Raw genomic sequence first — 144,179 nt, forward strand, 5'->3', positions numbered from 1 at the left:
ATAAACTGACATAACTCAATTTATGAAATTTATGAAATTTATGTACGCAAATAGGAGGTGCTTAGAACCGGTAACTCTTTTATGAATATATACTTTTTTGCACCTGCATGAACCTGAATTTTTTTTTTTGTGTTTTCTTCTGCAATCAAATTTAAAGGTTATACTAATACAAAATTTATTGGCTTAGCATTAAAATTCATGATTATTAATATGCATCATTTTCATTTATAAATATATGTATAATCATTAATGGCGATAATTTTAAATTACTTGACACTACATTGCTTTGGAGGAGTATTATTATTAATAAAATTTTGTCATTTTCAGGGCTGTGCTGATAAAGAGAAAAAGTTATAAGATGAATAAGATGAATATGAGTAATCAAAAATATGGCTATTATTATTATTTAGAAGAAGAAGAAATCTATAATAACGATTATAAACCCCACATTTATGTTATTACGGAAAAGATTATAAAAATTATAAAAAGGTTTATTTATTTGTTGTTTATCAAATTAACGTGAATGCCAAATAATATTATTATGGCCTTTGGAAAAAAAATATATTTTTATTGTGCATCATGTAAGGATGCCAAAGAGTCCAAATAATTATTAGTGCTTTCCTAATGGAATGATTTTGTGTGAGCACAAAACATTAATTATCATTTAGATGCGAAGTAGCCAATAACTGTAATTATTTATAATTAATTTTCAATATATTATTATTCGGTGAGTTCAATCTGTTCAACAAGTATGACTACAACATAGAAATGAAGTATATTTCGAGCAATTAAGAGTGAATTTATTGCCCATTTATTACCCCATACCATAACGTGACAAAATTAATCGTTTATTTGTCGAATATTGTATATTAATATTAAATTAAAAAAAAAACTTTATCCAAATAAAGTTTAGGATATTAAGTACTGTTAGCTTTATTCGTTAGACAAGTCGTACACAACTAGTTTTGTTTGTTAAATATTAGAATCCTTTTAATTACATTAAATTCATCCGCTCGTTTTAATTCTTGTAAATGATCGATTGAGAACCATTTTTCAGCTGTGGGAGGTGAACATGTTTAATCAATTTAATTATGTAATTTCATGGGGTGGAATACCATGCTTTTTTCCCCTTCTGGAAAAAAACCCTAAACCCCATGAAATTACTTATTTAACTTCAAATGACTAGGCCTGTGTTACCTTTTTCGATGAGTTAATTTATGACTAAAAATTGCGTAACTAACTATTAAGAGCCTTTTTTTTTAACATCATGTATAACTCATTATACTTTACTTTCTTTTAAGTCTCTTGCTCATTATGTTATCAATCTTAGTCTTATGTTTTGCCTCTTTTTTAATGGGAGCCTTATTTGGCTTACTTGTGCAAATTATAATTTATTTTTACAAGCGAAAAACTGCGGAGGAAGGGTATTATTGCTATATTCCTATTATGTAATAAACATTTAAAATAAAGATGCTCATTATTTCTCTCAGCCAATTTCCAGATGTTAATGAGGAAACAAAAATGCTCATTAAAGAGTGGGGCAAGGTCATTACAAACAAGTACAAGGATATAGAGAAAGACTATAATTTAAATGAAGAAATGTTTTGTAATGAACCTTTACTTGTAATTGATTATGATCAATTTGGTCTTGAAAGACGAAAGATTACGGATTCTCATGTAGCTAAAAGTATGTTTGTAAATTATCACATTAACTTTGTTCGGGTTTTTCTAATTTTTTTGTGGTTTTTTTTTTTTTGAATCAAGCAATCATAACTACTCCAGGATATACAGATAATGATCTAATTTCCGTTAATTTACGACTTCAATCAAATTCGGTTTTTATTTTCAATAATTCCAAATTACTTGATGATGCAGTTTCTCGATTATTTCAAAACTATCATAACTTGATTGTAAGATTTCATTACCCTTCTATTGGACGAGTGTATGATATAAGGTTTCGAATGAATGGCACATTTGTAACTTGTGAACGTTTTAATATCTTTGATTAATATCATTTGGTATGCAACAGTTTTTTATTATCTATTTTATATTTCTGCATTAATCGTAATATTACTTATTTATTTATTAGAATTTTTGCTAAAGCTATTCTTGAATCAGATTTTCCTTTATTTATACTTAATTGTAACTATGCAAGTCAAAATAATATAATAAAGTGTATTCAACGATTTATGACAATAATGTATTAAAACTTATTAGAAATACTTATTATTATTATTTGTCGTTCCCATCAATCGCTATGTACCACGTCTGGATATCCGTTTATAATCCGTTGGATGATCCGGGGATCCGAACTAACAGTAATTAATAGAATAAATATATTAATTTTAATAAATGATTAATAATACAAAAATTCGAAGTGAAGAATATAGTATAATGGAACGTGATATTATACTTTTTTAAAAATAGTCACCTTATTCTAATATCACGCGTAAGTCCGATTCTTTTAGATTCGTGATTTTCGATTAATTCGATCCAGATACATTCGGTCCACTTGTTGATGGAATAGTTGATCCACGAAGACATTAATATACGTCTTTCAACATTTTCCATTTCATCGTTTAAAAAATTTATTCACAATTAGCGTAGTCATTAAAACGTAATGTCTCTTGAATCAAAATTTTGACAATCAGAATTTTTTTTTTGATCATGGAGACGATGTAAATTTTTAATACGAAACAAAAGGATGATCGTGAAATCATATTTTTTTTTGCCTTTTTCGTTAATAAAAAGAGATCAAACAAAAAAAAATTACATAATTTAATTTATTGGAAGTTTAAGCAAAAACTTAATAAATATATAAAGGTGATACTTTTGTTATTTCCACTTTCTGCCTCACGGAAATGAATCACCTGACTTGAAATCTATCCATTCAGATCAATCCGATCTTAAAGAAACTGATCAACCAAAATTGGTTAATAAGGAAGCAAATGATTATTAGATTATAATTAGACTATAATTAAATTGATTAGACTTCAAATTTAAATAAATTTAAATAAATAGAAACCCTTTACAATTTTCTTCCTTACAGATTTTCTTTTTGATAAATAAATAAACCTATAGAAATGGATATCTCTCATAATAACGAATGATTTTCGCCAATCTATGACGAATTTGACGGTATAAATGATTAAAATGATTAACCGATTAACTACCCATAGTCCAATCATAATTTTTTAATTTAATGAATTTATTTTACGTTAATCTTGTTTATCAATATGGAGCCACGGAAAGAATAGAATGACACATACTTTCAACATTGAAGAAATTAATTATTTTTTTTTTGTATATTTACACGTCAGTGGAAAGAGACCCATAAAAGTTTATTGTCGTCATATCGCATTTGACATATGGATAAAGTAATAACAAATTATTATCAGTTTTACTTTTCGAATATACTATTGAATGTAGAACAGATCCTAAAGTAAGATTAATTTTATCTCATTATTTTAGTGTTTAAATAATATTTTTTCTTTAAAAAAAAAAATATTTACCAGGTTTGTGTTCGCTAACGAAATTTCAAACTTGATGATCAGTCTCATAGTTAACAACTGATCGTTCTTATGCACAAAAAGCTTATGAATGGAGATACTCAGTTATAAATTGTGATAAAGGAGATTATGCTTATCGGAAAATATATTAGCAAATTATCTTTGAAATGGAAATGTCAACATTTCAACCATCCTCTCTCTTTTGTCCCGTTTCCTTTCTTCCCACCTCATTTTTATCATTTCCAAGTAACCTATCCTCTCTTTTTTTTATTTCTTCTCTCTTTCCTTTTACAATGAATATAATTGTATATATATATATATATTTTTTATGTAATATAAATTTACGTTCGTCTCAAATTGATAAAAATTAATTTATATATATTTTTTAAAAAATTTTATAGATTATTCATTAACTTCATCTGAGATTCCTTACGATAATTATTGCTATTATTCGATAACTTCAGATTTGTCAACAATTTCAGATGTATCAATTTCATCAATTTCAAATGCATTAAGCGATAATAACAATTCATCTGAGATTCCTTATGATAATCATCGCTAAACGTTTCGACCTCCTTGTTGAGTATTAGTCGAGTTGAATCCGCAAAAATATTCTCAATTTGATCACAGTGGTGCTTGATAAATTAAAGAAGAATTCCGGCAATTAAGAGTATTAATTGTATTAATTACAAATCTGATCTGCACGAAAATACGAAATGGTTCTTCAGTTTGGATCAATTTACGAGTTGTCTGAAAAGAATTTAATTAAATAGAAAATTTATCAATTGAAAATTTTCAAATTTTCATATCTGGGAACGTGGTTGATCAGTTGGATATTTTCTAATTTCAGTAAGAAAAAGTAATTCAGTTGACAGATTTTGGTTTAAACTCACTTTGAGTCTTTTATTGATACCCAATTTTAAATATTGGATTATGTTCGTGAATTTAATAAAGTATTACCATTTAGAATCAATTATCTGGGCATTATTTCAAAAGTCTCTACCAGAGATTTTTCCTTTATTACTACTAAGAAACGTTTGGACGATCGATTTCAGTAGTGCATCCTGGGCTGAGATAAATAATGGTTTTGAATGGGTACAAAATTCGGTAAGAAAATTTGTAAATATTGTCGCTACAGTTTTATACTTTTATTGATTAAAAATCAATATTCCGGAGAAAATCATTGGTGGTTATAATCCGGAAGAATAGTAACTTTGAATTAGAGAATTCTCCTAGATATTTACGCACCAAAAGATCGTCGCTCTATTAAATTTTCACAAAACGGATTTAAGTGATGTCAACAATAGCAACAACACATTTTATAGTAATACGACGAACAAATAAACTCAAGCTTTCTCATTTCTCATTTTAGTTCAAAATGATAATAGTAAAATGGAAAATTTTAGTTCACCTTGTTCATAACTGCCGTGGCGAGTGCGGTCCGTTCTTGACCTATGGATTATCCCTAAAATTTGTTCATTTGAAAATCCATGACAGTCTAAATAATTTAGTTATCATCAGTAAATTCATGCGAGATTAGTCCCAGAGATGAAACGGGCGAATTTAAATTTGTGGATTATGAGATAAAAATTTTAGGTGGTTCATGTTTAAATAATAAGACTGAGAGAGCAATTAACATTAGTGGGATTTTTGGTTTCATGTTGGTTAAATTTTGTAATTTTGTAAACTTCAAATTTTGCAATTTCCTTCTTTATTCTGTAATTAATTTCTGCATTAAGGGAATTAATTCTAAAATAAAATTTCAGTGGTGAGTTAATAATAGCCAACGTAGATTATTATTAGTGAGACTATACATTCCTTGTTATAAAATTTACAATAAAAGTGTGTTTACCGATAAAATAAATTTTCAATAATAAAATTTTAAATCTGTTTTGCTTTTAAAGCTAATATTATTAACCTATAGAATTTTATAAAAAAAAATAAAAAATTAATGTAGTTTTGTTATCAAAATACACTCGACGCCTTGATTTTTTCACTTTTCATAAAAATTAAAACGAGCGAGCGTATCGTTTATTTAACGAAGAGAAAGGTTAAAAAAGTAAAAAGTAATCAGGTAATAGCCGACTTTCAAAAGGGTTTAAATTAAGGCCGCAGACTTAAACTTCACACGATCACGCCATGAGCGTGCGATTTTTTCATATTTGTTATTTGTTTTGTACGTTTGATTTACAATGGACCAAATGGACCAATCAATCATTATGTGAATAATTTTTTGTCTATATTAATAATAAATATGTCTCATGACTCAATTGGATCATGACAGACAAGCAAAATAGATGGACTTACGGAGAGACACGGAGATAGAATAATGATAACAGTGTGATGATTATTATATCATTTATTGGCTATATTGACGTACTGTTAATTATTAAATCAATAAACCTGACTAATTCGAGGTAAATGCACATCAGGTACGCAGTTAGACGCAGTATGACGCAGTGGCTTTTATTATGTTTACATTTTGATGATGCATCTACGTTACAATCATTTTTATTATGAACTGTATTTAGGCAATAATCAAAATTACACAACCTCACCTTACCATGATAGTCATTTTGATTGTATGAATTATGACAAATTATTACACAGCCCCTTAAAGTGTGTCAAATTGTGTTGACCCCTTAATATTGTTCATACGGGTTGTACAGGTTTATTTGACTCTTAAATAGACCACTTTTCCCTTGACCTGAACTCTACTTTTTCTCAAGAAAAAAAAAAACAATACTTCATATATAAATACCCTTTTCATTAAAGAAAATACTATTCTTTTTTATATATACTTTATATATATATATATATTTCTTATAACATGGAACTATTTATCGTATTTATCGGTACTTTGACCCTCTCTACTCGTGAAGCTCATATAAACAAAGCTAAAAAGAACGGTTATGAAGTCACAGAAACTATATCAAAGTCTACAACTTTTCTTATTTGTGGAAAAGACGGTGATCAAACGATTATTAACAAAGCTAAAAGTTATGGTGTAAGAATTATTAGTGAACAAAAATGGGTTGAAACTCTTCATAAAGTGGAAACATGCGGAACTGGAAAAAAAAGAACTAGAAGCGATAACAACAAATCACAGAATCAAAAGAAATTGGTTTATCTAGAGTCTCGACAATACAGGAGATTTTGGCAAATGAGACGCGTCTATAAAACAACTTATATCCGTACCGGTTCAATCGGTTCAAAAGGAATGGAAACAAGCAAAGAATATGAGACCAAAAGACTTGCAAAGGAGAGTATGACTTCAATGATCGCAAGTAAAAAAGTATCTGGATATAAAGAAGCTAGAAGACCACAATCTCTTGATTATGAAGACTCATCGGATTCTTCTGATGATAATTTTGGTGATGAGAATGATGAAAACGATTACAAATACAAACAAAAAAAGCAAAAACTTGAGAATGAGGAATCTGAATCGGATGCAACATTACATGGTGACGAAACGAGTGACGTTGACAATGGTGCCGCAGCTTTAAAAGAGGACGAGGATGAAGATTTATCAACTATAAAGAGTTTGCCATCCCTTCCTTCATTTATAACTAATCCAAAAAGTTCGATGTCAATTATGAAAGGAAATAATAGTGTTGATGTACTTTTGGCTCATCCTTGGAAACCTGACGAAACTGATCCAACTGGTTGGTGGATCTCAGAAAAACTTGATGGTGTAAGAGCATTTTGGAATTCTAAAAGGGGAAAATTTTATTCAAGGAATGGAAATGAATTCGTGCCTCCTTCTTGGTAATTGACAGGTTTTATTGTTTATATGCCTTTTTTAAGGTAATTTCTCATATTTTTGCTTATTTACAGGTTCTCTAAAGGACTTCCACGTGACAAAGACCTTGATGGTGAACTTTTTGGAGGTAGAGGAAAATTTCAATCTACAATTAGTATTGTGAAAGCGGGTGTAGAAGAATGGAAGAATATCACATATGAAGTAAGCACATTGTTTTTATTTGAAGCCATAAACCAATATTAAATATGTAATTATTTGCCGATGCGGTCTTAGCTCCGGCCAGGATTAAAAATCTTGAGCTCTCGGCTCGCACTATGTGACGCAGCAGGTCACCTGAACTCTCATCTAAACTATTTTAAACTTTCTTTTCGTTAACTTTTATTTGAAATTTATTGCGTAGATTTTTGATGTTCCTACTTTGGGTTTACTCCCTTTTGAGGACCGTATGAAATATTTGAAAAAAATGATAGCAGAAAACAAGTAACAATTTATATACTCAATTTTTTATGTGTACAAGCTAGCAAATGTTTAAGAACGCTATCTGATTTATGATTGTAACGATTGTATAAACAGGCCACAATATGCGAAATTAGTTAAGCAAAAATCCGCAAATTCTGAAAGAGACGTTTACGATGAACTTGAACGGGTTGAAAAATTGGGTGGAGAAGGACTTATGATTCGTAAACCAGGAAGTTTATACGAAATGGGTCGGTCAAAGACTTTATTGAAGGTAATGTAAAGTAACTGAAAATTTTTTAATCAGTAGTCATGGCGCAGTTCATTCATTGATTTGATTTTTCTTAGATTAAGACATTCTATGATGGTGAAGCCGTTGTTATAGGACATGAACCTGGTAAAGGTAAATATTTAAGACAGTGTGGTTCTCTCCTATGTAGAATGGCTAGTGGCAAAGAATTCAAAGTTGGCTCAGGAATGAACGACAATGATCGTATCAACCCTCCATCAATTGGAAGTATAATTATTTACAAATGCCAAGAACTTTCAAATAGTGGATCTCCAAGATTTCCTATATACTTAGGTGTCGCACTCGATAAAGATAAACCGACTGACCCAGATTTCAAACAAAAAGTGAAAATTAAATAATTTATGAGACTATTTAATAAGGTAAAATAGGAAATAGGAGTGATATTGATTAAAAAAAAATTTTGAATCATATCAAGAATTTGACTAAAACATTTCGTTGTAAGTATCTTACATCATTGTATATCATAATTCATAATTATAAATGATATTAAATTTGATACTTAAAAGAGATTAAGGAGACGATTTCCACGAGTTTGGATTATCGTAAGAATGTGACTTGAAATCTTCCAAGTGCTCGTTAAAATATTAGTCATTCAATTATTTTTCTGTTGATCAAACTTATCTCGATTTTGTTATAAATTTCTCCACTAGTATAACTAAAGACCAACCAACCGGTCATACCCGTAAAAAATCACTTTCGTCAAATTTTCGATCATTATTTCCATTCATGCAATGTAAGAAAGATTGTCCGCATAAATTGCAAATCCAAAATTTCATGCATAAAAAAATTTCACAATAATTAAAATTAGACCAATCATTTAACAATTTAATAAAAAAATCGATTGTTATTGTTATAGATCTAATACTGTAGTGATATGTTAATTTACAAAATTTAATTCTTAAATTAATAAAAAAGTCTTTCATCATATTCTGTCGGTAATTAAATTACCAGTATAAAATAAGAATTTTTTTGATTGTCGATCATTTTTAATCTCACTCTGACTAATAAATAAACGTTTATGAAGTGTTTATGATCTTTGATTCTTTTTTTTTTCTTAGAAAAATAAAATGGTTGAAAATCAACTTCCATCACCTCAATTAACTCCACCTATAACTCCAAATGAAAATGAAATTCAAAATAGGAGAAGAAGACTTATTCGTAATAATAATACAATAGTAACAAGAAATAATCTTTCACAAGACGAGTATTTTATGGATTTCGAACTTCATGATCACATGACTACAACAAAAGATGATAGTAATGATGAAAGGACAATATGTTCTGATGAAGAAGAGGAAGTTGGTGGCAATAAATTGGATGAGGAAACAATATGTTCTGATAATGAAGAACTTAATTATGATGATGATATGGAAAGTTTTGATCTAAATGTTAGCGAAAGTGAAATAGAAAATGGAAGTGAACATGAATATGAAGGAGATGAAGAAGACGAATATGAGGAATCCGAAGAGTATGATGAAACCGTTGATAAAATGTCAAGAGAAGTTATCGACTCGTTTTTCAGTAATATGGATAAAGGTGAAGCTAGTTATGTAAGTACAATATATCAAAATTTTATATAACTTAGTAAATTATTTACGCAAATGTTTATTTACCAGGCTTTTGAGATTTTGCAAGAATTAATAGATGAGTGTATCTTGGATGTTGCTTTTGAAATGCACCGACAAGCTAAGACAGATAAGCTCTGTACACGAACCTTTCAGATCCAAGATTCAAAGTATATTGTTATATTGTCGATATTCCATTCTATATTTACTTTTTTATCTAAATAATTTATTCTACACCGAAACAGTTTATTATATTTGATCGATAAACAAGGTTATGATATATTTGGTCAAAATATTAACACATTAAGATTGCAGGCAGGAAAACAACGTTGTCTAAATTGTAATGTAATGTTTCCGGTTTCAACATATGTAAAACATTTTTCAAAGTGTCTGGGGTTAGTTCAGGGACGCACAGCGACAAAAAATATTCGTTATACTGAGTAAGTAATTTATGTTCTGATATTACTTATTACTTTGTGTTTTAAATTAAACTTTGATTGCAGCGATGAACAGACAGACAAATTTTCCGTTTTTGACTTTCCCGAATCTTCAAGTTCTTCATTTATATCAAACGGGGAAATGGATATTGATACGCAAGGTATTTTTTTCCATTAAAAATTATTTATTAAAATTTTTGACAAATCAAAAAATTATTGAACAATAATTTTTTTTAACTTTTGTAGTAACTCGTGTAACGGATTGCAACGACACTTATGTATTTTCTAATAGGCGTCCTGTGGTGAAAACTTACGCTAAGAGAAGAACGACTAGGCAAATTTAAGTAGGTTCTATTTATTTAATTAATTATTTATCTAATAAAAAAAAAAGATAATTATTAAACATTTAAATTCCTGACGTGACGTGTAGGATCTGGCAACTTCGAAGGATAAAGCTGAATAATCTTTGTAAATTATAATAAGCATAGTTACAAAAGTTACTGTAGTTCAAATTCAATTAATTAATAATAATAATTTAATAATTGAAATATATTATTATTAATTAAAAAAATTCTTATCAAGATCCCGATTTGTAACCCTTCAAGATGCAAACCTATATTTTAAATAAAGCACAAAAACCTCAAGATTAATAATGCTAATTACTAAGTCTAGACTCTAGACTCTGGAATAATGAAAAAACAACGACACGCGAATTTGAAACCGGTTTTTTAGATGACATAATTATTGATTTAAACATTTTCGTAGTGATTAATATTCACACATTTTATTTTACGCCAAATCGCCAAGTTACATATAATATGTACTACATATCTGCGCCATGAACCGAATTTTATTTACCTAAATTAGTAAGTATTGATGACGAATACAACAAATTCATTACGTTTACTCAGATCAAATACAAATTAGGAGAAATTATAAAAAATTATCATGATGTAATAAAGTATATAAAAGCGTTATCAATTCATCATAAAGTTCATCAATTTCATCAATTCCTTGACGAACGCAAATTTTTACTAACTTTTAAATATCCTATTATGAGTGCAAAAATTAAAGCGGTTGTCCTTCATGAAAAAGGTGGTCAACAAGTTGTTGAAGAAGTAGATAAGCCTACTCCAAAACCTCAACCTAATGCATCCATTCCTGGTGAACTCGGTGACTTATTAGTTAAAGTAAAAACTGTGGCTTTGAATCCCGTCGATTGGTAATATTATTTTTATAGTATTTATAATAAATGACAAATGAATAAATGATTTTTATTTGATTATATATCATTAATAGGAAACAGGCTGAAATAGGGTTCTTTATCGATGGATATCCTGTTACTCTTGGTTCCGATGCAGCCGGAATTGTTGAAGCTGTAGGAAATGGAGTTACCGGTTTTTCTGTAGGAGATGAAGTTATGGCTCATACAAAACTAGGTGTTCCCGGAGGATATGGCGCATTTTCAGAATATGCTTTATTCGAAGCTGCTACTACATTTAAGGTTTATAAACTTATTTCATAATAGCATTGTGGATAGGAACGATCGGCTCATTTTCTCAATAATAATCTAGAAACCACCGCATTTGACTTGGGAAGAAGCCGCATCAATTCCTGTGGGATCTTTGACGGCAGCACTCGGTTTGTATCATAACTTGAATTTGCCGCTTCCTACAGAAAATCCAAGTTTCTTTCGTGAAGAATTTATTTTGGTAATTATAATACATATCAAAATGAAGTCGTTTTATTCTTTTTATTTAAATTTTTTTTCTTTTTTTTTATGATAGATTTGGGGAGGTTCTTCCTCAATTGGTTCTTATGCAATACAACTTGCTGCTAATACGGGACTTACTGTTATCACAACAGCTTCTCCAAAAAATAATGATTATCTTAGATCAATTGGAGCAGCCCATGTTATTGACTATAATGCACCTGATGTTGTTGATCAAATTAATTCTATTACAAAAAATAATTTAAAATATGCTCTTGATGTTATTGGTTCAGAAAGTTCTAATATCGCGTTAAAGGTTTTATCACAAAATGGAAAAATTGCTTGGGCGGCAGGTCCTCCTACTGATAAAAAAGAAGGTGTTCAAGAAACGGGTATTGTACTTGGTGAATGTCATAGAGATACTAAGGGTGCTCTCAAGAATGTCAATCGACTTTTGAAGGTTGTTGAACAGTTACTTTTTGAAGGAAGGATTCGACCTAATAATGTTGAAGTTATTGAAGGTGGGCTTAATGCTATTCCTGATGGTTTGCAAAAATTAAAGAAAGGTGTTAGTGCAAAAAAATTGATTGTTAAAATTGATTAAGATATCTGTTTAATATCATGTACATTTCAAAGAAAACATAAATATTTATATATGAAATAAATTTTTATTTAAAATATTTAAAAAGGAAACTTTTTTTTACTATGATGTAAGAAATTTTACTGTGTTCAATTTACACGTGAAGCATTAACTTGAAACTGTTTAATTATCGCACGTGGAATATAAATAAAAAAACGGTATGCATGTGATTTCTCCTGATATTTACGACATATATTTAAGGCATCCGCACTTTTTTTCCGAGTGTCTTTAATCTTTTTTTTCCCAATCATATTTCAGTTGATCACAAACTTTTTTTTTTTTTTTCCATAAAAAAGCTTTAATTATAAATATTACGATAAAAACCAACATTATGCTTACACTACGAAAAATGACTTCCTCGTATCGGACTTCATCGGAAAATACAGTATCAGCAGAAACTTCTTCTATAGCAACAAAAGTAAATGAAGTTATTCCATCATCTAGAAGTTTAACAGTTTCACTAACTTGTAATTTTGGTGATTTACCAACTTGGCTTCAAGATAATCATGATATTTTAAAAGGTTATAGAAGACCCACATTTTCTTACGTAAAATGTGCCAAATCGTTATTTTATATTCATAACGAAAGTGGTAAGTTAATGACCAATTTTTGTGATTCGAAACCATACTACTAGCTGTTAACTTATTTTATTTGTATTTCTTTAGTTAATATTTGGTCTCATTTAATCGGAACAGTTGCCTTTTTTTTCTTGGGATTTACAACATATTATTATGTGCTTGCGCATCAACCTAATGCGAAAACTTGGGATTTCTTTGTATTTTATATATTTTTACTCGGTGCTATGATTTGTTTAGCATTCTCTTCAACTTTTCATACATTATGTTGTCATTCAGAAAAGGTTTGCGCAAATTGGAATAGATGCGATTATATCGGTATTGTGACCTTGATTGTAGGATCATTCTTCCCGATGATATATTATGGTGAGAAAAATCAAATTTCAGTAAAATTCTTATTAGTTGTGAACTTAATTGTGATGTCTATTTTTTTTTTTTCCTAGGATTTTATTGTCATAAAGTTTTACAAATAGTTTACCTTTCAATGATTTCTATTTTTGGAGCTGCAACGGTAATTATTATATTTCAATCTATTTAAACTTATATTATGCTAATAAATTAATTAATAAATTATATTTTTACTATAGATTTCAGTTGCAGTTTTAAATAGGTTTAGATCACCACAATTTAGATGGTTTCGTGCAAGCTTATTTATAGCTATGGGATTAAGTGCATTCGTACCATTAATTCATGCTATTTTTATATATGGAGTAAGTTGTAAGGAACTTCTTGTTAACTTTTTGTTCCTTTCATAGGATCTTTAACATTTTACCTTCTAATTTATAGATTCAACTTTGTTTTGATGTAATATCTCTAAAATGGTTATTATTAATGGGCGCCCTTTACATTACTGGAGCTGTCATTTATGGTGCTAGGTATGTTATTATAGTTCATTTATCTTAAAAGCAATTTTTATTTTAGTATTTAAAATTTTTTCTTCATTTAGAGTGCCAGAAAAATGGTATCCGGGAACGTTTGATATCTATGTAAGTATTGCGCACACGTTTCTTTAGCATTAATTAATTAAATTGGTCATTAACTTTAATAAAATATTTCTTTATAGGGGTCATCACATCAAATATTTCATTTCTTTGTAATAGCCGCTGCACTTGTACATTATATTGGAATAATTCAAGCAATGACGTATTGGCATGAACAAAATCATTTATGTCTATATGATGTCAAAAAAATGGCTCCTAAAGCGTATTTATAAGATACATTCCTATTGAAATAACAAATATTATGCATTTCCACACACATTAGAAAAAATAATTAAAGAAGTTTCAATTTTTTGTTGTATAAGATCAATTATCTGTTAATTCGAATATAACAATAGTAGATGAATTAAATGAAATTCTTAGTGTAATGATTATCTTACAATTATATTATTCATAAAAAAGTATATTATTTTAATTAAAAAAAAAAAGGTCTAATAAATTTTCACATTAAGTTCAAATATATAGCGTGCGAAAATTTTGTATCAATTATTTACGGGCGTCATCAACCCGAAACTATTTTAAAGTTTCCAATTCTTGAAGCTAGCATTAATTTCTGGTTATAATCATCATCAGATCTTTCTCTCTGCTTTGGCATTACATAAAGTTTTGATTATTGGAATTCGCCAGAAAATGTATGAAAGAGGGGTTAACGAAATTTATTTAGTACGTACTTTGGGAAAAAGCATTTTTAGTTTCCCAAAACTCATTGATAGCAAAAGCAAAAGATTCATCTATCAGGTAAGTAGCAATAAAAAGTTACGCCAGGCCAGCATCAGCGGGCACTCGTTTGATCATTTATAATGATCCATTATTCCATGATAAACATTTGATAATGAAACCTTTTGAAAGATTAGACTCTCTTCTTGATAAGTACGATAAAATATTTGCTTATTTCTTAATTTCTTGACTTAAAATATTATGAAATTATGAAATTAATGCAGCGAATTGAATGGGATCATACGCAAGGTGGGATCAAATCTATCAACATTTTTTCTTGATCAACTAAACTTCTTCACTTTCCGAAAATGCAATAGATCTGTTGTTGCTGAATAACAAGACTTCAATATAAATAAATGTTTATAATTTACATACATAATATGAAGGATAAAGAGCGACTTATTAAAAGCCTTTCAGTATCATCCTGTCTTATTAAACCACAAAAAATACCGATTGTTTAAAAATAGATGAATGAAGAGTTGAACATTTACTTTACAAGGTATTTATTATATTTCGATTCAAATTCGAGAACATTTACAGGATTAAATCAACATATAGTTGCATAGAAGTAAAACAAATAAATAATTCAGTCTTTGTTGATGACGAACACGTATTTGCGTAGAAGACTTTTCTATCGAGACTCGTAACGGAAAAAATTGTGCTTACAACGGTTCAATCTTTAAAAATTTTATGTTGGGTCTATAATTAATGTGATGTACTCCAAGCACTTTTATTGTAGAATCCCATGATACAAAACAGAGGATAAGAGTCATAAGACACCTTAATCGATTGATGCCAATCAACCAATTTCACTACTAATCGATCAGTTTAACTGTTATGGACTTCGCTGTTACTTCATTAATAAGTGAAGGCTTACATCAATAGCATAAAATCTATTCTTATAATTATTATTTACCGTTTAATAAATGAGCGTTATTCCCCACTTAAATATAATCACGTCTTCTGTATCATTTCATTATAAAAAAATTTTTTTTCGCAAAACGTCTTTGTGAGAATAATAGAATGACTATCTTTGATGAGGATCCATTCGAATCAAACTCATGAATAAAATTGTATTTTAAAGTTACTTTTTTGTCATAATAATTTTAGATCATACAGTATATCGTACATCCGTCATATCTAACATGGCTGGTCATAAGATGGTAGACTTTGCTATATACCATTAAGCTATCAAATGTGATTTGCAAACTTATATTCCCATGATCTTGAAGAAGGTTTGAAGGGCTAGCAGTTTACTTAAAGCCACGCTAGTTCAAGATGGCAACAGTAAACTATAAACTTGAAAAGCGGTCCTGTTATAATTGGATTGAGTACTATCAAATAAGTACATGCTTTAACAGATTATGAAAAATTATTGATCAATATAGTAAATGGTATATTTTTCTGCCTTTTTTCTTACTAGTTCGTCCGGATGCTTTAATTTTGACTAATTAGTTTATTAAAGTATACTCCTACTGTGCTGTTGCAAACTTAGATTCTACCCGCTACATGTACTGTAGGAAACGTTTGAATACCAGAAAACACTTTACAAAGCAATGCGAAGACATCAGATGTTAGATACTACTGAAGAATTACCAATTATCTACTTTTCATCATTGATTTGATCCCAAGTTTGAAGATGATCGAACAACTTATAGTAAGTATAAATTAAGCTATAATAACTTAATAAAGATAATATGTTAGAATTTTGAAATGACAAAAAAAAAGATAAATAAAAAAAAAAACTTTACTTATGTTCAGGGACTCATATATCTACCAACTTCTTCTTTTTCGCCTATATATCCTATATATTTGTATTAACTATAAAGATTTAAAATAACACGAAAAATTATGATAGGAATATATATTTAATTTGTAATAATAAAATTTTATTTATTAATTTTGCTTAATTAGGTATACATCATGTTAATGCAATAAGTAAATAATTGAACAAAATTTTCTTACTGTGGATTCTGTTAAATAATTTTAGAATAGATCTTTGGACGTTTCTTTCATAACATCATCACTTGTAAATCTGGATTTAATTTTTGGTTAAATAAATATCACCAAATAAAATAAATAATATAAGCTAAAAAAATTCTTTTATGTAAATAAAGAGGTAGAACTTACTTAAATTCAAACCACCTGAATATTCTGATGTTCGTGTCTTTTAATAATAGTACTCCAAGACATTAATCCTTCACAATCCGAATCTTCAAAATCCACTTCAACCAATTTAGGAAATGAGGCAGTATTCATTAATTCTTTACAAACATTTTCACTTAAATTTTTACATCCACGTACGATCAATACTTCCAGTTGTTTAGAGTAATTAAATATTGATCTTAATGATGTACATTTTTCAAAATCAACTCTACGAAAATGTAACATTTTTAATGATTTAGCATGAACCTCTAATGCAGAAATTATTTTTGGTGTAATCTTTCCTCTCCTTAAATAAAAAGTTTGTAATCCTTTTTGAGTTTTAATGATATCTGCTAATTTATTATCAGAAGACCAAAATGTTTCATCTACTGTCATATCAATTTTAAGGATTTTCTATAAAAAAAAAAACATTGATATATGCAACTACTTATAAGAAAAGATAAAGTTGATACGAACCAATCTTTGACAGGTTTGACATAATAATTCCAAACAATCATCATTAACAAGTTTCCGTATATCCAAAGAAAGTTGTTTAACGCGTGATATAAAAGATCTATAATTTGGTTCTTGTAATAAAATCCACAACTCATGATGTAAACAATCTAATAAAGATCTTTTATCTAAATCAAGCTGGTAAAGTGTAATGCAAAGGTTGGCGAAGATATTAAGTATTCCTCTTAATAACAAATTATATTGTTTTGTAATTGGTTGAGGACAATTATTACGACACCATAAAAATATTGCAAGGGATAATTCATGCATACTAATCGATTTCAAGAATGAAGGATAACAATAAGTCGTAGATTCTATATCGCAAATATTATCAAATGAAATTCCAGATTTTTCTAATTCTTTACGTTCTTCTTCCTTAAAAAAAGCCATAAATGTTGTAATAGCTCCTGGTGATGGAATGATATTTGACCATAATATTGGTGCAGCATTTACACTCCAATATTTATTAACGAACATACAAGAATATAAATCTTCCAAAGTTTCTGCCCGATCAGTATTTATTCCATCATTATATAATATTGAAAAAATTTCTCGTAAAATTTCTGTTGGAATTTTATCAATATTTGAAGTTCCTATAATAATAATTAAAAAAAAATTAATTTATTGAAAAGAATTAACTTACAAATTTCGAAATTTTCAAGAAAAATCATTTACCGTTATTGTTGACTTTTAAGCAACGTTTGTATCGATAATGAGAGTAATATTCAGTTTGTGTCTTGTTAATATATATTAAAGCGAAACTTTTTTAATGTTTTCATTTAAAACTTTACTAAACTTTAATTAAAAATATATTTTCTTACCATCTTCGCTTTAATACAACCCTTACAAGGAGAAAATCGTGTATGAACAGTGAACAAAATAATCAAAATTACACATGTAAAATCTGTACCGATTAATCCGATTATCAGTTGATATTTTTATCCCACAACGTCATGTATGTTTAAAAATAGGATATATAATGAAAGGGAAACTCCGTCCATGTTTATAAAATTTCTATGAACAATAACAAAATTTTTTATGATAAAAATATTCTTTTTACTGAAATAAACTGAAGCCTTTATCTCTAGAAGCACTAATCAAGAAAAAAAAGGTTCTTTTACAAATTTGTTTCGATGGCTTGCGTCGAAGCGTTGGTACCAGATTTTTTCCGAAATTTACTTATTTGGGTTTGTTTCACTAGTTAAATTTTTCGAAAATGGTTACACAATAATTCAATATAAAATGATTGTCCTGATGATAATAAACGAGTTTTATTCTCTTTGAGAATTTTTTCTCGTACGGAACAAAAAAATTCAGGATGGTAGAGCAATATGTATGGCAAACTTTACCTCAATATCAAAATGAAGAAATTGATGTTTATATTACTGTTGGAACAACTCCCGATGCCAAAACATTTCCTGCTCATAAATTAATTTTAAATCAGTTTCCCTATTTTAATAATTTACCTTTCGTCCCAGATAATGAGAATAAAATTCAATCTGTTACAATTCCGGAATCCACACCAGAAATCTTTGAAGTTATATTTAGGTAACAAATTTATAAATAAAAGTTAATTATTGAGTTTATTTTTATTAAAAATAAATAAAATTTTCAATTTCATTTTCTCTTAGATACTTTTATACCGGAGCTCTTGATCCAGAAAAGCTTAAAGCTAAAGAAATTATTGAAATTTTAAAATTGGCAAATAAGTTGGATTGTCAAGAAGTAATTAAATTTTTACAAAGTTTCTTAGTTAAAAGAAAATCAAATTGGATAGAACATCATTTATTATACATTTATCGAATTAGTTCCGAACACAAATTTGATAAACTTCAAGAATATTGTAATGGTTATATTGACAGACATCCTGAATTAATGTTTCAACTTTCCGAATTTAATACAATTTCTGAAGAGATGTTAATTTCGCTTATCAAAAGAGATGATTTATTAATGGAAGAGGCTGTTATTTGGGAACTTGTTTTAAAATGGGGACTCTCTCGATATAGTTATTTATCGGAAGATCCAAAAGATCCAAAAAGTTGGTCAGATGAGGATGTCGACGAAGTTAAAAAAATCCTGAAGAATTGTTTACCGTTGGTTAGATTCTCATTATTAACTTCTCAACAATTTTATGAAAAAGCCCATCATTACATAGTTCGCTTTGATCCCGAACTAGATGATAAATTATTACAATTTTATTTAGTTCCAGGTACTTCAGATTTATATTTGTCCAGGCAAGCTGACATTAATGAATCTAAGATCATTACCGATTCTCACACAGTATCTCAGATTCTTAATCAATTATCAAAGGTAATTAATAATGAGATTTCATCATATAGAGATTATTATGACAGCAGAAGTCATAATAATTACGACCTTAAATTATTGTTGAGGGGGAGTAGACATGGTTTCACACCCAAAGTTTTTCATGAATTATGTGATAATAGACCTAGCACAGTTACAATTATTAAAGTCAAAGGAAAAGACGAAATATTGGGTGGTTATAATGCAGGGGAATGGAAGTCTAAGAATGGCTATGGAAGTTCTAAGAGTTTTATATTTTCTCTGAAAAGTACTAGTTATGGGATAAATGTGAGTCCTGTGGAATATAATGAAAGAGCATTAAACTATGGAATTAATTATGGACCGTCATTTGGATTAAGCGATTTGATTATATCAGGTCATAATTTTAAATATGGTGGTAAATGTTATTGTAAAATGGATGATTATAAAGTACATATCAGAAATACCGAAAATAATTTCTCGATTGAAGATTATGAAGTTTTTCAAGTCATTAAGAAATGATTTATAATTTAAATTAGGAATTTAAATTAGGAAGAAAAAAATTTTTTTTCCCCTTTAGAATTTATTTGTTCGTAATTGAAGTATAAAGATTAAGATATTTTGTTCTTTGTTTTATGTTGAAAAAAAAAATGATTTTTTTTTTTTACCTTACAAATAAATTCTCTATTCTTATATTTAAATATTTATTATAAAGCTTATAAAGATATTTGACTATTTGAGATTAATGTATATTTGGATAATTATTAAATAAAGTTATTCGCCTCTATATTATATTTTTTAAAATACATGATTATTACTGTTGATCTATATATATATATATAATTAATAAAATATAAATTTTTTTTTTTATTTTATTCTTCGCATAATTATTCCTTGTCATGTTATTATTCATCGCCATAATATTTATCACCATAATTTCTCGCCGTAATACTCTATATTATTATACTTTGACATATCTTCGTTATATTATTATACTTCGACTCGCATATCGTTTATTCATCATCATTATCATCGTCATCATCATCATCATCATCATCATCGTAATCATAATCGTCATCATCATCATCATCATCATAATTTTCGGTTTGCTTTCCTTTTTTCACCTTTTTCTTCAATTTTTCTCTTCTCCTCATTTCTCTTCTTTCCATTTTAGCTTTAACTTTATCTCTTTTTTCTTTACCACTTTCATTTAACCAACTCATAAAAAATTTTTTTTGTTCAACTTCTCCTTTACTAGTCACGTTTAAAGCTTCTTTAATACTTTCAGGTGAACTTATAGAATAAATTCTATCTAATAAAATTTTTATGGTACTTAATTGTGATAATTTAGCTGCATAACCCAAAATGTTTAATGATTCAACTTTTGTTAATAATTCTTTTTCTTTTTGTTCTTCCGTTAAATTAAATGTTACTTTTGGTGTTGTTGTCTCATCTTTACTTGTACCAGCAAGTTTTATAATATCACCATCATCATTATCATTATCATAATTATTATTATTAATTTCTTCATCAAATTTTTTTTGTTCTCCCATTCTAGCATTCACATCAACACCCCATTTAATTAATCTTTTAATTAATTTTTTAACCCATTCTTCTTTCATATTTAATCCCATATCAACACATACGAATAATAAATTAGGTAATTTTTTACCAGGTATAGTAATTTGTCTATTAACATCAGCACCATATCTAACCAATAACTTTAATATTTTATAAATTTTTTCAAATGGTCCACCACGATGATTAAATCTAATTTGAGTTAAAGTATATCCTAAAGGATTACCACCAATTTCATTACTTAAATTAGGATTCGCTCCATTATCCAAACAAAATTTAATTACATTAGGTGTTAATTCTTTATACCATTTAAATAATAATGTAATTAATAATGTATCCCCATTTGACCTTTTTGCATTAATTAAACATCCATTTGTTATTAAATATGTTAATGAATCTTTAAAATATTGTGAATTTGTTTCTGATGAAAATAATGATTTGTTCTCTCCTAAATAATTTATTGGTGATCCCCCTGTATATGAATTTGTACAATCACATGTTGCCCCCATTGATATTAATGATGTAAAAGTTTGAATTATATTTTCTCCTGGACAATATTGTGCTACCTCTATCATCAATGGTTCTAATGGTCTCCTATAACTAATATTACATAATATTATATTAATATAAATTTTTAAAGAATAAAAAAATATAAAATACATTTTTTTTAAATACCTATTTCTTGGACCTGTTATTTGTTGAATTTCATTTAATTTTTCTTTTTGTACATGTATATGCCATTTTAATCCATCTAAATCACCTTTTTTTGCATGATATGCTGCATAACATGGTGCTGAATTAATTGTCCAACTATTTGTTGCAAATAATACCTTACAATATTCACTATATGAATCTACAATGATATATTAGTAAAAGAAAAAGGAATTTCTTATAAAAATTAATTAAATAATTACATTTATCTGGTTGTGTTACTGATATTGATTTACTAATAGAACTTTCTGATGCACTTCTTCCTGTAAGATTACTAAAACTAAATAATCCTACAAGTTGTAAAAATATAATTTTTAGTTTTATTTTTTTTTTTAAAAAAAAAGTCAAAATATAATATAATAATAAAATTTAAACCTCTATTAATCGAACTATCAGATTTTGTCATTATTGGACTTTCTGGTTCTTTTATATCTTTAATAATAAAAAATTATTATTTTATTATAAGTTTCAATTGAATATATTATAATATAAAAGATTAATACTGCAGATTTACCTGAAGATACAAATGTCCAACCAGTATCTATTCGTTCCCCTTGATCTATAACTTCTATAAAATAAAAAAATTGTAAATTATTCATATTTATATAAAATTTTATCGCTTTAAAAAAAAAAAAATTATACATACCTTTACTATCAAAGCTCATACTTTTTGTAAAAGATTTCTAGGGAAAACAAATAAAGAAAATAAAATAATTATCATCATTAAAATATCTATTTATATTTCATAAACTTACTTTAATATTACTTGTATTAAGATCACTACCACTAGTAGATCCAGATAATCTTTTTACAAAACCTTTTGCTTTATTTTTTGCTTTATATGTCCATGATTTCTTTTTTATACTTAATTTTTTACCTAATTCTGGCTACAAAATAAATAAGTATACATTTTTGTTAAAAAAAAATATTCAAGATAAAAGAAACCCTACTTTGTTTCGTTACCTCATTTGTTATTAATTTTACTTCTCTAATTCTTTCTTTTTCTACTTTTTCTTTTTCTTTTTCCTTTTCTCCTTTTTCATCTTTCTCTACTTTTGATGAAAATTTTATAAACGTTAAAACAATTGTAACCCAGCTTTGGTAAAAAACCATTCAAATTAAATAATTATATACTAATGCTTACTTTCAATTGGACTTTCTAGTACTGTTTCTTTATTATTATTATTATTATCTTCTAAAGTGAATTTAAAAGTTAATAAATTATCAAAATCATCAAGATAATTTTAATTATAAGTTAATACTTTTTGTTTTAATTTCTGTTGGAATAATAATATCTTTCTTCTCTAAAGTATCATTTTAACAATAGCATTGAATGTGATGTTAATAAATATAAATATAATGAACGAATTGAAACAAGTTTCAATTGATTACCTAGCCATAATTCTGCTGTCATTGCGTCGATTTCCAATTCTCTAAATTCTTTATCTTTAAAGAAATTAAAATTAAAGAAAGAGACGTATAAATTACGAATACCGTCATCTGAGGTAAAAGGAACCGAAATTTTAAGAAAATAATGTTATTTTACCTTGTTCTGAAATTTCAAATTCGTCCGGATGATTCAAGATCTATAAAGAATAACAATTTACACATAAGAACCATTATTGAAATAATTTATTACGTAAGAAAAAAAAGAATTGATACATACTTACAATAGACGTAATAGAGTATTTATTAAAAAAAATTTAAATAAGTTATTATAGTCATAATTTTATTTTTTTAACGGGTGAAAAAAAAAAATAAAATAAAATAACAAACCTGATTTCATAACATTTAACAGATTATCCAATTTATTTAATATTATTCCAATCGCTGGCCTCTTATTAGGGACATTATTCCAACACTCAATGTACAAATCGCTATAAGTCTTTGGTGTTTCCGATATAATTTTTTCTCGTTTATTTTTTAATATATTTGATATTAAATCATTTTTGTCCAAGTCTTTATTGTTGCTGTTATAAGGAGGGTTTCCACTTGATATTTCCCACAATATTACTCCGAAACTATAAATATCAGAACGCGTGTTTTTTTGATAATTTTCATCCTGTAATAATTGTGGTTCAATATACGGTATATCTTTAATCGAGAAATCATCGTAAGATGAAGAGTTGTGAATCACCAAATGTTCTGATATACCGAAATTTGTTAATTTTGCACGATTTTGGTGAAACAATACGTTCCAGGGATACTAAAAATTTATGCGCAGTAAAAAAAAAATATTAAAAAATAAAAAAAAAGATAAAAATAAATTATGCCGAAAAAAAAAAAGATAAATAAATAATGTATTAATATAAATTTTTATACCAGATTTTCATGTATTATTCCATTTGAATGAAGAAAATTCAATCCCTCAGCTATTTGATGAGCTAAATTAAGTTTATCGACCCACGATAATATAGTATTTTCTAAAATATGCCGTAAATTTCCTCCATCTGCATATTGTACCACTAAAAAACAAGAATTCGTCGTTGGATCTATCGAATAAGATGATAAAAATTCTCTAAATGTTATTTCAAGATAAGGTTTTATATATAAATATATAAATAAATATAAGAATATATGTTGGAAAAAACATAATAATTACTTTGAGATACCCCAAATATTTGAATTATTCGTTCATTAAAGTCCCTTCTTTGATGTAATTTTAACTGGAAAAAAAATAAGAAATTATATATAATATTTTATATATATTTATTTATGTATGAGAGGGAACCAATAATCAATCATCTTATATCACAACAAATTATCGATACTTTACCTCAAGAAGGAATGATTTTTCCATCTTATTATCAATGGATATATTATCATTAATAATTTTAAATAAAACTCTTTTTCCAGTTTCTTTCCAATAACTAATTTTATTATTATCATCACTTTCAAAGTTATTAACAACAAATTCTTCAAAGGGAATTAAGCTGATGTAATGCGTTTTGACTACATCATCGATCCACTTCCCACTATCAACCATTGTTTATTTATTTATTTAAATTAGATTATTATTTTTCTTAAAAAAATATTTAAGGGGCAGATGATGTGTATATATATATATATATTGTATACATATATATATATAAAATATTTTTTTTAGGAAATAGGAAAAAATATGGTAATAAACCTGTTCTCATAAAATTGAATGAAATATATAAATAAATTTTTGTATATTACTAAATTTGTATTTTTTGTAATTAATGTTGTAATTTTTTTGTGTGGGTAAAAATTTTTTATGGTATAACCATAAAAAGAGAGAGAGAGATTAAAATCTGTTGTGAGATGTAATTAAGTACCTTTATTAAATTGAATTTCTATTGTTGAAAAATTTACGCGAGAATATAACAAATTTCATTGTTGGGTAACCCATAAAAGCACCAGTTAAACAATCCCTACTAATTTAAAGTTAGGAATTTAGTACAACAACAAAAAATTTTTTTTTCTTTTTTTTTAAAAAAAAAGATGTAAAAAGAAAATAACGTAATATATTTATTGAGAGTTACACTGTACTTCTATATTAGGGTCATATGAGTAAATATACTGTTTATCGAATAATTTCAAAGTAATCGAAACCTAGAAATACAACTTGTTTGAGATTATAAAAGTCAATTTAAAATACCATTTAAGTGAATCCATTTCAAAATTCTATCTTGCTAAAGTAATAATCTACAATAATGGATAACCATAATTGGATAAATCATCTTTTGAAACGAAGTAACGAATAAAATTCCTTTTATAGATGGTAAAACGAATAATTTAGTTTCAAAAATGTTTTTTTTTTCAACAAAGAACAAGGAAAAAAAAAATTAAATAAAGAAAAATTCTTTAAAAAAAAAACAAGTTTTTTTTTTCTTCATTTTAAGAAGGATATTAACAATAAACCTTGGCACAATCGTACGAGGTAACAAACCTTGAAATTACCATATTTATGATATTAGTTCGAAAAATTCTAAAGAATTCTTGTGGAAAGTTAGAAAAAAAGGGATTTGTGTTTCATTAAATCATTAAAAGTTTTTATAGTGTAAATAGGAAAAGACTTAATTTGTCATCATCATTGACCCATTATTAAATAACAAAATATAAACACAAATCTTAATTTTTAATTAAGAAGATCGGTATCACCAATTTCAACACTATGTATGAAATTTCAAGAGATTAATTGTTAAGTAACGAAAGTAACAATTATTATGCATTAAATATATACACATTTAACTTGATTCGTAAGAAAATGAATTAAAATATTTCTATCCAAAATTATATTTTAAAATTTTTTTTTGCAACTATTCATACGTTACCTATTACAATAAGGATAACAATAAGAAAGATTCCATTGTGGAACACGGGATTATCAAGAATGTTTGATCAAAGCAATAAATTCAAATTGAGAAAAATGTGTGCGCCCATTCTTATGATTTCAAATGGAAGATTCTTTTACACTTTTTACCGCAGTAAAATATTATACTGTTCGGTTAGTAACTAGTAAGTAAAAACGCGAATAAGTTGAATAAGTTAAAAGCAATTTGTTTGCTATTTATAGATTTTATATTTCATAGATCTCAGTATTGTCAGATATCACAGATATCAGATGATCGTACTATTGTATCAATTACTATATTTAAACTTATTATAGGTATTGGATATGGGATGTATTAGTTTAATAATTGATAATAATACATTTTTTATTATTAACATTATTGATATTATTGATATTATTGATATTATTATTGATACTGATACAATTTATACTATATACTGTAGGTAACCTGTAAATGATAATTGATACCGAATTATAACTCAAAATCCCTTAACTGGTTTCATCTATAATTAAATTCGTATTTTTTTAGAGTACCTTTTTCTTCGAATATTTGACAAATATTTTCAAACTTTTCTTTATCATCACCATTCACACAATGAAATCCTATTTTTAATCCTCCTTCTTTGTATTCTTCATCATAATTTACTAAAAAATTTTCTAATTCCTCATTATTAAAATTCCATTTTCCTATCAAATTAATCTCCTTTAAATTATTTAATCCTCTTGTAGATAATAATTCGAAAAATGGTTTGGCTTCTAAAATTTCATTATTTTCATCCTCATTTATTCTCGTTTCAAGTAAAAGATGATTTAATTTAATACAAGATGATAATAATAATTCTATATCTTTCAATTCATTATTTGTCACCCATAAATTCAAGTCTTCTATTAAAGGACAATACTCTATAATAGTATTAATATAATTTGTTATAAAATTATCATCTTTTATATAATTTGTTTCTATTTTAATCTTCTTTAACTTTGAATTCGACTGTTTTAAAAGTGTTATGAATGAATCAAATAAATTTATCTCAAATAATGTGATCTCTAATACTTCTAATGATGGTAATTCAATAGAATTTAATGAAATCATATTTTTACCAATAAAAGTATTTTCTTTTCCTAGATCGATAGATAAATGCTTTAAATTTATCAATGAATTATTAATAATTAATGATGATATATCTTCTTCTTTAAATTCAATAGAAATTAAAGTATTTGTTAAAGAATTTAATGAATTTGATAAATTTGTTAAATTTGAACATTTTTCATAATCATAAGATATGAATTTAATCCATTTTAAATTTTCTTGTGATGATATTAATTTTGCCAATCCAATATTATCATAATTTGGATAATTAAAATATATATAAATAATTAATTCTGTTATATTATTAGTTATTTTTGATAATTCATTAAAAATTTCTTGTGATATTCTGGTTGTACATTCTAATTTTACTATATTTTGAAAATTTTTAATATATTTATCATCTTCAAAAAAATTTATTAATGATAAATTATTAGGTAAAATAAAATAATCAATTTTTGGTAAATTATTTAAAAATAATTTCCATAATTCTTCAATTAAAATATTTTGATTAAAATAATTATGAAAATTATTTTCACTTAATATCCCATTGGATATTTTAAGTATTAAATTTTGTGATAATATACGACAATATGATATATAATTATACATGGGATGATTATTAATAATATAAGATTTTGTTATATCTTTAAATATTATTAATTCTTTAATAGGTATAGGAAGTGATAAAAGTATTGTATGAGATATTGGTTTCCAAAATTTTTTTGAATAAAATGTATTTTTCCATGGGTAATATCTCCAAAGTATTGATACTCCAATTTTTGACCAACTATGATTTAATTGTATACAATTATATAAATCATGAGTATTTTCTGATAAATTTTCTAATATATTTGTTATAAAATCTTCGTTAAGATTTGTAAGTGCCATGTTTTCTTGAAAAAAAAAAAAAAGAAAGGAAATATGTATATATATATATTTTTTATTATTATTATTATTTTATTTGATCAGAACGTTTGGTTGACAGATATTTTAAATTATATATAAATATTTATCATTTATTAGATTTAATTCTGTCTGATTGTGTAATCTTTTAAAAAAAATTAAATTAAAATAATTTCCGTTAATATCAATCAAAAATTTTGATTGGCTGATACTGGAGTTTACGTTCCGATTATAAGTTATAACCAATCAATATTATTATGTAAAACATGAGTTACATTTATTTCACAGGGGTACACAAACAATAATAAGATCCCAAATAAAAATTATACATAAAGAGAATGTGATAATCAGGACAAATTATCTTGCGGATCTTCCCTCAACATTAGTCAATCGGTCAATCGGAAAAACTACTAAAATTTATTGGTTCAAAAGATTAAAAAATATGTAATATATACATAAAACCCTTATCAGGAAATGTCATCATGAAATTTTTGGGAGTTTATCGACCGTTTCAGAATTTTCTTAAAATTTAACGCTTAATAATAAGGATATTCGAACTTGTCTCAAAAATCATTCGAATCATCGGCCCGTGGAAATATCCTTCGGTCGACTTATTATAATCTACGTCATTGTATTACCCAATGGGTGCACGCGCAGTCAAGAATATACGTAATTTTTGTCATGCCCGGTGTCACTTTCACACCTTAGAAGTGATTTAAGTCTATTCTTCACCCGTAACACAATCGGCAAAATTCCATAAAAATTTCGCATTTTTTTTTAGCAATAACTTCTCATTAATATAATGATGATTATAAATAATGAAAATTAATATTTATTAATTATAAATAATTCGATATAATATATTTGTTATTATGTTTACTGTTTCAAAATCAAAAGTTTAGACCAAAACGGAACCTTATCCATAAAATATTATCTATTATTTTTTTTTGGCAATTCATGTAAATAAACTTAATTTAATATGATAAATCACTATTACTTATTTATGTATGAGATACCGTATATCATGCTATGATTTCTCGAATGTCATTTTCTCGAATATATGGTTTTCCAAAAGTCATTTTCTCCGATTAATCATATCCCGGACATTTTACCGAATTAATAAATGATGTATAGGATTTGAAAATGATTGACTGTCAAAAGATCATTTGATCAGTTGATTAGGATTTTAATGACCGATATTTTTTATGAGACTTCCAATATTGAAAGTAGCATTAATTCTTATTGTTCACCGCAGTATTCCTTCCTAATGACCGAATTATAACTCAGTTATAGATATCAGTCTTTGACCGATATCTCTTTTCCCCCATCCAATAACTATTTAATATATATAATAAAATAATAATGCAATATGTACAATATGTACATAAATTTTTTTACGTGAGAACCATAAAAAAAATCACCTAATAATTATCGTTCTTGACGCAATAATTCATTAATCCTTGTTTAATATTATTTATTGTCAATAAATACATATATTATGGAAATTGGCATTCGGGGATTTCGGAAAATGATCCAGTTCAGGAAATGAGCATCCAGAAGATTGACTTCAGGAAATGATACATTTGGGAAAATGGGAAAATGGCATTCATGAAAAGATCCGACAATAGTACCCCGAGTATCTTGCAAATTCGGGTATATTACATGGGTGGTTACTATACTTGGGGAATAAATACTTGTTATCTCATTGTGTATGAAGTATATACCGATGGATTTTATACTTTTTTATACTTTTTTATACCGGTGGAGTAATTTACAAAAAAAATCCATCGGTGTATACATAATACCGATTGGATAAAAGAATTTATATTGCGTAATAAATTTTACATAGTTCTCGGATATTTTACAAATTTTAAAATTTAAAATCGAAAATTACCGTATATAGATAGTATCCGGGTATTTTAAAATTCAGGAAAATTTTTTGAGGGGTACTATACATACATAGACGGGGTACTATGGCCCGTGATATATAGTAATTATTAAAAAAATTTGAGATTTGTACCGTAATGATTTCGATTGGATTAAGTTTTTTATTCAACCCAAAACTTAATAATAATAATAATAATAATAATAATAACTGATAATAATAATAATAATAACTGATAATAATAATAATAATAATGGTTTTAATATTACCGTATAACCCTGACTAAAATGCTCGGTCTAAATCAAATTTATCCGATTTAAAACGACCAAGGTATAACTTCCATCCCGTCAATATTAATAATATATGCATGAAATTCGATTTATTTAAATATGACGATTTTTTAAGGAAATTCTTCCAATAGATCCTACGTATTACATTTTAATGTTTATACAAGAGGGAAAGGTATGCTAAGTAATTTTTGGTATACATAATAAATGCATTTAACACGTGAATCTTCTTGTTACATAATACAATAATAGGAGCCATATTGGATGTAGGACGGACCGATTAATGTTGATCACCCGATATTATTATAGGTATACACAGTTATGATTACAAAGATTACTACCAAAAATCGTCTTACCGACAATGGCATGGTAATTTCGCTGAATAAATAACATTTTGAATCATTGACTTTTTTATTAATTTTTTCATTAAAAAAATTTGATGTATTTAATGTATACAAATAATGTCAAAGTAATTTCGTAGCAGGTAGTTTCACAAATATCCATTAGAAAAATTTAAGATAGAATAAGGATACAAATAACGTTTTATACATAATAAATGTGTTCACTTTAATAAGTTATTTCAAAATAAATAGTAAGAAAGTAAAAAAAATGTTTGATCATTAGAATAAAATTCGGGGAAATGACTATCGGTGAAATAATTGTCGGTGAAACGATCCTATCGATAAAGATGGTCAATGGTCCTACTCGGTCCGGTCTAAGCAAGTCTGCAGCAAGACTGATCCTAAAAAAGACTGTGGTCTTGTTGATTTATTACGTGATCGATAAGGACCATAAGAGACTGCGTCCAATGTGGTCCGGTCTTTTTGCCACGTAGGACCGGAGAGGACCATGGTCCTTAGGATCATTGACCATCTTTACCTATCGGGTGAAAATGATTTTCGGCGAACTCACATTGACTATCGGCGAAATAATTGTTGACGAAACGATCCCGTCAATGAAATGGTTTTCGGTAAACTCACTGTTGATAAGTTGACTATCAGTGAAATAATTGTCATCCCGTCAGTGAAATAATTTTTGGTAAACTCACTGTTGGTAAGTTGACTATCAATGAACAATTGTCGATGAAACGGTCCCGTCGGTGAAATGGTTTTCGGTAATCTCGCTATTGGTCGATGCAATTTGATGTAGCACACTTTGAATTATTACAATTATTAATCAAATTAAAAAATGATGCGATGCAATTTGGTGTAGCACACTTTCAATTAGTAATCAAAAAGAAAAAAAAAAATGACGCGATGCAATTATTTTGGTGTAGCAATTTCGGATTCATCTTTATGCAACCTTTTTTTATTCGCCTATTTTTAAATTACCGTATAGCACTGATTAAAAGACCTCGCATAAAATACCGTCTCAATATATTGAATATGTACATTTAAAATCATATCCGACAACATAATAAAATTTTGATTGGTATAAATCAATGTTATATCAGTTTTAAAATTGATTTTAGATCAGGATATTATAGTCAATGCTATATGATATTCATATAGGTTCTCGAATATATTTTGGCAAGTCATCGATCATTTGCAAATCTTGTTTCAGCTAGGGTCTCAATTTTACGTTTATGACGAGCAAGTCGAGCATATTAGTAATCATAAAGCTCGCATGATTTGTAATTATTAATGAGATATTAGTAATTCTGTCCTTAAGCCATCCGTAAAAATATAAATAAGAGAGTATTGGCAGAATGTCCAAGCAATAATAAAATCATCTAAACTCTTAAAAAATTTAAATTTACAATGCAATCTTTCAAAACCATAGCTATTGCTGGAGGCACAGGAACTTTGGGTTATTATGTTTCTGAGGCCTTTTTGAGCGACGGATCTTATAAAGTGAAAATTCTTCGTAAAAAACCGGAAACAGTAAATGAGAAAGCTAATTTGTTGGTTTCTAAAGGCGCAGAGATCGTATATGTGGATTACAATCAAAAAGATGACCTCGTAAACGCTCTTAAAGGAACTGATGTTCTTGTTAGCATTTTGAGTGGCTTTGACACTTACAATATTCAATCCAAAATGTTGACCGTTGCTAAAGAAGTTGATGTAAAGAGATTTATCCCAACCGAATTTGGTGGCGAATACAAGTGCGTTTTTTCATTTTTTTTTTTGTTAATATAATATGAAATAAATCTAAAACTTTTTTTTAAAAAAAAAATGAAGGCTTGGGGATCATATTTGTACGGATACCAAAGCCAAATTTCGAGAAGATTTGAAAAAAAGTGGACTTGAGTACACGTTCATTTACAATGGGGCATTTCAGGAATTTCTCGGCTGGGTGGGATTTGATGTTAAAAAGAAGGAAGCTACGTTTTTTGTGGATGAAAATAAAATTATATCAACCACTTCTCTGTCTGACATTGCCAAATATACTGTTGAGTCACTTAAAGTACCAGAAGCTCGTAACGGTGCTATCAGGGTTGCTGGCGCGGCTTTAACATTGAAAGAGTATCTTCAAAAATTTGAAGAAGCTACTGGTGAGTTTTTATCTTCGTTCTAAACACAGTCTTTTAATACAGTAACTAATCGTGATACGTACATTAAGGCTCGAAATGGAAAGTTATTGAAGATAAAGAAGTACGATATCGATACCTAAACAAGATCGACCCGGTTCCTTCAGATGCAGATGATTTCAAAGTCATGGCTCTTAATCATACATCGTTCGAAAAGCTTGACAACGATAAATTCAGCTTCACCCCGCGTCCTGTCACTGAAACTATCAACGAGCTTATTTCACAAGCGCAATAAGATCATCTTTCACAAATTCTGTCACATCTTACGTTTTAGTATTAATTCTAACGTATTTTAGTCAGTTCATTATAATGTAATTGTAACTTTTTTTTTATAAATAAAAAGCGATTTGGAATACAAAAATTTAATTTATTGTTATTATGAATAATTTTCAAACAATAACTATATTAAATTGTACGAATGTAAATGTATTAATGAATTTGTTTGCTCGAGCATGTTTACTTAAACCCGATTTTTTGATTTTCGTTATAAAATAATTTTAAGATTTTGAGCATAATAAGTTATAATGAGTTTATTTATCTTTACAGTATAATCGACACTTTTTAGCTACCCATCAAAAAAATTTTTGGTAAAGTAAAAACTTCTAACCGAGCATCCTTATCCTGATCCATAGATCAGATTCTTATCCTGATCCAGTGAATTTAATTGGATAAAATTGTTTTATGTAACTACAACAATATTAATTTCAAATAAAAATAAAAAAATTCGAAAATGTATTTACTAAAACTCTGAATTATATATTTTTATTGGCATTAATATAAAATCAAAAGAACAAGAAGTATTATCATTTTACCATTTTCAAAATATTATACAGAAGTTCTAATATTATACAATATATTTACTAAACTCAACCAAATACAATAACTAACAGTTTATTCCTGGCCCATCCGATAGACCCCAATGTGGGAAGTTCAAAATTATTTTTCTGCATACCTTTAATAAGGCCAACTAATGAGATATATTTTAATTCTAAAATAACGTTATTTTCTCCTTTACTACTTAAAATGAAAATGTCTGAAAAACCAAACCGGCCAAAATTCTAAATTCCCATTGAAAAAATAAATGAGTTAGCTAAGATGATAATGATATTTTTTTTAAAAATGTACGTTCTTGAAATATTGTAAAAAATGAGAGAAATAGGAAAGAACATACCAACAATCATCTTTCTTTTTGGCGAAAAATTTGATATCCATCAATAAATGCCATTAAAGCTATATCCCGAAAGTCTGAAAAGAAACCAGATGTACAGTATATAACACTAAACAGCTATCTATCATTTTGTTGACCAATCAAATTTGACTTGGCCAGGAGGATCAGTAAATAGTCCAGGTTAAGAAGTCTCGGAGCTACCCAATTAATAAAAAAACATGCGAAGATAACCTTTTTTTTATTTTTTGGCGGTACCTTTATATATAGCTTTCAAGTCCTTTTTAAACCATTGTTTTTCTTGATCTGACCACTCCACCATAGTCGAGGTGTTGGGAAAGGGCCTCCACGGATATACATACGCAGTGTAACGCTCAACCCTGTAGTAACGAAGCCATGTGTTGCGAGTATATTTCAACCATTCTTCACGCTTCGCTCTATATTGTCAAAAGAATAACAGATAAAGAGCTTACCTTAGCTCCTCAGCTCAAAATTGTTGGCGAAGAAAGTACCGGCCAAGTTGATTACGTAATCAAAGCCCTCGAGGAACTTCTTTGCATCACAGAAGGGAAGCTACATCAAGTGGTTATGGGTTTCGTTCAAAATTTGATTCAATGTGAATAGCATGGAATTGAGATAACTGCATAGTCTCATTACTCCTCCCTGGTCCTTTGGAACGCGAGAAATGATTTAACTAAATATGATAAGAAATATTAAACAGCTTTCTATCTGGAAATTTTAATCTTTTTCTTCAAATGAATAGGTCTATATGAGAAAAAAGGGATTTAATTTGACTCGCAATCATATAAAATTAAGATATGTTCAAGACTGATAAAATACTACCCTCCGAATATCTTCAGAAGTACATGCATACAGAAAACAAAGTATCTGATTTATCTTTTTCTGAACAATGAAGAAAAGTGTCTATCACTTTCGAAGCCAAACCCGATCCAGAATTAATTATCAAATCCGTCTTAGAGCACTTTCCATACTTGAAATTCCGAAATAGTTTTAGAGGGATTGATAATTATAATTTTGCATTTGCTCAGCCGTGGGACTCACCATGTCCAATTTGTTACGGAAAACAGGGAATTATGGATTACATGGCGAATGGTATAGAAATGAAAAGGAAATCTTGTCTCACCTGCAACAGTTCAAGCAATAAACTCAAATTCGCAATTGTAACATAGAAGCCTCATCATTTAGAATGGACAATTGTATTTATTTTTTTATCGTTCGCTTATCACCTGATATGTAAATGTCAGAGACTGTGACCACGGATCACGGTCTCAAAATTTTGGCACTTTTTTTATATGAAGTATTGTAAAGTCGTGTAACTTATCAATTGATGAGTCAGATCAATCTGTGCGACATCGATTTCTCATATATATCCAGCCTGTGAAAAAAATTTTACCTATCTTTCTTATCTCTCCCTACGATGCCTGTCGTAATTCTTGGTACACAAATTACACTTTGGTGCTTTGATTTACGAAATGATTCTAAATTCAAAGTCATTATCGGAGATGGTAATGACATTGACGACTTCAAGGAAGCTATTAAGGAAAAATGCAAACCGTTTTTTGATGGTTTTGGTTCTTACGCGCTTATATTGTGGAGAGTTAATGCAACTAATGCAACTCAAGTTACTCCTGATATACTAAATGATAAATTAGTGGATACAGCAAAAACAATTGAAGAGACTTTTAGTAATATCCAAGGAAGTAACATTCGAGTTGTAGTTAGAGCTCCTGAGAGTCACAACAAGTTTAGTCAACGTGATATAGTGTATTTTTTTTCGTCTTCTCTCGACCACACCGTGTTATATTCGCCAATAATACCGAATACTTACTTATTCTTGTGCTTTTCTTTCCTGCTTCTTATCGTCAAACCCGCCAAAAAAAAAAATTCGTGTTATCGTAGAGCAACCTGGTGTTGGTAAGTGAGCCATAATAAATTAAAACACGAGTGAACACGATATGGCTTGATTTGTTTTCCACAATAATAATGAATATTCTACTATATAATGTTAATTCTTTTCTGAACAGGTCAAGGAAATTTTCCTGATATAGCGTCTCTGGAGAAAAAATTTGAGAAAGTCGTAAATGAAGTAGGCAGTCTTAGACTTGAAGTGGAACGTGATTTTAGGAAAATGCGTAATGTTATAAAGGCATCACTATATTCACCAGGTATTTTATTCATCCAGTCCATCAACCATTTCTGCAACCGCCATTAACGATTTGTTTTTAGGTACTTTTACGGAAACTGAGAAGGGTAAATTGGTGAATAAAGGAGATGAAATAGGGTTTCCACTCAACTTGACTACGAGTTCCAAACAAAGAGCGCCTGGAAGGTTTACCGAATCACCTAACAAGGTCCCAACAGCAAATCCAAAAGAAGAAAAAATACGAGATTACTTTATGAGCGAATGCTTGGCACTAGAAAATAGTTCTTCAATAAATAACAAGCTTGTTATTAAAGATACACGTTCTTCACCATTGCTAGAAACTCGGAAGCCAGATTTTGTATTCATTCCAAATGATTCACATTTAGATCAATTAAATGTTGTTGCCGTTGGTGAGGTAAAGAAGCGAACCGGTGGAGGTTTTAGCAACGCACATATAGGACAAGCGATATCATATGGAGAAAAAACACTCCTACTTCAGCCACGCCGAAACTCCATATTTGTTGTGTTAACTGACTGTCTTATAATTAATGTCTATAGGGTGACTAGGATTAATAATACTAACTTACCAAATCCAGTCACCCAATTCAAGTATGAACGTATAGCACCCCAGAATTTAATATTCAAAAACGGTTCTGAAAATACAGGATGGAAATACTTGGTAACAATCATGGAAAGCTCTCCGGATGTGTTAGGATGGGTCAAACCATCATTGACATTTGGCAATGAAACTGTAAGCCTGGTTCGATCTATTGGTGTGGGCAGAACCAGTGTTGTATATGAAGGAAAACACAATGAAGTATCTATGGCCGTGAAAATGGCAAAGAAGATAGATTATTTGCCTTGTTTTACTAAAGAAAGAATAGTATTGGAGAAACTGTCGGAATTGGAATCACCCCATATTCCAAAGATCCTATTTTACAATGATGACGTACTTGTTTTGACTCCACTTGGTGAGAAGATTAATAATTTGCGAAAGAAAGATATCAAAGATATCATTACCACCCTCCAAAATGCTCATTCACTTGGAATCATACATAGAGATCTTAGGAAATTTAACCTTTATCGTAATTTGGATGATTTATGTGAAAATATTCTTATTGTCGATTGGGGTTACAGCGTAAACAACTCTGAAAGCGCCATATTTGCAGGGGCATTGGAATGTATGCCAGACTATGTCCTGCAATCATTAATCAACGGAGAACAGATTGCTTATGGACCACAAGTTGATTTGACCTGTTTTGTTCGTTCATTCTATTTAATGCTCCATAGACCAACGTTAGATAGAGTTCCCTTCGGCAAAGATGATAATATCGAAGAACGAGCACATATGTTATTAAATTTCTGGAAAGATTGTAGACAATCAGATGTATGGAATAATATCTATGAGGCGATAGATAACTTACGCTATGATCAGTTAATTCAAGAGCTTGAAAAGTTATTTTAGATAGCTAGTTTTAGGTGTATCTCTTTTAATGGCTTTGATATAAACAAAAAATATAAATGTAATATTATAGCTCATTGTTTTCCATCACGTATTAAACACTGATAAAGCATTGTTCACCCTTGAATTTTTTTATCTTACATGTGTAGATGTGTAACTGTGCATTGTATGTTCTTGCAAGTGTTCCGAAACTGAATGTGCATGTGATTATTAATGATTTGTTTGATAGGATCAAGCGAATGGTCATTCATATATTATCTTTGATGCATTGGATAATGATGATTCTCTTATGTGTAAACCTTTTCTTAACCGCCCTTTACTCTTCTCAGATCATGCCCACTGAAAGAGCGAAATCATTGAAGGTCCTGAAATAGTGTTCTCATTCTGACATAAAAGATGATTTATTTTATGCTTTTAGTTGGCAGTAAATCAATGAAAATAAAGATATCGTGTATATGTTTTTTTCGTCACGAAAAGTGACAATGGAAAATTCTGAACAAAACCGTTCCCTCAGGGAACGATCAGAGTCATGTGGCTTCGGAAATAATTTCATCAATCATTGAGATTATGTTCAAAATAGGGTCAAGCGAAGGCTGATCCAGCCAAGATAACCTTAAATTTAAGATCGCGTGAAATCGATCACCTGAAATGCGCAGAAAGATATTCGGAAAAATTCTTGCCGAAAGAATAGAGGATGTGCGACATGTAAGGTGCATATATATATATATATATATTCTCATTATTTTTTTTCGCTTGTATAAAAAGTGTTATGGAATTCGAGCTTGCCTTACTTAGACAGACTTATGGCAAAGATAACTGGGCTCGAGTTTGAGAAAGCTGATCTTATTGAAAGAGTCGCGAAACTGGAAGAGAAGCAGTTGGAGAACGTAGTAATAAAAAACTTATTACATGCGTCACAAGTATCGCGAAAAACATCATATTGTTAGCAAAGCTAACCGGGTATGGATATTTTTTCCGGCAATCAATATTTCGCAAATGGGTTTGGGGATGTATGAATGATTCACAATCAATGTAAATTTACCAAATTTAAATTTATGATTTAAATTTATTTTTATTAGTTATAATGTATAAAATATATTTTGGCAATAAATAAAATCAATAAACGAAATCTCATTTTAGTAAAAATTTAAAAATTCAAAAGAATCCTTCTGCGCTTATAACTAATCTACCTCCTATTTATAATAAATCATAATTCTATTTACTTTCCTAATATATTTTTTTCCTAAAATATTATTTTAATTAACTTTCCTAATTGACGATCATTTCATAGATTCATTACCCATTGCCGGATTTTCTTGGATATGCGGGCTACCTAAGAAATTGCCGGCTGTCTAATGACAATTTCTTATAGAATTGAGGGCCATAGTGGAAAACCAAGAGGATGACGATACGCACTGTATTGGATCCTTACAAATCCAAATTGTGTTGATATATCAATGACGTCTTGGTAGGCACCAGCGTGAGAGCCGTATGGTTTTTATCGCCATCGCCAAGATCATACATTATGATCGATTTTCATGTTGCATAAAAAATTTTTTTATTTAATCAATTATATCAATAAAAGGAATATTCAAGCAAATAATTATATGTTTATATATTATAAACGATTATTAAGGAAAGTAAAAAAATTAAGTAAATCTAGAGTGGGTAGTAAAGAAGGTGATTGAAGAAGTAATTGTAGAGAAGGAAGAGGTAATCGTAATGAAGGAGGAGGCAGTTACCGTCGTGTTCTGTGAAATAATGATTTTTAATGAAACAGTCATAAAACTAAATCAACAAGATTCTTCATATAAAAAAAATTATACCATGATTTGCGTGAAAATTTATTTTATTTTATGAATCAACCAAAGACAATAGCGTAAAACGCAAAAATATTTTTTTTTTTTAATAAAAAAAAATCTTATTTTAAAAGATGAACTCTTTAAATAAAAATCATTTAGTAGATATCATTTTAATATCATTTAATAATTAATATTGATACGATATTGTTCCTATTGTTTATTGTTTAGAGTATATAATAAATAGTTTAAAAGTTTTAAAAATAGTTTTAATATTCTGGGTATGAATATTATTCCAATAATGATTTCTCCAATTTTTTTACTTTTTTTACCAAATTCATGTAAACAAATATAATTGTACAGTAATATAAATTTTATTATTGAAATATACTTGGGGATATAAGTTTTCTAAGGGCAAACCCTACCAAGAAAGACTCCTTACAAAAATAGCGTTAAATATATTTTTTTTATTGCATCAACATAATCATGTTAGATTTTTTAAGCGTACCTGATAATTATACATAATATCGTAATGTAATGGATACATATTAACAATAATTAACTTAATCTTTTATAGTCTATAATGTTAGAATAGAAAGTCTATCGTTAAAAAAGTATATTAAAAAAGTTTAATGGCCAGAACTGTGATATGACTGATATGTGTAATAGTTATTTCACGGCCACTGTGGGATATCATGATTTCCGTGAATCCCAAAGTTTTCCGTAAAATAGCTATTGCATAATTAATTGCGAAACTGCACAAATAAAACACATACGTGTAAGAAAAATCCATCTTTTTTTTATTAATTATTTTGTCATAGATGCATTATATATTTTAGTTTATCCAACATGATAATAAGCATAGATAATTACTGTAGAAATAAAACCATTCACAAGGAACTACATCTCAATTCTATATTGAATCAATTCTCCCCCCAGATCATCTTCTACGCCTAAAAAAATACTATCGTCTCTAGTCGCATAAATGCCAATAACCTCAACATCGTTACCGTAAAGTAGTTTGATTTTTTGGTCAATTAGTTCATACGCATTGTTATATGAAGAAAGGTTTGGCTGTAAAATTGCAAAAGAATTAAAAATGTTTCTATCACTTCAAGAAAGTAATTTAAATAAATACTTTTCTTGATCTCTTCTCAATACTCCCGGAACTGCTTTATGCATCACGTTCAATGATTTTACTAAGCCTAAAATATAATCCATTTTAAGAATTTAAAATTATCATAATTCATACATGACACGTCAAAAATTGGTTTCTCTAACACTACCTTCAAAAATAATACTCCACTATTCGGGCTTGGAATTTTACCTTCGCTTCGGAGTGACTCCATACATAAGTATCACATGAACCTATGATTTCACTTCGTAAATAATATGCAACCATACAAATCATTATGATATTTTGCAGCAGTAAACGCTTCTTTCAACGCAGCACGATGTCCTTTCCTTTTGTGAGTTTGTCCATCATTTCCGAAGTCAACAAGATCCTTTCTAACTGCTCTTAATTTGCTCTACATAAAAAGGATGATGTTAGTAAAGTGACTTGAACAGGAAGTGTCGATAAATTACTTACTTTCTTGGATCAAAGTTATTAGCCTTGCACTTCACTGGATCGAGATAGTCAACAGGTATAATAGGCTTCACATGCCTCAAGAGTGCCTTTGGGCGAGGCTTTAAGTCTTTCGTAGAGCAAATACAACATGGTTGGTATATTGTTAGTCACTGAAATGACCCGTGCTTATCAGGAAATTCTTTTTCTAAAGCGTGCGACATGATTTTTTCTCTAATCTCTTGATATTCAAATTTGATATTGAAACAAAATCAGATATAGAAAAATAGGATCTGTAAAATTTGACCTCACGTGTATGCCGGGTGGGACACGTGGTGAAAGTGGTGAAAGATCAAACTCATTTAAAGAATTGAAACTTTTTGTGGGTAACGTTTTTGCAGCAATAGTTAATGAATGACAACTTGAGAAGGCTGAATTTACGTTTATGTGTAAATTTAAGCAAGGAAATCACGTCTTTCCATATTCTAATGCTTTAATAATTAATATGATCTAGGTTTTTTTAGATAATATTTTCTACTTGCTTTTCTTGAAGCTTTTAAAATATAAAAAAATTTTTTCCAGATGATTTGAAATTTGAATCAATGCAAAAACTCTCCTTGTTTGAAATAAGTAGTAACCGGTCACAATTAAAGGTGAAATTGAGCCTTCTCATTTCTATGTTAAATAAAATTTATAAATTAACTTGATATATAATTTTCTCTATGTAAATCTTTTCCTTGAAGAACAGAGATAGTAAACTTATTCATTCAAGAAGTATCCATATAAATTTCCAAGGTATAATTAGTTAGGTGGGTAGTCTGCTACTTTGGCACACCCATTTATCACTTTGCTTTGGTGGGAAGAGTATCTGAATGATTAACACGCATGGTACTAAATACTAATATGCAATTTTGGTGGAACGTCAATATCGTGTGATGAATTGATAATCTGCCTTTAAAACAAGGTATGCTGTAAAAATACAATGTGGTGAACAACTACAACGGACTTTCGAGCTGTCGGAAGCTAAAACCAGAGAATTATTTTTTTAATGGTCGCCTTGAAGTGACACTTACCAGTTTCGGTGTTGTCCGTATGAAATTTTATTAAATTACGTTTGCCCCAGTTCGTAATTTTTTCATTGAAAAAAGGTTTTTACAATGAAGCTAGAATATAGTAAGCAGAAATCATATAAACTGGGGCTGTTGTTAAGACGTAAGATCATAAAGTTGTGGATAATATCGCAGTTTAATACCGGGATAAAAAAGATATTATCCAAGGAATTACACGAAATATGGCATTCAATACAGCATCACTAAAAGAGACAAGTACGCTCGACCAGTTGTTACGCTTCAATCGCTTCAATGCTAGCTGCACTTTATTTTACATCACGGAATACACGCATACATTAATTTAAAAGATAAACCCCGAAGTATGAGCAAAATCTTTATTAATTTTCAGATAAAGAAGAATAAAATTGGAAGAGAAGCGAAATATTTGACATGCTTTAAAGAAAAGGAATATATGGATCCTAGGCCATATTATGTGAGTCCCGTATCATATTATCTCTCTCGTTTCTGGTAAATTTCTATATCTAATTATTTTATCTTTTAATTATCATAACTAACTATAAGATTCTTACACCTCCATAGTCTTACTATAAATACTAGATTTCAATCATCTATTTTACTTTGTAAAACAAAGTCTCGTATCTCACCTAACCCACATAAATGATTGTTCCAAAGCAGAAAGTTCATCAGAATTGTTTGATCTTGTCAATTAACTTATCAGATCTGTTTCAATTAAATTTAGTAATAATAAAATAACATTTGAAATGGGGAGTTTTATTTTTGTTATTTGGTGTTGAGATTATTGAAAAATATATTCTGATAATATTAGCAATAACTTAGGTGTGATTAGATTTATGAATTAGAAGCATCTTAATAATATTAATCCTAATCATAAAATAAAGTATAAAAAATATATTTTTCTATATTAACAAAATCCAAATCAAAATCTTTTTTTTGAAAAGCAATAAAGCTCACAAAAAGGCTAAATAACTTATTTAAAAATCAGCTATAGATCCTTACTATTTAATTTAGCAATTAAAAGGATTTTCAATAGTTACATTAATACCTTAGAAAAAATAAGTTAAATTAAGAAAACGTAAAAAGTTTATTAACCTTTGACATATAATGTGACACATAAAAATACATGATTATTGTCCCACAAAATAAATGAAGGAAGAATTGGTTTTTAAATAAATTAAAATCTATAATCTATCCATATAATTGACAAGTTCTTTCATGAAAATGATTTCCATGTCTTCTAATTTGATCAAAATCAGCCAAGCACCTGTAATGTAAAAAAAAACACAATGTGAATTCCGTGAAGTAATAACGAAAAAAAAAAATTATTTTCTAAAAAAATATATATATAAATATAAATTACTTACAACCAACAAAATTCATGCCTACAACTTTGAACTCTACAAGTCATATGATTACAACCACCATTTTTAGTAATTCTAACGCCGCATTTTGGACATTTTTTAGTTTCACGATTAAGTAAATCTTGAGTAGCCATATCTTCACCTTGTTTTGCATCATTATATTGTTCACAAGTAAGATTATCATGCCATGGAATGTCGTGAGTATAACATGATTTTTCACCACATGCTTTACAAGTCATTATAGGTTCCTTATCTAATATTGAGAAGAAAAGGTAGGGAAGTTAAAACCATAAAAAAAAAAACTTTTAAAGGAGAACAAGCTATAAATACTTACCGCTACCGGAATGAATTTGACCGGAACCGCAACCAGCATTTTTACACCACCTGAAATCCGGCATATTACTCAAAGTTTGTTTTAATGACAAACTGTCAAATCTATAAAAATTTAAAAAAAAAATTAATGTTTTTCCGAAAAAAAAAAAATTGTATATCGCTAAATAATAAATTCCTTTCTAAAGTAGAAACTAACTTACCGTTCGAATAGATCACCACCAGCAATTCTTTGAACATCATCATATTCAATCAGAAAACCACAATCATTACCAAAAGGACAAAGAATACCTTCAACATCACCTTTGGTATTTAATTGAGTTTCAATGTGTCGAGAAACACAACTTTTACAAATATCATTTGAATGTATACAATTATTTGTTATTTTTTCAAATTGATTTAAATCATAAGTTTCTACGCAAATACTACAATCTTTGGTGGTTTTAGAAGTAGAAGAATGAGTGGAATTGGTAGATCTCTTAGAAGTAACTTTTAACGAAGAAATAAATTCATTAGATTCATTGGTTTTCATAATAGTTTTCATAATCACATAGGAATATATTCCTTACTTTCATTTTCGCTGTTATCATTTTCGCTATCATCATTTTCGCTGTCATCATTTTCGCTGTCATAATATTCGGTTACTTTACGTTTAACATAATCAGAAGTAACAGAGAAGCGATATTTCTCATTATTATTTAGGGAAAGATTTGAAGAGGTTGAAGTAGTTGTGTAAGTAAATGGAGAGGAAGTTGAAGTAGTTGTATAAGTATATGGAGAAGAAGTTGAAGTAGAAGAAGAGCCTTCATTTTTATAAGCAGGATGAGAATTTGATGTAGTTGTATAAGTATACATTATGAATAAGATTTACTCTTTAAAAATTTCAACCGTAGCTACGATTTTTAGAAGAGATAAATTGAAATTAAAAACAAAAAAAAAAGAAAAAAAAAATCAGCAGTCATTTTTGTATTCATTCGGTATTTTGGTTTTGTTTGTAAAACAATGGTATATTGTGTAAGGTTATTTTTATTATAAAATTTCTGCGCACAATAACACTATGAAAATCACTAACGGATATTAATTATTTAGGTTATCATTTAATAACTTTTAGCAAATACATAAGATTTCTCCTCAATTTCGGATACAAATAGTACATCATAACCATTTATCCAATTACCATTTACGGGTTTTTTACCCATACGACCACCCGGTAGTAATTCTTGAATATACCAAAATTTAGTATCCAAATTTTGAGTATAATAATATAATTTCGAATTAACTTCAAAAGGGGCAGCAACATGAAATGGTTGCCTTAAATGACCATGAGCAGTTTCAGGACCCATTTTACCACCTTCATATAATTCTCTTATAAACCAATATCTACGTTCAACATTATGACCATAATAATAAGTTCTATCATCTATATTAAAAGAGAAAGCTACGTGATGAGGTTGAGAACATGTACCACGAGAGGTTTCTTTGCCCATTTTACCCCCTGGTAATAATTCATGAATTACCCAATTATTTGTTCTGGTATTATGACCATAATGATATATTCTACCATCAACAGTACGAAATGAGATTGATATATGATAAGTTGATTTCCATGTCCCACTTGAAGTTTCTTTACCTAATATACCACCATCTAATAATTCTTGAATATACCAATAATTTGAATTTAAATTTTGTGCGTATAAATAACATTTATTATAAATTGTGAATGTGAATAAAATATGATATGGATTTTCTAATGTACCACTTGAAAGTTCTTTACCAAATTTTCCTCCTTTTAATAATTCTTGAACATACCATGTATGGTCATTTGTATTATGAGAATAATAATATGTTTTTTCATTAATTTGATATGAAACCGCTACTTTATCATTAAACTTTTTCGTAGAAGAATAAGAATTTCTTTTATTAGATTTGATTGATAAGGATAATGTTTTTGTGAGTGATTGTCGATTTATACTCTTATTATTAGAAGAGGTTGTAGTGGATCCTCTTGTTCTCTCTGTTCCTGCTTTACCGTCTACTAATAATGCCCAATATCCTACCATCTTTTCTTATGAGGAAGTAATAGATTGTTTTTTTAAAGATGATAAATATAATATTGTTCAAAAAAAAAAATATGTAAATAAAATTTTCAAATAATGCCTGTATGACTTGAATGATGAAAATAAATAGAATTTTTTTCTCTCTCTTGAATTTTACAAAAAAAAAATCTCTCAACTCGCGTCCCATATATATATATTTAAATAAATTAATCTATTATTAGTAAAAAATGTACAAAAAATATTAATACATAAATCTGCATTAAAACAAACAAACAATTTACACAATAATATTTACATAATTCTGTTTTAAAAAAACGAGCACGAATCAGATTAATTATATTAATTACACATGGATCTCACTTAAACAAATTTGGATCACATGAACTCTTTTCATTGGTCCTTATAAGTAAAAGAAATATAAGAAATTTCTAAAAGAAAGATAGACTTTTATTGTCTGATTTAAGCAAAGAACTTTATTTACGTAAAATAAAGAAAAATATTAACTGTTGAAAAAACATTTCTCCGTAAATACTTAATATTATCGATGAACAATAAATTCAATTTCATGTTTCAAATATGTAAAACCTTTACAAAATTTAATTTTTAACAAAAAAAAAAATATTAGTAAAACAAGGAGGAATTCAGTATTAAGAATAAGGAAAATAATTATATCCAAAAATATCAAAAAAAAAATCCGATTTCTTGTGAGTTTCAATTTTTCAATTAAAGCTGTTGCCATGTCCCCTAATTAGTATATTTTTGGTCTTGTGCACATATTTTTCTGACAACTGACAATTCAAAAAAAAAAAATAAAACCTTAATATTCTTAATATTCTTAACGTCAAAAATAAAGGGGTGTTTTGTGAAAATGCTTAATAAAGATTAGCCCTAAAATTTCCTTTTTCTGTGGTCACCGAAATATTGTCTAAATTAAGTCCGAAGTTCGTTAAACTAAAATAAGTTATTATTCCATGGTTATGATTATTCATAAAATTAAACAATTTAGGGGGTAATAAAGCTAAATAATATGTACACTTTTGTAATATTATGCATTTATGCCCATTATACCCCAAGCTGGAATTTAAAGAAATGATGATGTTTCACTGATTAATAAGTATTATGTTTTATTATCCCATTTATGGTCCTGTGAACCCTCGTGCATACTTGGCATTATGTCTAGATTCTTAGTCAGAATTATTCTTTCGTGCTTAAAAAATTTGAAATTTTTCAGACTTTCCTGTTTTTGATTTCAAATTTTATGATATTTTATGCTGAAACCTATTTTTTGAATTTTATTTATTATAGATCCCCATACCCTTTTTTGTTACAGAATAATCTACATTATCAAACATTAAAATAATGCTAATTGTTTATATTTAATAATTTCTATGGAATTTACGCATTTAAGAGAATTAATATTATTTTAAATCAATTTCTTAAAAGTCATTGTGTCATAAAAAAAAAAAAATTCTATTGAAACTTGAGATTATACTAACTCAAAAAATTAAGATGATTGAGCTAAGTTCAACAATATAATGAACCACTAGTTTTTATTTATTTATTTATTTATTTTATTACTAAAAGAGAAATGAACCACTAGTTTACTACCATCACCACTTTTACTTTTTCTTTCCAAAATCACCACGTGATTTTTGTGGCAATTTTTTCACGTTCAAATTTTAAATAATTATCCCACTTTTCACGTGCCAACTATTAATAAATTAAAGATTATCAATCAAACGCGAAAATTTTAATTTCCGCGTACAAAAAATTTTACAATGTACGATTGCAAAGACTATAAAGTTTACAGTATAAAAAAACAGAACCCTTTAGTATTAAAGAACGAGAATATCAAATAGGAACCTGTTATTCATGTCAAAAGTGCCTTTACTAAATACTAACTAGAGATCAAAATACTTATAATAAAAGTGAGAAAAATAAAGATCAAACGCAAGAAAATAATCAGATTTTGATAAATTAAAAAGTGAAACAACTATAAAGCAATCTGATGAAATTTCTAAAGTAGATAACATGCTTAATTCAGATTCATCTTTTCGCTTTAAACTAGTAATTAAACACCTGATTTAATAAGGCAATACTTTAGAAACAAACCAGTTGATTATTATGAATTTGAAGAACTAATACTACAAAGGGTTTGTGAAACAGTTGGTTTATTAGTTCATACTGATTATGAATTATCATATAAATCAAGAAAAAGGAATAGGAGCTGGTACTATTTAGAAGAGGAAGATTTTGAAGAATTTATAAAAGAATATTATAGGTTAACTAGCTCTAATAAGGTTTTGTTTATTACCGTGGTTATTCAAAAAAAAAAGAAACGTCGAAAAGAAAAAAGGTATTTATATTTCTTAAAAAATTTATTTGTTTAATATTATTATTAATTTATTTATATTTTTCAATTAGAAACATTTAATATTAGATGATGGTGAAGAATCTATAAGTGAAGAAAATAAGATTACGCCACCTTCAAAACAAAAAAAGAAAACTTCCGTTCCTAAAGAATCAAATTTGGATGAGATCGATCTTATGAAGGGGGAAATTCACAAGAAACTCAAAGAAAAGCATGGATGTGATATCCCATAAAACAGGATATTGTTACATCAAAGATGATAGATATTTACCACTCACAACATTACATTTATCTATGTGGACTGATGAAATTGTAACTATGTTAATTTAAACAATTATTTATTTTTTTATTTTCACATTTTTATTACAGTATAAGAATCATTGTGATTACGAAACTCCACTACCACATCCTAATTTTGGAATTGGAAACTCTCTAAAGGTTCCATCATCAAATCAATCATCAACAGCATCAGCAAGTAATGAATTTATAAACTGTTATTCACATTATAATATTTTACAACCGAATGCTTATCCTTATATTATGGATGGCCGCCATATCCATCACCACATCCACTATCACATCACAACTTTTACCATCATATTCATTACCATTTACATTATCACATCCATCAAATATTTCATCTATGAAGGAGTTTTTGGAAGAACTTGATAAACAATATGGTGAAAGTAAATATACAAATTTTTTACAAAAATTTGAAGAGGAGGAGATTACTGTATCACAAATTGCAGAGATGAGTCCTGAAATTTTATTAAATGAATTTGGTATAGAGATAATGGGACGTAGATAAAAATTTATATCATCACATTTTTTTGTTATATTCTTTTGTTCAATTAATAAAATTATCTGGCAATTTATAAAATGATTTTGGTCTACAAATGCATAAATTGAGTTTATTAATATGAATAAATTGATTCGTTAAAATAACCTTCGCCATATCAGGTGTTACGTGAGGAAATGCTAATATAAATGGATATTTGGGATCAGTGCAGCTTTCTACAAATATTCTATATCTTTTTAACCATGATTTAATTCCAGAAAAAGTTGTTTCGATGGGATTATAATCTGGAGAGTATGGAGGCAAATAAAGTACTTTACATCCCATTTGTTCAATTGATTCTGTCAATTTTTCATCGTGATGAAAAATTTGCGTTGTCCATAACAATTACACTATTTTTATTCGGATATTCATTCATTTGAGGTAACTAAAAAAACAAATATAAAATATATCTGATATATTTATTTTAAATAAATAAAATAAGTAAATAGATAAGCAACATACCACTTGTGTAAGAATAAATGTCTGAAATCTTTCTTTATTACAACTTCCTTCTATGAAATCAGCAGCTATAAATCCATCTAATGTCAATGCTGGTAAAATAGTATACTGTTTGCCTCTCACAAAAACAATACTTTTTTCAACCTTTACATTTTTCATGCTATATCCATAGGCTCTCCATCAATAAAAACAAGCTGTTCTGGTTGAATTCACTTCCTATTTTATACATAAAATGCTATGTAAAAGCTCACTCCTTTCTTTTGCAGCTTTTGTAACTAGAATAGAAATATTTAATTTAATAATTAAATAATCAAATAAAAATGAATTAAAATCTTATAGAACCTTTTTTCTTGTTATTCCAAGATGTTTGAGTGTTCTTCATAAAGTAGGTATCGATATGAGCTTGCCAGTTAACCTTTCCATCTCATCATCCATTTCATCAAGATGCCAATCTTTCTTATCTTTTACAAGTGAAACTAAAATCTGTAATATAAAATGTTCAATCAATAAAATAAATTTGCAATAATGATAAATTAATAATTAAAGAAATTCATTTAAATCAACAAGATTTAAAGTTTTTCTTCTTCCTTGACGACCTTTAAATGGATGAGTTACATAACCCCAATGATCGTAAATTCTTCTAATTTTATATACAGTAGTAAAGTCTAAGAGCAGTTTCTTTTGCTGAAAATCCATCGAATTGATGGTAAATGATACGCCATCTTATATCATTACTTAAAATCTTTATCATTTTTTGTTATCACGAAACTCACAATATGAAGTATTTTCTGAAAAATTGAAGCTATATTATGGTTCAATTTTGTTTTAATTTTATTATTATTTAGTATTATTTAACAACTAATTATATATTATAAACTTTATATTAGTCTTATATAAAGCAATATATTTATATAGAAAAAAAAATCGCGTATTTTTATGTCAGTAAAATATAAAGGTTACAAAATCCAAGTGATCGACATGTGGCTTGGAATTTCACATATTTCTGAAAACGTCGATAATTCGCCTAGTAGTTACCATTTTTCTTTTTTCACTACGTGGCAGACTTTTCTGATTAACTGGAAGTTGTATGACACCAGACATCTTTTCGAAAATTTGGATCAATTCATCATCGCTATACTCTTTCCCATATTCTATTATTTTCTGGTTGTATACCGTCACCCAATCATTTTCGTGTCCTAAAAATTCCCCTATATCAAGTGCGTTGTAAAAAAATATGATGTTGTGAACATCATCAATATTAGACTCGTTATCAGTGATCCGGAAGAAACAATGTCTTCTCATATATTACGGCATTGAGGAGGGCCAGTTGAAGTTATTATCCGTACGAACTATAAATAGATCAAGAAAATAAACACCAAGACACTACTATATGTATTGCCACTATGCTATTCAAGAAAATAAACACCAAGATACTACTATATGTATTGCCACTATGCTATTCAAGAAAATAAAAGCTTTATTACCAAGAAACGTTCACTTGACCAGGCTTTTTCTCATATTTTAAGAGAGTTTGAGACGTTTCAGGTAGATTTTGAACTGGCTGAAGAGATCCCATTACTCGAGATAAAATAAAAAATCTAAAGAGACATCTTTTGATAGTACGTGTTTATTATATATTTATTTGGAAAAGATTCTTGTTGTAGGATCAATGGGAACAGGCATGACGAATTTTGTATATAGCGAAAAAAACAATTAGTAATTCACCAATTTATTTATACAAAATCTATTGTCACACAGATTAATGAAAAATATAATGATTAAAATCCGTAGCAAAATCTACACGTTGAAAATTTAATGCGAGATAAAAATTCATGTTAAAGGCCTGGAAAAGTATCCGCCTTGATCTTTAAGAAATTTGACGCTTAATTTTTTAGTACGATATTGCGTCAAACATTAAGATGCTTATATGAATTTTCTGATGTACTGCGCCAGACTTTTGCTGTGCATCTATTATACGCGTGATAATTGTCAAAAGATTTTCTTAGCGAAGATCAAAATGCCGATATAGTAAGAAGAGTAATATATCCGAAAATTTTATGGACGTTTAATATAACAAAGATTTGATTAAATGATCTCAAATAGCCAGTGCGAATAATCAAGCATACCATTAATTTTATTTGCGGAGTTATTTCCAATGATTTCATGATGTTTTTGATTGATGATTGATAAAGCGGTAAGATTTAGTATATTTTATTAATTTCGCTTGATTTTTGCTTTATTTGTATAGTACAAGGCAGATAAAAAGAACCACTAACCAGCGCCTCACTCTATTTTATAGGATTTGTAATAAGACTTTACCTGACAATACTTTTTTTTTCTATTTAACAGATCAAACTCAAACGGAAAGTTGATTTATGTTCGGTTGAAATTCTTGATAAGTCAACTACCCAACAAGGTGGCGAAATTCTGGATCTCTATAGACCTTCACAAAAAAAAATAATGTATTGATAATGAACCTAGTGAAGTTAATAATTATGATGAAAGTGAAGATGTGTCAGGTAATTATTTTTATTCCGGATCATTTCGTATGGTGGCCTAGTAAGAAAGCATAACTCAATAAAAATTATTTTCAAACTAGATACACTTCTCCAAAGGACCATAAGTTCTACAATACCAGAACAACAATTTGACCTAGAGAAACTTCGTGAGGAGATCTGCGAGGAGATCCGTGAAGAGATTCGTGAATAAATCCGTCAATTCCGTGATAAAATCCGTGAAGAAATGTATGAAATGTGCAAATATTTCGTAAAGAAATTTGTAAAGAAGTCCGTAAAGAAATTTGTGATGCAGTAAAAGAAATAAATGGCCAGCGAAGTACCAATTATAGAAGTTAAAAGTGTTTGATGAATATTAATGATTATTTTGTTGAGTGAGATGATTGATCTTGAATAATACACTTTCTAGTTATTATCGTCAAAATTTCTGTATCGCAAGTTCGCAACTTAATTTATAGTAAATAAAGTTAGCTTTATTTTTATTAACTATATATTTACATATATGCATACGATGTCATGATATGATGTTTGTTCTTTAAGACAAAAGAAAGGTCCCAAAAGATTATGATTTCTTTAGCGAGATGAGGTCTGGGATCAAGCAAATTCACTTACATTAGCTTCCTACTGCAATTTAACCAAGTCCAATAAAGTATTAAGTATAACCCCGAATATCTGGATTGGCATGCCAAATTAAGTGGGTTACCGACAGATAAGATTCGTTCTAATTTATACAAAAGATATAAAAAAGAAACTGGGCATGAGCCATCAGAAGCTGTGATAAATATGTCAGCAAAACCTCAGATCTCTGATTTCAAGCCTATCACTTTCGAAGCCAAATCTGATCCAGAATTAATTATCAAATCCGTGTTAGAGCATTTTTCATACTGAAATAGTTTCAGAGGGATTGACAATTATAATTTTGCATTTGCTCAGCCATGGGACTCGCCATGCCCTATTTGTGATGGAAAACATGGGAATTATGGATTACATGGTGAATGGTATAGAAATGGAACAGAATATTGTCTTACCTACAACAGTTCAAGCGATAAATTCAAGTTCGCGTTCGTAGCATATGAGACCGATCACCTGAAAAAAATGGTGTATTTATTTTTTTGTGTAATGAAAATTGTCAGCTGGTCGATTTAAATTACTATATTAAACCCCTTGTCAATCTTTACATAAGGATAGTGTCTATTGTAATTTTAAGGAGTGCGACCTCTAGAGGTGCGATTCTTCAAATAAAACAACCAATTCTTACCTGTCTTTCTCGTAACAATTCTAATTTTTGCGTATCCTCGATATATTGCCAAAAGCTCTTATCCGTTTTTTCATCTTTAATCTGTAATAAAGGTAAATACTGTAAGAACAACATCTAATAAAAGGTAGGGTGACGGAAAGCGAGGACAACACCTGTATTCCGTGTATTACCACGGGATGACACCCACTCGGAGCACTTTCAAAATCACTCTACGAAGGCCAGGAATAACACCTATACTCTCCTGTGTTCGGCAAATGACTTGAAATGATGAATTAAATGACAAGCCATAACATAAAGTAAAAAAACAAAATATAAAAAAAAATCTTGTTTTATCTATATAACAAAAAATTTTTTCATAGTGGAAAAAGATTTTCATATCACGTGATTTATATAATCAACTCAAATTTATATTGAGGCTTCTAAGTTCTAACATTCTGCATAATTAGCAGTCTTAAATCAAAATTTTCCATATCAGATATAAATTTTATTTAACATTTTAAAATTCATTAATTTTCATATTACTTGATTTATTTTTATTTTTATTTTTTTTTTCTGCAGCGCATTTGCAGTTTTATTAAAGTAAAAAAATAAAGAAAATATATACAAAGTAAAATTCCCTAATAACTACTCTAATATAATTAAACTACAAACCACTTGTCATACCGGTAGTACCCCACATGTGCACTATCGAATGATCGTTTGACTCTGTAGGTAGATTTCATTTAGTAACAGGTCATCTTAGCCATAAAGGCCCTATCTTCAATGTCTGATGATCATGGGACCCAATTACTTGATTTATTTTAGCATTATAATTTAAAGTAAATAAATTATGCAATTATTTATATAATGAAAACTAAGTATAATTATTATTATTTTTTTTTTTTCCATAATGCAAAGTATAATTATAAACATTAGTCGAACGATGTCAAATCGGGGACTAATCAGGTGACTGAATTCCACCTGATTGGTCCCTATTTTTTTAAAATTTTCATCAATCGGTAAACCTAATTGCTGCCAAAAGATGGCGCAAAAGGAGGATACTCAGGTACCAATCAGGATATTCAATAAAGTACAATCAGGTATTAATAGTTACCAATAAGATATTTACTATTTGACATATCAGTATACCGATTGATAACTTTTTGATTAAATGTCAGTATACTGATTGTTACTTTTTGATTAATTTATAATAATGCATTTTTATTATTTTTATTTAAAATTTACATTAAAATTACAAAAATCAGAAATACTAATTACTAAATTATTTACATTATTTAATAATTCTACTTATATATATTTACTAATATTATCATATTCTTCAAAACTTTACTGATCCAAATCCAAGTCTAAGATCAGAGCTAATAGTAACCTAAAAAATAAAGAAAAAAAAATCAAATATCTTTTTAAGTATTAAATAAAAGTAAAAAAAGTTTCAAAATGAAACTCTTCAAAATTTACCATTACCGATCCAAATCCAAGTGCTGATAGTAACCTAAAAAATAAAGAAAAAAATAAATATTTTTTTAATTATTAAATAAAAGTAAATAAAGTTTCAAAATGAAACTTTTTGAAACTTACCGATACAAATCCAAAGGAAGGATCTGAAAGAGTTCTTACAAAAAAAAGAAACATTAAAAACGTTTCTAAAAAATACAACAAAAAACCAAAATTTTCCTCTATTTACCTTCTCCAAAGTCTGGTTCGTAACTTTTGTTTAGCAATTCCTATAAGAAAATAAAAAAAAGAAAGGTTTAAAAATAATTGAAACATCAAAAAAAATGAATCCCCTGAAACAATTCTAAACAACTCATAATCAAGATTACTTTGCCCATTTCGACCCTTGATAAGTTTTTCAATTCTGGGGTTCAGATCATTGCCAATGACATAAAACTGACACACTCTTGGGAATGCCACTCTGAGAAAGCTTTCGATAGGTCCCTATGATCCCCAATTTAAAAATATTTCCCCTACCTTTTTAAATACCTTCCTCAGTTTTGGGACGTCTAAAGGATTCTATAATAAAAAAAAAATATTAAAAATAGGACGATAGCAATATTTCTAACGTTCTCAATTTAAAAACATTCTCTTCTCACCTTTTTAAATACGTTTCAGAGCATTTTGCCAATTCTGGGACATCATAAGGGTTTTATAATTGAAAATAGAATGTTAGTAATGTTTACTAACATTTTAAGATTAAAAAAAAAAATTTCTTCAGCACCTTCCCTGTCAGTTCTGTGTCCAGAAGGTTACTATGAAGAATAAAATAAATTTTTTTTTTAAAAAATTTTTTTTTTATAAAAAAGAGATCATGATCCGATAATCTATTATTCATCAAACTTATCAGATCCTGTGATTTATCCGATTAGTGTCAGAATGACAGAATCGAACAATTCCGATAGAATATTCAATGGGATTCGGTATCCAATTTCAAAACTGATTCTTTATAATAGAATAATAAAAAAAACGTTTAAAAAAAATGTTTTTTTTTAAATTTCAAAGTTACAGTATCTTTGAAACATTGGGATTCTGGTATCCAAGTCAGAACCATTTTCCTACATAAAAAAAAAATTAAATAAATTTTGTTACTTCGAAATATTGGGATTCCGGTATCCAAATCGAAACCAATTTCCCTACAAAAAGAGAGAAAAAACATTAAAAAAACATTTTTTTTTTAAATTTTGAAGTTTCAAAACTTTGAAACATTGGGATTCTGGTATCCAAATCGGAACCAATTTCCCTAAAAAAAAAGAAGAAAAAAACGTTATTTAAAGTGTTAAAATAATGTTTTTTTTTAAAAAAAAAGTTTCAAGTTTTGAAGTTTCATAACGTAATGAAACTTCAAAATATTGGGATTCTGGTATCCAAGTCGGAACCATTTCCCTACAAAAAAGAAAAAAAAAAATTTAAATAAATGTTTTTTTTAAAAAATTTTGAAGTTTCGTATATTACTTTAAAATATTGGAATTCCGGTATTCAAATCAGAACTGATTTCCCTAAAAAAAAGAATTTAAAGCATTAAAATAACGTTTTTTTTTAAAGTTTCAAGTTTCGAAGTTTAAGTTGCATAACATTATAAAACTTTGAAACTTTGGGATTCCGGTATCCAAATCGGAACTGTTTCCTTACAAAAAAAGAAAAAAAAGTTAAAAAAAACATTTTTTTTGACTTTTTTTTTGTTTTTTTTTGAAGTTTTGTCATGAAACTTTCGGATCCAGTATCCAATTTTGGACTATTTCCCTATAATAAAATAAAAAAAGAAAGTTTCGATTTGAAACTTTCTTTTTGGGATTCAGTATTCAACTTGGAGCCGATTTCCTATAATTGAATAATTAAAAAAAGAGTTTCAAAAAATTATTTTTCGAAACTCACCTATGGGATTCATTATAACTGATTTTCTATAATTGAATAATTAAAAAAAAGTGAGTTTTGAAAAATTATTTTTCAAAACTCACCTATGGGATTCGTTATAACCGATTCCCTATAATTGAATAATTAAAAAAAAGGAATTTCAAAAAATTATTTTTTAAAACTCACCTATGGGATTCATTATAGCTGATTCCCTACAATAAAATGTTAAAAAAAATGTTAAAAATCATTTTTAATATCTTCAAATAAATGGTTTTTTTAGTTTAATAAAGTTTCAAAAGTAAAATGTTTGAAACTTTTGTGGGATTCTGGTATCCAAATTGGAACCAATTTCCTAAAAAAAAAAAAGTTTCAAAAGTAAATGTTTGAAAAAAATGTTAGTGTAAATTTCAATAGTATAAAATAGTTTAATTTTAGTTAAAGAAAAATAGTTTATCAATAGTTTAATTAAAACAATAGAAATCAATCAGTAAATTTAAACTAAATGATAGTTATCAATCGGGTATTAACCTGATTGATATCTGATTGAAGTGTACACCAATTTCTAACTATTGAATAAATCAGGTGACCGATTAAAAAAAAAGTTACCAATTGGGTAGGTACCCGATTGGTCAGCGTTTTACCTGTGAAACTAAAATTAAAAAATTATTCTATAAAGAAAAAATGCAAAATACAAGTCAAAATTTGGATTATTTAGCTGAAATTACTTTTTAAAATTTGATATTTTAATGTAATTTTTTTATTGACTTATCTCTAAATTTGTATGGAGTGGTGAAGAATAATACTGTAACAACAAATTTAAATCAATCTAATGATATTATATATAATAGTTATGCAAAAATGACTTATGAAAAAAACATTTAAAGAACTGTTTACTTAGTATTTTTCACAAATTACATAATTCCGTGATTAGGAATTGTCCAATAATCTTTCAGTATTATAATGACAAATGATCAAATGACAAATGATTGGGATCATTTGTCATAATCATAAATTATTTGGCATTTGTCATTTCACAAATAACTCAAATGACAAATTCCAAATGATTTATGATTATGACAAAGGATTAGGCAAATCCTTTGAATGGTCAAATAACTTGGTCATTTCTAAACACTGGTCTCACATAACGAAGTTTTTGTCTTTGCTATTATGAGCATTTCTGGGAAGCTGTTCAAAATTCTGATAATCAGTATCCCGCTACAATATAAACCTGTCACAATTCTGATAAATTATAATCCTGAAACTTTAGAATCCCATAACCACATTATTTCTGACATTCATTATCCTGTCACTTACTTAGGAATTGGAATCGATTTGACTAAAATCAATTTAATCAAAAATCAAATAATATCTAATAGAATTAATTAATTGAATCTTAAAATCAAATTCCCAATAAATCAAATTTTTTTATATTTTGGCATAGCAAATATGATCTTGCTGTTTCTATAACCATGCTATAATGAAAAAAAAATCCCAGAATTAACAAAAAAATTGAAAAAGTTTAACAATTGTGATGGCTTTTTGACCAATAATAATTGGATATTGGACAATTAGACAATTGAGTATTTAATCAAATATTATCCAATCAAGTTAAAAAATTTTTTATTATAAAGTGATAATTTCGAGTTCAGGGGCCTGGATCATCTTTTGGCCAGAATTAAATATAATTCTATAATGCGGGCCAAAAATGTCTTTATGCATATATTTTTTATTATTATGATAACAAATTTTGACTTTTATATAATAATTACTTTAGCTAATAAATTTTCAGGGTTTTTATTCAGTGCAAAAATAAATCATTTTACTTTTTAATCAAAAATTTTCAAATTTTACAATAAAGATTATTTTAGTATTTAGTTAAAATCCACCTAAAATTTTGTGCCGCCAGGATCATCGAAAGCGTTGCATCACGAAAATGTTTAAAAAATGATTTTTTTGTAAAATTACTGAGAAACGATTAATCGATTCTTAAATCGATTCTCGGGTTTCGATTTTCGATTGAATCGATTCCAATCCTTACACTTACTATCCTGATTCCTGATACGATATTTTTTTTCTTATTACTTATTTTATAGATGTAATAAATATGTAATAATTTTTAAAATATCGCAAATTATAATTTCTATTGTAAGAAATTGTAATAAGTCTTTTTTAGTAGTGTATTTAAAAAAAAAATCTTTTTGTTGGTCATCGCTAATTTATCACATAACTAATTATCACATTTTGGGTCAAAAAAATGTAATTTTGTCACACATAAACTTGCATATTTTGATCGGGTCAAAAAAGTAGCACGAGAAGGGTCAAAAAGGTAAATTTTTGCCTCTGGAACATGCGAAAACTAATAACAACATTGTTACATCCAAAAAAAGGTTTTATTAAATTGAAGGTTGAACTAAAATACTGTAAATATATAACTGATAATATATAAAAGTATCATTTTATTAAATTATTTTATTAAATTATACTAAAGGTTGAACTAAAATACTGTAAATATATAACTGATAATATATAAAAAATACAAATGAATAGGCTAGTAGTATGATATATATTATATATTGATTTTTCTTCCGTTTACCGGTGGCTTAACCATATTCCCACTAGAAGGATCCATGGAACCTAAATGTTTACCCTTATTATCATAAACTTCAATATCATTATGAGTAAAATCCCATTCAAGATATTGTTTATTTTTTCCTGTTCCTCTAGTTTTAGTTTGACCACGAAAAGAATTCAAACCTTTCCATACTGGACTTGAACCAGGTCCTTTAATTGTTGGTTCTTTAAGTATTGGATTTTTAAGTATTGGACCTAATTTAGGCAATTTTATTTTTGGAAATCGTCTTGAAAGTGCGTCATTTTCCGTAGGAGCCCTACCATCTATGCATCGACCAAATCCAATTGGACAAGCTTCTTGATCATAATTTAGAGGAACGGCGAAGGTTATGGTGGTAAAAACAAGTATTAAGATAAGAATCTTTTCGATAAAATTATTCATCTTTAATTTCAGTTGTTAAAAAGTAAATTTTATAAGAATAAAATTATACAGCTTTTGAGAATTAGAAATGTGTATTTATTAAAAAACGCAAATAAAAGTATACAGCTTTTGAGAATTAGAATGTGTATTTATTAAAAAACGCAAATAAAAGTATACAACTTTTAAGAATTAGAATGTGTATTTATTAAAAAACGCAAATAAAAGTATACAACTTTTAAGAATTAGAATATGTATTTATTAGAAAACGCAAATAAAAGTATACAACTTTTGAGGATTAGAACAATGTGTATTTTTTAAAAAACAAATAAAATTATATAAATTTTGAGAATTAGAACAACGTGTATTTATTAAAAAACGCAAGATTGATGAACAGTTTCAAAATTGCAAATAAAAATTATTGTCCAATTATTTTAGTCTTTAAAAGTAATAAAATCAATCTTGTGCAAAATTTGATTTTAAATTTGAAACGCCGTTCTGATCAAAAATTCAGGGTAATTTGCCGATCTAAATTTTCTAACTATAGATCAACTGCAGATGCGCTAAAAAAAAAATCTTTAATTACCGTAATTCCTTATTAGGATAGAGCGTTTATATCTATCTTTAAGCATAATTTTTCATGATGAATTTCTAAATCAATGTCTCGGTACGACTTCTTTATTAAGCCAAATTTTTAACGGAGTTACAATATATGCATTTTTATTTGATACGGATATTATTTATAGTGACAGTATTAATCTTAATAGTTCGGCACTCTGTCCTTTATGCAATAGAGATCATAAAGAAAAATCTATATGGAATAACATAAATGATGAATGGGGTTCTGGTGAATACTATAGAGAACGAACTTATCGTCTCAAGTATACATGTGACCCTAAACTATTTTAAAAAAAGTAGTTTCGGAAATAATTTCGGTTTCAAAAATTTTTAATATAAAAAATATATAAAAATAATTATATTATTTAAGCCCCGGCAGTGATGAGTTTTGGACACAATTTTTAAATTTAAGGTTTTGAACAAGGTTTTTGGACATAAGAGAATTGTCCAAAACCCTGTCCAATTGCCCAACACTGAATTTTTAAGGGATAGATCGGCACTCAATCGGAAAAATGATCGGCAAGTTATAATTAATTTTACGGCGGGCTTTATAATTAAGAGATAGATCGGCACTCAATCGGTAAATTATAATTAATTTTACGGGCTTTATAATTAATAAAAAATTTTTTTTTAGAATCTCTCGTTCCTCACTAACAAACTTTCCCAATAAACAAAAAAAACAGCATACAATAACTTTTTTGACCAAGGAAGGTATTTACTAAACTCATATTATAGCATATATGCGTGACAAAATATAAGAAAATACAAGAATGTAAACTCTAAAAAACAAAATAAAGTCTTAAAAAATTAAATAAAAACTAAATACAACTTAGTTTGGGTCAAAATCGTTTAAAAAAATTTTGTTTAATATTCAAATTTTTGGAAATTTATGGTCGGAATTAGAGATGTGACCCGAAACTACCTCTCTTAATGGCCCGAAACCGAAACTCCTGAAACCGAAACTGTTTTTATAAAATCCGAAATTAATTTAATAGTACCCGAAATTATATTTGAAGTTATTTGAATTTTTCAAGCCAAAATACATTGAAATTTAATAATGCCAATCATCGCAAATTATCGGTAAAAATCTGAATATAGCAATGAATAGTGTCAATCCTAGCCAAAGTTTGAAGTCGCTAAAGTTTCATGTTACTGACTTTACTATAGAAGAACGCCAGATTCCGGCCAAAAAGTTCCAAATTTTTGAGTATTAAACAAAATTTTTTTAAACGATTTTGACCCAAACTAAGTTGTATTTAGTTTTTATTTAATTTTTTAAGACTTTATTTTGTTTTTTAGAGTTTACATTCTTGTATTTTCTTATATTTTGTCACGCATATATGCTATAATATGAGTTTAGTAAATACCTTCCTTGGTCAAAAAAGTTATTGTATGCTGTTTTTTTTGTTTATTGGGAAAGTTTGTTAGTGAGGAACGAGAGATTCTAAAAAAAATTTTTTTATTAATTATAAAGCCCGTAAAATTAATTATAATTTACCGATTGAGTGCCGATCTATCCCTTAATTATAAAGCCCGCCGTAAAATTAATTATAACTTGCCGATCATTTTTCCGATTGAGTGCCGATCTATCCCTTAAAAATTCAGTGTTGGGCAATTGGACAGTTTTGGACAGGGTTTTGGACAATTCTCTTATGTCCAAAAACCTTGTTCAAAACCTTAAATTTAAAAATTGTGTCCAAAACTCATCACTGCCGGGGCTTAAATAATATAATTATTTTTATATATTTTTTATATTAAAAATTTTTGAAACCGAAATTATTTCCGAAACTACTTTTTTTAAAATAGTTTAGGGTCACATGTATACTTGAGACGATAAGTTCGTTCTCTATAGTATTCACCAGAACCCCATTCATCATTTATGTTATTCCATATAGATTTTTCTTTATGATCTCTATTGCATAAAGGACAGAGTGCCGAACTATTAAGATTAATACTGTCACTATAAATAATATCCGTATCAAATAAAAATGCATATATTGTAACTCCGTTAAAAATTTGGCTTAATAAAGAAGTCGTACCGAGACATTGATTTAGAAATTCATCATGAAAAATTATGCTTAAAGATAGATATAAACGCTCTATCCTAATAAGGAATTACGGTAATTAAAGATTTTTTTTTAGCGCATCTGCAGTTGATCTATAGTTAGAAAATTTAGATCGGCAAATTACCCTGAATTTTTGATCAGAACGGCGTTTCAAATTTAAAATCAAATTTTGCACAAGATTGATTTTATTACTTTTAAAGACTAAAATAATTGGACAATAATTTTTATTTGCAATTTTGAAACTGTTCATCAATCTTGCGTTTTTTAATAAATACACGTTGTTCTAATTCTCAAAATTTATATAATTTTATTTGTTTTTTAAAAAATACACATTGTTCTAATCCTCAAAAGTTGTATACTTTTATTTGCGTTTTCTAATAAATACATATTCTAATTCTTAAAAGTTGTATACTTTTATTTGCGTTTTTTAATAAATACACATTCTAATTCTTAAAAGTTGTATACTTTTATTTGCGTTTTTTAATAAATACACATTCTAATTCTCAAAAGCTGTATACTTTTATTTGCGTTTTTTAATAAATACACATTCTAATTCTCAAAAGCTGTATAATTTTATTCTTATAAAATTTACTTTTTAACAACTGAAATTAAAGATGAATAATTTTATCGAAAAGATTCTTATCTTAATACTTGTTTTTACCACCATAACCTTCGCCGTTCCTCTAAATTATGATCAAGAAGCTTGTCCAATTGGATTTGGTCGATGCATAGATGGTAGGGCTCCTACGGAAAATGACGCACTTTCAAGACGATTTCCAAAAATAAAATTGCCTAAATTAGGTCCAATACTTAAAAATCCAATACTTAAAGAACCAACAATTAAAGGACCTGGTTCAAGTCCAGTATGGAAAGGTTTGAATTCTTTTCGTGGTCAAACTAAAACTAGAGGAACAGGAAAAAATAAACAATATCTTGAATGGGATTTTACTCATAATGATATTGAAGTTTATGATAATAAGGGTAAACATTTAGGTTCCATGGATCCTTCTAGTGGGAATATGGTTAAGCCACCGGTAAACGGAAGAAAAATCAATATATAATATATATCATACTACTAGCCTATTCATTTATTGTATTTTTTTATATATTATCAGTTATATATTTACAGTATTTTAGTTCAACCTTTAGTATAATTTAATAAAATAATTTAATAAAATGATACTTTTATATATTATCAGTTATATATTTACAGTATTTTAGTTCAACCTTCAATTTAATAAAACCTTTTTTTGGATGTAACAATGTTGTTATTAGTTTTCGCATGTTCCAGAGGCAAAAATTTACCTTTTTGACCCTTCTCGTGCTACTTTTTTGACCCGATCAAAATATGCAAGTTTATGTGTGACAAAATTACATTTTTTTGACCCAAAATGTGATAATTAGTTATGTGATAAATTAGCGCCCAGTAAATAGTTTTTGTACCGAATATATATTAAAATATACAATATACTTTGGCACGAAATTTGAATTGATTTGTTCTAATTTTAACTATATTTATGCCAAATACTTTATAAAACCATTCTGATGTTGAGCCATCTGCCCATCTATAAGCCAAATATTTGTCAATAAATGTACCAAATTTATTTATATTTGCATATCGGCGGATTTGTCTATCCTGAAATTATTAGGTTAAAATAAAGATTTTCCTGAACAGATCGTGCTCAGAATTGTACTGTAACACTAGAAAATCAGATGATGCTGACTAAATGACCAACTGAAGTTTGTCACAAACCAAAATTATTAGACAAAACATAGTCGTGTAAAAAAACCCATTTCTCCTACAAAAAACCCATTTCTCATATTTCACCAAAATATTTATCTTCCAGATTAACAAGTAGGTTTTTTTTTGAATATATGCATATCAATAAAAAAAGAAAGAACTCGTTAAAAAATTTTATATAATTTATTTTATTTGGGTTAATATTGAATTTTTCAGGTACAATGGCTTATATATTACCTCCTACTCCAATTTCGCCATAAGTTTTACCAAAGATACAATGCTCTATATGTAAAAAGACATTTAAATCTAAGTGAGGTTTAAGTCAGTATAAAGCAATTATACGCTGATATAATTCTTCTCGCATAGGCTTTTACAAGCTTCCAAAATTTTTATAAATGAATTTAACTAGTTTTTTAATTCATTGCCAACTTCCTTGTCACTTTACCAAAATTGGATTAAAGGTCACTGTGGTCTGCACTGAAAGTCAGTTTTTTGCTACATTTGGTGGGAATATTCATCACTATTCTAACAAATCTCATGTTTATAAGTGCATCTTTGGGGGCCAGATGCATCAAGTAAGCTAGCGCAGGTCTTCAGTGATACAAATTGGGGAACCAAATTCTATCATGGAAATAAAGTAACTTCAGTGGTGACCAATCTTGATAATATAGATACAGAAGAAGAAAATCCTCTTTATCGGAAGGAAAATTTTAAAATTTATTCACAAAGAAACTCGCAATATAAATGAAACAAGTAATTATTGAATGGAAACCCTGATAAGAAAAGAATGTAAAGAGTAATAAATATGAGGGTGGATTTTTACATATCCATTTCTGGATTACAAAAAAAGAATAATAGATCATTAAGTAAATAAAATAAAAAAAAAGAAATGTAAAGAAATATTTTTTTTTCTGAGTAAAAATAAAAGAAAAACTTTTTTTTGCATGAGTAATAGGTTCAATTATAAAGAAAGCCAATAAATTACATCAGGAGATTATATGAGGCGAATATTAGCGTAAAGTTGTCAAATATGTATAATCTCTGGAAATTTACACCCCGTAAAAATCTATAAATATACGGTTTTGCATAAATTACACTTGAAACATAGTTATTTAATAAGGCATATCTTAAAAAGTGCCATAAATTATTCATGAATAAGTAGTTTCGAAGTTTTACATTCTGAAATAATTTCTTAAATATTCGATTTTAAGTAATCTACACATAAAAATAATTTGAAAAATACTTTATTGATTTTGTATCTTAAAAAGTTTCGTAAATTCTACGCAAGTAGGTAGTTTCAGTAATTTACACTGGTCGAATGACAACATATCAGAGAAAATTCAGGTACCCGATTCTTCACTAATTCTTCACAGATATATATATTATACAATCCCGATACTTATTCCCGATTGGGCTCAGGTTCTTGTTGCATTTCTGGATACAACCGGGCATAAATACTTCATAAGTATTGGATTTCTATTGGTGAAGAATCGGGTTTCTGTTATTTTACAAATAAACGCCCAATATTTACCAAATTAATAACTGAATCTTTTGAAGTTTTAATAAACTATAAGGTGCAAATCGGATAAATATTATGTTAATATCGGATTTCTGATATTTTACTTATATTTATATAATATTTAAGTATTTATTTGGGTTATCATAAAGTATCGTTAAACGATACAATACACGCCGGGCAGTAATTGAAATCACGATATTTCAAATTGTTTTAATCAATTTATTACTATTCGTTGCAATATATTATATAGCAATATACTAATCAATTTTACAGTAATACATTTGCTTGCTATATTTAATCGTTGTTATATAGAAATAAACTACAAATCATTCTTGCGTAATAAAAATATAAACTACAAATTATTATTAATATACGTGCTTTTTTAAATCTAACATTGCATTAATGCATTAATTAAACCTGTTCATCAAGTTCGTTAGGTTCATCATTAATATTATCGATATTATCGATCTCATCTTGTGGTTGTACGTCGGATCCGTACGACTGTGATATCGACCAATCAGGGGCACCTTCAGGCGGTTTTGACTCGTCGATCCACGTTTTATCATCATACCAACGATGTCGTGAAAGTTTTACATGACTTATTTTCTCACCAACTCGGTCAGCCAAGCGAAGTAATTTACGTCCCTATAAAAATGAAAAAGAGATAATAAGCAAATGTATACAATAACTATACAATTGTTTTATTTGATACTTACACGACGTGACCTCCAGGGCTTGTCATAAACATGAAGAACATGTTTATCCGTTTCAATTTTATTCTTAGGACGAACATGATCTTCGATTTCTTTTTTGGTGAGCTCTTCATCAGTTTCAGAAACTTCATCACTGTGGAATCCTCCTTCATTAAATATGGTTTCACAGTCTTCCTTGAATTCTTCCCAAGATAATGATGACGGTTGAAATTCTTTAAGCGAGGCATCATTAATATTGAACATATGCTCGATGCCTTTCTGACGTCGCTCTTTTTTCTATTGCAATCAGATATTAGTGATTAGGATAGAAAGGAACAAGATCAAGGATTTTAATTTCATATTTCGGATGTCTTCAGTACTTACATCTTTTCTTCGAAGAATTCGTTCCTTTTCTCTTCTTTTCAAATCTAGTCTTATCCGGATCAAGGCTAACCATCCAGCTTTCTCTACGATGGCGGTGTAGATTCTGTAAGACCCATTTCAATTCTATATCTTTGTATTGAAACCTTCCGGTCAAGACTCTAGCGATCTCCTTCATGATGTGTTTTGAAACGTGTGGTGCAATTTCTACCCATTTTTTGGTATGATCCAATTGCAATGAATCATCGAGACCGCTAAGTATCTGCACGACCTCATCCTTAATTTTATAAAAAAATATCGATTAAAAAATTTTGCTGAATAACCAATAGTTACTTGATACTCACATGGAACAACTTATATTGATCTTCGTCCATATCTTCAAGCAAAACCCGAGCACGTCGACGATATCCAGTTTCTGGTTCTGGCGTGAGTGATGTATTTTGTCTACTCCTTGGAACTGGTGTTGTCTGAGGGGTTGATGGCCATTCAGCTTGTAGGTCGTTCCTTGTTTGAGATTTCTTGAGGGTCCGAACTTCTTCCGTAAGTGCAGTGATAGCTCTGCTTAGGGCTTCGATATCTGTAAATTGAAATCATGACATTATATTCAAAATATGTAAAATAAAAAACATAATTATTATATTATAACCATACCATCATTCCTATTATATCTTGTAGTTGAACACCCTCCTTGTTGACTTGGTGAACGACTATCTGAATAATTAGTCCTATTATGTCTTGTAGTCGAACGTCCTCTTTGTTGACTTGGTGAACGACTATCTGAATAATTAGAATAAGAAGAACGTCTAGACTTGTTCCTTCTTGAACGATAACGGTGACGACGATGTGGTGACATTGAGTTTGTTTGATGATGGTTGTAAGAGGTTAAATTTGTTGTAGATAAGCGTCTTAAGCTTATTTTCTTAATTTTGAAAGGTCTTCTTCCACGCATTTTTACCAAAATTTGTTAAAGGATAAAAAAAAAACAATACAATAAGGTAAAAGACGTTCTTTTATACCTTTATTTATTTCCACAATTAAAATATTATGATTATTAATAATATTTTTTTTTTCCTATAATTAGATTAAATGTAATGATTACGATTTTTTTTTAATGATTTAGATCAAAGTATAATGATATGGCAGAGAAAAAAAAATCAGTTCGTGGGAAGAAAGGGGTCTTTATATATATTTTTTTTTTGTCATATGAGGACCGATAGGTCTGTCGAAAGTAACGAAATAGTCTATTAAATAAGCTTTTTTTGATTGAATTTTTTTTTCCTTTTTTTTCATGCCGATAAGTCTATTGAAAATAACGAAATAGTCTATTGAAGTATAAGCTTTTTTTTGATTCAAATAAAGGAACTTATATTGATTTAAATACAATAAATACAATAAATTGATAGTAACCTAATATGGTCAACAATGTCAATTATCAATCATACTAATATATCCGTTCATCGAAGAACCGGAAATTCATTTTTAATAAAATTTTTTTATATTATTATTTACAATGACGAGAAAATACCGAAGAACAAAAGCTGTCTTTGTAAAGAAATCCTATAATTTTAAACAGAAAACATCAAATAAAGTTCCGTGTCATTGCAATAAATGTAAAGGTAACATGGTTGATCCACGTACAAAAAATAGTCATAGTTTAAAAAGGGATATTAGACCAAGAGGAGTTATTGAAGAAATTATAGATTTAAATCAAGTTTCATCTGATGACCTAAACCAAGATACATCGGTAGACCTCTTGAATGATCCAATGGAAATAGAATCACATAATTCAGATGATGGTCATCATGAACCTATTGTTGATGAGGAAAATTATTCGTTTCTTCCCAAAAAATCGAAATCATCAAAAGCCAAATCGAAAGATAAACGAAAACATATCGGTAGTGGAAATTCCAAGAATGTATCATACCCTATTGTTGTTATTGAACAAAGTATTTCAGATGATGATACTAGTGATGCTGATGATGAAGAAAACGATCAAGTTGATAATGACTTTGATCCTATCGAAGAAATACCAAATGAATCTTCATCCGGCTGGTTTGACGCACCGGAAAATACATACGGTGATGATCCAGAAGCCTCCTTCATTGATTTTACTGAAGACTTTCATTGGATTGTTTTATGGATCTTATTATATCAAGAGAGATATAAGTTATCCGATGTCACTACCGATTCTTTAGTCAAATTTTTTAGATATCTTTTGGTTCTTTTGGATGCAAACACGTACAATTCTTTTCCTACATCTTTGTATATGGCACGTAAAAAACTTGGCGTCTGTGCTCATATTGTCAAATTCGCATCGTGTGAAAAGTGTTGCAAATTGTATAATGTAACAGAAGTATCAACTAACGACCCTTACCAAGTTCCAGCCACAATTCATTGTACCTATGTAGATTTTCCGGATCATCCGATGGCAAATCAAAGAAAAAAGTGCAATGCTACACTTGCTAAGAAAGTTCCGGTTACTAACGGAACAATCTATCGACCTTCTTTAACGTTCCCTACTGTTAGTTTAAAACACCAATTACAATTAATGTATAATCGAAAAGGATTTGAGAAATTATGTAGAAAATGGGCGGACCGTAACGATTCTCAATTTTTGAATGATATTTATGACGGAAAGATCTGGAAAACCTTTCAGGATCATCGTCAAAATATACCATTTTTCCGGAAAGATGTCTCAGACCGCCACTTAGGCATCATGTTAAATATCGACTGGTTCCAACCATTCGATAATTCAACTTATAGTATAGGAGCTCTATATGGTGTAATATGTAACCTGCCTCGAAATGAAAGATTCAAGCCATCAAATATTTTGACAATGGCTTTAATTCCGGGGCCAAATGAGCCTAGTTTACATCAACTAAACCATTATATAGCTCCCATCATCGATCAATTAATCGAGTTATGGAATGGGATTGAACTATCGAAAACATACGAAAGCTCTACCGGAAAATCTATTCGAGCCGCAGTAATATGCTGCTCATGTGATATTCCAGCCGCGAGAAAACTCTGCGGTCATATCTCTGCGCGAGTGGCTTGTCATAGATGCTTAAAAAAGGCTCAATATGATGATCGAAATCAACCGAATTTTGGCGGATTTGATGATATTGATGAATGGTTTGTCGAAAGAGATATCAACCAGGTTCGAAGGGATGCGCGAGAATGGTTGAATTGCAATACTAAAGATGCTAGAAATAGTCACGTCCATAATACTTTAGTACGGTGGTCAGAAATGTATCGACTTCCGTACTTTGATTCAGTGCGATTTCTCACGTGGATCCAATGCATTGTTTGTTCTTGGGTATTGCTAAGTGGATCGTGACCAGACTGTGGATCGAGGAGGGCCGATTGACACAAAAAGATTTAGAAACAATGCAAAAAAGGGCAAATGCAATAAAAGTTCCAGCAGATATCGGTAGAATTCCCTACAAAATTGCTACAGGTGAAGGCTTTTCAAGGTTCGCCGCTGATCAATGGAAGACTTTTATCTTAATTTATGCCACTTCCATAACATGGGATCTGCTTCAAGAATCGGATAAATTGATACTCGCCAATTTTGTCCGTGCATGCAATATTCTTGTATGCAGATCTATAACAACGAATGGGTTAGAAGAAGCTCATAAAAATCTTCTAGAAGTGGCAAAGCTCATTGAAGAAAATTACGGCGCAGAAAAAATTACGCCGAATTTACATTTATGCTTACATATTTGCCATTGTGCGTTAGACTATGGACCATTATACGCGTTCTGGTGTTTCAGTTACGAACGCATGAACGGTCTATTAGGTAATTCCAGATTTCCGAACTTATCAATATAATTAAATCAATTTATTAAATAGTCTATATTTATAGGATCGTATCATAGCAGTAATAGAAGAATCGAACCAGAATTATTAAAAACCATTCAATTCAACTCTCTTCTTGATCAGTTTTCTTCATGCGCCCAAGACCATCAACATTTATCGACTTGTATCACACTAATTACACCGAAAGAAACTACCGGCAGTCTTGTAATTCATGATGAAATTAATGGAATAGATTACCGGGAATTTTTATCAATGTCTAGAAACGTGGAAGAAATGGCCGGAACAGGTTCGGAACCTTTTCCAGGTACTTTTCTTAATCCTAAAAGGATAGACACCAACCTTTCAAAAGAAGTATTAGATTTGTTGGTTGAATATTACCGCAATGCCTATGGAAAAGATTTCGCAGCACTATCAGATATCCATGCTGCTCCTTCTGCTATACCGGTATTACCAAAAGTGAACACTTATGGACGACTAAAAATTGGATCCGAAGTTTTTGGGTCAATGTATTCTAAAAGGCACGTCACATCGGCCAAAATATTATCCCAATTTCTCCATGATAATACTAAAGATACTTATCCCGGTATTGTTCAATTTTATTTTGAACATATTATACATTTTCCGGAAGGTTCTGTAAATCATTCCCTAGCATTTGTAAAGTGGTACCTTCCGGCAGAAAATCACAAGACTAGATTTCATTGCACAATTAATGGCGATGAAAATTTGTGCAATATAGAACTATGGAAAAAAGAATTTTATGATCTTAGCAGGGATTGTATTATCCCTGTACATAGTATACTGGGTCGGTTTGTTGAAGGTTCTTTTTCAATAGGACGAAAAGAAACCCGGAAATATGTGTCAGTAATACCGATCAATAGAAAGTTTCATATTTAAAATTTATAATAATACTGTAATATCAATCATGTTTTATATTATGAATATTATAAATATACAAATAAATAAATATATAATAATTATTATTAAACCTTTAAATTTCTCACCGTCTAATATCAATGTTCTATCAGTATTATTATCGGACATGTGATGTTTTACCGATGCTTATTTATAAATTAATGACAGATCATGACAGATCGGGTGTTTATTTATTAGTCATCGGGTAAATCCGGAAGGTAATCAATTTGTTACTTATTATCAGCTGATCAAATTTGATATACGTTTAGAATCTATCGGCTTCTTATATAATAGAATCAATAGGCCTATCGGGATACTGATTATTTAATGATAAAAAAAATAAGAGCCGGTTAAGAACCGAAACCTGATTGGTCCCGATTCTTAACTGGCTCTTAATACACCGATTCTTCATCATTTGACCAGTGTTACGCTTTAGAAATTTGCATAAATACATGATTTTGTATAACCCACACATGAAAATGTAGCTTAAAATATTTTGAATAAGTTTGTATCTAAAAAAGTTGTGTAAAATTTACATAAATAGTTAGCTTCAGTATTATACACTTTAAAAATTTGCCTAAATATGTAATTTAAATAAACTGCATGTTAAAATACAGTTTAAAAATATTTTAAAAACTTTGTATCTGAAGAAAGTTGTGTAAAAATTTGCACAAATAGGTAATTTGGTAATACACTTTAAAAATTTGCACAAATACACGATACTAAAATCATATAAAATAAATACGAAGGTTTAAGCATGTCTTTATTCTAAGATAAATATGAAATATAATGTTAATAATTAAAATAAAAAATAAATAGTGTAGTGGTTAGGTAACGAGACTTAATATATTAATAATTTATCTTGAGGTATTCAGTTCGACTCTTAGTGTAGGCAAAAAAAAAATAAATAAAAATATGATTAATATCGAAGGTATTCAGTACGACTTTTAGTGTAAGTAAAAAAAACAACAAAATTGTAAGAAAATATCAGAAAAATACACGAGGTGTTATAAAGAGGAAAATTTTATGTTAAGGTAACTACATTATTTTTTACTACTAAAAAACTACGTCATTTTCAAAAATACACTATTTTATACTATTGAAAATTTCTCTAAAATTTTCACACTCGTATATCATCGCGAGTGGTGTAGATTTGCGTAGTTTTTCACATGTGTATTATTTTGTAGATCTACGCTTATTTTATCCTCCTGATGTAGGTATCTTCTTTCACCAGATTGTGTTAACATCTTCAGTTGATCAATATGAAAAGAACATATAATTCCTATTTCTTCAATTGGTTACAACTTTAAAATAATTAAATATAGAAAACTTTAATAGAACAAATTATTTATATTTTTTTTTTCCAGCTAATACATATAATTTTTAGAAAGTACTTATACATTACATGAATTGCATGTAAAAACTAGATTTGTATAAAATAAAAATGTACATATTAAAATGACTTAGTTGTACAGTTACCTAAATTAACGAGCTACATTTTGAATATACTAAAAGATTTTATTCGTGAACAATTTTGCATCATCTCAACTGTAGAGCTCACCATGTCCTATTTGTGATGAAAAACATGGGAATTATGGATTACATGGCAAATGGTATAAAAATGAAACAGAATATTGTCTTATTAGCTTACTTTAAGCAATAAATTAAAATTCACGATCATAGTATAGTTCGATACTATTCACCCGGCGCAGTATATATCAGAAAAAATTTTTTTCCTTCTTATTAGTTCTGCAGTGGTGAAGATACAAAAGAGGGAAACACATAAATTTGTCTAGAAATTAGCCCCTTTGGCTGATAAATTTAACCAGATGTTGATCCTGCTTCTGCGCAATTTTGACATAGGATCCACCAGTATTTTAGTAGATCATGTTTCTATTAGTTGGAAGTATAAAGAGTTTTCACGATTATCATATAATATAGGAAGACTTTATAATCACATCTGTATTGCAAAAGATAAGAAGGTAGCAAAAGGAATATATAAAATGTGAATGCTATTCCTGAAAAAATATGCTTTCAAGTACAATTCGTGTCTATCGTGTCTAATTAACGCTCTTGTGATTTGATGGTATAGGTTCTATACTCTTAGGGAGCTTACACATATTATGTAATTATTATAGGGGGGGAGGGGGGTAGTTAAAATTTTACGTTACACTTATTTAAATCATATGATTTATAAATATTATAATTTGATTGGTTATGAAATCTAACAGGGGGGGGGGTAAGGTTTATAATAAAATGAATATTACGTGATATGTGTAACTCCCCTTACACCAATATTATTAACTTCAAAATTATATAATTCTAAAAGGTATCATTAGTAAACTATCTTGTAAAAGGAGAATAAACTGAATAAATTAGTTTAGGATAGCGTCATCATATGATTAATAAAGCATGCTTAATGAAAAACGTTTATGTGCAACGTTTTACTCACACGTGATTAAGAATTATTCAGATATCTATTGTTTATATAAATAAAAAAGTTTTTTGTTCTTCTGATCTGCTGTGCTTTAAATACCAAGTTTATATTTAAAGAAGAATAAGAATACACCTGTTATCTGAATGCTTAAACAATTTTAGATACCATGGTAAGATAAACTGTAAAAGTGTTTTCTTATGAAATGTAGTATCCTAGCTATGGCGAAAAAAAAGTTACTGATATATGACTTTTGGCCTGCATTATGGCGTTATGCACTAACACGTGAAAATAACTGGTGACGAATAAAAGATAACGAATAAGTTTTTACCTACTAGAAAAAAAATAAATCCCTCAGATAAATATAAAAAGTGAAAACGCAGTAGGATGTGATAGTTGCCCTGTAAAAAATCTGATCCGTGTTTTATCTTTCCATGTTTTTTCCATAAATGTATCATTTTCATGGAATTTATAGCCTTAAATCATGGAAATTTTTATTTTGCTAACACAGATATCCGTGAATATATCATTTACACAGAATTTTACAAAAGACACGGAGAAATAATGGAAATATTTGGATAAAAATTTTTTATAGAGTTGTGATGAATAAAATGCAGTCACATGTCTAAAGCTCTAATCGGTCCAATCCTAATCTGGAAATCCAGACCGAAAATTCGGATTGGTCAGGGCTGGGTTGATGTTTCAACCTGGACTAAAATATTCAGTCCAGTCTGGTCCAATTTTGGATTATAAATCTAATCCAGACCAAATTTTATGGATTGGACTGGACCAGACCGAATAAACATTTTCGCAATAGTTTTATATTAAAACCGTTGCTATTGTAATTATTTAATAAAAAAAATGTTGCGAAACGTTTTTTTTAATATATTATTATAAAAAAATGTTTACACAACATTTTTTTAAAAATATTATTATAGAAAAAACATTTTCACAACGTTTCTATAATAATTTAACAAAAAAATGTTGCAAAACGTTTTTCTATAATTATATATTAAAAAAACGTTTTCGCAACATTTTTTGATTAATTTAATGAAAAAACGTTGCAAAAACATTTTTTTTAATATATTATTATAGAAAAAACATTTTCGTAACGTTTCTATAATAATTTAATGAAAAAATGTTGCAAAACGTTTTTTCAAAGTAATTTTAATTAGAAAAACATTTTCACAACGTTTCTATAATAATTTAATGAAAAAATGTTGTAAAACGTTTTTTCAAAGTAATTTTAATTAGAAAAACATTTTTGCAACGTTTTTTTAATTAATTTAATGAAAAAACATTGCGAAAATATTTTTTAATATATTATTATAGAAAAAACGTTGCAAAAACGTTTTTTTAATATATTATTATAGAAAAAATGTTGCAAAAACGTTTTTTTTAATATATTATTATAGAAAAAATGTTTTCGCAACGTTTCTATAATAATTTAATGAAAAAATATTGCGAAACATTTTTTTAAAGTAATTTTAATTAGAAAAACATTTTTGCAATGTTTTTTTAATTAATTTAATGAAAAAACATTGCGAAAATGTTTTTTTAATTAATTTAATGAAAAAACATTGCGAAAATGTTTTTTTTAATATATTATTATAAAAAAACGCGCAACGTTTTTTTATTATAGGACCGGACCAGACCAGACCAAAATAACTGGTCTGGTTTGGTCTAGTCTCAGATTCTCTTTTTAATGTAAACCGGACTGGACCAAAATGAACTAATTTTTCAGTCCAGTCCCAGATTACTTCCCAACCCAGACCAATCCGGACCATTTAGAGCTTTACACATGTCAGTAAGGTTGCTTGCCGAAATCTTATTAATAACTGCCGAAACCTATACGGAAAATGCCAAAACTATATTAAATCATATTAAAAATCCTGCCAAAACTTTGCCGAAATGCCGAAACCCCATTTGCCGAAACTGCCAAAACCCTGCCGAAACTATAGTAAACATATAGTAAAATCTTGCCGAAATTTATTGCAGGATTTTAGAGAGGTTTTGGCAAGCAACCTTACATGTCATCACTTTTTTTTTACCATGGCTAGAGTTGTATATGAAACGCCTATGACGTAATCTAATGCTTATTAAATATAGCTTTTTGGAAGAGCATGGATGAGCCATCATTTGATAACTTTACTGGACAGGATAATTTTTCAAAATATCATATAATGCTTTTATGATATCATAAATATACTTAAAACTCGTATTTTAATAATGTCATAAAACATTTTATATAATAAAAAATAATTCCAACAAGCACGTTAAACTTCCATTTCTAATGTTTATTAAGATATCATAAAAAATGGCATTATAATTATCAGTCAGTGGTCATTTCAGATCACTTGCTGATCATTAATTAAAATAATTTTATGTAATCATAATTGAATATTCCATCATGTAGCTAAAAAAAGAAATTCTTAATACAACGCTTATACAAATTAAGTAAATTAATAGTTCGTCATGTGTATTATAAATTTTCATCATCATTTCCTCTTTAGTAATAATAATTTTTTTTTTTGCATATACAGTCAACTCCCTCTATAGTCACTCCCGTTATAGTCACATTCTACTATATAGTCACACCAGTTGAATGTTCAAAACACTTTATTATTAAAATCTATCCTATATAGTCACAATCTATCTATAGTCACTATCACACCTATCCTCAAAAATCTTATATTAAAAAGAACCGTTTATAATCACAGTTATATAAAGAATATATTAAATAACTTGGCATCTAATAATCGTACAAAGATGTATCATAGCTTGTTAGAATCGTCTCACTGAGGCGAATCGAATGGTGGTAGTTTTATCCTTTTCCTTTGCAAGTGTTTACGGCCAGACCACCCATTGCCTCTTATGAGACTAATCTCGGGTCTGTGTCCTATCATCTTCAATGGGCAACCATTATACCGAGTACTTAATTCCTCAGGTAACAGCACCACTATAGAAGACATCCTCCATCGGGCCATTTTAGGCTGATCTGAAGCTAGGTACACGCCGCCTACTCATCCTATACCCATTGCATAATACTGATACTCAATTTATTTAACGACCTTTAGAGAGCATCTACTTTCATGGAGGACTTTCGACAGGTAACATCAACCGTCTAGTACCCTTCCATACCACCATTTTAGGTACTAAGTCTCACTCAAAGGCCACTACAGCCCGCGATTACCTAGCACCGATAGTACAGTTGTTTACCCCAAGTGGTATACTTTTGTAGTGACCACTCGGACAGGAAGTAGCATGCATCTGTCCAGGATCACCCCTTATGGTGGGTATCGAACCACAGGGATCGCCAACTTCCGGGACGGAGTAGGGAATCGAACCCCGCTATGCCATGCTACCTGTTCTGTGCACGAACACCTTGGTTGGTCTAAGACCTAACAGAAGGTCTAACTACCACTAAGACATTGCACCCTCAGCTTTACCATCTAGGACGACCATCTAGCCATTACTGACCCCAAGCGGTATCGTAGAGTGACCACCCAGACAGGAAGTCCCCCCAAGGTATAGTAGTGACCTCAAGGACAGGACTGCGCACATGCCAATGGCCTCATAGGGAACGTTAGAAGGACACCATGATCCTTAGTTGAAATGTGCGGCCTAACCGTACACACTAATTCACCATGATGCAGTCCAACTACACTAATCCCTGTACCTTCACGCTATTGGTTGTAGCGTCCGCAGTAAAATTCTTTTTATTTCCGTGGTCATGGGAATCGAACCTGCGACCTCACCATACTCAGGCTTAATGAGGGTCTCAGTGACTAACCACCGAGATAGGGTGACCAGTTTTATCCTTTTCCGATCACTGGCTGACGAGTTATTCAACAAAATGTTAAACATCGGCATTATAATATTTCTTGATTTACGTTTACTGCGCCATTTAACATTTTGCTAGATTTCTCGGTATCTAGTGATTGTAAAAAGACGATTTATAGCTCGTTGGAATCGCCTCATCGAGACGAATCGAATGGTGGTAAGCTCATATCTCTGTGATCAATATTGACGGAGTTATTACTTAAAAACCATTTAATATTTTTTAATTTCGGAAATTGATCTAGTGATTGGATTTCGGTGTATCTTATACCATTAGATTCGTCTCATCAAGACGAATCGAATGGTAGTAAGATCGTCTTTCTAGGATCAATATTGGCAGAGTTATTACACAAAAACCATTAATATTTTTTTAATTTCGGAAATTAATCTAGTGATTGGATTTCGACGTATTTTATACCATTAGAACCGTCTCATCAAGACGAATCGAATGGCGGTAAGATCATCTCTCTACGATTAATATTGGCGAAGTTACGATACAATAAAGTTTTAAGTATAATTCTGGCTAAAATTATGTTAATTTTTGGCCGGAATTATGATATACAAATATAAGAAATTTTTTATATAGTCACATCTCTTTATAATCACCAAATATGAGAGGATCATCGCAACTCTTTCCTGAATTTTTGAAAATACTAATAAAAAATTTATTTTTGAAATTTTCGTTCGAAAATTTCTAAGTGCTCGTTCTAAATACTAATATTTTCCCAGTTGCTTTCCTCTTTACTGAGCTCTAAACTATGACTACACCTCCAGCTCCTTCTGTTATTAACCCGGATATTCCGCCGCCACCACGTCCTATTACTTCTACTCCCTCTGGAGACCGACCTTTGTCTCCCACGACTACCGCTGGCGCGCCTAACAAACGTTCACGCGTTGTCTCTGATGACGCTATGAATGTTGATATAACTTCACCTTCTGCTTCGGCTCCCAACCTTATTTCTACCGCTCCCTCAGGTCTTCCTATCAACAAAGTCCAAGTGCTTACATCTCCTCAAAATACTACCACTCCTGTTGAAACTGTTGACGCTTCTATCCACGCTCCCTCTTACACCAGTGGTAAAGGCAAAGCTGTCGCCTTTGATGTCCCTGAACGGCGACCATCTCCCGATGGTAATGCTGCCGCTATTAAGTCTGCTCCTTCTCGTTATTATGCTGCGGCATATTTACGCGACGCGCCTGACGCGTTCACAACTAAATTCACTACCAATCGCTCCATGTGTGACGAAGTGGATTGCTCACTCTCCCGCTATTCCTCTTATGGCGCCCGTGCACGCTGCGATGGATCAGGCGATAATAAAAAAATCCTTGTCTTCTTTAATGATCAACACGATTATACCGATTGTGTCAGTTCACCACGTGTAGATCTTCTCAATTTAGCCTTTATTCATTATTCCCCTGCAGATGCCAAACTCAATGACGAAGCGAAGTCTTTGTTTGTTACTGATATCCCACTTTTCCTTACCGAGACTCAAGTCCGTCAGGCCTTTTCCCGATATGGCACTGTAATCAAGTGCAAACTTACTCCTCGTAAGCATTACTACAATGGACATATCCAGTTTTCCTCCGCGGACGCAATTACCCAATTTCATGATATTTGGGCGATCATCTGCCTTGGTAATTCTTTACGCGTCTGCCCGGCGTCTTATTCGAAATCCCAACGCGATAGCCGCAGAGAACATGTTGCTATCCTTGCCGGCATCCCCAAAAATATTAAAGAAGCTGATCTGATAGAAATTGCTACTCAAGTTAACGCTAAGGCTCTTAACGTTCCTTTGTCTATCAGCTCATACAAGCCTAAACCCTATGTGTATTTGAATTTCTCCTCGTTCGAATCTCTTGAAGCTGCCAAAGAAATGACCGTGGCTTTCTGCGGCAAAGGATTAACATGGCATCCTCCCAATGAAGCACAAACTTTATGCCATGTTTGTGGGCGTCCTGGATGTTCTCCCTCTGTATGCAATCCTCGTCCCACACGGAAAGTGGACGATCGCCTCAACAAGCTTTATTCTCGTTTCAATGCTGGACCTAGACGTGGTCGTCAAGATTCGCGCCAATCACGTGACAATTCCAATTCCCGTTCAAGATCGCGTTCCAACTCTAGATCCCGCAATATTAATTCCTCTTCATTCCGTTCCAACAACAACAACAATATTAATAACACTTCTCGTTCCAACACTTCACGAAGTAATAACAGAACCAACAATAATAATAATAATTCCAGGGACAATGATAATTCTTCTGGTTCTGCCCAACCTCCACACAGACCTCATCCTATCAGTTCTATACACCCTACTTCTTCATCTAACAATCCTGCCCCTACGCTTCCTCAACATGTTGTTGATGAATTAAAGGCACAAATCAAAGAGATCGCTACTACCCTCCACACTCTAGAGGAAACAGTCTCTTGGATGAATGACACTATTACGGCTCATGAATATAGACTCTCTGAGCTGGAATCAATGATGAATTATGACGCCCCTGGCGACTCTGAATTGCATTCGCCTCAGGATGATCATGAAAATTATACTCATTCTTATAATAATGGATGGGATGATGCTCCAACCCGAGACATGAATTCTGGATTCAATCTTCCTCCCAATACCTCTTCTTCTCTTATGGACGTTTCCCCTGATGCTTCCTTCTCAGCTCTGGATCCTAACTCTGTTCTATCAAGAAGACACGTCCCTTTACCTATCTCCCGACCTACTAATGTTGCCCCCGGTGCTGACACTTCTCGTTTGCAATCGGAAATTTTTAATGTCACCAATACACAAAAGAATCTTTCTGCCCAACTTGGTTCGATTATGGAAAAATTGGACTCCTTCTCTCCCTCAAAACCCTCCCCTTCCAATGATTGAACACCAATCTGTATCGGGTGTATTACAGGGATTTCACCCTCCTAATAGTGCGATACTTAATAATAATAGTTCTAATAAATTTTCTTCTCCTTCTTTTTCTTCTCCTCTTATTAACTTTGGACAAATCAATGTTAATGGTTTGTGTTCCCCCGTCCGACAATTGCATTTGTTAAATTATTTTTTGCATTCTTCCTTTGGCGTTTTATCTTTAAACGATACTCGCCTTACTTCTTCTGGTGCTAAATTTATTTATCAAATTGAACATCCCTTATATAATTTTAAGTCCTATTGGGCTCCTTCCCCTTCTAATTCACGACCACATGATGGTGTTGGTCTTTTACTTCGTCATCCTTTACATAAACATGTTCAGAAGATTGATCCCTGGAAAGGTCGTCTTTTAAAATTAGATCTTTTTTTCATCAGACAAAAATTTCTATTATCTCTGTTTATATTCCTCCCTATCATTCTATTCATTATAAAGAACGAGATGCTATTTTTGCACAACTTAATTTATGGCTTGATAAAGCCCGTTCTAATAACTATCACGTAGTCGTCCTTGGTGATTTTAATGCAGATGAAATTTCACATTCACATCTTCCTCAACATCATTTGAAAATTTTACGATCACTCTCTTCTCGATATTTTACGGATCACCAATCCCATATTTCATCAACTTCAGGTCCTAGTCCTACCTTTTATCACCAGAATGGTTCTTTAAGACTTGATTATATCTGGTCATCCCCTGGATTCCCTGCTCCTGGTCTTTTTTCTCAAGTTGAAACTTGTCCTAAGCTGAATGATAATCAATTTACTGATCACCGTGTACTTTTAACGGCCTTTGATTTTAGCTCATGTTTCGCTATTTTATCCAAAGCTCGATTAAAGCAGAAAAGCGAACAACGCACCATCTTTCGTTACAAAAATTTGAAAGATGACACTTGGGACAAATTTTCCAATGAAGTAAACTCACGTCTTGAGTTATACTTGACCACACATCATCCTTCAGTATCTTCACTTTCAGTTCTTTCATTGGACAAACTTTGGCACGCTCTTAAACGTTCTATTCTTGGTGGTGCCATTGATTCTCTACCATTCCAACATGTATCCAATACTCATCACCATAAATATCCTCCTGAACTTACCATGCTTATTGCTGTCAACAAATTCTTGGATAGATTATTGTTTAAATTGACCACATCTAGGCCTAGTCGTCCTGCTCAAATTTCACAAATGATTAATTCCTTACCAACCCAATTAATCCTCCTTAAGTCTCTTTTAACAGATTATACTATACCTTCTTATAGTACAACACCGCTTCCTACTTTTGTTAAATTTTTACGTTCACAAAAAGCTTTGGTCTCAGCTTATCTTTCCACACAATTTCATCAGCATCGTGTAGATTCCATTGAATATTATACTGCTCTTAGAGATGAGCATTTTTCTACATCCCCGGGCTCTTTTATTTCTTCAGCCCTATCAGTGGAACATCGTTCTATTGTCCTTGATAGAGTTTTGGTTGTTATTGACTCCAAACCCACATTACTTACTGATCCTTCAGATATCAAACAAGCTGCTATTAAACACTTCCAATCGGTTGTCACTCCTCCTTTGGTCCAGTATTCTTCTACGGATTCATTTCCTCCACGATGGCAACGAGCTTATACTCCTCTTCCAGATATTGATTCGTCCTTATATAACTTGGTTATGTCTCCTATTCTGGCCGATGAATGGAAAAACACTCTCAATTCTATGCCTAATAATAAAGCCTCTGGTCCTTCCAAGATCTCTTATGAGATGCTCAAACATTTAACTGGAGAAACTTTCAATTTGTCCCTTATATTAGCCAATGCTTGTCTCATTCATGGAGATATTCCTGCCGATTGGCGTGAAGCGCTTGTTTATCCCATTCCAAAGCCTCATGAATTTGACGCCCAATTGAAGAATACGCGACCTATCACTCTATTGGAAACAGTACGCAAATGTGTGGTTAAGGTCGTTACAACTCGACTATCAAAAATCCTGGCTGACAATCAAGTGCTCCAAGGTGGTAACTTTGCCGGATTACCAGGCGGCTCCACCGACATTCCTATTAAGATGCTTGATGCTATTATTCATCAACGACGCTTTGATAAAAGCGATGACCAAGAACTATGGGTTGTTTCTCAGGACATTTCTAAGGCCTTTGACTCAATTGATTTGAACATGCTTAGACTGGCTTTAATCCGTCTGCATATTCCGTCTTTATTGATCAAATTTATCATTAACCTTTTTACAAGGCGTAATAATAAAATTATTACACATCATGGTGATACTTCTGGATATAGAGTTAGAATTGGTATTGACCAAGGTGAAATCATCTCTCCACTATTATGGGTTATATACTTGGATCCATTACTTACCACACTTAATCGAGAAGCCTGTGATCCCTTTATTTTGAAATCTTCTGCATTATTGGATTATTCTCCAATTGAATATGAACAACATAATCTTCTTATTTCACATATTACATTTATGGATGACTCTACTTTGATTGCCTCATCTAAACAAGGAATTGAAGATCGCCTTTCCATTACTGCTGAATTTTACACTTTAAATAATACTCAAGCAAATTCAGCAAAATATATCCTTCTTTCTTCTGAACAATTTTCTCAAACTATTGTATTTGATCTATTCCCATCTTCTTTAAATACGATTCATACCCTTACTTTAAAGGCGTTAGCCTTATCTGCATCTTTTCGGTTTTTAGGTGTTTGGTTTAACCTTTCGGCTTCTTCTCGTTTCGTTCATAACCAAACTGTTTCCATGGTCAAAGACATGGCCGCTCTACTCAGTCCTAAAAAACTTTTAGCACAACATATAGCTTATCTTTATAATGTTGTCCTACTTCCGCGGCTAGAATTTCGCCTACAAACCACATTATTTGCAGAATCCACCATTAATCGCATGGTTTCTCCAATGCTTTCTCTTATTCGTCAGAAGGCTGGTTTGGCCTCAGTCACTCCTCTTTCCACACTCTTCACACTGTTGCCTTTCTCTCTTCAACATGCGTTTGGTCGATTTCTGTCATCTCATGTGGCTTCATGGCAGAAAATTTTTTCTCACCCTTCATATAAGCTCTTTGCTAATTATATGATTACTTATCTCCAAGGTTTTTTGGACTGTGATGTCTGCCCCTCTATTATTGACCTGGAACCATGGTCCCACACCTTTTCTTTGCGAACACATTCTTTATTTAATTCTTTATTGTTCTCTTCTCGTTTAAATATCACGTGGTCTTTACTGTTCCGACCTCCGAGGAAAGATTTACGTCCGGCGATTCCACTCCGGTCTATTTTACCAAAAGATTTATATACTTCCATGAAAAATGTTCGGATAAATTTCTGCACTCATTTTCTTGCTCAATTGATTACACCGTGTGGCTCTCGACTTCTCTCATGGAAAGATTTACACTTTCTTAAACGAGTATCGAACAAAGGATCTGTGCCTGCTTGGTTTAATTATTTGTTCAATCTTATTGTTATTCCTAATTCGCCTTCTTTTTTTATTTTACAACGATTTAGAATTCCTAATTCTCATACTTTAGCTTCTATTTCTTTTATAGATATTAGTCGAAATTATTGGTTTAACCCTCAATGGGCTATTTCTTTTAATCGCAATACTAACTCTTTCCTCGTTGGCCGTGTGATTACTACCTATCCTGCTCCACGTAATGAAGCTCTTATTTCACATTGGATTGCATCATCGGTTGATGATTTACTTTCTGAATTTACTGCATGCCAAGGCTGTGCCTCTGCTCTCCCGCGATCCTCTACCTCTAAGACTTTGATCAAACGATGTCCCTCTGAAGGATGTTTCTCTTATGTTCCGTTATCAAGTTTGATCCGTTATCCTACGAAACCTCGTACTTATATACATGTGGATACTCGTTCAGTTTCACTTTCTGCCTCGTTAGGCTATGCCAAATCTCTTTTACTATTTCATCTTTTTGCTCCGATTCGCTTACCTTCTACGAATGAACTAGTCGCTTAGGATCTCTGATATCCAACTTCCCTCTTCGGTGTCTACACTTTATATTGATGGTTCCTTCCTTTCTCCTCCTAGTCATCCGGCATCCTTGATGGCTTATGCATGGACTGCTATAGATCCTGATGGATTTATTTTGGAATCCCATTATAATATCGTCTCTTCCATTTTTCCTTCTGCTTTACGTTCAGAAGTTTTTGCTTTATTGCACGGATTGGACTCCCTTCCTCGGAATTCAAAGATTACTGTCGCCACTGATTGTGCTCAATTACTTTCTTTATGGTCTTTATATGTAGATGCTCCTTTTATTCCCAGAATGCTTAAAGAATCCAACCACCTTTTGTGGTCCTCCATACGCACTATTATGTTGCAAAAGAATCTGGATGTTACCTTGATCAAGGTTCCTGCTCATGCTGACGACCCTTTGAATAATCATGTGGATGCATTAGCCAAAGCCGCTCATACTGACTCACTTCTTTCTTTTTGTCCACCACCGGAATTGATGGCTCCTTGCATTTTACAATTTAATTCCTTACCTGTGGATATGAATATCCGGAAATTTATTAGAGATATTTTTGACGCCAAAAGTCTTTTAACTCTTGCTGTATTACCAAGATTTAATTCCTACTCTTCAACTTCTGATATTGATTGGACTTGCACCATATTTTGTCTCAATAACAATAAGCATTTTGTCTCTCATCGGAATGGCCGCTCCGAGTTTTGTGGTTTCCGTATCAAGCTACTTTTAGATATGCTTCCAACGCTTACAACTCTTCAGAGACGAAAGCCTCATCTTTATAATCCAAGTTGGCTTTGTCCTCAATGTAATTCCTTCCCTGAGACTTTAGACCACTTGTGGACTTGTCCTTATATTTTACCTGAATTTAGCCCTTTGCAATCTTTTAAAACATTACTATTGGCTCTTCGGACTACTTATCTTGATAATTTCCTTTCCGCGTCATCTTTAATCTCTTTACCGGACTCTTTTGCTGCTGAATTTATGGCTCTTAATTGTTGGGATTGTGACCCTCCTTCAATTTCCTGCCTGCGACTCACAAGAGGACTTATACCGAAATTTTTGACAGAATTTCTTGGAACTTATTTTTCTTCACCTACCATATGGTCTATCTTGGATACACCTTTGCACGACTTTCATTTTGACCTTTATGTTCAAATCTGGTTGTGCCGATCCATTTTCTTTCATCATTGGGAATTAGCTCAAGGCATTACAAAAAAAATGAAATCGTCAGCTCTTGGGCCTTCTTCTACTCTTCGACCTTCCTCTAACATTCCTCTTGACTCTTCGACACCTTCCTTGGCGACAGCTTCCTTGGATTCCTGGGTTTCTTGGGTTTCCTCTTCTATAATCCGTGGGGGATCTTGGATTTCGCATTTGGATTTTTGGCGCCGCTTAACAGTTCAGCCTCTACTTAGGATCTCTTTTTGGTAACGGTTTGGATCTTAGGACATGCTGGATAGTTGACTCACACTGGCCTTCGGGTAAAGATGGGGTATGCGTTTCTGTAATAGTTTAGTTTTTCTTTACTTAATTTTATTTTGTTTAGATTTCTTTACTTGTATGAATCGTGAAGCTAGTTCTTTTTATTTTTTATGTTTATTTTCTATATTTGATATTTGTAATATTGTTCGATCTGTTTATTGTACTTTTCGTTTAAATTTAATAATAAAAGATAAAGTCATAAGACTGTTTGCTCATAATCACCAAATATGGGTTGGTCACCCTATCTCAGTGGTTAGTCACTGAGACCCTCATTAAGCCTGAGTATGGTGAGGTCGCAGGTTCGATTCCCATAACCACGGAAATAAAAAGAATATTACTGCGGACGCTACAACCAATAGCGTGAAGGTACAGGGATTAGTGTAGTTGGACTGCATCATGGTGAATTAGTGTGTACGGTTAGGCCGCACATTTCAACTAAGGGTCATGGTGTCCTTCTAACGTTCCCTATGAGGCCATTGGTATGTGCGCAGTCCTGTCCTTGAGGTCACTACTATACCTTGGGGGGGACTTCCTGTCCGGGTGGTCACTCCACGATACCACTTGGGGTCAGTAATGGCTAGATGGTTGTCCTAGATGGTAAAGCTGAGGGTGCAATGTCTTAGTGGTAGTTTGACCTTCTGTTAGGTCTTAGACCAACCAAGGTGTTCGTGCACAGACAGATAGCTTGGTGATTGGGTTCGATTCCCTTCTCTGATGGGCCCTGGTTGGTGATTCCTGGTGGTTGATACCCACCATAAGGGATGATCCTGGGTAACGCCTACAAGCTTACTGTCCAGGTGGTCACTACAAAGTATACCACTTGGGGATTACAACTGTACTATCAGTGGTGGGTAATCGCGGGCTGTAATGGCCTTTGAGTGAGACCTAGTACCTAATATGGTGGTATGGAAGGGGTCTAGATGTTTGAAGGTTATCTGACGAAAGTCCTCCGTGACAGTAGTAGTGGTGAGGGGTTTATAATAGTAGCCATTACAGTATCGTACAACGGATTAAAGGACGAGTAGGGTAGTGTTCTTCCGATCCAAAGGCCTTCAGGTCCCTGGGGTATGCCTGATTAATGAACGTGCTGGATAAGTTGTCTTGGTTAAAAAGGTGGCCTTGATGACATCTGGTGGTTCAAGGATGGCGAGGATACGAACGACCTACCTCCATAACCTTCAATAGAGGGTGCGGAAAGTAGTGGCCACTAAACGTACAATACACTTGTAAAATAATCACCAAATATGGACTGTCCCAAATGTGTGACTATAAAGAGAGTTGACTGTACAAGAAAGTTCGTCTCAAAAATGAAGTTTTCCTCCAGATGCAACTTAAAAGTAGATGTAAAATACAGTTTAAATGATAAAAATATATGTAATTTTACGAAAAGAAAAAGATTTACTAAGTTGAAAAAGGTAGTTATTTAGGTAGTTTTTGTGTAAACCACAAAAAGTCAATTTTTATAATAAAAAAAAATTTTTTTGATTTCAATAAAACTTTTAGCAAAAGCTTTTTTTTAACCATTAATTATTTTATTTCTAGCTATAATTTGGCAAAACAAACAACTTTTGTTAAGCTTAAAAGGGTGATTATTATATCAGATTTTTTGTATGTTATTTATAAATTTTGTTAAAATTTTTTAATTAGGACGCTAATAAGAATTTTTTTTTTATTAAAATAATATTATTAGGTCTATTTGAGTGTTATAAATAATTTTAAATCACAAAGCTAGTCAAAATATAATGCTTTTTTGTTTATCTATATTAGACCTTTAATGCTTAAATCTTGGTATTGTAGTAATTATGTAAATTTTTATAATTTATTAAAAAAAAACTTTAAAATTTTTAAATTTTAATTCATTTAACAAAAAAATAAAGCAAAAATTATTTATTTATAGAAAAATTCATATTGGATATTAGGTTTGCTTACCTTGTTAAACCATAAATACAAATAGTATAATATGAATAAGTAAAATGTTTTTTTTATGTTTAAAGTAACGTTAAAATAAAAGATAATTATAATATATTTAAAAAAAATAAGCAAAAAAAAAAGTTAAAAAAGTTTTCTTAATACTTTATTAGTTTGCTATATCAAAATAACCATATAATTGACAACCTTCACTGGCCAAATGCAACTGAATAAAGTGAAGTTTTTGACTTTTAAAAGGTTTAAAAATATTTTTCAAACCTTGAACGAACATGTTTACTATTGTTGGAAAAAGTGTTACATTACATAAATATGGTGTTACTTTTGACTTGAAAATTCCAATTTTAATGAAATTTAGGCCAGCATTATGAATCTGGCCAGAATTAAGAAAATTTTGGCCAGAATTATAATTTAAAAATTAATGAATTTTAACTAATTAAACTAATTTAGCCAAATTTAAATATTATATATATATTATATACCTAAAGACTGTATCATATTAAGAATTTTTATTATAATATCATAGTACAAAAAATCTCACCACTAATTTTGCTGAAATAACCAGTGACTGTTATGTTTTTAAAACCATTTTATGATATTTTTAAAATATTGTCAAAACACTTTACTAACATTTAAAATATTAATTATAAAATGTATTATGTACAGTAATTTATTGTTAAAAATATTATAATATACAATAATATATTATAAAAATAAATATTAATCTATCTATATTTCATTGTAATTAATGTTAAGTTCAAACCATACTAACACCACACCTGCCATCAATTCTTTCAATAAAAATTCTCTTTGATTATAATCCACAGATACTTTAACAAGGACCCCAAACAATATATATATAGGTCAGATAAAAAATTCAAAATTTACTAAAGTCAATAAGCAAATATTTTTCATGTCTGCTAAGCAAATTTTTATCTAATCCATAAATTTTTTACACTGCTAAGCAATTTATTTTATGATATATATATATTTATATATAATTTTTTTTATAAAATATGTATATAAAAAAAACTAAAAAAACAAAAATTTTTGAAATAATGTATGGATAAAGCTATTATTATTTTTTTGTAATATTGCAACTTATAAATGTTTCTTATTAATATTTTGTATATCTGTTCTGTGACTTTAGAGCGTAATTTAGGCACTTTAGTCAAAGAAAACATCCAAAACCTTCTTAAGTAAAGTTGTTCAGCAGGTTCGAATCTACTTACATATAAATTTTTATCATGATTGAATAGATATTTATGGATTTATTCATGTTTTTTTAACACTACCAATACGCGGAATTTTTATTTTTAAAATTTACTGTAAAATTTGTCAAAAAAAATATTTTTAAAAAATTTTCTAAGTAAAAATGAAATAACTTTTATTGATTATTACAAAAATTATAGTGTAAAATTATAAAAAAACAGAAAAACACTTATTTTTCCCTTCCCATCCACCCGTTGCTCTTATTTTCAATATATATTTTATGCGGACGCATATTTGTTTTATCAAAAACACATTACACGATCACGTCTAAAAATGATTCCTGTATTACGTATACAATTAACTTATTCTTTGTATTAAAAATAGTAAATTTTTTTTACACAAACATGTTTATAACTTTGTTTACATATTTTATTAAATTTTTTTAATGTGAAAAATGTAAATATATATTATATTATATATATACAGTCTACCTTGATATAGCGAAGAAACCGTTCTGCACCTCAAATTCATTATAGCAAGTTAACGAAGAATTTGAAGAATTTGATTGGTTACTTCGTTATAGCGAGGGAAAATTGACACGTGATTCGTTATATAAAAATTCGCTATAGGAAGGGTAAACTGTATATTAAAAAAATCTATCCTGCTACGCAAATATATATCTGACTATTAATAATTTAATACTCTGCTACGCATAATCATATCTGACTATTTAAAAATTATGTTATCAAATAAGCAATAATAAATCTCACATAGGAAAAATTTTTATATATTGGTTAAGCAAACTCAAAACCTACCTTTATATATATTGTTCGGGGTCCTCTTTAACAGGTCTTTTATTATTCAAAATTTAAGTCTAAAAGAGAAATATGAAACTTTAGTAACCGTTTTATTATAAAACAGTTTGAAGAAAAACAAAGAAAAAACTCACCTAAATTCATGTCCAAATAAACTGAAAAACCAACTACCTAAAAAGAAAGAAAAAAAAAACAGTTTGTTAAATTATATAAAATGTGGAAAAAAACTGAAATTGGAAAACTTACGTGACCAAAGGGATCCAAAGAGATCTGATGAGCAGTGAATTCCATTAAGATTACTTGCTGAAATTAGGTAATTTAGGCCAAGGCCAAAACTTTTTTGTAGCCGAAAGTTTAGGCAATCAAAAATAAATTTGCCAAAATTTATAATGCCGAAATTATTGCCAAAAGTCCAAAATTTGACAGAAATTATTGTTATAATTCTGGCCATTTTTAGGACGTAATTCTGGTCAGAAAATGATTGACATTTTAAATTTCCTTTTTTGGAAGTTTGTGTAACCTTTATGAAACCGATTTCACCAATTTTACTGGAAAATAAAATTTCTTTTTTTTGGAAATTAGTGTAATGTCACGTGACACAATGTCGTAATTTCGGCCAAATTTTAATTTTAGCCAAAATTAAGACCGAGTTTCGGCCTAATTTCAGCATTTTTGGCATTTGATTTAATTGGCCGAAATCTTTTGAAATTTCCTTTTTAGTTTTGGAAGGCAATCTTAAATCCCATATCAAAAGTGACTTTCACAGCCTGTCTAAATAAAAGAAAATGAAATATTAGAGAACATTTCATTAAAGAAATTAAATTCGAAAAAGAAATATTTTACCAAAATCTGAAATCTGAAATCCATGTGTCCATTCTAAAAAAAAATAAACAAAATTCAAAACATTAATATTTGTTTCATTTAAATTAATAACCTAGTAAAATAGAGAAAAAAAAACCTACCAAAAATGAAATTCTGTATGTTCAAAGAGGCCTTAACCAGTCACCTAAAAAAAGAAACAAAATAACGAAATCGTAAGTATAGTTTTGTTAAATATAAAATTCATGTATTGGATTGGATTAAGTTTTGGGTTGTTATGTGAAAATATCCTTGAATTCATCCATTATTATCAAAGGTTTGAGGGAAATTATCCAAAGAACTGATCACTTAAAAAAAGGGAAAAAATAACAAAATGTACAATAAGTAAAGTTTTGTTAAATATGAAATCTAAAATATTATAAACATACCGAATCTAAGATCTGTCACCTAAAAAAAAAAAGAAAATAATGAATGTCAGTAATATTTCATTAAAATAAAAAATTTAAAGAAAATATTGTAAACTTACCAAAATACTACACTACTTGGACAAAAGTAGGCAGAAGCCTATTTTTGCTAATTACTCAAAATTGCATATATTAACAATACTTGAAATTTTAATATGTGTTAACATAAGTTTTTAAGAATATAATACCAAATTTTCATGCTTCTAACCTTCATACAACTGTATTAATTAAAAAAAGAACTTTGATAATTGTTATACTAGTTGGATAAAAGTAGCAGTCTCTTTATGTTTATTAATTGCTCAAAATTGCACATATTAACAGTGCTTGAAATTTTAATATTTAATAACATAGATCTTGAATAACATAATATCAAAATTTCATGCTTCTAACTTTCATACAGCTGTATTGATGAAAAAAATTTAAAAATTTCTGATTGATTGTTAAATTAAAAAAAATGGGCACTTTTAATGATATTGTTAATTTGTTATTTTTTAGAAAAGACAAAAATATAAAAATTCATATATTTATTTTCTAAACTATATTCTTTACAATACAAAAAAAATATATATATTTTCAGTTATTATGCATAATTTTGAGAAAATGTGAAAGTACAGCACTGTTGTTTTTAAAATTAATTTTCTTTTAATTTTTTCATAATTCGTATAAAAATAAAAGCTAAAAAAAAGAAATTTTGTGTATATACATTAACCAGGACTCTGTACTGCTACATATTAAAATTTCAGGTATCATTGCTATGTATAATTCTAAATAAACTGACAGTATTGGACTATTTGCTCACTTTACTTACTTTTATATATAGTTAATTATCAAATTTTTGTTTTAAGTTCTTTCTAATTAAGAAAGTTGTATGAAGGCTAGAAATCTAAAATTTTGATATTATGTTTTTCAAAATCTATGTTATTACTATACTTCTCCGCGAATTGAATTCTTAGAATGCCGAAATATACGGCAGCTGTGCTGAATCTGAATTGACGTAACCGTAATTATTTTAACAGACGTAACGCATTTTGACAGATGTAACACATTTTGACGGATGAAATGCATTTTAACAGACGTAATAAATTTTGACAGACATAATAGAATATATTGTAATATCGTATACAAAGAGCAAAAGTTAATTATAATTTATAAAATTTTTTTATTAAAAACTTTCAAGTATCGATTTAGTTTTAAAAATTTAATATAATATATATAATACAATTTCTATTATAATAAAAAATATATATATAATGATAAAATAATAAAAAAAATCATCTATTTGAACGAGACCGACAACGATTTCTTGTCATAAAAAAAAATATTAGAGGTAATACAATTTTTTATAATTAACATCTTAGTTCAACACGTTGGGTGAATTCACAAAGTTAGTCATATGGTACTAATATAATTTATGGATTTAAAATAGTTATTTGATAAATTAATTTCATTAAAATGTATTAGAAAGTTTCTGTTGCACATTAAATATTGTACTTTCAATTACTCTTTCGTTTACCACTGGAACTTCTGAGCCTGGTATTTTTGGTCTCGACTTCGGAGGAGCTAGTTCGCGCTCTCATAAAATAAAATATACTATGTTAATATAAGCTTGGCAACTCAAAAAATTAACAATAAGTATTGTCATATTTAATATTCACCGAGTGACTGTAATATATGATACAAATCAAGAGTCAATTCCGAAAATTTGATTTGATTTTAGTAGCGAGATCAAGAATGCGATCAACGTCGCACATAAGGTTGCCTGCCGAAATCCATTTAACCTAATGCCAAAAGTCAAAACCTCTTATATAGTGGAGAAACGCCAAAACTGCGAAATGGCGAAACTGCTGAAACTTGCCAAAACTGCTGAAACTGCTGAAACTTTATGGAATGGTGAAACCTTTCGCCATAGTTTCGGCATAGCTGACACTAATATTCAATAATGTTTCAGCGTGTTAGCAGTCCAAGAACCTACAAAAGAAAAAAAAAGTAACCATCAGTAACGTTACTAAGGAAAAAAAATAAACGCGAAACTCCCCCTTCCCCATTTACCTTTCACTAAAGTCTGGTTCGTATAATTCGTCCGGCGTTCCTACAAAAAGAAGAAAGAAACGTTAGAAACGTTTCTTATTTAACACACATGACACACTACACCCATGACCCACCCAACTTACCTCAAGTGTAAGTTCGCCTTCTAAGAGTTTGGCGTCCTAGTCCTACAAAAAAAGAAAAGAAACGTTTAGTACGTTTCTTAATTACAAAACACCACTCCCCTTCCCATATTCCTTACATTCCAAGTCCGGGTTCGTCTTGTCTCTAAGGGTTCGGCGTTCTACAAAAAATAGTAGTCCGACCTACAAAAAAAAATAATAAATAAAATTACAATAATATTAAAACCAATTCCCCTTCCCCATTCCTTACATTATCCAAGTCCGGATTCGTTTCCAAGAGTCTGGCGTCTTAATCCTACAAAAAACAAAGAAAGAAACGTTAGTACGTTTCTTTAATATTTAAAATCAATTCCCCCTCCCCTATTCCTTACATTTCCAAGTCCGGATTCGTTTTCAAGAGTCCGGCATTCTAGCCCTACAAAAAAATAAAGAAAGAAACGTTAGTACGTTTCTTAATATTAAAAAAATTCCCCTTCCTTTTTCCTTACACACATCCAAGTCCGGGTTCGTTTCCAAGAGTCCGGCGTCCTAGTTCTACAAAAAAAAAGAAAGAAACGTTAAAAACGTTTCTTAATTACAAACACATTACCCCCGGTCCCCTTCTCCTACATTACCTTTATTATGTAGGTATGGTTCGTCCTGGTCTCTAAGGGTCTGCGGTTCTACAAAAAATAGGAGTTCGACCTACAAAAAAAAATAAAAATATATATATATATATATATATATTTTTACTGTGTTCAACGAGACAACGACCAATAAATGATCTGATCCTAACCGGTTATAGCATTGCCGAAACTATATGTATATCATATGATATACTATGCCGAAACACCGAAACAGTTTCGGAAACCCCCTAGTTTTGGCAAGCAATCTTAGTCGCACATGATGTCTTGAACAAGGACGAGATGTAACCGACTTCGACTTCGTTTACGATGATGAGATCTACTATCTCTTGATGAGAGATGTCTATTTCTTCTATATCTCCTGTATGCTGTTCGATAATGGTCTGAAATAAATAAATAACTAGTTTTTTAAGAAAGTTTAAATTTAAATATACTGTAATTACCACTGTGAATCGGAAAGTTAGTTCATCATATATTTTCAATCTTTCCCTCTAAACAGACTAAACTACTAATCTTTTCCTCCTCTAACTCTTCAATTCTTTACCATTCTTTTTCTCCAATTCTTCTGCCTGGTGCTTCAACTTCGTAATCTCAATCCTATAGAATCTGTGATCGTGCAAACTGGGCTTCTTATTTTATACCTTCTGCATCCGGATCGTTGCTTAATAGTCCTTAAGTTTTCGTTAGGGAATACCACTTCCTAGCCATTATTTCATATCAATGGTAATAACAAATATAATTTGCAATTCTTATCCACGAATCGGTGGGACAAGTATTAAGATCAAATAATTGATGTTGTCATACTGTTGTCATCGTCTTTGTTGAATTAGTGTTAACGTTAATACGTTGTATCATCAGACCATTCCGCAACTGGTTTTATCGTAAGGAAATTATATTTAAATCTATTTCGCAAATAAGTTCTTGTTAATATAAATCTATAATGTGTTAAAAGAAGTAAAGAACATCAAACTAAACATAATTGTACTACCTTTAGTTATTCCTTTTATTCTGTTATTTTTTTTATCCATAGATCTAACGTAATTATCCGAATATTTGAGTAAAAAATTTTCAAAGAGAGAAAATAAAAAACATTATATTCTTGCATAATTAAATGTTTTTCCTAGTTAATGTAATATTTGATCTACATAATTGTTATTTTTTTTATCCGTAATTCAATGTAATTAACACTGAGAAATAATGGAACAGTGAGAAAAAAATTCGTAGAAATAAAATTTGTATTACATCATTATACGTTTTAATTAAGTGTTAATTTGTAGATCTTTTACTTAATTCAGAATGTAATACCAAAACTTGTGCAATTTTTATTCGATACGTAAAATTATAAAAATAATAATTCGAATTTCAAATATTATTACATCGTCAAATATTAACTACCTAATATTTTATCAACAGTAGCTTCAATGTCAAATACATTTGAGCCATGATTAATAACAGGTAATGGATGTGGTTCAATGACTACATTTACTTCTATATTAAGTAATCTTTTTAATTCCGAATCATTTATATCGACCCATCTTTCAATATCTATATCTCGTTGATTAGGACGTAGATTAGGAATTTTTGGATCATGATTACCCTTTTCATTATCACCTTCATCATTACCATCACCATTACCATCACCACCACCACCATTATCATCATCGTCGTTGTTGTAGTCATTGTTGTCATCGTCAAAAAATTCATCTCCATCATTATCCTCATTTATATCGTCACTTTTATTAGCTTCAGACAATGCTTCTCGTATAGAAGATTGAAAATCGTCTTCTGATACACCTGCATAAGCATATTTTAGTTCTTTTTGGGCATTTATAATATAGTGCGTATGAAGTTTGGCCATAGCTTCCAATTTTTCAACTTTTAATCTATTTTAATATAATTATGAAATATTAAACAAAATATTAATTATTAAATATTAAATTAAAACTTACTTAGTTCTTCTTTGATTTGCAAACCATCCCAATACTGAAAAAACTCTTTTACAGCCAGCATTGTGAGGAGTTATCGCTAGTATTTTTAATGCTAGTTTTTGAATATGATTTTCTTCACTACGAACAGGGTTGCATAAAAGCCACCAAGTAAGAACATCACCTTTATTCGTACTGAATGGAATATTGTATTCTTCTTTTCTTAAATAAAAAGATTGGATTTGGGAAATTAAATCGGCAGAAGAAAGTTCACCACCTCCCATATTAATCCATATTTCCATCGCTAAAATATACACATTACGTAAAACAGTTGGTCGTAGTCCTTTTCCTAAATTAATTATTAAAAAGAGCATAAAAAAATTCTTAAATTAACAATCCTAAATTCCAATAAAAAATATCTACCTCTGTAGTGTGGATGAAGTATGTATGCTAGAAGGTAAAGTTGGATATCAAATTCTTTCCAGCGCTTATTAAAACGCTCAACACATTGATATTTAAAATCATAATCAGAAACAGGTGGGAGTGACTTGATTTTCTGTGAAAGTTTAATTAATTCAACAAAACAATCCGCAAGTGTTGTTGTTTTAAATTCTAGTGATTTGACAACTGATTTTACTGGTCCTAGAAGGGTGTTTACAGCTTCTACATTGGTAAAAAAAGATCGACTTCGGATAAGTTCTGAAATATCGGCACTTAACTTTTCTGGAGATTCATCTAATATCTGATAATTAAGAAAAATTAATAAATGCAAAAATGTACTTGTACATTTGTAACATTTGTACATTCAAAATATTCAAACTTCACAATCTTGACTAAAATTATAATTCAGGTGGAATTTAACCATAATTATGTAATATATTCTTCTTCTTACATTTTTAAGTATTTGCTCCAGTCGCAAGATGGAATTTGTGCAGTCCCATGCTATAGTCCATCTTGTTACAACGTATGATTTTAATCCACCCCCTACTATCTCATTTAACACTTTTGAACGTAATTCTTCACCAGCTTGATGAGATTGCTTAAAGTATTTAACTATTTTTTGACATTTTGAAATTATATCCTTTGCAAATGTTGTCTTGCAGATGTCAGTTGAAATTAAATTTACATGATGCGCGATGCATCTGATTGGTAATATATGCTTATACCGTTCAGCAATTTTTTTTTTTGCAGCTGCACAAGCAGATGCATGATCTGATACAATTGCAGCAAAGTTTTCTGCACCAACTTCAGTGATTACATCATTCAATTGATCAGCAAGAAAATTTGCCGTATGAGAATTTGCAGAGAGATTTTTTATGCAATGTATAATCTCTTTTCGGTCAGGTGTCATTATTACGAATGCATATAATGATTGCCTTAAAGGACTAGTCCATCCATCGAAGCCTAATTTAAATAATAGTAAATTATGATTAGTAAATATGTTTACGGATCAAACAACTAAATATGAAAATTATATCTATTTATTTTTATTACCCAAAGTTAAATTTTTTGTTCTTTTTAACTCTAAGTGCTGATCAACCACAATATTTGCTAATTCCTCATATAAAAAATCTTGTGAAAGTGTATATGCTCGTGGTGGATCATATCCTAAACACAAACTTTTAATCATATCGATAAAAAATGGATGTTCAACAAGACGAAAGGAGACCCCGCAGCAGATAAAAAATTTGGCTACTGTACAATCACAAATTCGCTTTTTGATTGGTTCAATTGTATCAGATTCACCGTATTTTGTAATTAATTGTTGATGTCCTGATTTTCTTTTTTTAGATGCTACTGCTGCTTCTGTTTGAATTTCTCCATGTGTTTTAACTATAAGTAAAAATTTTTCTTTGACATCATGGGGTACTTTATGACAACTAAGTGCTAAATGTGCTTCTATGCTATTTGGCTCACCACGTGTTTGGCTCCATGGACAATATTTACATTTGCAACTTTGATGTCCTTCCTTTTTTTCTCCAATAGCTATATAAAAATTCCAAACCTCTTTTGTTTTCGACCTGGCTTAACATTTAGCTTTTTTAGTATAAGAGGTATTGGATTTTCAATTTCACTCATTTATAGCTATTTTATTCTCTTAAAAAAAAGTGGTAGAACAAAGAAAACTTCAAAGTAGAACAAAGAACGTCAAACACGTCAAACAAATATGCAAAATTTTGATGTACAATTTGTATAACGTGATACTATGAGTCTATGATGTAATTGGCATAAATCATTTTGACAATTCGGCAATTTTGGTAATTACGTCTGTATAAATTCAATATGGCTGTAAAAAATAAATGCGGCATTACGTCAAAAAAAAATGGTTATGCCGAAATTATTACGGCAGATTTTTACAGACGTAATGCCGAAACCGTAATTAATTCGCGGAGAAGTATAGTTATTACATATTAAAATTTCAAGCATTGTTATTATATGCAATTTTGAGAAATTAATATAATAGGATTCCGCCTACTTTTGTCTAAGTAGTGTACACATAAAGGAAATCCACAAGAATCACCTAAAAAAAGACTTACAAAAAAGAAGATAAATGTTTAGTTAAAACATTTCTTAAAGAAAAAAGAAAAAAATGGAAATTTCGTGATAAAATGTACGAAACTTAACATTTTCTGAATTACTAAATTCCCAGAAATGGATCCTATAAAAAAGAAAGAAAACATTAGTAAACATTTCCTAATAAAAAAAAAATTTTTCTAAATAAATATAAGTTTCATAATAAAACTTATTTTACAAAATAAATATCCCAGAACTTACAAAAGAAAAGGAAGCATTAGCAAACATTTCCAATAAAAAAAAATTAAAAAATAAATTCAAGTTTTGTAACACTATGAAACTTACCATTTCAAACTTCTAATAAAAAAATTAATAAAAAATTAATTTAAAAGTTTTGAAGCAAAACTCTTTGAAACTTACTATTTCTAAAACCCTGCCAAAAGTCCTACAAAAAAAATATAGGAAATGTTAATGTTTTCTAAAAAAAAAAATTTTAATATAAAGTTTTAAAGCAAAAGCTTTGAAGTTTACATGACCCCAGACATTATATATATAACTCATAACTGATCTGCATGAATTTAAGTACTTTTTTCTTCTGCTAAAATAGACTTAATTTGCTAAAAATCAAATTATCACATTTTAAATCTATACTAATTTGCTAAAACTCAAAATATGAGTTATAGGCTTAAATTTGCTTAATAAAATATAATTTCAGTTTATTCAAATTATTTGTAGATCGGTAAATTTAATTGTCAATTTACCGAAATTAACAATCTTTTTTTTTATTATTAGGGGCGTACCAGAAATCACGTGATTATGCTCAATTAGAGACCTGACCCCCCTACCCACCATGTGATTGAATTCTGATTGGCTAAAAAAATCCATACAATATAACATATAATATATTATATTAATATATATCTGATATATTATAATACAATTGGTTTGCTATTTAATAATCCAATTTGCATAAACTTTTTTTTGTTTTGTAGCCCCATTTATGCTTTATAAAATAAATAAAAAATTTATCGAAATTGGATTGCTAGATGGTGAAATAATTGCAAAAAAGCTTGTTAATAAATAAATTACCACATATTATATGTATATTATAATACAATTATTTTACTATCCAATAATCCAATTTGTATAAACTTTTTTTTTATTTTGTAGACCTTTTTATGCTTTACAAAACAAAAAAAAATTCATTAAAATTGGACTTTTAGATGGTGAGATAATTGCAAAAAAAGCTTGTTAATAAATAAATTACCACATATTATATGTATATTATAATACAATTATTTTACTATCCAATAATCCAATTTGTATAAACTTTTTTTTTATTTTGTAGACCTTTTTATGCTTTACAAAACAAAAAAAAATTCATTAAAATTGGACTTTTAGATGGTGAGATAATTGCAAAAAAAGCTTCTTAATAAACAAATTATATATTATTTACTATAAAAGATATACTATTACCATAAAAGGGGGTGTCTAAAGCCGTGTTCGATCACGTGATTTTCGACCCAGTAAATTGGAATCCGGATATGTTACGCAAGTTAAAAATAGGTTTACTTTTTTAAAAATTGTGTTACAAAAGTAAAACTTTAAAATAGTGTTCCAAAGAAAAAGTTTTTTTTTTAAAAATAGCGAACGGTATCGTTTTTAATTCATAACAATAAACATAAATGCGTTCTTTTACAACTTTTACAATGTAGTAAATAAATTTTTACTTTGATTTTTTTCTTTTCTTTTCTTTTTCTTTTCTTTAATTTTTTGAAGGTTATTAAAAATTTTTTTTTTTTTAAAAAAAAAACCTAATAAAATAAACCGAAGTTTTTTATTAAACACTTTAAAATACTTTATAAATGACTCCGTTTGCTTCTAATATAATAAACACACCTATATCCAAAAAACAAAACGTATCCTTCTCTTCAATGTTAACCAACCACTTGAACTTTCGATAGAGGAGTTCGATAAAGAATGGTGGCCTCTTGTATCAAATATATAGACCAGCTTTAGCTGTAAAAATAATGTTAATGGTGACTCGTGGAAAGTTTTTGTTTGTCGGTTTAAAAAACATAATAAGTCAAGTACCCGGAAAGAAGGCATTCCAAATGAGAAATGTCACGTAACGAAAATTCGACCTGCTGACTTATGTTCCACAAAAATTAAAGTTCAACGCTATTTTTCTGAACAGAAAGTACGAATTGAATGATTTAAAGATTCACCTGATCATTCACACCCAATTGAAGATAGTGAAAAACTAAAACGCTCAGAAGTTGTTCGTGAATTAGTTGTGCAAGAAGCCGTAAAGAACTATCGACCACCAGAGATCATTAGCGCAGTTAAGGAGATTGCAACTGAAACACTGGATTTAGGTGAATGTGTTAAGGAGTTGAGACGGAAGGAAGTTACGAATATAAAGTATAAGGTACGTGGACCTCTTGACACACATCTTGTTGGTGATCCCAAGAGAGAATTAGATATTCGAGAGGCCATTTCTTTCTTGAAAAATCGAGGATACTTGGTTGAACGTTATGAAATTCCTGACCTGTCCACTTACGGGTTCGTTTTTATGCATCCAAATCATCTCAAAAACCTTGAGCAACATAGCTGGCTATCTCTTATAGACTCAACACACAAGACAAATAGATACGATTGTCGCTTATTCACCTTATATATTCGCAATTCTTATGGATGTTGGGACGTTGGGGCTCACTTTTTCGTAAGTAAAGAAAACAGTGAAACTGTTGCAATGGGTTTGAAAGCAATTAGACGATTCGCTCATCATTAGAATCCAAGGTATTTTCTCTCTGACCAAAGTAATATAGAGTCTAATGCTATCAAAATGGCTTTTCCGGGTCTTAAGAATGGTGAACAAGAGTGTGATGTTTTCTTTTGCACGGTGCATGTCATGCGTACCTGGATGAGCAAAATTTACGAGAAAAAGACACGACAAAAAATGCTTCATGCCATGCACAAAAGGACTAGAATCGGGTGTGAAAGCCTTATTCAAGAAGCAATCAATGAATGTGCAAATCTGACGATCAAGAAATATATTTTAAGAAATTACGCAAAAAATATGCACCAATGGGCACTTTGGGCGAGGCAGCACTCTCCCCTACTTTTGCAGGTGACTTCAACGAATGTCTTAGAGTCATATCATAGTGAATTAAAGAGGATAACCTCACCAAAACACGGGTTAATTGGTAATTGTCTTTGCATCTTTAACAAATATTTTCAATTCTAATCAAAACTTTGTTCAGGTGCATGCAATAATATAGTTGCGCTTGATGACAAAAAACAGACTGATTCAGAACGTGTCGCCTATGAATTTCGCACCAAAAAAATCTCTTTCATTGGTGTTGATGATGAGATTCTCACTGAAATCCATAAATTCCCCTTTCCTGTTCAACAAATGATTATTAAAGAATATTGCGCTGTTGATGGATGATTAGAAAAAGGAAAAACAGCACTGGGACTTACATCTTTAAACTGCTATTGTGTATTTTTTCATCGGTACTTGCTGCTTTGCCGCCACATTTTTCATGAAAGTTTGTATGGAGATGCGAAGCTATTGACACCCGATACATGGGATCAATTTCAGCGAATGTTTGATGAGACTGGGTTTGATGTATATATGCATCGTGAAATAGATTTGAATGTGCCGGTGTCAAGATTAACCGAGGCTGAGAATGCAATAGTAAATAGATGACAATCTGTAAGTGACATCAGGAAATTTTTCTAGGGGATATATGTCGATGAAAAGGTCACATGACATACATCGATATTAATCGGACTCGTCGAGTAATATCAATAGGGATAAAGAGTGATAAATTATCATATTTAAACTTAAATGATAATCATCGATATTTAACCAAACAAATAATCATCGGACTATAACCTAAACAATAAATATCAAAATATATTTATTTGATAATTATACGATATATAGTTTTTTAAGCAAATACATCATTTTATTACTAAATAATATGCAAATATTGAAAAGAAAAAAAGAAAACTAAAAATTCAAAAATTCTACAATAAACTCCCACCAAACTATCGACTAAAGCCAAAGTAATGTTTCATTAATAATAAAAGACAAAAAATGAAACTTTTCATCCAAAGAGCCATTTAAGAATCTACAAAATGAAAATAAACATTAATTAAAGTTTTCTAAAAGAGATAAATTAAAAAAAGTTTCGAATAGTACCCTTGAAACTGATCATATCACCCAGTATCCCAACAAAATCCAAAAACCTACGAAAAAGATATTAGAAAATGTTTCAAATAAAAAAAATATATTAGCAATCTTGTAAATTATGGAATTTACCATATCTGAAAATGAAAGACGCGTTAGAAAGCATTTCTTTCTAATAAAATAAAATAAATCAAGTCCCGCAACAGGTATTGTGAAACTTTACCGTCTTCACTTTCCCCATTCAATCCAAAGTCTATAACCTATGAAAATAAAGAAAGAAATGTGAGTTGACATTTCTCATTATATAAAAATAAAAAAATTAAGTTTCAAAGTTACGTTGAAACTCAGTCTAATACCTAAAGTTGAAACTAGAACCTACAAAAAAAAAATCGAAATGTTAACAAACATTTCGTTAAAAATTAAATTAAATTTAAAAAAACTAAGTCAACTTCCAAAAGAACCAAAGAGCCACCTGAAAAAGGAAAAAAAATGAAATGTTAGCAAATATTTCATTAAATAAATTAAATATGCTAAAAAAATACATACTGAAATTTCGCATGTCTAAGAGACTTGAGAATATAACCGTCTAAAAAAAAGGAAAAATCGATACATTAACTAGTAACGTTTCAATAAAATAAAGAAGGCAAGATTTTTGAGTAAATAAACTGAAACCCACGAGCCGATTAGTGAGACCAAAAAGCTCCCTAAAAAAAAGAAAGAAATTGAAATGTTATCAAAGTTTCGATAAAAATAAAAAAAAAAACCGAACAACCACCTAAATAAAAGAAAAAACAAAACATTAGATCTAGGTAGAAATTGGTTCTTATATCAAAACATTAACTAATGCGTCTAAACCTGAAGAGCAAGTCGTCTAAAAAAAGGAAGACAACGAAACGTTAGAAGCCATTTCGATAAATTAAATAAATCAATGAATAAAAATACATACCAAAATTTCATACGTCCAAAAAAGACTCAAGGATAATTGTTTAAACATTTAAAACATATATACTAAATCCTGAGAATTTGAAGTGGCTGAAGAACCGCCTAAAAAAAAGGAAACATTAATAAAAGTTTCATTAAAAAATAAAAAAAACCTGATTGAAATTCATTCATACCGAATTTTTCACGCGTTTAGAGATCCTGCTATCTAAAAAAAGAAAATCAGGAGTTCAGCCTTCGAAATGAGCATTATGGACCTAAAAAAAAAGAAACATTTTTTAATCATATGGATGATTTATAAAAAAAATCAGCACAAAAAAAATTTAACAACTGAGAAACCTTCTGAGTTTCCCACACGTCCAAACACTGAAGAACTGGCCATCTACAAAAGAAAAAAATGAAATGTTAGTAGAAGTTTCGTTAAAATAAATATTTAAAAAAAAAATTCACTAATGTCTGACCTGAAAGATCTAAAAAAAGAAAAGGAAATGAACTTTTAGTAAAGTTCGTTAAAAATAAAATAAAAAAATTGATAAAAAAAATTCTTACCTAAATCCTAAGCTAAATCCAAAAAAATCCAGAAAACCATTTCATCAATGAAAAAGATGAAAGAATACATCCTCCCCCTCCCTTTCCTACCGAATTTTAACGTGTTTTTTGGCCGTCTAAAAAGAAACAAGTTCCCAGGCATCCAAAGGTCAAAATGAGACAAAACCTAAAAAAAAAAAGGATTAGTACTATAGACGAAAATCATTTCACAGATCTACCAAAACAAAAACGTGACCTAAAAAATAAATTTATAATTTTTTTCATGTTGTGAAAAGTGTTTAATTTAAGTGAAAAGGAAGTGTGAAAGAGAGGAAAGACGAAAGAGAGGGAGAGAGAGGAAAACAAAAAAAGGGAAAAGGGAAAAATAGAGGAAAGAGGAAAAAGGAAAGAATGAAAAAAGGGAAAGAGAAAGACGGTATCATTTAAAAAAGACGGAAGAACGGAAAGGGATAAAAAAGGAAATAAATAACCAAAAAATGCGTAAAAAAAATGCAAAATAAAAGAAATAAATGACAATAACAAAATAAACGAGATAAAATGAAGGGGAAAATGAAAAAAATGGAAAAAAATGAACGAAAGGTGAAAATGAAAAAAAAAGAAAAAAGAAAGCGTAAAAAAGGGTGAAGTGGGTGAGGGAAAGTGTGAAAGAGACGGGTGAGAGTGGAAGGGGAAAAGAATGGTAGAAGAGTGTAAATGGAATGGGCGAAGGAAATGGTTAATTAAACTAAAAAAAAGTTTAAAATAAACTTATCGTCACGTCTTAGCGTTAGTAGTTTAACTAACGGAAAGTCATGTCACATGATATAATACATGTGATTGTTAAATAATCTCGTAACTTATTTTTAATTAATTAAAATATCATGTTACATAACACAAATCTATACAGGATTGATAAATTATCACTACAGAAATTTATTGATAAAATTAAACATGCATTTAATATATATATTAGTTATTTGATAGGGGGGTTAGAATATCACCGAACTGCGAAGCAGTTCGGATGATATTTTAACCCCCCTATCAAATAACTGTGTTATTCTGCAGCCGCCAATGATCATCTTATAAATACAATAAACTATTGATTAATCAACGTCAAAAATATCAATAATAATTATGCAATGGTAGTTTATTTATAGCTTAATAAAAAAATATCAGCATGATGAAAAAAGCATGATTCTATTTGGCTGTAGAATAACATTATTTATCTTTCAGATAATTATCAATAAATATCATTAACATTAAATAACTTACAGAAATTTATTGATAAAATCTTTTAACACTTAATATCATTATTTATTTTTCAGATTATTGTCAATAAATATCATTAATATTAAATATCTTATAGAAATTCATCAATAAAATTTTTAACACTTAATACCATTAAATATCTTTCAGATAATTATCAATAAATAACATTAATGTTAAATATCGTTATATTTTTCCAATTGTTTATCGATGATCATCATAATACGTTAATTATCGATTTATTTAGTACGATAAAATGTGATAATTATCGATAAAGTGATAATTATCGATATTTATCCCCCCAAAAAATTTCCCGATGGAGTTAATGGAAAGAATACGTGATACATATTGGAGAGTCAAAAAAAGAGGTAACGCAGAACAAACCGGCGTGTTTATTGAAGAATTGAAAGGTTGTTTAGAACCTATTTTAAACAATAAATAAGGGTGTCTAGGTTCAACTTTATTTCAAATAATTTTATTATTTTAATAATAATATCGAAAAAATTTTTATTGTTTATTATTTATGATACAAAAATATTATAAAACAATATATATATTAATTAAAAGATTACATTAAATAAATGTTTTTTATCAAAGAATATTCGTTAAAATTAAAAAAACTTCGTTAAAAAAAATTTTTCAAAAAAAAAATTCAAAAAAAACTTTTTCTTTGGAACACTATTTTAAAGTTTTACTTTTGTAACACAATTTTTAAAAAAGTAAAACTATTTTTAACTTGCGTAATATATCCGGATTCCAATTTACTGGGTCAAAAATCACGTGATCGAACACGGCTTTAGACACCCCCCATAAAAGGTATATTGTGACACCTGATTGCAGGACCTGACCCCACCCACTAAATCACATAATTTCTGGCACGCCCCTTAATAAAAAAATAAATGATTAATATAAATTAGACTGCCAATTTTTATAATTAAAATATGTAAATTATAGATAAAATAATAATTAATAAAAATAATAAATTAAATAAATAATTATTAAAAATAAAATGTTGCAAAACTAATTAGACAGTTTTTGGCCTGCATTATGCTTAATTTTGGCCAAAATATAACCCAGACCCTGAAACTAATATTTTTAAAAATATTATTTATAAAGTTAAAAAAAAAGGATAAGTTAAATTTAAAAAAGTACCAATTTACTCAAATATAAAATATGACTTTGTAAATTCAATACAATTTGCTAAAACTCATAATTATGACTATTAATTAATTTTCAATCAATTTGCTTTATCTAAAATTATGAATTTAACCTAATTTTGATTGAATTTGCTAAAACTCAAATGTAAGTTATATATGTGATGTCTGGGGTTCTAAGTTTACCATTTCTAAAATCTGAAGTTAAAAGCCAACTAGATGTCTAAAAATTAATATAGGAAGTATTAGAAATATTTTCTAAAATTAAAAAAAATTTAAAAGTTTCAAAGCAAAACACTTCAAAACTTACCATTTTGTTTTTTTTTGAAAGATTTCAGTAAGAAAGAAAAGAAAAAGTGGAAGTGCAAAGGAAAGGAGAAAGGAAAAGGAAAAAGAATAGAAGTGAGGGAAGAGGAAGGGTGAAGGAAAGAAAAAGAGAGAAGGAAAAGAGTAGAAGTAAAAGCTGGAAGAAAAATAATTAAGTTTTTTACTAAAAAAAGCTTAATTTTTTTCACTATACCGCAGCATGCGCAGCAGTAATTATTAATTTGATATCACATGATACATGTGATACATAAATTAATATAAATAGAAGGCTTTCCCCCAGAAAATTTTTTATATATTTTTTTTTAAAATATATATATATACTTATATACACATATATATATATCTATTAATTTTAATATTTTACGAAAAGGCCCATTTCTGAAATAGGTAAAGGCCAATTAATCCTATAGGAGGAGAGATATTGCAATTATTGCTACTTCTTCAGAGTCCTTCCACCTGTTTATAGTGAGTAAGGTTTAGTAATAAATTAAAATTTATCACTTATGCTTATAATGATATTGTAAGTACATTATTATTAACAGCATGTTAGAAGTATTTAAAAATATTCTGTAAATAACTAATTTTACTTGCATTTAAAATGGTTTTAAAAGTTTAACTGTAAAAAATTTTTCCAATATTTTAAAAATATTACATTCTTAACAATAATTTTAAAGCATTATGAGAGGTTAAAATGTGCTTTAAAAACATTTTTATGATATTTTAAAAAAATTGGCTTGCCAGTAAAGAAGTTTTTGAATTTTCAAATATACGCAGAAAATTTGAAAGATGAAACTATGGAACATAATTAATACATAGGAGAACTGAATTCTATAAGCAAATATTATCCTGAAATATCTGAGATTAAGAAGAAGGTGAAAAATAAAGCAAGATTTCAAGGTATTATTCTTTATAATTTAATGGCATTAGTATAAGGCATGTTAATATTCAGTATATTATTTCACAAACTACTTTGTGAACTGCATGTTTGAAAAAATGACTACATGTTTGTCTAGAAAATTGTATATTAATACGTGTACTTTACAGACTACTTTATAGACTGTGTGTTTATAAGAGAAAGACTGCATATTTGTTTAGGAAAAACTGCATATTTGTGTATTTGTCATTTATGTATGCAACACTTTGTGAACTACTTTGTGGACTGCATGTTTATCCAGAAAAGTTGCTTATATGGTTCATGATAGTCTTATTTTCTTTTTTATATGCAAATAGAATAATTTGTCACTATCTTTTATTCTCTCAAAAACAGAATAATAAAAACTTGAACCAAATAAATAAATTTTGGGATTTGCAAATGAAGAGACAAAATAATATCATAGAGACAAAGTTGTTTGAAGAAAAAAATAAGTTGGTTGAGAAGGAGCTGGAATGTCATATTAATCTTGAATAAGTATATATTGATGACTCATATTACGCTTAATCTCAATATTAGTATACTAAAAGTATATTCATTTCTTTTTAGACTCAACAAATTCTGGATATGACAAGAGAGAACTGAAGTCAAGCTAGTTTATTATAACAAGCAGTTACAAGAAAAATTGAAAAACGCATATTAGATGAAACACAAGTATCTTGCAAACTACCAAAAAGGAAGATTAAAGTTACAAATGGGAATGAAACTGCACATGATTCTGAATCTAATGAAAAAAGTGAAGTAAAACAAGTTGATGTAGAAATGAAGAAGAGATCAAAGATCTTACAGAGGTATTTTGGCATCTACTACTATATGTATAATAATTTGCTTACTAATACTTTATCTTCTAGGAGGAGATGGACATCTGCAATAAGTTACTTGCAATTTTAACTGCACAAAGAAGAAGAAACACAAAATCTAAAAAAGACTGTTTATCATCAATATGTTTCAACAGAATTTTAGACTTCTCTAATGACAAGGTGCACAAGAATATTAAATGGAGCTTGAATAAAGATCAAATTACATGGCTGGAAAACGTTTTTTAGAAAAAAAATGGGATCCAACCCTGAATTTGCGCAATATATAGATCAATTTACTGAAAATGTATATAACAGAATCAAGATTCCAATTCTAACTCACAAGTCCTTTGTTCCTGAGAACTTGTTCAATTCCTATCATTACGAAGCACATAATATTGCATGGCAACTATTGATACATTTGTAAGTGTTATTTGTATGTTAATATTAACCAATTCAAATTTCATGACATTATTACTTATTTCTATGAGTAGTTCCGTCCATCTAAAAGCACCTATAAGAGTTGAATCCAATGGTCTCGACCTTGAAAGAACATATACAGTAAATACTACAGTGTACATTTTAAACTGGTTGTTTAGAATACACCAAGATATAATAGACGTCAGTTGGTAAGTGTTATTTATAAGTTTCAAGAGTTGTAGTTTCCTGCCTGCTAATAATAATTTGTTTATTTCATCTAGGATTGAGCTATAACTACACCTGATACAAAAAAAACACAAAATTAACAGACTTTTAAAGGTGATCAAAGCAACAGAAAAAATTAAGCTATAATCATTATCAAATTTTTATTTGCCAGAAAAGCTCCTATAACAAAAGAAGATGGTGATCAAGTTAAATTATGTCAAAATTCAATGCAGATTTTGAATTGGCAGGTAAAGATCGAAATTAACACTTATTAAATATTAATAGTAATCATATGGGCTGATTTATGGAATTAAGTTTTTATATTCAAAAAACTAACTTTATTAAGCAAATGCAAATACAAGTTACATGAAAATGATAGATTCACACCAGCTGACATAAATAAAATTGATGTAATTATATTATTTTTTGATTTTTTTTAATAATATCATTAAAATTAAAAAATTTAAATATAATTGTCATGACAAAATATTGAATAAATTAACGTGTATATGTGCTAGACAAATGAATTTATATTCATTAGAAAGAGGTAATCAAGAGCTATCCACAAACCAAATATCGCATGAATTGAATCACAAGTTGCTGAATAATTACGTTCAATATATTTATTTTTAACTTTTGAATTTGATCGTTAATATCTTCACATCTAGTAATTCGATTTGAATGATCTTTTTCGTTCAGGTAGAGTAGGTTCTGGGCTTTCATATGAATATAAATATATGTGTTTAGCATGCATGCACGCTGAGATATTAACGATTTTGTTAATTGAATAAAACTCAGACACAAAAATTTTTAAAATTATAACTAGCAGTCACCCGTTGCTTTGCACTGGGACCAGTGAGTTTGTTTAAATAGAAAAATTAGTATTATAATGTAATACTAAATAAATTAAAGATGGTTATAGTAGTTTTTTGTTTTTAAATATAGCTTATATTAATGATTTGACGTTTGCGATTTAATAATTTTTTACCTGAACCAATATAATTTACCCGGTAATATGACCTCATTATTAATTTGTACATTAAATTTTATTGGCTAATTAATGAGCTAATTATTTTATATTTTGAATTCTTTCAGTTCTTCTTTGTAACTACTAAGGTATGTTTTTTATTTCTTTTTGTTTTTGTTTATTTATTACATGTAATTTCCGTTCCCTACTAACTTTATTTTTCTTTTAGTTTTATGGGTTTTGTTTTTACTTGGTCCCCCTGTTTATCTCATTTTGTCCCTTCTCCATTTTTTTGTTTTCTTTTTGTCTCTTCATCTCTTTTGCTCTTTTTATTCTTCCTTTCCTTCATTTTTTCCATTGTTTTTTATTTCCTCTTCGTTCCTTCATCTTTTTCATTCCTTTACACTACCCTTCGTTCCTTTCATTTTTATTCCATTCTCACTTCATCTTTTTCATTCCTTTACACTATCCTTTGTCATTTTCATTTTTTTCCATTCCCACTTCTCTTTACACTACCCTTCGTTCCTTTCATTTTTTTATTCCCTTTGCTCCATTTTGTCCCCTCCATTCTTTTCATTTTTTTCATTCCCACTTGATCTTTTTCGTTCCTTTTGTTTCTTTCACTTCCCCTTTCCTCCATTTCGTTTCTCCCTTACTCCCCCTTCGTTTCTTTTATTCCCTTTTACTCTCCTTATTTTTTCATTCACCCTCATTTTTTTGATTAATTTTTTATTAATTATAAACTTCATAATTATTTCTTATTTTATATTACGTCAATCTTAAACTTATAACCAACTTAAAAAAATATTTGAATAATTAAATGTATTTATAGAATCTATTTATTTCATTTATTATTATTCTTTTGGTACTTAATTTAACTAAACCAGAATTAAAATCTTTATTCAAAAATCTGGTAGTTATTTAAAGAATTTCGGATATGGATTTGGTTATAATAATCTAATATTAATCAACAATTTCTTCAAAAAAAAATTGATATTTTTACATATTTTATAATTAATTAAATTAATTAATTGATTTTTATGAATTTGAAAAATCAAACTATTTATCCAGCGTTCAATTTAATTGAAAAAATCTTACACATCTTTCTATCAATGTTGGTCAATTTTCCTATATCTGATATGTTATGTTGATTTTTTTTTAAAAAAATAATAATTTTGTAAATATATTTAATATAATATTTTATTTTTTATTTAATAATAATAAAAAATTGAAAGAAAAAGAAAGAAATCAGTTTAAAAAAAGGGAAATTTCCAAAAAAAAGGAATCCGAAAAAAAATAAGTACGAAAAAAATTCCTAAAAAAAAAGGACAATAATCCGATCCAAAAGAGTGAAAAAAAAAATTTTTTTTAAAAAAAATAACAATACGGTCTAAAAAAAAAAGATTAAAAAAAAATAAAATAAAATAAATTGGTCTTAAAAGATCAAAACAATGGGGATTATTTAATAAAAACTGAAAGAAAAGGGAGAAAAATTTTTTTCAGTTTGAAAAATTAAAAAAAAAAGAACCAAAAAAAATTAATAATCAAAAAAAAAAAATTCCGACTAAGGTAAAATTTAATTAACTGAAATTGGATTAGTTGATTGGAATCGACCATAAATAGATCAGGTGGAGGCATGTCACAGTTTTAATTACATGGCATGGGATTTCAAGTTACACAATTCAAATTATACAAATCCATACGTGATACGTCAGACAAATTTTTTTAGTTATATAGATAAGTAGATGTGTTATATAGATGGAAATTTGATGCAAATCTTATTATTACACAAAGGAGATGTTGCTGTATTGTAGAATTTATTATTTATTTATGTGTTTACAAATACATTATAAAGGTAATTTTAAATAATTTATTGATATAAAAATAAAAATACCATCATAATGTTCTATTGTTAAAAAAAATCTATATTAATCTATATAATTGAAAATACATCTCAAAAAAAAAACACCTGTTATAGGGATCTATCATTATTGCTAAAGATAGTTAATTACTTATTGCTTATCAGTATTAGAAAAATGTCAGTTACCGATCCATTATTATAAAAAAATTTATTTTTCTATATTAAAATTTATTTATTTATTATATAGAATATAGATTATACTGATCTATTGCTATTCCTATAAAAGTTAATTACCTATCATTTATAAGTATTAGTGAAAGGGTGATTACTGAGAATAAAATTAATTCTCACGTACATTAGTAATTAGAATGAATTTGCCGATCAAGTGGTCTTAACTATTAAGCATAGATTACGCGAACACATTAATAGATCATATTAAATGTTACACAATATTAGTAATTAATATTGTATATATCGATCAGAACGTAATAGATCAGGTGCAGAGGCGCAGATGAATAACACATTGGATAATTCAAAAATTATTTATATAGGCTAATCTAAACGTTAGTCATACAAACACAATTTTTTTAATTATATAGATTCTTACCAAAAGATGATCTTTACAGATATTATTGAGCTCTTTTTACTTACTTACAGTGCGGTACTTCTATAATAGGTACCCCTTATTATACTTCAGCGCGAATTAAATCTTAGAATGACGAAAATTTTGGCAGTCAAGCTGAATCCGAATTGACGTAACCGTAATTATTTTTACGGTCATATTGCATTACGACAGTCGTATTGAATTATAACAGTCGTATTGCATTAAAACAGTCGCATTATGATGGAAGAAATTAATCTGATCAGCTTTTACAGATCTGATCGGTTGATAATCTTTTTTATTAAAAAATCCGATAGCCATATTATTTATAAAAAAAATCAAAAACCATTTTATAAAAACCTTTAGTACCTACCAAAGGTTTTTTTCTTAGGAACACTCCTGGAGACCCAGACATGGAATTCGATTTTTTTTTAATTACATTTCGGCTATTTCTGGACATTCTGAAGTGGTAATTACAAGGGAGAAGGTTAGAATTTTTGTCTTTTTTTTCTTTTTATTTTTATTTAAAAACGTTGCTAATACGTTCTTTTTTTTCTTTTATAGGAAGTAGGAACAGACCTTTTCGGCACTAATTCCTGGAGGTAGTTTCGAGCGGGAAGGGGTTTTTTCTATATTTGATATAAGAACATTACTATTAACGTTCTTTTTTTCTTTTTTTTATAGGAAATAGGAACAGAACATTTTGGCGCCAATTCCTGAAGGTAGTTTTAAGCGGGAAGAGGATTTTTTTCTATTTGATGTAAGAACGTTACTAACGATCTTTGTTTTCTTTTTGTAGATGCCAACTTTGAACTTTAGAATGATCGGGTATGTCAGAATATTTTGTTTTTATTATAAAAACATCTACTGACGTTCATGTTTACTTTTTGTAGGTGCATCTCTTTCATCGATAGCAACAACAAATGATTTTCTTAAAACATTAATCATTTGTACTAAATAAAGGGCGAGTATGGCTATGTCATCAGGTTAAATTTTATCATCCCAATAACCATTTTAATTTCGTATCTATTTACATGAGATTTAACTGGAGATTCGGACTAGCTTCTAGTTATGGTTTCAGAAAATCAAAAAATGATATTGGACGGCAACATTTGTTTTCAGGTCATTTTTTGTAAAACGTTAATTAACGAAATAAATTAAGTTGATAAGGAATTGAGTCAAATGTAATAATTAGCATGCAAATTGTAATTAAAATTATTTATTAAATTGATTAAATTAAATGAATAAATGAAAATACGAAAGTTACATTATTTTGAAAAAACGTAATTCTTTATTATTTATTCTAAAATTTATCTCCTACGTACTAGTTCAATACACTATCAAGAGTGGCTTCAATATCAAACGTATTTGAACCATGATTAATAGTAATGGGATGAGGTTCAATAACGACACTTACATTTACATTAAGTAATTTATTTAATTCGGAATCATCTATATTGATCTATCTTTCAATTTCCATACTTCTAGTATCTAAGGAATTACTATTATCATTATTCTCGTCATTGTCGTCATCACTATCAAAAAAATCATCATCATTATCCTCATTTAAATCATCACTTGCTTTAGCATTAGATAAAGCTTCTCGTACAGATGACTGAAAAGAATCTTCAGATAATCCCGTATAAGCATATTTTAATTCTTTTTATGCATTCATAATATAATGTATATGAAGCTTAGCCATAGCTTCCAATTTTTCAACTTTTAATCTGTGTATATAAAATATTTAAAAAAAAATTGAATATCAATAAATAAAATGATATTTAAAACTTACTTAGTTCGCCTTTTATTGGTAAACCATCCCAGTATAGAAAAGACTCTTTCGCATCTTGCGTTATGAGGCGTAATAAATAAAATTTTCAGTGCTAGTTTTTGTATATGATTTTCTTCATCAGGGACAGGATTGCACATTCGCCACCAGGTAATAACATCTTCATTATTGCTAAACGGATAATCAAATTCAATATCTCTCAAATAAAAAGATCGAATTTGAGAAATTAATTTAGCAGAAGAAGTTTCACCACCACCCATATTAACCCAAATTTTTATGGCCAAAAGATAAATGTTACGAAAAACAGTTGGAAGTAAACCTTTTCCTAAATTATTATAAAATAAAAAAAATTGTTATTTACTAATTAAAAAAAAAAATAATAATAAATATTTACCTCTATAATTTGGATGGAGTAAGTATGCTAAAAGATAAAGATTAATGTCAAATTCTTGCCAATGTTTATTAAAAAGTTCAATGCATTTATGTTTAAAATCATAATCTGAAACGGGTGGTAATAATTTGATTTTTTGTGAAAGTTTAATTAATTCGACAAAACAGTCTGAAAGTAATGTTGTTTTAAATGCTAGTGATTTAACAACAGATTTTACTGGTCCTAATAGTGTGTTTACGGCTTCCACATCAATAAAAAATGATCGGCTTTGAATAAGTTTTGTGACTTCGGCACTTAACTTTTCTGGTGTTTCGTCCAATATCTGAATTATAAAGGAAGTAAATATCATATAATGTATTATATAAATAATTAAGGCAAAAAAACAGACATTTTCTTACATTTTTAAGTGTTTGTTCAAGTCGTAATATGGAATTAGTACAATCCCATGCTGTAGTCCATCGGGTTACAACATAATTTTTTAATCTGCCTCCACTTATTTCATTTGTAATTTTTTCACGAAGTTCTTCTCCAGCTTGATGAAATTGTTTAAAATATTTAACAATTTTTTGACATTTTGAAATTATATCTTTTGCGAATGTTGTTTTACAAATATCTGTTGAAATTAAATTTACATGATGAGCAATACATCTAATTGGTAATATATGCTTATACCGTTCAGCAATTATTTTTTTAGCAGCTGCACATGCAAATGCATGATCTGAAACAATGGCAGCAAAATTTTCTACTCCAACACTTGTAATTACTTCGTTTATTTCATCTGCAAGAAAATTTGCTATATGTGAATTTGCAGAAAAATTTTTTATACTATGGATAATTTCTTTTCGATCAGGAGTAATAATTATGAATGCGTATAAAGATTGTCCTAACGGACTTGTCCAGCCATCAAATCCTAATTAACATTATATGTAAATAATTATAATTAATATTTTATTATAATTTATAGCGTAATGAATTATTAATTAATACCTACCTAAGGTTAAATTCCTTGTTCTTTTTACTAATAAATGCTAATCAACTACAATATCTGCTAATTCTGTATATATAAAATTATCTGATAATGTACGTGCAGATGGTGGATTATATCCTAAACACAAACTTTTAACCATATCAATAAAAAAAGGATGTTCCACAAGACGAAATGAAACACCACAGCAAATAAAAAACTTAGCCACTGCACGATCACAAATTTGCTGTTGACTCAGTTCAATTGATTTTGATGACTGACCATATTTTGTAATTGACTATTGATATGATCTTTTTCTTTTTATTGGTAATATAGATTTTTCTTCTTCTAGATTAATGATTTGATTTTTACCACGCGATTTTATTATAAGTAAAAATTTTTCTTTGATATCAATAGGTGCTTTATGACAGCTAAGTGCTAAATGTGCTTCCATACTACTTGGTTCACCATGTGTTTGACTCCATGGACAGTAATTACATTTACAACTTTGGTGACCATCTTTTTTTTGTCCAATAGGTGTAAAAAATTTCCAAACTTCTTTTGGTTTTCGACCAGGCTTAGCAGCTATTTTGTTTCTTTGTACATGTGTTTCACTTGCTATATCACTCATTTTACTTCTAAGTTTAAAACAAAAAAAGTAAAAATTTTCGCGTTATTTAAAACTACATCCCTTAAAAATTTTACAAATGTGATTTGCACTACGTATCACTATAATGATTTACATTTATTTATATTATATTTATTATAATGCAATATGTCTGTCATAATATAATACGTCTATTATAATATAATACGTCTGTCATAATATAATACAAATTACGTCAAAATAAAAATCTATGACGAAATTAATTATGGCAGATTTTTACAGACGTAATGCCGAAACTGTAATTAATTCGCGCTGAAGTATACCCCTTATATCTTGTGATCTAATGGTTAGAATTTTATAAGATTTTAAAATTAGATAGCTTTTAAAAAGATAAATACATTAAGCAAATAAATTTATTTATTTTATTTTATTACTAAAAGAGTAACATTAAGCAAATAAAAAAATTTTCTCAATTTTTTTGCTGATATAATACAAAATCACATGACTTAAAATAAATTTGATTGGCTAATGCAATACAGTCAACTCCCTCTATAGTCACTCCCGTTATAGTCACATTCTACTATATAGTCACACCAGTTGAATGTTCAAAACACTTTATTATTAAAATCTATCCTATATAGTCACAATCTATCTATAGTCACTATCACACCTATCCTCAAAAATCTTATATTAAAAAGAACCGTTTATAATCACAGTTATATAAAGAATATATTAAATAACTTGGCATCTAATAATCGTACAAAGATGTATCATAGCTTGTTAGAATCGTCTCACTGAGGCGAATCGAATGGTGGTAGTTTTATCCTTTTCCGATCACTGGCTGACGAGTTATTCAACAAAATGTTAAACATCGGCATTATAATATTTCTTGATTTACGTTTACTGCGCCATTTAACATTTTGCTAGATTTCTCGGTATCTAGTGATTGTAAAAAGACGATTTATAGCTCGTTGGAATCGCCTCATCGAGACGAATCGAATGGTGGTAAGCTCATATCTCTGTGATCAATATTGACGGAGTTATTACTTAAAAACCATTTAATATTTTTTAATTTCGGAAATTGATCTAGTGATTGGATTTCGGTGTATCTTATACCATTAGATTCGTCTCATCAAGACGAATCGAATGGTAGTAAGATCGTCTTTCTAGGATCAATATTGGCAGAGTTATTACACAAAAACCATTAATATTTTTTTAATTTCGGAAATTAATCTAGTGATTGAATTTCGACGTATTTTATACCATTAGAACCGTCTCATCAAGACGAATCGAATGGCGGTAAGATCATCTCTCTACGATTAATATTGGCGAAGTTACGATACAATAAAGTTTTAAGTATAATTCTGGCTAAAATTATGTTAATTTTTGGCCGGAATTATGATATACAAATATAAGAAATTTTTTATATAGTCACATCTCTTTATAATCACCAAATATAGACTGTCCCAAATGTGTGACTATAAAGAGAGTTGACTGTACTTAATATTAATTAGAATTATGCATAATTTTTTATATATAATTTATTATTCATTATTATCATTTAAAGTAATTTGATTAAGTATATCATCAGGAACTCTTCTATGGGATTTATATTTTTTTTCTGCAAATACAGCAAGTTTTCCTGTAATTCCTTTTCTATAAATATTCATATATCTTCATGATTTTCATGCAAACCGTCTTATTTCAACTAATGGAATAGAATTTAATACTTCTGGAACAGTTTTTTGCAAGCCATTCCATGTATAATCATAGTGTTCACATGTATATCTTTTTGCTGCTCCCCAATACATTTCAATAAAATTCAATTCACAATGAAATTTTGGGTAAAAAATACATTTATACCCAGCTTCTTCAATTACTGTTTCCAATTCTGATTTTTATGCAAGAAAATCTGGTTGTAAAGACATAATTTTACATGCACAACAGTTAATTCTTGTTAGATCTATTTGTTTATTTTTTCCTTTACATAATTCACATTCAAGACGTAAACCATTATGCCATAATCCTCTTTCAATTAATATTTGTTTGATACCTTTAGGTTGATTTGGATATTTTGGGTGATTGGAAGGAAATACCATTGATTGTAATTTATTATCTGGTCCAAATATAGTATCTTTCATTACTGGCTGTTGTCTACCTGGATTAAAATTCATACGTTGTGCATGCCCTTTCTTCATCAAATAATTTATTTCTCATTTGCCGTTTAGCTGGTCGAAATGAATCATCGGACTCATCTTCATCTTTTGAATCACTATCGTCATCGGACTCATTTTCATCTTCTGAATCACTATCGTCATCTTCATCTTCTGAATTACTATCATCATCTGTTAACATAAAGCATTATCTGCCATTGCTCCATGATTAGTGCTATTATTAAAAGCAAAAATAGCAATTGCATTAGAATGCATTATTTCAAAAATTGGAATTGCATTATTTTTTACTTGTTCAAGTAAATGTTTTGCTGTCCACCACCATTCTTCTTCATTTTTTCCTGACCGTAAAAATTTTCGAGCTTCTTGTGAAATATTGGGATATACTTGAGCTTGCTCATCTGTTAATTTAAGACAACCAATTGTTTCTAAAAGAAAATCACTAACCATTATTGATTTTCCCTGTCCTTTTTTACGAAGAGGAGGTTCACCAAGAGGAGCCCAAATTATTGGACAATCATCATTAGCGTAAAAAAGGCATTCATCATGAGTTACAAAAATATGAAGTTTTTTTCCATTAGGTAAGATTGGATCTTTCTGTTCCATATTATTTCCTTCAATGTTAGCATTAACTGTTCAAATTCTTCCATTTTTTTTAAAAAATTGGTTCTATATTCTAATACATCTGGATGCTCATGCCCATCAAAATAAATTCCTTTTTTTCGAGATTGTGGAATAAATCCAAGCTTTCGTAACCATACTCTTGATGTTTTTTCAGAAATTGATGCAGTTATTTTCATTTGTGAAAAAAGAGTATTATTAACAAAAGTTCTATATAATTTTGGTGTAATTTTCCCTTCACTTTCACGAATAAATTCCAAACTTTTTTCAATAACATCTTCATCATCAATAAATAATTTTATTTTTTAATGACAACCTTGCAATGATACTGGTAATAATATATTATTTTCAATTCAGCTTTTTGCCCATTTATTAATTATTCTTGCACGATATAATCCTTTATCATAAACCTTTTTTGCTGCATTAAAAGCTGCATTTTTACGAGTCATACCTTTTTCTTTCCAATTAATAAAAAACTCATAAATTGAACGATATCTTAAATAATCATATACTGAAATTTTTTTCTTATTTTGATAAAGAATTATTTCAAGAGCTTCCATTTTATTAGAAAAATCATTATCAATATCCATTTCATTTTCAAATTCTTCAGAATCTTCATCTGATTCTTCATTTGGTTTATTATCTAATTCATCATCTGATTCTTTATCTGGTGATTCTCTATCTGGTAATTCTTTATCTAATTCTTTTTCTTCTATAATTTCAGATTCTGCTTGTAAAAGCTGAGTTGTAAAATACTGAGTAATTAGTAGGGAATCTTTAGCTGCTTTAGTATATGTTCCTGATGGACCATACTTTCTATAATATGATGTAGTAGAATTTCCAGTATATGGTGCTTTTTTTTTATTAGTTTCTGGAATTTAATAAAAATTGTTAAAAATTTGTATTAAATGAAAAAAAATTAAATTCATTATATTAATAAAGAAAGAGTTATAAAACCTTTATTTGTTCAAACAAAAGATATTTCTCCTAAGTCCTAATTTTAATATTCTTTGAGTACAATAATTTTCATCTGAACTATCTGTTGAATAATCATTATCAGATTCATATTTGTACTCATCTTCACTATTTGAATATTGCATTACAAACTGACCAGAGCTTATATTACGAGTTGATGCTTTAATCTTTTTTTAGCAGCTAATTTTTTAGAAGACATAGGCATAATGTAGTTTGTAATAAATAAAAACTACAAAAATTTTTTTTAATTTTTTTTCAAATTTTTCTAATAAAATGTGGGTAAGTTTATAAGCTAGAATGATTTATTTGTATAAGTACTACTAAATGATGTTTTTTTTTTATATTACACAAAAATCACTTATTCTCAAATTTTTCCCATCATAGTAAATTACCTGATCTTCAAACTTATGTAGCACTGTCAATATTTATTATTTTTAATCTAACCCGATAAGTTTAAAAGCTATTGACATGCTCTATTAAAATTATTAGTTAGAATTTTAAAATATTATTTTTTAATAATGTGACATTTTTTTAAAAATGTCATATTATGACTATAAAATTGGATTGGTTATAGAAGTATTGCACTATAACAAGGTTTTATTTGCTATTTCTGTTTTAAATTGAATAAATTAATAAAATCAATTTTAAAAAGTAATTAATAAGTAGAACAAAATCAGTATAGTAAAAAACAAAAAAAAACATCTCAAAAACTCTAAATCATAACTCACATTTTTATTTTGTATATATTTTTACTAAAAAAAAAAAGGAACTAAGGTTAAAAATAAATGAAAAAAGATTTTTCTTATTAATATAAATTATTAATATTTGTTTTCTTACTTACTGATTAAAAAAAACCTGCTATATATGCCTATAAACTTTTTTAAGTCACCTAACAAAAATCTAATTGAAAAGTAATTGAAAAGTAATTGAAAAAGAAAGTAGTTGCCATTGTTATTTTTGAATAAACGTTAAAAAATTTTTTTTTTATTTTTTAATAGATTTAGATCATCTGATTATGTAACACATATAATTTAAGTTTGTGAAACATAATTTTTGCAAATCTTTATGAAAATCTTAATTTTAGCTAATTCCACGAATTGGTAGATATACTTGCTATTGTTATTACAGATTTATGTTTTATCTACAGTTAAAGCTATAAATAAATTCATAACTAAAGATTATCATGTCCATATAATTCAAGTAAATGACACATTGGTAAAGGCAAAGAAAGTGGAAAAAAAAAACTTCACCTTTATTTTCCAAATCTCACTGTCCTAGCGGTTTACCTTCAAAATTACCACCATTGATATGAAACTGGATTCTTTTTTATAATATAGCTTATATTTTTTTCTCTGCGTAATATTTTAAACGAATGATTGCTATTAACTATTTCAGCTAATTAATGTAAATATATGTAATATATCAATTTTATACTGCATCTCAAAATCTCAGCATTTTGAAACATCTGGTTTTTTTTTTCAGTTCATTTTAGAATAAGATAAAATAATAAGTTGTTATATATTATTTGCTTTCTGGATAATATACTGTACCATGTAATCCTGCACAATTTGACGATATGCACATAGTATTTCTTGTATTAACCAATATGTAATATAATTTGATCACTATACTAGTTTGCTACTTCTAATCACTAGTCGAAATAAGGCAAATCGAAAGTAAGGCAAATCGGCCAAATTTCAGATAAATTTCGGATATGATCGATAATCGGCTGACATTCGGCATAGCTGATTTGCGGTGCAAAATTCCGATTTTGGATATGATCGATAATCAGCTGCATATCAGATGACATTCGGCATAGCCGATTTGTGATGCAAAATTCTGATATTTGTTTCAAATTCTGATGTTTGCGCATTATAATATTTTGACATTCCGATAATTATATTATATGTAAATTTGACATTTAATAATTCCGATATTTGTATTGTATTGTTTTAACATTTAATAAATTTTGATATTTGTATTATTTGAAATTTGTATTATTTTAAAATTAAATAAATTCTGATATTTGTATTATTTGAAATTATATGTCATTTCATCAAAATAAAGTTTGAAAAAAATACTAATTTCAGCGAATATGAAATTTTCTATTGACTGGATTTACCGCTAAATAGACGTTTGAACTTCTCCTGCCTGAAATTCGGTATTTTGTTAGTATAAATCGGCCATGAATATGATGAACTGGAATAATACAGTCGCAGGATTCTGGATAAAACTTGGTACCCTATAATTCAACATTGCATATTTCGTCATCTCTAACTCTGAAATGATACCGAATATTTGATGATTCTGCAGGTTTATACCAGTGAATAAATGCTAGATTATGTTCAGATAACTCATCCGACAAATTAACGGCATGTGTAAAAAAGTATTGGACTTGTCCAGGATAGCAATCGATATCACCACTTTCTGTCATAAATTTTGCCAAGATAAATGAGCTTTTTACATGACGTGATGATATCAAAGAGCTGAATATTTCAGAACCAATTCGGCACCTTCCAAATTGATTCATTTTAACTTGAACTATTATCGAATCTTCTGCACCCTCTCCAAATGGTTTCCGAAATTCCATCATTTCGTAGCTCGCCATATAGTATTCAACTATTAAGTCAAGCATATCACTTGACATTACAATATCGTTAAATACTGGTCTGAGCATTTCGCCCGGAAATGCTTCTTTTTCTGTGGTGGTCGATTCATGAATGTTTCTTGAAGTCAACCAAAATTGCTTTATTTCATCAGCAGAAAATTGGTCAGCTTCTGATAGAGAGCCAACAGATGGTTTATTACTAATCAAATCTAGGCCCTTTGATTCCACGCCAGAATTAATGATATTACTGATTTGATTATCAAACATCAGGCGGCGCATAATTTCTGGTTCAATTTTCCTTCTGCTATTCGGAAAAGAGCCTAAATTTATTTTAAACAAAAGTTGATAAAAATGCATTATTTTAGAAAGTAACAAGAATATTTAAAATATTATACCTAACATGCCATTCATGCGCTCAAAGGAAAAACACCAGAATGTATATAAAGGTCCATAGTCGAGTGAGCATTCACATAAGTGAAGTGATAAATGTAAATTCGGTGTGATTTTATCACAACCGTAATTTTCTTCTATCAACTTCACTAGGTTAATTAGCCTCTGATTAAAGATGGTCATTGGTCCTAGAAGACCGCGGTCTTACGGTCCTACACCATAAAAAGACGGACCGGTCCGTCTTAGTGTAGAACCGCGGTCTTTTGGTCCTGTATCACATAGAATAAGACCGTCGGTCTTTTTAAGGACCGCAGTCTTTTTAAGACTGATCAGTCTTTTTTCTTTTTTTTGCAAATAAAAAAAGATTTTCTTCCCTAACTTTATTAGGAATAGCCTTGTTTTATAAATGAACACTAATTGGGATGATTTTTAATATAAATTTTTTTTTTTACAAATCACCTGGATATCATCACAACGTCATGCAAAATTTAAAGCTTTGAGAAAAAATACTTCAAAACGCAATATCTCGCTATCCAGTGATTATAAAAGGATGATTTTACCACCATTCGAATCGTCTCGCTGCGGCGCGTCGAATGGTATTAAAATCATGATTTTAGAATCGATAAAAAAAAATTACGTCGGCAAAACTATTTGATAATAAATTCAATAATTACTGACTATCTATCGATCCTAGAAACATGATTTAGTCACCATTCGACGCGTCTCGCTGAGACGATTCGAATGGTGGTGGTTTCATCCTTTTATGATCACTGGATGACGAGATATTCCGCTTAAACGCTTTTTTTGGAGTTTCGGAGTTTCAGCATTTTGACAAGCAACTCTACAAGTGGGAAGAGTGATTGTCATTATTTATTGGTTTGGAAATGGCTGGTCTTTATATTATTTTATGAAGACCTTTGTCAGATTAATAGGTTTATTCAATATAAAAATCATTTATTATATGAAGACCGGTATGAGGACTGGTTGGTCCTCAGGACCGGTCCTACTGCGTCACAAAAAAATGCAAGACCGCGGTCTGGTCCTACAAGTCCTGGGACTGACCGGTCCAGGACCGAGTAGGACTGGTAGGACCGATGACTATCCTTACCTCTGATGCGCCTCTCTCATGAAATCGACTTCTACAATTTGACTTACTGAAATTGAACAAATTCTCACAAAATTCACGAGAATCTTTTGGTCATTCTCAGAAAGATGTTCCCAAAGAGAAACCGTTGCATATATTGTAAAAAATATTCGCCATTGATCCGCAGTAAAATTTGAAAACCCATCTCCACAATCGACTTTTTCCAGGATTCAACCCAAGTCAGCTGGAACTTTAAATTCATCCATTTTTTTTTGAACTGTTTTCAAAATATGTGTTATTAATACGCCATTTTCGATCTAAAGTCTTCTTACAATCCATTTTGCGATGCCCAGAAACAAGCAGTGTATCGGGTCAATTGTAATGAACCGAATTGGATCGAAATATGGTAGACGCAATAATTCGGACCATCTAACTCCAGTTTGCTTTACAAATTGCTTTCTTGCTGCGTCTGAATTACAGCGTCTCCATCCTATAGCATCTTGACGATGTTAAGCCAAATCACGGCAAGTAAACCATTCGTCCATTTCATTTATCCCAGTGAAATTATGCTACTGAATTTCATAATTCGCCTTCTTTTTACATCTATGACACGACACCAAAGCGAAAATATGCCCGCAAATTTTTCTTGCAGCCGGTATGTCACATGAAATAAGAATCAGAGCTGCGCGAATTCTTTTCCCTTCTTGACATTCATACGTTTGATTTAATGTCACTCCTTCCCAAAGTGACTTCAACTCATCAATGATTGGCACCAGATAGTGATTAATCTTATGTAAACTTATTTCATCTGGGCTGGATAATAAGCCAAGAATCAAGATATTATTGCGCTTGAATCTGACATCCCTCAGAAGGTTACCGATTGCAGCGTATATTACTCCGGTGTTGTGGATTGTGCCGTCGAAGGGTTGAAACCAATCCAAATTCAAAATCAATCTGAGGTGCGAATCAGCAACATCAGATCAGAAAAAATTATTCAAACTTTTATCTGTCATTTCTTTAAAAGTTTTCCAAACTTCACCATCATATATATCAGTTAGGATATTATCAAAAGTTGGACGATTTATCCAATGCCTTAGAGAATTTTCAAAGTTAGATTGACGATACATTGCTTTCAATTGCTGCTTAATACTCACAAACAGAAATAATAATTCAGGTTTGATTGAAATTTGGTTATTTAACAATGTTGTTTTCTGTGCCAAAGATGTTTGGCACAACCTTAATCTTCGAATTGTTGAATTAGGAAATTCGATATGGTAACACTTCATGATGGCAGGTTGCTCATTTTGGAGAAAACTTTTTATTCCCTGTTTGTTGTATAATTTGTGGCATTTGGAACACGCTACAAAACTATGAAACCGGTTTTCAAGATTAAGGGCTTTTCTTATTAGATATAAAGTGTCAGGAAATGTATCAAAATCAGGACTACCGATTTCTGTTAGAACAAGCTTCAAGAATTTTATCAATGATTCTTTAGCTGTTTCTGGTAAGTTAAACCTGGTTCAGAAGCTCATGATTCATAATAATATCCATAAGAACCGATTATTTATTGATTGTTCAGTATCAGAATCTTGAAATGGTTCGAAAGGTAGACATGAATAATCTTCAAAAATTTTGTGGTATTCGTCATCATTGGATGGTTCATTATCGGATGATTCATTTCTATCATCGATATTTGCATTTTCCTCCATAGTATATTCAGAAGATTCAGAAGATTTATCATCTACTATATCTCCTAATTCAGCAATTATAACCGGTCAAACATATTTTCTTGATCGTTGTCTACTAGGCAATTCAGCTTCCGATTCTCTCATTCGTGGTTCATCTGATATTGAGGCACTTTCATATAGTTCGTCACTAGGCAATTCAGCTTCATCAGGTAGATGTACTTCTGTTCTTTCTGAATCATCATCCTCTGAATCTTAGTTAATTTCATGGATAGTTTTCGTATGAGGATCTACTAATCGTCCATTACATTTAGAACAATTACATGCAACTAACCTTCCAATACGTGATGATGTAGGATAAGATTGATTTGAAGATTCTTCATCAATTATATTTGACACTGATCTGGTTTTTTGTATACGTGATGAAGGTATGGCATGAGGTCTAGAAGCTGATTCTTCATTGAGTATACTTGATAATGATCTTTTTCTCGTCATTTTTGTGAACATTTTTCGAAATAAAGTTAATTGTTAATAATATATCAATAATATCAATATAATTCGTTTAAAATACTTAAATTAGAATAAATTTTATTAAAATCATCAACTGCATCGATGTAATACTAAATTTATTAAAATCATCAATCTACACTTAAATTATAAATATAAATTATTCGTTTAATAATATTGATAATAAAATAGACTATTCGATCGATCAGTATGATGGCGAAAGTTTCTTAAAGTTTAATTTTTTAAACAACTTCATTTTTTCTCATCAACCTTTTTCTTTTTAGAATTTAATCTTTTTAGAATTTAATTGTCGATATAATACTTAAATTATATTAAATTTATTAAAATCATCAACTATCACTTAAATTATAAATATTACATGATGTCGATTTGCGTTCAAATCATTCGATTAATAATATTAATAATAAAATAGACTATTCGATCGGTATGATGGCGAAAGTTTCTTAAAGTTTAATTTTTTAAATAAAACTTCATTTTTTCTCACCAACCTTTTCTTTTTAAAGTTTTAACGTCTAATACTCTTCGCAACCAAAAAAAAAATAAAAAAATAATGAGCCAAAATTCGCAACCAAAAAAAATAATGATCCAAAATAGAAAAAATAAAAATACTGAAAAAGGTTTGGTTAGTGATAATCGAAATAAAACAATTACTAATATCAATAAAAGTTCGTTTAATATCCAATAAGCTGTTGAAGAGATTGCCACACCAATTCATGAGCGAGCTCAAACTACTAATATTAATAAAAGTTCGTCCAATATCCAACAAGCTGTTAAAGGGACTGCCACTCTAATTCATGAGCGAGCTCAAACTACTAACATCAATAAAAATTCGTCTAATACTCAACAACCATTTGCTACGCCAAGTCATGAACGAGCTCAAAGTGTAAAAGAGAGATATAAAGATCTTCGGCTTCCGGATTCGTCCAATACTCAACCACCATCTGCTGCACCAAGTCATGAACAAGTCCAAAGTGTAAAAGAGAGATATAAAAATCTTCAGCTTCCGGTCAGATATCAAACTAATGAATCTACCCGTGATGATGATGATGCATCAACAGGTTTGTATCGTGTATATATCATCAGTTAGATTTAGTATTTTTTTTTGTTGATTTTACATTTTTATACAGAGAATCAGAGGTTATCTCAAGAAGTATCTGATTTGCGTGCGAAGTGTTTACAGTTAGAATGACAAAATAATGAATTAACCAAACATACATACAGCTGTCATTGCCACTGAAATAGCTCGCTTACGAGAAGATAACAAATTTTTTGCTGGTGTTAACGCAGAATTCAGTTCTGAAAATGACGACTTAAAAGAAGAGGTTAACGAATTAAAAACGAAACTCGAACAATACCAGATACGATCATCATCTGAAAGCCTTGATGTTATTGATGTTCCAGAAGAACAGTTAGCAAAACAGTTCAAATCAGATGGGTCAAAAAAAGGAAAGAAGACGGTACACTACGCTGAAAATCAACCAAAAGAAGAACAAGAAGAACAACGTGAAAAGGAGGCGAGAGTTTGTAATTTTGTAATTTTAGGCAGAATTGTACAGTCTTTATACTTTTATACTAATTGTTCTGATTTAAAGATTGAAATGAAAATGATCCTCAAAACTATTAAACCTAATGACAATTTGAATGATAACGAAATGTTTAATAGTCCAAAAAATGTTGAAATTCGCAGTAGATTAATTCCTGAACTTCGAAGGGCGATGTTTCTGAATTATAAACCTTCAGTAGCACAATTGACGAACTGGTTGAGCGCCCTCCATAAGTCACGAAGATCACAAACACAACTGAAAAAAAGTGGAAAAAGCGACGAGAACAGTCGCAGAGTTCACAACAACAGTCGCGTTGTAGCCATAGATACTGGAGTAATCGCATAATATGGAGGAATAATATGGAATAAAAGATCAAACGATAGAAAGTCACATGATGGGATAAAATTAACCGGAAAGGATAAACTTTTAGGAGAAGGAATGATCTACATGATGTAATGTTTATTAAATGATTAACGAAGAACCAATAGATCAAGTGGGGAGTTGATCGATGTGGCTTAGCAACCAGTTTATCAAGTTCAACAATAGGAACAATTAGGAGGAGTAATCATAAGCCACAAATGGTAAATCATATAAAAAGGAAGGATAGCGAATTAAAGGAACAAAAAAAGATAGGAACATGTAAAATATTGATGAACTGCAGCCGCAGTAGAAGAATAGCTGACGAGACGCAGTAGAAAAGATAGCACAGCCACAAAAGATGGATCTTTGCGATACAATATTTGAAAGATTATTTTATTTTAAAGAAAAGATAGCACAGCCACAAAAGATGGATCTTTACGATATAATATTTGAAAGATTATTTTATTTTAAAGAAAAGATAGCACAGCCACAAAAGATGGATTATATCTTTACGACATAATATGCGAAAGATTATTTTAAAGAAAAGATAGCATATTAAAATAGTATAACATATTAGAAAAGATAACATATAAAATAGCATATAAGATAGCGCATAAAAGATAACATATAAAATATTAGAAAGAAATAAGAAGTAGGAAAAGAAAGAATAAGAAAGTTGGTTTAAATAGGAGCGGAATGGGAAGTGAATTCCACAGTCGTCAGATACGATGTAAAACTTTAAGTAAATTAGTTAATTGTGAATTTTATGAAGAATAAATAAAATACCCTTTATATGAAAATTAATTGTTTCGATTGTTTTTGTTACTATTTTCTTATGATGAAAAAGTAATTTTGTTTAATTAATTGTTAGTAAAGCATAATGTTATTTTAAAGGTAATAGGTTCGCCCTAAACTTTACTGTAATGTTCGCTTAATTAATTTTAATTGGACAAATTCATGGTGAATTTAATGTCATAACAAGAATTATGAAATGAATAAAATATAAACTTTTGTAAAGAGAACTATCGTATTTTGGAAGAAGATAATGGATGAAATATCGTGGCGAGAGCTATCGCAATTTGAAAGTTAAGTAGTAATAAAACTAAACCAAGCAAGAATGTTAATGTTTCGTGGAGAACGCATATACGTTAAAGCAGGGAAGCTTGTTTACCGCCGGGTGGCAGACGGGGGTGACAATTTGGTGCATGCTCCGAGAAAGGAAATGTCGACTTTGCGTCGACATTTTGGCTATCTTCATATAGTCAAGTACCTATGCGGTATTAAGAAGGAAACGGTCAACAACTAAGTGAATTGATCACTCGCGAAGGGAAGGATCGTTCCGATCATGGTACCGACGTGGTATTCCGAAGAATCTGAACTCAGAAAAGAGGTATTAGAATTAAAATATAATATTGAGGAAAAAGGTTGTAAGTACCTGAAAACTTAAAATGGGAACGGGCGAAATAGCGATATTATACACCTACCTTAGGAATTATAAAAAGAAGGATGCGGTGATATGATGGAAAATAATGAACTCGTTTCAAAATAATAGATTTATTACAGGAAAATCCGGAAAGTATTGTAGTAAGTCACAAAAGTTGTCGTCTTTGAAGTTTTCGCGCTAATAATTGTAAAACCGAGAAATCAAGGAAGCTCTCGTAAGATGTGGTATTCTGGGAGGGCACCATTGTATTTTGCAGATGCCAGAAGTTCCTGGGGATACAATGTTGTAACGAAAAGTTGACGGGTAAGCTATAAACTCAAGGGTTACGTGGGAACCTGTTACCAAAACACAAGGGTTGCGTGGGAACCTATTTAAAACACAAGGGTTACGTGGGAACCTATTACAAAAACACCGGCTGTGAATATAACTTCTTCAGATGGGAATTGAAATAATTGGACTCAGACGCGAGTGGAACATCTCCCTACTGAAAGCATTTCGAGAATGCGTAATTGAATTCACAAGGCAAAAAGAGAAACCATCGTGGGTATAACTACTTCAGATAAAACTGAAAGCGTTTAGGAAAATGCGCAACTGAACTCACGAAAAGAAGATGAATATTATGGAATAATGCGAAATTTAGGAATATTTGCTGGTCAAATGATAAAATGTGAATAGCAAACCTCGAAACTACTATACTTCATTGTGAAGGTAAAGGCAAGCCGAGTATAGGTTATTAAATTGTAAAAGATAATAAATAAGAAGAAACACCGTTAAATAAGTATAAATGCGTGTGTCGCATAAGTGTAAATGCGTGTGTCGCATAAGTGTAAATGCGCGTGTCGCATAAGTGTAAATGCGTGTGTCGCATAAAGTATAATATGTTGTGTGTCGACATAATGGTGATAATAAGAATTAGTACAAGATTAAACAAAGAAGATATTTTGCGTAATATTGAATATATAGATGTAAAGATTACATATATAATGAAAAAGAACTAAAAAATTCACAAACTTTAGAAGTTATGAGAATTTTGAAGTTCGTGAAATGCGAAAATTACAAATTTTGATGATAAAAGAAAATTTTGAGGCGCAGTAAAAACTTAGAAAATTTTTGGAATTTTTAGAATGCGCAATAAAAACCTCCGCAGTCTGAGGAGATTGTGGACTTAGAATAATTTTTGAATTAATGGCGCAGTAAAATATATACATGAAATTATGAAAGATAAGAATAGCAGAAGAAACTTGTGAAAATCAAAAAAGAGGATTTAAAGATTGAAAGATTAATATAAGAATATTATGAATAAGTAAAAGATTTAGAAAAAAAAATAAGTTGTTAAATGAATATTCATAATGAAAGAAAGATTATACATTCAATATAGGTAATAGGAAAGGACAATATAGTAAAGGATGGTTAGAAGGTCAAAATAGAAGCGATAAAAATGATATATAAGAGAGTGGAATTTCAATTTGAATTCTGGATGAATATTTATAATAATTTAATTGGAGTATACGATGGAATGGTACCATCAATGGGAAAGTGAATATAGGACACATAAAGAAGAACATGAGTTAAGAACGGGAGAATTAGATGAATGTTTAAATTGTGAATTATGTCATCCGATAGGAAATGAACCAATGGTATTCAAGAAATTTTGGGATGCATTATTTAAGTTCGAAGATACAATAATAATATATAATAATGTAACGATCAAGGGAGTAATAGATTTATTAAGTATGGATAATTCAGAAAGAGAAGATACAATACACAAGGGAAAATGTAGAGACATAATGGATAGAATAACAGAATCAATAAGATATAGAATACAACCAAAAATGAAAGAAAAAGGATTACGAACAATTATATTAGTAATTGTAAGAGATTGTATTGAAGGAGATTTAGAGAATGAAGTATTTGATAGATTAATTGGGAATCCTGAATTAATAGAACACAAATATATTTTGGAAGATTGGGATGTTGAAAGAAGGTTTGAAAAATTTTGGCAATGGTACAAGATCACATCGAAAGAAGTTAAACCATTACGGGTAAAGATGGGAGCAATAAAGACATTCAGGGAATTACTTTATGAAGAAGAAGGAATAGCTACGAATGAGGAGAAAGTAAAAGAATTAATGTCCAATATGGAATATGGGAATATAGACATAGAAAATGTTCACGAATATCACAGGAATATGGTACAAAAGATAATAAGAATATTTATAGATACTAGGGGCTTTATAAAAGAACCAGAAGATTCAGAAAGCGAAGATAGCTTAGAAAGTTACGAAATGAAAAAGAATTTTAACACGAGTTTATATCTTAGATTTGAAAGATTTAGGTACTGGTGGAATGACAAATATGAAGGTAGACAAATACATACATATCATGAAAATGATTCACCAGAATGGTTCGAGAAGATGTTATCTGAGGGAGAAAATTTGCAAGAAGATACTGTAAGAAAACTAATGGATAGTATGACATTTAAAGATAGCGAAGATATATATACAAGAAATCCTATCAGATTGAGAATAGATGATGGTGTAATAGAATGGGTTGTAACAGACTTAAAAGAAACAATGGAAAGAACACAAAAATTCAAGTTAGTGGAGATAAAGCAAGAAGAAGATAATGAAATGTATGACTCTGAAGAAGAAATAGAAATAATAGTAGAAGATAAAACGTGGAAGTTAAGTGAAATAAGGACAGGATTAAGACAACTGATGGTAAATCCAAAAGAAGAATTCATCAGAGAAATAATGAAATTTGGAATAAAAGAAAAGATAGAGACGGGAGTACTGTTGACATATGATTTTATAAGATATTATATTTTTCAGGAGGGGAAATTTGATAAGTCTGAAGACATAAAGGAGTGGATAGATTTGAGTACAAAAATATGTGGTAGATGCAATAAACAGAAATTAGATTATGTGATATCGGAAGAAGATGGCAGATGTGAAGAATGTAATCGGGAAATACGGGAAGATGAACAAGATGAATTAATGGAACTAAAAAACAACTTAGAAAAATTAGGATATGAAATAGATGTATCGGAAATTCAAAGAATAAAAAATTTTGGAGTTAATAATCGAATAATAGTAACAGAAGGATTCATAGAAAGGTATATGGGGATAATAGAATTAGAAGATAGAGAGTTAAGAAAAGAGGTGCACAAATGGTTAAATGAGAACACAACCTGGTGCGAAAGATGCGAAATAAGATGGATGAATGATATGTTTAGATTAGAAGGAACTATATGCAAAGATTGTGAGGAAGAAGATATTGATGAAATTGATGATCGGGTAAAAAGATTGCAAAAGATTTTTGAAGATATTGGAACAATGATAACTGAAGAAGAATTGTTAAGACTAACTAGTATGGGATATACAGATGGAGAAATTTTAGATAAAGAATTCATTGAAATCTTTCAAGAAAATAAGAATGAGTCGGGAAAAGAATTGAAGAAAAAGTTAGATAAGTTGTTGAAAGAACAAGCAGGAGTAATGGATAGTGAAGAAAGTGGTGAAAAGAGTGATAATGAAGAATCAGAAGAAGACAATACGGATAATTCAGAAAAGATTGGAGAAATATTAAGTCCGGATGAAATATGGGACGGAAGTGATGAAGATTTTGAAGAAGAAGAATCTGAAAATGAAATCGAAAATGTTATAAATACAGGAGGTTTTGGTCTGAATCAAAATTCAGATTCGAATAGTTCATTAAATTTTAAAAATTCTGACACAGAAAGTGAAATATCTGATTACAATTTACAAGAATTATTTCAAGAGAATATAGTAAATATGGCAAATGAAGCACAAATAAGAAGAATAATGGAGAATGCTATGGGATTGGCACCAAATGCATTAGATAATGCGTTAGGAGCAGGACAGACTTTGGCGGATAGGATTCAGACTGCAGGAATGGGGGGAATAGTAGGTATGCCAACTTTTAGTGGAAAAGAGGATGAAGATATTAATGATTGGATTAGACAATTTGAGATAGCATTTACAGTAAGCGGACGACCAGAAGGAAATGTTGGAGGAGGTGTATGTAGACAGAATAAAGCGAATGTAGCCATAACTTGTTTGAGAGGAGTCGCATTACAATGGTATAATGAAGAAAAAGAAAAGGTAGCAGCTAATTTAGTGAATTGGTGTGATCATAATGAGGACAGAAATTTGAAAAGAAGATTAATCGACAGATTTACTAGGAATGATGTTCAAAGAAGAAAAATGTTAGAATTAACAAGAATTAAACAGAGAACAAATGAAAGTGTTGAAGAATATACTAGAAGATTTAGGTCAATATTAAGAGTTGCAACTAGAGGTCATGCGTTAGATGATTTATATCAAGTGAATTATTTTATTCAAGGGTTAGATGCTATGCTAGGTTATCATGTTAGGAGAAATAATCCGACGAATCTGAATGATGCAGTTAACGAAGCAAAAAGAGAAGAGGAAGCGAAGGATGAGTTGTTAATGAAAACAACGGGATTAGACATGAAACGAGTAGGACAAGAGAAAAACATGGAAGAAATTTTGAAAGAAGAGACAAATGAATACAAAGGAATGAATCCAATTGCGAAAGAATTACAAAAAAAGAAGTTAAAAGTGAGGAATGGGATGAGTTAATTAATGGAATAAAAAGGTTGGAAGCACATGTAATGCAAAGAAATGAAGCGTATGTAATGCAAAGGAATAGGAATGATAGGAGACCGATCGGAAATAATAATGTCCAAAGAAATAATATGAACTGGGATAGAATGACTTGCTATACATGTGGAAGAAAAGGACATACTTCTAGAGTTTGTAGGGAAGGTCAAAGAAGATCATATGGAGGAAATAATAAAGGGTCATATAGCCAAAATAATCAAGTTAATTACCTTGATGAAGAATATTATGGTGAAGGATATAATGTGTATAATATGGAATATAATGATGAATATGATGGATATAATGAGAGTGGTGGATATGATAACTATAATAATGGATTCGATGGATACGAAGTGAATAACTATGAAGATGAGGAGAGATATGATATGTTCCCAGTACCACCTAGAAAGAGTGAAAGAAATAAAGACAAGGTTATGAACGATGAAAGAGATAGAAGAAGAAATGTACAATGGCAAGGACAACAGCAAAAAGCACAGGAGAATAATAAGAGGGGTTTTACAAAAGAACAATTACAGAAAGGATATGAAACTAGAAAGAATAATAATAGGTGTCACAATTGTGGACAACAAGGACATTTTGCTAGAGAATGTACAAACGAGAAAGTGAAGTTAAATCGAAATATACCAAATGTTGGGGATTTTGATCCATTTGAGCAATTTGTAAATTCAAGCGTACCAATTAATTGGGGACAAATGATGAATGAAAGACCAGAAGTAAGGAAGAAATTATTAAATGGTTTGAGATATTGACTACACTCGGGGGAATTAAAGAATATTAATCAGAAAGAAGAAAAATCACAAGCAACAAGATGTAATATAATGATTGAAGGAAAAATGATTAGAGCATTAGTTGATACAGGAGCAGGACCTTCAGTAATAACGAATGAACTGAGAAAAGAATTAAATATACCAATAACGAAGGAAAGTAATGTCGTATTAACAATAGCAGATGGAAATAACATAGCTTCATTAGGAAGAGTGGAAATTAGAATAGAAATTGACGAAAATTTAGAAATACCTTTGGAGTTCGAAGTAATCGACTCGAGAAGAAAAGATTTAATATTAGGAACTGATTTATTAAGATATGGGATAATAAATATGAAAGAAGGTCTGTTAACAATAGAATGGGATAATGGAATATATGAAATACCAATTGATTTTAGAGGAAAGAAAAATGTTGAATTTGAGGAGTCAGGGAATAGGGGTGAATTTAATGGAGATCCAAAGGATATAGATGATATAGATGGCAATTCTAGTGAAGAGTCAGAGAGTGAAGATGAATATGAGGAGATGGAAAAAGAAGAGTTGTTATCGATTGTAAAAACTGATAGAGAAAAGAGGGATGAGGAAAAATGAATGGTCTTGGCTTTCTGAATGAAGGAGAGACGGTAAAGATGCTAAATGAGAGCAAAGAAGAAAAATTTGAAAAGAAAACACATCTGGGAGAAATGAACGATGAGGAGAGAATAGCATTTAAAAAATTGATAAGGGAATATGAAGATATATTCGAATATGACGAAGAGAAACTGGGAAGGATAAATACAGTTAAACATGAAATAATAATTGAAGAAAATCAAGGACCAATAGCACAAAAGAGATATAAAGAAACTGATGAAAAAGGAAAGTTTATAAAGAAAGAAATTGAACAATTGTTAAAGATGGGAAAGATAAGAGAATCATGGAGTAATTGGGCATCTCCAGTAACGTTAGCAGGAAAGAAAACTGGAAATTATAGATTTTGTATAGATTATAGAAAGCTAAATAATGTGACAAAGTCAGATGAATATCCTTTACCCCGGATAGACGAATTGTTAGAAAAATTTAGAAAGGGAAGTTGGTTCACAAGTTTGGATTTAGCAGCAGGATATCATCAAGTAGAAATGGCAGAAGAAGATAAAGAGAAAACAGCATTCATTTGTTCACAAGGATTATATGAATACAATGTTATGCCATTTGGATTGAAGAACGCACCAGGAACATTTCAGAGATTAATGGATAAAATATTAAAAGAATATATAGGAGAATTTGTTACAGTGTATTTAGATGATATAATGATTTATTCAGAAGATTTTGAGGAACATATAGAACATGTAGATAAAGTATTGAGTAAATTGAGAGAGAATAATATGATTGTGAAATTGAAGAAATGTCAGTTTGGATTGAGAAATATAAATTTCTTAGGGCATATAGTAGGAAGAGATGGATTGCAACCAGATAAAGAGAAAGTTGAGAAAATAGAAAATATGAGGAGGCCGAAAACTGTCACAGAAGTAAGATCATTTTTAGGGTTATGTTCATATTATAGGAGATTTATAAAAGGTTTTTCGAAGATAGCAAAACCTTTGCTTAACTTAACAAGAAAGAACGAAAAGTTTGAATGGAAAGAAGAACAACAAGAAGCATTTGACGTATTAAGGACAAAATTGACAGAAAATCCAATTTTAGTATATCCGGATTTCAGCAGAGAATTTATATTGATAACTGATGGATCTAAGATAGGATTAGGAGCAGTGTTAGCTCAAATGAATGAAGAAAATAAAGAGGTTGTAATAGCTTACGCAAGTAGGAGTACAGTTGGAGCAGAGAAGAATTATCCACCAACAGAATTGGAATGCTTAGCGGTATTTTGGGGAATACAACATTTTCAGAAATACTTAGTGGGAAGGAAATTTATAGTGATAACAGATCACGCAGCATTAAAAGGATTAACAGATGGAAAGGAACAAACGGGAAGGAGAGCAAGATGGGTAATGAAATTACAACAATTTGATTTTAAAATAGTACATAGAAGTGGAAAGAAAATTAAAAATGCAGATGGATTATCAAGACTGAGATTTAAAGAAAAAGAAACAGAAAGGAACGAGAATCAAGAAATAACAAAAATAGAAAGTAATAAGGGGAAATTGAGATATATCAAATTTAGGAATAAATGGTATAATGCTAAAAGATTTAAAGGGAGATGGGATGATGAAAAATATTTTACCGATAAAGAAGCAATACTTTTGAATTTGGAGGAAAGGACAGAAAAAGAATTATTAAAGAAATTGGGAAGAGAAAATAAGCCACAAGTTATTATAATCGACGGAGTGGATGGATTAGGAAAAACAAGTATAGTACAAAATTTGATTAAAGAGTGGGAAAAGCAAGGATTAAAAGTAAGATTTAATACATTCAAAAGGAGAAGGAAAGACAAAGGTGAATTTCACGAATCAAAATTAGAAACAGAATGGAAATTTAGAAAGGAAGTAGTAGAACAAATAAACAGAAGAATATTAGAATATGATGAAGATACGGATATAATAATTCTAGACAAATCGCCATATTGCGAATATTATTATCAGAAGACGAAAAGTTTCAACAGAGGATTAATTACTCCACATGGGAACCATGAGATGGAAAAAGAAATATTCAGATTAAAAGGAACAATAGATGAATCAATAGTGATATTTTTGGAAAAAGATGGCGATGTATGTTGGGAAAATTATATTGGAAGAGAAACGAAGAAAATGGAGAAATCGTCATACCCAACATTAAAGAAAAATGAATATTTGGACATGGTTAAAATGTTTAAAGAAAACCAGGATGTATACAAAGATACCAAAAGATACAGTCAAATTGAAGTTAGGAATGACGATAGTAGTTGGAGAAAAGTATATAAGGAGATAGAAAAACACCAAAGAGCTTAAAATTATATTTCCAAAATGGTATTAGGAGATTGTTATATGAATTGGTTTCTTACCTATCGAGTAAAGGTCGATAAGATATGGAAAGTGACTATAAAAGAAGAGGAGAACAAAACAATTATCCATTTAAGGATTGAAGAAGAAGAAGACTTCATACTAGTAGACGTACACATTATAATAAGACTAAAAGAGAAAAAGGTGAAATTAATTATGGAAGATGGAAACAATATGATAATAAAAGAAAGACCAATAGAAAAAGGATTAGGATGGGTACGATCTAAATTGATTATAGGGAATGAAAAATATATAAGAAGGATAGCAATACCACGGATCGAAAATAAATCAAGAGATGAAAATTAAAAATATATGGGACAGTTATCACGACGCTTTATTTTTACAACACCTTAATTTTTACAACACCTTAATTTTTACAACACTTTAATTTTTACAACACTTCAACCCTTTATAACATTTCAACCTTTTACAACACTTTAGCTTTTAGAATTACAACATAGATATGGAAGAGGAAGAATATAATAGGATAGCGAGGAATATCAATGACGAACGGAAATATGAAATTATAGGAGGATTAATTTATAAAATAAAAGATGAGAAAAGATTAAGAGTGATAAGAAAATACGAATTTGAAGGATTAATGTACATAGCTCATGATCATGAATTATCAGGACACTTTGGAATAGATGCAACGTATAATAGGATCAAGGATGGGTATTATTGGAAAGGGATGAGAAAAGATGTGGAAGCTTATGTCAAATCATGTAATAATTGTCAGAGAAGAGGAAAACCAATAGGAAAACATGAACTGAATGTAATCAAAGTTATAGAACCATTTTATCAAATTGGGATTGATGTAGTGGGACCATTACCAGTAACAAAGAGAAATAATAGATATATAGTTACAGCGATGGATTATTTTACAAAATGGCCTGAAGCAAAGGCATTGGAAACAGCAGATGCTAAGGAAATTGCAAGATTTATTTATGAAGATATAATATGTAGGCATGGATGTCCAAAGAAGATATTGAGTGATAGAGGAAGTCATTTCAATAATAAATTAGTGAAATCATTAATGGAGGAATTTCAGATAAAACATAACTTTTCGACGCCTTATCATCCAAAAACTAATGGGTTAATTGAAAGATTTAATAAGACATTATGTGAATCATTAGCAAAGTTAAGTAATATCGAAGATTGGGATTTGAAAGTACCAGGAGTATTGTTTGCGTATCGAACTAAAAGGAATGATTCAACGAAAATGGAACCAGGATATTTAATATATGGGAGACAAATGAAGACATTATTAGATTTAGAAGATAAGGAAATTACCATGGCAGAGAGAGTTAATGGGTTGATCGAAGGATTACCAAACATTAGGAATCAAGCTAAAGAAAATGTCAGGAAATCTCAGGAAAAACAAAAATCGTACCATGATAAAAAGAATAGAATAAAGCAGAAATTACAAATTGGAGATAAAGTACTATATTATGACGCAGCAAAAGAGAAACAATGGTCTGGAAAGTTAGAAGAAAAATGGAAAGGACCTTATTATGTACATGAGATAATTTCTAAAGGATCATACAGAATTAAAACTATGGAAGGGAAGATATTGAAAACACCAGTAAATGGTGAATTACTGAAAGAATATATTGATAGGACAAATTTTGAAGTAATAGTTCGAATTTGATGGGACTCAAATTTTAGGTGGGGGGCAAACTGTAGCCATAGATACTGGAGTAATCGCATAATATGGAGGAATAATATGGAATAAAAGATCAAACGATAGAAAGTCACATGATGGGATAAAATTAACCGGAAAGGATAAACTTTTAGGAGAAGGAATGATCTACATGATGTAATGTTTATTAAATGATTAACGAAGAACCAATAGATCAAGTGGGGAGTTGATCGATGTGGCTTAGCAACCAGTTTATCAAGTTCAACAATAGGAACAATTAGGAGGAGTAATCATAAGCCACAAATGGTAAATCATATAAAAAGGAAGGATAGCGAATTAAAGGAACAAAAAAAGATAGGAACATGTAAAATATTGATGAACTGCAGCCGCAGTAGAAGAATAGCTGACGAGACGCAGTAGAAAAGATAGCACAGCCACAAAAGATGGATCTTTGCGATACAATATTTGAAAGATTATTTTATTTTAAAGAAAAGATAGCACAGCCACAAAAGATGGATCTTTACGATATAATATTTGAAAGATTATTTTATTTTAAAGAAAAGATAGCACAGCCACAAAAGATGGATTATATCTTTACGACATAATATGCGAAAGATTATTTTAAAGAAAAGATAGCATATTAAAATAGTATAACATATTAGAAAAGATAACATATAAAATAGCATATAAGATAGCGCATAAAAGATAACATATAAAATATTAGAAAGAAATAAGAAGTAGGAAAAGAAAGAATAAGAAAGTTGGTTTAAATAGGAGCGGAATGGGAAGTGAATTCCACAGTCGTCAGATACGATGTAAAACTTTAAGTAAATTAGTTAATTGTGAATTTTATGAAGAATAAATAAAATACCCTTTATATGAAAATTAATTGTTTCGATTGTTTTTGTTACTATTTTCTTATGATGAAAAAGTAATTTTGTTTAATTAATTGTTAGTAAAGCATAATGTTATTTTAAAGGTAATAGGTTCGCCCTAAACTTTACTGTAATGTTCGCTTAATTAATTTTAATTGGACAAATTCATGGTGAATTTAATGTCATAACAAGAATTATGAAATGAATAAAATATAAACTTTTGTAAAGAGAACTATCGTATTTTGGAAGAAGATAATGGATGAAATATCGTGGCGAGAGCTATCGCAATTTGAAAGTTAAGTAGTAATAAAACTAAACCAAGCAAGAATGTTAATGTTTCGTGGAGAACGCATATACGTTAAAGCAGGGAAGCTTGTTTACCGCCGGGTGGCAGACGGGGGTGACAGCGTACAAAATGTAAAATTGTTGAATTTTTTCCTTTATCATCATGTTAATAATTTATGCTAATTTTCTTATATATTTATCATTTAAGAAAAAATTGCGTCAAATTAAGGCTGCAAAGGATCTTTATAGGAAAAGTGACGAAAGAATAATTGGTTATGAAAAATGCCAATTATTAAAAATATTGGCAAATCGATTTTACCACTCGCTGGAAATCAGTGAGTCAGATGAAGAGAATCCAGATAAGACGATCGTATGCATCTATGATTATTCTTGGCGATCACAAGAGGTTTATACTTCAATATTTATTATACTTTGATATTTATTATACTTTGATATTTATACTTTGATATTTATACTTCGATATATCACTCTCGTTCCTTTCTTTATTTTATATTGTCTTTTTTAGCTAAAAAATTTACTTCGAAACGTCATTGACTCACATTCGGCAGATATTCAAACGGCAAAATTACAACGACCTCGCCAGTATGATGATGAAGTTCAATACTTCGACCGAATGCACCCTGAAGATGCTTCACAATAGTCATATGTCGAGTAAGAGGATTTTATATATGATACGGAAATCGATAGTAGAAGTGGTTTCGACGAAGATGAAGACTATGGTGAAGAAACAGAAGAGGTGTTAATCGATAGTCAAAAAAGTGCAGCTGGTGATGATTTAGCTAAATGAAGCGGGACTATTGATTACATTTATTTTAAATTTTTTTTTTCATGTATTATTCGTAAATATTTCTGATAATTAATATATAACGATAATATATAATAATTTTTCGAATTTAGTATGATTTACAGTCGACTCTGGTTATAACGAACTTGTTTGTACCGAAACCTCGCTATACCGAATCATAATTTCCAGAACCGATTTTTTATAAATAATTTCACTGGATATAATGAACTTTTATAATAAAACACTATATAACGCATCCGAACCAAACTTAACCAGCCCCTATATATCAGCTATATAATAACTTTATACTTTCTATAACGAACGGTCATGTGACTATATAGTAGTCCAGGCCAATTTTATAGTGCTGGCCAGAATTACTAGTAATTTTTTCGAAAATTTATGTTAAAAGAAATTATAATTTTGGCCAGCATTACAAATTTGGCCTAAATTACCTATAAAGAAAACTAGTTCGGTATATTATATAACGAATTCATTATATACCGAACTAAACCTCCTGGAACGGAAGGTTCGTTATATCCAGAGTTGACTGTAGTTCTGATTTATGTCCGATTTAAGTTTTGAAGTACATCTGATTGACTGTCCGAATTTAGTATGATTTAGTTCTGATTTATGTCTGATTTAAATTTCGAAGTACATCTGATTGACTGTCTGAATTTAGTATGATTTAGTTTTGATTTATGTCTGATTTAAGTTCTGAAGTACATCTGATTGGCAGTCAATCAGATAATAATCAGAATATATTTTTTTTGTAAAAATCGGATATATTTCGGCCGTAATTTGACCTAAAATTGGATATCCGATTTTTAGCCGATTTGCCTTATTTCGACTAGTGAATAAGATTTCAAATAAAAGAATCATGACTAATTTGAACTACCCCAGTAGTACTGACAAAAATTTAGCAATTAAGTGACTAATTTTGTGGATCATTCCTAAAAATAGTAAGCAGATTTAACAAAAAAATAAAAAATAAAAATAAAATACAATATAAATGCTATACATTTTTTAAACTTATAAAGTATGTGTATTTTTGAACACTCTACAAATTTATCTAAACGAGAAAAATACGTTTTAAATATAAATTTGACTTTTTATATGATAATTCATAAATAATTAATTTTACAAAAATCTGTATTCAAAACTTACCTTTATTGCCTAAGTAAACTTGCAAAACAAGCAATTTTAAATATAATATATAAATTCTAAAAATGTCTGTACTGTAGTAAGTTTTATTTAAAAAAAATAATAATAATAATAATTTTTTCATTAAATTTGCTTACCATTTTTGGAAATAATTGATAAAATTGGTCACGTGATCACTAAATTTTTATCAGTGCTAAAGTTGCTTGTTAAAATTAGTGAATTTCGTTATGTTAAAATTGTCGAAATTATTTTTCTATTTCGTCATTTGCATTTTGGTCAATTTTAATAATAGAATAATTTCGTCATTTTATCATGTCAAAATGTTAAAATTGTTTTTACCATTTCAACAATAGCCTTTTTATTTTCAGCAAGTAACTTTAGTCAGTGCCACTGGGATAGTTACTAATTTGCTGATTACTATGCCATGTGATTAATTCATTTTTCTGCACAATTTTAATACCATGTCCAGACTCTACCATCAGAAAAATAATACATTTTTGCATGTGCATTTTATTTGTAATTATTTTCCCAAATTCTTGTTATGCTTATCTGGCTAAAGAAAAAAGCTGAAATCTGATTGGCCAATTATCTTGTGATTTATAGAAATTCACCAGACTCCTGGAACTCTCCTAGAACTATCAAGGAATTGGCAGAGAACTAAAGAGATCATATGTAATACAAATTTTAGCTGTGCATTATTTAGCTATCTATGGTGATCAGGTCTAATTTAACTGAATCATAACGTCAGAAAAAATGAATCTAGTATTCATCTGAACTATCAAATAAAATTAAATATGGTTTTATTATAGTATAATATTTATTGGGAAATTTTTTGGAGTGCAGATCTGTAGAGAACATTTCTGCATAGATTTGCGACCCTGTTAGCAGTCTTTAGAAAAAAAATCTAATAAAAACTACGCAGAATTTTAAGAAAATAGAATTCTGCGAACTTCAGCTAGAGTGAAGAACTGCGCAAATCTGTAAGATAGAAATCTGTGCAGTTCTGCGACTTTACTGCAGTGCTGTGCAAAAAATAA

The 144,179-nt window shown here is 29.4% G+C and overlaps 29 protein-coding genes across 30 annotated transcripts; 19 read left to right on the top strand and 10 right to left on the bottom strand.

Annotated features, from left to right (window-relative positions):
* Positions 1-1,278: 1,278 nt before the first annotated feature.
* On the top strand, positions 1,279-2,206 carry OCT59_008916 (uncharacterized protein). Its single transcript, XM_066133189.1, has 4 exons — positions 1,279-1,424; positions 1,491-1,687; positions 1,765-2,018; positions 2,090-2,206. The coding sequence occupies exons 1-3, from the start codon at positions 1,315-1,317 to the stop codon at positions 2,007-2,009; spliced, it is 552 nt and encodes a 183-aa protein (XP_065999656.1). The 5' UTR covers positions 1,279-1,314; the 3' UTR covers positions 2,010-2,018; positions 2,090-2,206.
* Positions 2,207-3,676: 1,470 nt separating this feature from the next.
* On the top strand, positions 3,677-4,071 carry OCT59_008917 (uncharacterized protein; the record flags this gene model as incomplete). Its single annotated transcript, XM_066133190.1, has 2 exons — positions 3,677-3,755; positions 3,911-4,071. 2 exons carry the CDS (start codon positions 3,677-3,679, stop codon positions 4,069-4,071), a joined length of 240 nt encoding a protein of 79 aa, XP_065999657.1.
* Positions 4,072-6,339: 2,268 nt separating this feature from the next.
* Positions 6,340-8,376, top strand: OCT59_008918 (uncharacterized protein; the record flags this gene model as incomplete). Its single annotated transcript, XM_025308947.2, has 5 exons — positions 6,340-7,277; positions 7,347-7,473; positions 7,673-7,752; positions 7,846-8,002; positions 8,077-8,376. 5 exons carry the CDS (start codon positions 6,340-6,342, stop codon positions 8,374-8,376), a joined length of 1,602 nt encoding a protein of 533 aa, XP_025189466.2.
* A 729-nt stretch (positions 8,377-9,105) lies between these two features.
* OCT59_008919 (uncharacterized protein) lies at positions 9,106-10,384 on the top strand (the record flags this gene model as incomplete). The annotated part of the gene is made up of 5 exons (XM_025312542.2): positions 9,106-9,588; positions 9,655-9,773; positions 9,849-10,043; positions 10,107-10,201; positions 10,287-10,384. 5 exons carry the CDS (start codon positions 9,106-9,108, stop codon positions 10,382-10,384), a joined length of 990 nt encoding a protein of 329 aa, XP_025189467.2.
* A 652-nt stretch (positions 10,385-11,036) lies between these two features.
* Positions 11,037-12,443, top strand: OCT59_008920 (uncharacterized protein). The gene is made up of 4 exons (XM_025312543.2): positions 11,037-11,262; positions 11,340-11,544; positions 11,615-11,752; positions 11,828-12,443. Exons 1-4 carry the CDS (start codon positions 11,096-11,098, stop codon positions 12,353-12,355), a joined length of 1,038 nt encoding a protein of 345 aa, XP_025189468.1. The 5' UTR covers positions 11,037-11,095; the 3' UTR covers positions 12,356-12,443.
* Positions 12,444-12,456: 13 nt separating this feature from the next.
* On the top strand, positions 12,457-13,293 carry OCT59_008921 (uncharacterized protein; the record flags this gene model as incomplete). Its single annotated transcript, XM_066133191.1, has 5 exons — positions 12,457-12,461; positions 12,688-12,809; positions 12,892-12,981; positions 13,057-13,166; positions 13,246-13,293. The coding sequence occupies 5 exons, from the start codon at positions 12,457-12,459 to the stop codon at positions 13,291-13,293; spliced, it is 375 nt and encodes a 124-aa protein (XP_065999658.1).
* Positions 13,294-13,319: 26 nt separating this feature from the next.
* Positions 13,320-14,419, top strand: OCT59_008922 (uncharacterized protein; the record flags this gene model as incomplete). The annotated part of the gene is made up of 6 exons (XM_066133192.1): positions 13,320-13,332; positions 13,410-13,477; positions 13,554-13,676; positions 13,753-13,841; positions 13,913-13,952; positions 14,030-14,419. The coding sequence occupies 6 exons, from the start codon at positions 13,320-13,322 to the stop codon at positions 14,177-14,179; spliced, it is 483 nt and encodes a 160-aa protein (XP_065999659.1). The 3' UTR covers positions 14,180-14,419.
* A 2,079-nt stretch (positions 14,420-16,498) lies between these two features.
* On the bottom strand, positions 16,499-18,163 carry OCT59_008923 (uncharacterized protein; the record flags this gene model as incomplete). The annotated part of the gene is made up of 8 exons (XM_066133193.1): positions 16,499-16,502; positions 16,647-16,654; positions 16,709-16,716; positions 16,812-16,848; positions 16,956-17,240; positions 17,304-17,932; positions 18,015-18,075; positions 18,161-18,163. The coding sequence occupies 8 exons, from the start codon at positions 18,161-18,163 to the stop codon at positions 16,499-16,501; spliced, it is 1,035 nt and encodes a 344-aa protein (XP_065999660.1).
* A 458-nt stretch (positions 18,164-18,621) lies between these two features.
* On the top strand, positions 18,622-20,422 carry OCT59_008924 (uncharacterized protein). The gene is made up of 2 exons (XM_066133195.1): positions 18,622-18,887; positions 18,971-20,422. Exons 1-2 carry the CDS (start codon positions 18,658-18,660, stop codon positions 20,142-20,144), a joined length of 1,404 nt encoding a protein of 467 aa, XP_065999661.1. The 5' UTR covers positions 18,622-18,657; the 3' UTR covers positions 20,145-20,422.
* Positions 20,423-20,635: 213 nt separating this feature from the next.
* OCT59_008925 (uncharacterized protein) lies at positions 20,636-24,897 on the bottom strand (the record flags this gene model as incomplete). The annotated part of the gene is made up of 16 exons (XM_066133196.1): positions 20,636-21,800; positions 21,876-22,053; positions 22,115-22,201; positions 22,287-22,343; positions 22,426-22,479; positions 22,558-22,594; positions 22,667-22,798; positions 22,875-22,963; positions 23,056-23,106; positions 23,174-23,215; positions 23,304-23,357; positions 23,458-23,497; positions 23,701-24,117; positions 24,234-24,403; positions 24,514-24,577; positions 24,688-24,897. 16 exons carry the CDS (start codon positions 24,895-24,897, stop codon positions 20,636-20,638), a joined length of 2,847 nt encoding a protein of 948 aa, XP_065999662.1.
* A 1,834-nt stretch (positions 24,898-26,731) lies between these two features.
* On the bottom strand, positions 26,732-28,210 carry OCT59_008926 (uncharacterized protein; the record flags this gene model as incomplete). 2 transcript variants are annotated; one of them, XM_025323839.1, is made up of 1 exon in its annotated part: positions 26,732-28,210. In XM_025323839.1, one exon carries the CDS (start codon positions 28,208-28,210, stop codon positions 26,732-26,734), a length of 1,479 nt encoding a protein of 492 aa, XP_025189473.1. The 2 variants fall into 2 exon arrangements, with proteins under 2 accessions (XP_025189473.1, XP_065999663.1); XM_066133197.1 differs by having other exon boundaries at positions 26,732-27,325.
* Positions 28,211-32,157: 3,947 nt separating this feature from the next.
* OCT59_008927 (uncharacterized protein) lies at positions 32,158-33,162 on the top strand (the record flags this gene model as incomplete). Its single annotated transcript, XM_025331323.2, has 3 exons — positions 32,158-32,501; positions 32,578-32,891; positions 32,960-33,162. The coding sequence occupies 3 exons, from the start codon at positions 32,158-32,160 to the stop codon at positions 33,160-33,162; spliced, it is 861 nt and encodes a 286-aa protein (XP_025189474.1).
* Positions 33,163-35,530: 2,368 nt separating this feature from the next.
* On the top strand, positions 35,531-37,843 carry OCT59_008928 (uncharacterized protein; the record flags this gene model as incomplete). The annotated part of the gene is made up of 4 exons (XM_066133198.1): positions 35,531-35,867; positions 36,013-36,027; positions 36,138-36,278; positions 36,340-37,843. The coding sequence occupies 4 exons, from the start codon at positions 35,531-35,533 to the stop codon at positions 37,719-37,721; spliced, it is 1,875 nt and encodes a 624-aa protein (XP_065999664.1). The 3' UTR covers positions 37,722-37,843.
* Positions 37,844-42,515: 4,672 nt separating this feature from the next.
* OCT59_008929 (uncharacterized protein) lies at positions 42,516-42,815 on the top strand (the record flags this gene model as incomplete). The annotated part of the gene is made up of 2 exons (XM_066133199.1): positions 42,516-42,661; positions 42,734-42,815. 2 exons carry the CDS (start codon positions 42,516-42,518, stop codon positions 42,813-42,815), a joined length of 228 nt encoding a protein of 75 aa, XP_065999665.1.
* A 419-nt stretch (positions 42,816-43,234) lies between these two features.
* Positions 43,235-44,793, bottom strand: OCT59_008930 (uncharacterized protein). The gene is made up of 5 exons (XM_066133200.1): positions 44,433-44,793; positions 44,067-44,352; positions 43,868-43,968; positions 43,537-43,786; positions 43,235-43,436 (listed from the first exon to the last, which is right to left on the bottom strand). Exons 1-5 carry the CDS (start codon positions 44,716-44,718, stop codon positions 43,361-43,363), a joined length of 999 nt encoding a protein of 332 aa, XP_065999666.1. The 5' UTR covers positions 44,719-44,793; the 3' UTR covers positions 43,235-43,360.
* Positions 44,794-44,852: 59 nt separating this feature from the next.
* On the bottom strand, positions 44,853-46,077 carry OCT59_008931 (uncharacterized protein). Its single transcript, XM_025312548.2, has one exon. The coding sequence runs from the start codon at positions 45,921-45,923 to the stop codon at positions 44,961-44,963; it is 963 nt and encodes a 320-aa protein (XP_025189477.1). The 5' UTR covers positions 45,924-46,077; the 3' UTR covers positions 44,853-44,960.
* A 2,033-nt stretch (positions 46,078-48,110) lies between these two features.
* Positions 48,111-48,524, top strand: OCT59_008932 (uncharacterized protein; the record flags this gene model as incomplete). The annotated part of the gene is made up of 3 exons (XM_066133201.1): positions 48,111-48,150; positions 48,221-48,276; positions 48,345-48,524. 3 exons carry the CDS (start codon positions 48,111-48,113, stop codon positions 48,522-48,524), a joined length of 276 nt encoding a protein of 91 aa, XP_065999667.1.
* A 290-nt stretch (positions 48,525-48,814) lies between these two features.
* OCT59_008933 (uncharacterized protein) lies at positions 48,815-49,167 on the top strand (the record flags this gene model as incomplete). The annotated part of the gene is made up of 1 exon (XM_066133202.1): positions 48,815-49,167. One exon carries the CDS (start codon positions 48,815-48,817, stop codon positions 49,097-49,099), a length of 285 nt encoding a protein of 94 aa, XP_065999668.1. The 3' UTR covers positions 49,100-49,167.
* Positions 49,168-49,439: 272 nt separating this feature from the next.
* On the bottom strand, positions 49,440-49,747 carry OCT59_008934 (uncharacterized protein; the record flags this gene model as incomplete). The annotated part of the gene is made up of 2 exons (XM_066133204.1): positions 49,440-49,514; positions 49,592-49,747. The coding sequence occupies 2 exons, from the start codon at positions 49,745-49,747 to the stop codon at positions 49,440-49,442; spliced, it is 231 nt and encodes a 76-aa protein (XP_065999669.1).
* A 9,529-nt stretch (positions 49,748-59,276) lies between these two features.
* On the bottom strand, positions 59,277-59,723 carry OCT59_008935 (uncharacterized protein; the record flags this gene model as incomplete). The annotated part of the gene is made up of 1 exon (XM_066133205.1): positions 59,277-59,723. One exon carries the CDS (start codon positions 59,721-59,723, stop codon positions 59,277-59,279), a length of 447 nt encoding a protein of 148 aa, XP_065999670.1.
* A 3,274-nt stretch (positions 59,724-62,997) lies between these two features.
* OCT59_008936 (uncharacterized protein) lies at positions 62,998-63,444 on the top strand (the record flags this gene model as incomplete). The annotated part of the gene is made up of 1 exon (XM_025331325.2): positions 62,998-63,444. The coding sequence occupies one exon, from the start codon at positions 62,998-63,000 to the stop codon at positions 63,442-63,444; it is 447 nt and encodes a 148-aa protein (XP_025189481.2).
* A 4,782-nt stretch (positions 63,445-68,226) lies between these two features.
* Positions 68,227-69,080, top strand: OCT59_008937 (uncharacterized protein; the record flags this gene model as incomplete). Its single annotated transcript, XM_066133206.1, has 2 exons — positions 68,227-68,954; positions 69,068-69,080. The coding sequence occupies 2 exons, from the start codon at positions 68,227-68,229 to the stop codon at positions 69,078-69,080; spliced, it is 741 nt and encodes a 246-aa protein (XP_065999671.1).
* A 1,710-nt stretch (positions 69,081-70,790) lies between these two features.
* OCT59_008938 (uncharacterized protein) lies at positions 70,791-71,230 on the top strand (the record flags this gene model as incomplete). The annotated part of the gene is made up of 2 exons (XM_066133207.1): positions 70,791-71,121; positions 71,199-71,230. 2 exons carry the CDS (start codon positions 70,791-70,793, stop codon positions 71,228-71,230), a joined length of 363 nt encoding a protein of 120 aa, XP_065999672.1.
* Positions 71,231-108,992: 37,762 nt separating this feature from the next.
* OCT59_008939 (uncharacterized protein) lies at positions 108,993-110,203 on the top strand (the record flags this gene model as incomplete). Its single annotated transcript, XM_066133208.1, has 3 exons — positions 108,993-109,159; positions 109,554-109,629; positions 110,180-110,203. 3 exons carry the CDS (start codon positions 108,993-108,995, stop codon positions 110,201-110,203), a joined length of 267 nt encoding a protein of 88 aa, XP_065999673.1.
* A 6,049-nt stretch (positions 110,204-116,252) lies between these two features.
* Positions 116,253-116,585, bottom strand: OCT59_008940 (uncharacterized protein; the record flags this gene model as incomplete). Its single annotated transcript, XM_066133209.1, has 1 exon — positions 116,253-116,585. The coding sequence occupies one exon, from the start codon at positions 116,583-116,585 to the stop codon at positions 116,253-116,255; it is 333 nt and encodes a 110-aa protein (XP_065999674.1).
* Positions 116,586-118,459: 1,874 nt separating this feature from the next.
* OCT59_008941 (uncharacterized protein) lies at positions 118,460-118,759 on the bottom strand (the record flags this gene model as incomplete). Its single annotated transcript, XM_066133211.1, has 1 exon — positions 118,460-118,759. One exon carries the CDS (start codon positions 118,757-118,759, stop codon positions 118,460-118,462), a length of 300 nt encoding a protein of 99 aa, XP_065999675.1.
* Positions 118,760-118,909: 150 nt separating this feature from the next.
* OCT59_008942 (uncharacterized protein) lies at positions 118,910-120,453 on the bottom strand (the record flags this gene model as incomplete). The annotated part of the gene is made up of 3 exons (XM_066133212.1): positions 118,910-119,329; positions 119,416-119,630; positions 120,372-120,453. 3 exons carry the CDS (start codon positions 120,451-120,453, stop codon positions 118,910-118,912), a joined length of 717 nt encoding a protein of 238 aa, XP_065999676.1.
* Positions 120,454-127,203: 6,750 nt separating this feature from the next.
* OCT59_008943 (uncharacterized protein) lies at positions 127,204-128,512 on the top strand (the record flags this gene model as incomplete). The annotated part of the gene is made up of 4 exons (XM_066133213.1): positions 127,204-127,240; positions 127,310-127,681; positions 127,845-128,143; positions 128,216-128,512. The coding sequence occupies 4 exons, from the start codon at positions 127,204-127,206 to the stop codon at positions 128,510-128,512; spliced, it is 1,005 nt and encodes a 334-aa protein (XP_065999677.1).
* A 12,706-nt stretch (positions 128,513-141,218) lies between these two features.
* Positions 141,219-141,984, top strand: OCT59_008944 (uncharacterized protein; the record flags this gene model as incomplete). Its single annotated transcript, XM_066133214.1, has 4 exons — positions 141,219-141,308; positions 141,385-141,546; positions 141,703-141,779; positions 141,885-141,984. The coding sequence occupies 4 exons, from the start codon at positions 141,219-141,221 to the stop codon at positions 141,982-141,984; spliced, it is 429 nt and encodes a 142-aa protein (XP_065999678.1).
* Between the last annotated feature and the right edge of the window lie 2,195 nt (positions 141,985-144,179).

The sequence above is a fragment of the Rhizophagus irregularis genome, chromosome 17 (genome assembly GCF_026210795.1).
Source record: "Rhizophagus irregularis chromosome 17, complete sequence".
Lineage (NCBI taxonomy): Eukaryota > Fungi > Glomeromycota > Glomeromycetes > Glomerales > Glomeraceae > Rhizophagus > Rhizophagus irregularis.

Excerpts from the sequence above, each read along its gene's own strand:
- OCT59_008916 (XM_066133189.1), top strand. The coding sequence starts at position 1,315 with ATGTTATCAATCTTAGTCTTATGTTTTGCCTCTTTTTTAATGGGAGCC. Across the intron at positions 1,425-1,490 it reads CGAAAAACTGCGGAGGAAGG|CCAATTTCCAGATGTTAATG; the intron begins GTATTATTGCTA and ends TATTTCTCTCAG. Across the intron at positions 1,688-1,764 it reads GGATTCTCATGTAGCTAAAA|CAATCATAACTACTCCAGGA; the intron begins GTATGTTTGTAA and ends TTTTGAATCAAG.
- OCT59_008920 (XM_025312543.2), top strand. The coding sequence starts at position 11,096 with ATGAGTGCAAAAATTAAAGCGGTTGTCCTTCATGAAAAAGGTGGTCAA. Across the intron at positions 11,263-11,339 it reads GCTTTGAATCCCGTCGATTG|GAAACAGGCTGAAATAGGGT; the intron begins GTAATATTATTT and ends TATCATTAATAG. Across the intron at positions 11,545-11,614 it reads AAGCTGCTACTACATTTAAG|AAACCACCGCATTTGACTTG; the intron begins GTTTATAAACTT and ends ATAATAATCTAG.
- OCT59_008924 (XM_066133195.1), top strand. The coding sequence starts at position 18,658 with ATGGTAGAGCAATATGTATGGCAAACTTTACCTCAATATCAAAATGAA. Across the intron at positions 18,888-18,970 it reads ATCTTTGAAGTTATATTTAG|ATACTTTTATACCGGAGCTC; the intron begins GTAACAAATTTA and ends ATTTTCTCTTAG.
- OCT59_008930 (XM_066133200.1), bottom strand. The coding sequence starts at position 44,718 with ATGTATACTTATACAACTACATCAAATTCTCATCCTGCTTATAAAAAT. Across the intron at positions 44,353-44,432 it reads TGATAACAGCGAAAATGAAA|TTACTTCTAAGAGATCTACC; the intron begins GTAAGGAATATA and ends CTTCGTTAAAAG. Across the intron at positions 43,787-43,867 it reads TCAAATTCATTCCGGTAGCG|ATAAGGAACCTATAATGACT; the intron begins GTAAGTATTTAT and ends TCTCAATATTAG.
- OCT59_008931 (XM_025312548.2), bottom strand. The coding sequence starts at position 45,923 with ATGGTAGGATATTGGGCATTATTAGTAGACGGTAAAGCAGGAACAGAG.